The following is a 141,076-nucleotide window of genomic DNA, read 5'->3' on the forward strand; positions in this document are numbered from 1 at the left end:
GTGATGATCCTTCATCCAAAGCGAGATGTCACTCAGGCATGCCACGATGCGAGCAGCGACCGTCGGATCGTCCGGTTGAAATGACAAGTAGAGTTGTGTGTCGTCGGCATAGCAGTGATAGGAGAAGCCATGCTTCTGAATGACCAAGCCAAGGGATGTCATGTAAATGGAGAAGAGTAGCGGTCCAAGCACTGAGCCCTGTGGCACCCCCGTGTTGAGCTGTTTGGACGAGGAGACCTCATCTCTCCAGGATACTCAGAATGACCTACCCGAGAGGTAGGACTCAAACCATTGCAACGCCATTCCAGAGACACCCATAGCACTGAGAGGATCCAGTAGGATGAGCACAGATGACATGGATGATGCTTTTGCCAGTTTTAGGGCTTCGATGACTGAGAGCAGTGCAGTCTATGTGGAATGGCCGGTCTTGAACCCAGACTGATTGCTGTCCAGGAGGTTGTTTTGCATGAGAAAGGAGGAGAGCTGGTTGAACACAACTCGGTCCAGGGCTTTGGCGATGAAGGGAAGAAGGGAGACAGGCCTGTAGTTTTCTAGCAGTGTAGGGTCCAGGGTGGGTTTCTTTAGAAGCGGTGTGATGGACTGCCGCCATTTTCTCTCAGCTGACCGGTGGCTGGCGCGATGCTCACGCAGTACATCCGATAACCAGGGAGCCGACGGGGATGCACGGGCTGGTCCAGATGCAAGAGGGCATAGGTTGTCCAAGCAGGATGAAAGCGTGGAACACAGAGTGTCTGTGGCATTGTCTGTATTCAAAAGAGAGAGCTCATCAGAGGGGGGGAGTGCAGAGAGGACAGGAGAGGAAAAACAGGAGGAAGGGAGAGACCACAGGTTGCGCCGGAAGGTGACCATCGGTAAGACATCTGCGATATCCGGAGCAGTGAGGTCGAGGTTGAGGGTGACGAAGAAGTGATCAGACGTGTGCAGCGGGGAGACCTGAGAGTGATGAGTGGAGCAGTACCTTGTGAAGATCAGATCTAGATGGTTTCCAGACTTGTGGGTTGCTGATGTGGAAAACTGCTCGAGGAGAAATGATGCGGCCAGGTTGACGAAGTCAGCAGCCTGTGGTTTACCAATGTGGATGTTGAAGTCACCTAGTACCACCAGGGGAGTACCATCCTCAGGGACGGATGAAAGAAGCACATCCAGCTCCTCCAAGAAATGTCCAAGCTGACCTGGGGAACGATATATAACTACAAAATGACTTTTAACAGGGTGGGTGATAGTAACAGCATGAAACTCGAATGAACTGTTGTCACACATGGGTGTTAGCTGATTGAATTTTCAGTCTTTGGGGATGAGTAGACCGGTGCCTCCACACCTTCCTGTGAAGAGAGGGCTGTGGGAGAAAGTGTGGTTATGGGAGAGGGCAGCGGGAGTGGCAGAGTCCTCTGGTTTGATCCATGTTTCTGTAAGTGCTACGATGGAAAGACCAGAATGTTTAACAAAAGCTGTAATGAAATCAGCTTTGTTCACAGCAGATTGGCAGTTCCACAATCCTATTGGGAAAGTAGAAGGTGCTGTTGCTAGCAGTGATACATTGTAAAGATTATTAGCATTGCGTCGCCTTCGGCCACTTGGCCAAGTCCAACACTGTGGATGTGAAACTCTCTTCAACACTGACAAGTTTAAACATCTAGCTTGCTTTGGAGATTTCTCCCTATTTAAGGTCTCCCTCTGCTGGTAATAAAAATGTGCACATACTCAAAAAGGATATTTTAGTTTTTACCTCAAAGGTAAAACAAGAAAAAACATTTATTGCAAATATCTTCTTTTGTGTTTAGCAGACATATAGGTTTGAAATGAAGATGAGTAAATGATGGAACTGTCCTTTTAAGTATTTGCATTATATGTTCCATGAACTTCAGATACCTGACAAATAGATAACTGTTCTTATGCTACATAAGTTGCACATCAAAAATGTGATATGGTTGTTTAATATTTATTTATTTAATATTTATTTATTCGTTGCTGTCCTGAAACCTCGGATGTGCAAATTTGCTGTTTTTCAGGAAATGGGAAAACACTGTAATTTTAAATGCTTAAATACTGTGTTGTGAAAGTGGACAAGCACAAAATAAAAATCACAAAATATGGATACACAAGGTTTTAGAAGGACAGCAGCAATATATAAGATGTTACATTCATAACTCACGTCGGCTGTCTTCCTATTCCTATCTCCATAGAAAATAATATAATTCTAGCATACAGTATAGGTTCTTATATTCTCTCTCCTGGAGACATTTGATGTTTTATTGGTTCCTGTGGGTTGATCTTTTCTATTTTTATCTGTTCATTACTTTCTATTTTCAGTCTACTGCCTTACTTATGCTGACTTGGCCTTCAGAGCCATCGCATTTAAGCTTTCAGAAGAAACAGAATGTTTACTGGAATGATCTTAACCATTCTGTAAACAGCTTAAAACACTCGCATTCAGAGCCTTTAGTTATCATTGATGGCCCACTTTTATAATGCTCTTAACATAAGGGCCCATCAGTAAAATGTGGTAGGTCAAATACCACATTTCAGAACATGAATTAATATTTAACTGTTCAATTTAACTGTATATGCCATGTCTGTTGGACAGGAATAATTTGATTAACACAATGGATTTCATTGGTTTCTTATGGAATCTACAGGGCTTTAGAAAAAACATATTTCATGCGATATTGTAAAGAAATGTAATGTAAGTTTAATCCTGGTGATATAATGGGTTAAACTATGGCAATAGTTGCGCAAAACATTTAGTTTTTGTCTCAAATGATGCCCTTTGCTTTGCAGATAAAGATTTAATAAAAACTTTAGTAATTAGAAATGTTTTATTTCAAATTTTCTAGTTTCTTCGATTCCTCTTTTAACTGCTTGTCAATTTGCTGTCAATTTTCCCACGATGTTTCTAAATTGTAAACTGAAAGCACTTTGTCATCAGTATTAGTGAAACAATATAGCGTTAAATAGTTTTGTATTTTCAGCAGATTCTCTTAAGCACTCATTGGGCCTCTCCGATTGGTTGTTGCTGTGACATCTCTATTGTCCTTCTCCACTCACCTCTTGTGCACTGACAAAAAATAACTGCCAATAGCTCATGGAAATCTGCCTGCCCTGGCATAATTGAGCTTCACACTATTCATTCTGATAGCACATTTTCTTGGAAAACAACAAAACAGGTTGGAATGTTTTCACATTATATGTTGGGTTTGTTATTGTGGCTTGTAATTTAGCTTTTTATGTGTAAAGATGTTTTAATGCAATACATTTTTTAATTTGTGTAAATATTGCTCATTTATCTGTACAGGAGACGTTTATTCAACATAAAAATACTGAGGATATGTTTATCTGATAACACATAACCTGAACTTATGGTGAACAAAACAATTTACAACCACATAAAATATTGAAGAAATATTGCAAAGATTTAGACTGTGATATTTGATAAGTGTTTTTAAATCCAAATAGTTCGTCTCATAAACAGCAAAATGTGGTTTTGCCGATTTCATATTATTGAATTGTGTTATACTAGAGTGTCTGTAGGTTCAAGATGTACAGCTTTATGGGCGGTGGATTGTTTTGTGCGGGACTGGGGAACATACTCCTGGTGGTCTCCACTGCCACCGATTATTGGATGCAGTACCGCCAGTCCAGTAGTTACATGCATCAAGGTCTGTGGCGCTACTGTGTCCCTGGAAAATGCATGACACACACAGACAGCATCGGTGAGACCACCACATCACAGACATGAATTGTTCTACACAGTAAACATCATTATAATGTACATAACGATGTGTTTTTAACAGCATACTGGGATGCTACCCGCGCATTCATGATTCTGGCTGTCCTAGCTTGTTTCTTCGGACTCATCATTGGTGTTATGGCTTTCATCAATTACTCCTTTAACAGCTTTGACAAAACCTTTGCTGCAGGAATTCTCTATTTCATCTCATGTAAGAACACCTTTTATGGTAGTTTTAACAAATACAATTAATTAAAAAGGCCAGATGAGACAATTGCACTTTGGGTCTGTTCTGGAAAATGTGTCTGAGGTGAATTACATCTGCTGACTTTTAGGCTTCTTCGTGCTGTTGGCCATGGCTGTCTACACTGGGATGACAGTGAACTACTATGGGAAACGTTACGGGAATTGGAGGTTTTCGTGGTCATACATAATGGGTTGGGTATCTGTGGTGCTCACATTCTTTTCAGGTATAGTAGCAAGCCAAAATATTTAATAAAAATTTGACTAATATCGAGTAAAAATTCTGATCAGTGTCTGTCAGCAATAATATTTTTTTCTGTTACATTCTTTGTCTTCTCTGCAGGGATTTTCTATATGTGTGCATACCGAATGCATGAACCTAGAGGCCCCATGTCACACTGATCCATCTGAACTATCTAGTAATATTCGGAGCTATCCATTCAGTTTGAATGTGAACCATCATGTCATCCCTGCTCCTATTACTTTAGATCTTTGTTTTAATTTACAGTGAATAAACTAAAAATAGACTAATAAAATGCTTGGTTTGTTTTATGGTTTTATACACAATTTCCCACAAAGTAGTATAAACATGAAAGAGCTCCAGTTACCAAAATGTATGATATTGATTCAGTAAACAGCAAAGCTTTTAAAAAATAAAAATAGGCTTTTAAGTGAAAAGTAGAAACTTGAATTTAATTTAAAAATTACTTTTAGTGTACTGCACCAATTACATGACATTTGAAACATACAGCCACAACACAATTAAGAGACTATTCCCAATTTTTATTTAATCAGTATTTCTAGATGTATTGTAGTCATTCCAGTCCAGTGTATTTTGAATTTGACCAAAATTAAAACTCAGGAGTGACACAGTCATCCAACAGCAATGTGAAAGACTGACAGCATGAAAACTGCGATAATAAATAACAGGTTATCTGATAAAAATAATTTGAACCTTTCCTAAATGCATGTACAAATATTACTGTTGTGTAAAAGTTCATATGAATTTGTTTTCTTTGCAGTTTTGTCAGTGGTCTGAAAAATACAGAGTATTTTTTCTGTTATATTGACCTTTTACTCCAGTTTTCATTTTCTGCAAATAAATGCAAATAGAAGCGATATTTTTATTTGGAACTTAGTAGAAATATTGTAAGTAGTACACAGAATGTTATCAAAACACAAGTTCAAAAAAAACTAAAATAATAATTTTGAAATGGCCTCTTAATGATTCAAGAAAGAACGCAATCACACAACATGTACACTCTGTGAAAAGAAAATTCTTTATAGTCAATGTAAGACACATGAAGATGCGAAAGATACGCAGCCTTTTGAATACAAATCTTTAACATAACATAACAACATGCTGCTTTATAAGTGCCCATGAACTCAAAATTCAGTTTCTGAGATTATTGAAACATGCAAAAGAGAAAAACATGACATTTTAAAGTGCTTAGAATTCAACACATTACAATAAGGTGCTCCACACATAACAAACAACTTTTTTCTTATGATTTAATCAACTTCCTCAATGGTTGGGCCAGAGGATCCATCTCCACCAGGTGCACCTCCAGCTCCTGGAAACCCTCCAGGCGTACCCTCCGGCATTCCACCAGCACTCTGGTATAGCTTGGTAATGATAGGGCTGCACACTTTCTCTAGCTCCTTCTGCTTATGTTCAAACTCATCCTTCTCAGCGGTCTTAGCAGAACATAGGGAGATAATTGAATTGAACATAGAGAATGTGAGCTGTGACTTAAACAGACTCCGTCAGAAAATTTGATAACATACCTGGTTTTTGTCCAGCCAGCTTATGAACTCGTTGCACTTGTCAAGAATCTTCTGCTTGTCCTCATCACTAATCTTTCCCTTGAGCTTCTCATCTTCAACCGTGGATTTCATGTTGAAGGCGTAGGACTCAAGGGCGTTCTTAGCGGCGACCTTTTCTCTTTGGACATCATCCTCTGCCTTGTACTTCTCAGCTTCATGGACCATATTTTCAATGTCCTCCTTGCTTAGACGACCTTAAGGCATTGAGGAGATGTTTAGGCCTGAAGTTTCAAAAAGCAAAACGAAAGACACTTAGAAAGTCAGCGTTTGTTACCTTTGTCGTTTGTAATGGTGATCTTGTTCTCCTTGCCAGTGCTCTTGTCTACAGCAGACACATTCATGATGCCATTGGCGTCGATATCAAAGATGACTTCAATCTGAGGGATCCCACGGGGAGCTGGAGGGATGCCGGTCAGCTCAAACTTCCCCAGCAAGTTGTTGTCTTTAGTCATGGCTCTCTCACCTTCGTACACCTATAGGAATGCAATCCAACAGGAACACTGCTGAAAGTCACAAAGAATACGTAATCAATATATGCTTACAAAAGTTCATTTCCTCACCTGAATGAGGACACCGGGCTGGTTGTCCGAGTAGGTGGTGAAGGTCTGGGTTTGTTTGGTTGGGATGGTAGTGTTACGTTTGATCAAGATGGTCATAACGCCACCGGCAGTTTCAATCCCCAGAGACAGAGGGGTAACATCCAGGAGCAACAGGTCTTGGACATTCTCAGACTTATCTCCAGATAAAATTGCTGCCTGAACAGCTGTAAACGACACATGTCTTTTATAGGATTCTACATATGAGAAAATCTGAGACATGAAGCATCAGAATCATTTTGAGTACCTGCTCCATATGCGACAGCCTCATCCGGATTGATGCTCTTATTTAATTCCTTGCCATTGAAGAAATCCAGCAGGAGTTTTTGGATCTTTGGGATACGGGTGGAACCTCCAACAAGGACGATTTCGTGAACCTGAGACTTGTCCAGTTTAGCATCACGAAGAGACTTCTCTACTGGATCCAACGTACCGCGGAAGAGATCGGCGTTCAGCTCTTCGAAACGAGCTCTAGTGATGGATGTGTAGAAGTCGATTCCTTCATAAAGAGAGTCGATCTCAATGCTGGCCTGAGTGCTGGAGGACAGGGTGCGTTTTGCCCTCTCGCAGGCAGTGCGCAGACGACGGACAGCCCTCTTGTTATCGCTGATGTCCTTTTTGTACTTGCGCTTGAACTCTGAGATAAAATGGTTCACCATGCGACTGTCAAAGTCTTCGCCTCCGAGGTGAGTGTCTCCGGCTGTGGACTTGACCTCGAAAATTCCATCCTCGATAGTAAGGATCGATACATCAAAAGTGCCACCACCAAGATCAAAGATCAGGACATTTCTCTCAGAACCAACCTGGATTAAGAAAGACAAATTAATTCAGATGATGCTTCTGCATGCTTTCAAACATACAGTAACTCATAAATATTGTTTTATAGTAACAGTAGACCTCTCACTTTCTTGTCCAGGCCATACGCAATGGCAGCAGCGGTTGGCTCATTGATAATTCTTTGAACGTTTAGGCCGGCGATGATCCCAGCGTCCTTTGTTGCTTGGCGCTGAGAGTCATTGAAGTAAGCAGGTACAGTAACAACGGCATTTGTAACGGTCTGTGAATAAAAGTAACCTCAGTTTAAAAACTTTATTCCTTTCAAATTAGATTTTTTTGTCAGGTTATCTTAAAAATAAGGGACTTAAAGGAATAGCTCTCCCAAAAATAAAGATTTTATCATCGTTTACTCACCCAGAAGTTGTTCCTAACCTTATATGTTCGTTTTGCTCAGAATAAAGAAAAATATTTGGAAGAATGTTTATAACCAATCAGTTCTGGAATACTATTGTACTACTGGGGCCATAGAAGGGAGAAAAACTACAATGATAGTTGTGGTGAGGAAGGCGGGATGAGAGCCGTGAGGCGGGGCCGGTGGCGTGAGAAGTGCAATCAGCTGTACGCGCACCGGTTCCGCATCTCTCACGGAGGAGATCGGGAGCTTAAAAGGACGACTGGCAGGACTGACGAGAGAGGACCGGGCCCGAACATGTGTGAAGTTTGTGTTTGTTTTATGGCCGGTAGTCGACCGTGAGGTGGCTGCCGGTCTTTACTTCCGTGTTTATTGTTTGTTTAATTTAAGTTTTATTGTTCAAATGTTCACCGGTTCCCGCCTCCTTCCTTCCCTTCTATGGATCTTTATTACAATAGTCAATAGTGACCCAATACTGACTTCAGTCTTCAAAATATCATCTTTGTGTTCAACAAAACAAAGAAATGGATATAGCTTTGGAACAACTTAAGGGATGAGTAAATGATGACAGATTTGGTGTGTGTGTGTGAGTGTGCGTGTGAACTGTTCCTTTAAGATGTGTTGCTCAAAAAGTCAATATTACTACATTAAACCTTCTTCATGTTCTAATAATAAACTGCCATGTGTGTCAATGTTGACAAGTTTAATGTGTCAACACATTACGATTTAACGAACAGCAACATGGGGGACAGTATACATTCTAAACAGCATTATAGCAAATGTAAATGATTTCATTGAATTTGTACAGTAACATTTTTATTTTATCTAATTATTATTAGGAAAATATTAGACACTCACTTTTCCAAGGTATGCCTCTGCGATCTCCTTCATTTTTGTAAGCACCATGGAGGAAATCTCCTCCGGGTAAAAGGTTTTGGTCTCGCCTTTGTATTCAACTTGAACTTTGGGGCGGGAACTGTCATTGATAACAGTGAACGGCCAATGCTTCATGTCTGACTGCACAACAGTGTCATCAAACCTCCGACCAATTAATCTTTTGGCATCTATGAGAAAAATATAGCAAGAAATGCACCAGCCACATTATACCCATAGATGTGGAACTTAAATGTAACAAGGATAGTTGAAAATACACTGTTCTTATTTAAATAGTCACAACAAAATGACCTACCAAAGACTGTATTGGTAGGGTTCAGCGCCACTTGATTTTTGGCAGCATCCCCAATCAGCCTCTCTGTGTCTGTGAATGCCACATAACTTGGTGTGGTCCTGTTACCCTGGTCATTGGCAATGATTTCAACTTTGCCATGCTGAAAGACCCCCACACAGGAATAGGTGGTCCCCAGATCGATGCCAACTGCTGGTCCCTTTGACATGGTTTTGGCTGAATGCAAATGATACTAGTTAATATCCACGGGGGAAACTATAAATTTCATGCATCCAACCCTTTGCAAGTCAACAGTCCAAATAAGGATCATGTTTATTTGCATTGCATCCTATTTATAGTACTATTCCCTCATTGCATTTAACGAAAGCTCAACAAACAGCTACACAGCTGTCATCGTGTTTAAAGGACACTTCTTCAAACAGAGCCCTCGAGAAATACTTGTTCAGAACAGAAAAGGCAGCTGTAAAGCTTTATTTGAGTTTCATTCGTGTTTAATATCAAAGTTGCATGAAAAGAAAGTACTAAATGACCGGACAAAGTTGCTTGCTTGCTTCACAGTTATACAAGATGGGTTTCCGTAAACATTCCCGAATAACAACTGGGAGCGTCTCGTTCTGGAATCATCCATCCACTCCAGTCCTCGTCGAGCGCGCGCACGCTTACCCAAAATTCCCAGGACGTACAAGTTCTGACAGAAAATTTTATATTCAAACAAAGCCCATTAAAGATAATATCCTAAACTATTTTAAACTACGTGTAGGATCACGTGCATATACTTAAGTTTCTAAACAAGTGTGCATTTTGCACGACGCTATTCGTTTTTGTCAGTTGAATCAGGCGACATTGTTTTACCCACAGAGCCTAATAATAGACAACGGCAGCACTTGTGCAATGACAACAATCCAAGAAACACGCTATTTGACTTGGCATATTTAATAACTCTTACCACTTCCTCGCTGAGTCGCCCGTTATGTCGCAGCTTGGTGCGCAGAGACTGACTTCTGTTCTTCGGATGTGCTGCTGTGATGCGCTTTAACACTTCCTCGGAAGAACAGTCCAGAACGTGAACGAGCCCAACAGCCAATCACATCGCGCGGCCGCTGAGAATGCCAGCGGAATGCAGCCCAGTGAGCCCACTAAAGCTACAGATCATGGTCCAAGACCGAGGAACGTATCGATAAAAGAGCTCGTTCATTACAGTTTCACTTTTAAAGTGGACTGGATGATAAAATTAAAAGTCGCGTTTTATACAAAATGCTCAGATTTTATTACTAAAGAATGCGTGCACCTATGTTCGTAAGATGCGCATTGCGTACATACTTGTATAGCCTAGGCCTACACTTTCATTTCATAAATGCAAGCCCGTAGGCAGGGGGGTCCTGCCTGAGGTCCAAAATTTAAGTCGGTTTTTTATGTGATTATTGTCACATGCTTGTGACAAATTTCTGGGTTGCTGTTTCAAATTAATATGATTATTGTTGCTGGACGCGTGTGTGTGTGTGTGTGCGCGTGCGTGCGTGCGTGTGTGTGCGCGTGCATACAAAGAGAGTTCTCGCAATACACTTTTCAAAGCAACGGTGAAGAAGCATCGCCTCTGAATGATGGGAGGGAGGGGTTATACAGTCATGGCCAAAATTGTATTTCTCACAGAAAACTATTGCATTAACACATGTTTTGCTATACACATGTTTATACCCTTTGTGTGTATTGGAACAAAACCAAAAAAGGAGGGAAAAAAGCAAATTTGACATAATGTACCACAAAACTCCAAAAATGACCTGGACAAAACAGTTGGCACCCTTTCAAAATTGTGGATAAATAAGATTGTTTCATGCATGTGATGCTCCTTTAAACTCACCTGGGGCAAGTAACAGGTGTGGGCAATATAAAAATCACACCTGAAAGCAGATAAAAAGAAGAGAAGTTGACTTATTCTTTGCATTGTGTATCTGTGTGTGCCACACTAAGCATGGACAACAGAAAGAGGAGAAGAGAACTGTCTGAGGACTTGAGAACCAAAATTGTGGAAAAATATAAACAATCTCAAGGTTACAAGTCCATTTCCAGTGATCTAGATTTTCCTTTGTCCACTGTGCGCAACATTATCAAAAAGTTTGCAACCCATGGCACTGTAGCTAATCTCCCTGGACAACGACGGAAGAGAAACATTTATTAAAGGTTGCAACGCAGGATAGTCCGGATGGTACTATAAGCAGCCCCAAACAAATTCCAAAGAAATTCAAGCTGTCCTGCAGGCTCAGGGTGCATCAGTGTCAGCGCGAACTATCCTTCGACATTTAAATGAAATGAAACGTTATGGCAGGAGACCCAGGAGGACCCCACTGCTGACACGGAGACATAAAAAAGCAAGACTACAGTTTGCCAAAAGGTACTTGAGTAAGCCAAAATCCTTCTGGGAAAACGTCTTGTGGACAGATGAGACCAAAATAGAGCTTTTTGGTAAAGCGCAACATTCTACTGTTTACCGAAAACGGAATGAGGCCTACAAAGAAAAGAACACAGTACCTACAGTCAAATATGGTGGAGGTTCAAAGATGTTTTGGGGTTGTTTTGCTGCCTCTGGCACAGGGTGCCTTGACTGTGTGCAAGGCATAATGAAATCTGAGGATTACCAAAGGATTTTGGGTCGCAATGTAGGGCCCAGTGTCAGAAAGCTGGGTTGCGTCTGAGATCCAGCAGGACAATGGCCCCAAACATACTTCAAAAAGCACCCAGAAATGGATGCCAACAAAGCGCTGGAGAGTTCTGAAGTGGCCAGCAATGAGTCCAGATCTAAATTCCATTGAACAATTGTGGAGAGATCTTAAAATTGCTGTTGGGAAAAGGCGCCCTTCCAATATGAGAGACCTGGAGCAGTTTGCAAAGGAAGAGTGGTCCAAAATTCCGGGTGAGAGGTGTAAGAAGTTTATTGATTGTTATAGGAAGCGATTGATTTCAGTTATTTTTTCCAAAGTGTGTGCAACCAAATATTAAGTTAAGGGTGCCAATAATTTTGTCCAGGTCATTTTTGGAGTTTTTGTGACATAATGTCAAATAAGCTTTTTTCCCTCCTTGTTTTCATTTTGTTCCAATACACACAAAGGGAATAAACATGTGTATAGCAAAACATGTTAATGCAATACTTTTCTGTGAGAAATGTATTTCAGGGGTGCCAACAATTTTGGCCATGACTGTATATGTATATATATATATATTTTAATTAAAAGGATTTATCCACTCAATAGTCTACAATATAATAGCCATATAAACCTGGCGTAATTATATTACAGTTTTTCTCAAATGCTAAAACACATTTCACAAACGTTTCCTCCATGTTCCCCAATGTCTAAACACAACACCCTTTCCTAAAGCTACATAAACACAACCACACCTTCTCACTTCAAAACTCAAACTTTCACACCAAAAGAGCAGCTCGAAGCTTTCAAAAATGTAAACACTATACACATCATTACACACAACAGCAAAAAATTGAAAACACAATGCTCAATTTGTGAGAAGGTTCTTTGTTTCATAACTGCCAATGCATATTTTTAGAAACTTTACAGTAATGGATCTTCTTAGATCTCTGCAGAGCATTAGGCATTTAGATTTGTGAGTTTCATATGAAGAGTATAAATCTATAGTAAATTCTGCATGTACACTACTGTAACACAAATCAATCCAAAAACTGAATCTATTGCACACAACAGTACTCTTGAAAACATGATCAGGGTGTGAAGTTTTTTTATTTACTTTATTCACACCACACACACACCACAATCACTGTGCGGCATCATGTCGCTGAGCTGCATGGGGCCACATCCCCTCATCCACATCGCAGGCTATATTGTCTCTTGCCAGGCACTGCGGGAAAAACACCCTGGAATGGCGAATCCATCCATGGAGGGCCTCCACTGGGATGTCAACACAGGCCAGCTCCATTGCCCTTAGGAGGTTCTATCTAGTGTATGGTTGTCTGTCATAAACCTTCCATCTCCACGATGAGAAGAGCTCTATAGGATTCAGGAAAGCGGAGTATGGTGGCAGACAGACGTTTAAAAGGTGGTTACTGTACAAACCACTCTCTGATTTGGTTTGTTCTGTGGAAGCTTACATTGTCCCAAATGATCACATAAATGTGATGGGCGGTCCAGGAGGATGTCTTTTAGCTCCTCTAGGAAGGTGAGGAGACGTTGGATGTTGTAAGACCCAAAGGACAAATGCCGGTGGACAAGCCCCTCCAAACCCATGGCCGCACAAAGAGTGATATTACCCATGTTGGCCAGGAACCTCAGGTGATGGCTCTTTGGCCAATGATGTTGGCCAGGAACCTCAGGTGATGGCTCTTTGGCCAATGATGTTACGGCCTCCTTCGTTTCTGCAGGTTGAAGCCAGCCTCATCCAGGAAGAGGTACTCATGAGGTCTGGCCATCGCGTCCAACTGTAATATCCTCTGTGAAAATGTGAAAGTGCACAGGTGTTCAGAACAACAGTCAATCAGGTAGCACAGTATTGTCCAGAAGCAATGTAGGCCACTGAGTAACACAGTATGTCCACTAACTGTACTGTGAACATGGATGTATACTTACTTGCACATACTCGTAACGTAGGTCTTTGTGTCGCGCAGAGTTGCGCTCAAAGGGAACCCTATAGACCTGTTTCATCCGCATCTTTTGGCGCCGGAGAACTCGGTCTATTGTGGCCAAGCTGACATCAATGCTCTCAAAGTTGACATTATCGGCAGTGACTTTGTCTCTGATCTCCCGGAGTCTGATGAGGTTGTTCTCACGAACCATATCTAAAATGAGGGTTTCTTGTGCCGCTGTAAATATGGCAACCCTCCCACCTCGATGTGGCATTCTTTCAACTCTAAAGAAAGAAACATGTGTTGTCAATTGACATGTTTTACAAATACAGTAACAACTTATTTGAAACAAATAGACTACTTTCACAGGCTTGTAAATTGTATTGTGACAAAGAAAGCAATAGAGTACAATACCTGTTGTGTTGTCTGAATGCCCTGATAATGGTGGCCACGGTGAACCTACTCAGGTTTGGACGGACACTTAGTCCTGCTTCAGCCATTGTCATGCCATGGACAATGACATGGTCAATGACTGTTGCTCGCATCTTGTCTGTAATGATGGTGCGAGGTTGTCTTGCTCTCCCTCCTGGACCTTCTCCTCTCCCTTGTTGGCCTCCTCCTCTTCCTCCTGGACCTTCTCCTCTCCCTTGTTGGCCTCCTCCTCTTCTTCCATTGCCAGCTCTTCTCCCTCCTCTTACTCGAATCTTCAGCAAACTGTGCACTCTGAACTTGCTTTTATACATGTGGTCACAGCATTGGCAACAAGTGTCTTAAATTTTGAGTCGATGTGTGTAATGAATGGTGCCAGGTGTGTTCATTGTGTTCAAATATTGCTGACTGTGGCAAGCATTTTGCATCACATGAGCTTTCATCTGAGAATATGAGCAGAGTTATTTTGCAACTTGTGTTTTAACAAGGAAAAATGTGTTAAGATTTTTGAGAATGAAGGATTGTGTTTGTGAATTGTGTCTTCATGTGAAATGTGTTTATGATATTGGAAAATGATGGCTATATTTAGTAAATGTGTTTAGGCAACTGGACATTTGGTTTAGAGGATTGGCTTTTGAGTTTTAGCATTTGAGAAAAACTGTAATAAAACATAGAAAAGAGGCATTGATAGAGAGTCAAGAAATGATGAGAATAAGTATCATTAATATTTCAGTAAAGTTCATTAAATCTATTCTGTTGTTAGTGTGGTCTATAAACTTATGGACTGACAAAAGTGTTACATGAAGAAGCAAGTTGACAACAGAACAGTGCTGGTTAAGATACCAGCAGACAAGCTAATCCAGCACAAATAAGTGCATAAAAGGTCACCAAAATGAAGTATTTGAACCTCATAATTAAATACAAAAGAAGGAGAAAAAATGCAAAAAGGTCCACTTTTGAAAAACAGAACCTCCCCTTTCAACAGGCTGGCTACGGACCTGTAATGCCAATATGCACATGTGCACATGTTTCTTGTTCTTAAACTATTAGACTACATCTGTTTACTCCGTTTGTAGTTCGCATTGCTTTCAAGACATAATCATCGTATTGAAATGTTTAAGTTTGTTTCTTATTGGTTTGCTGCAGCTTCTCTGATTGGCTTTTAGAATCACGTCAGAGCAGTGAAGTGATGATGAGAGCATTATTTATTAATTGACTGACAATGTATTGAAAAATTGTGAGAGCTTACCCAATAAATACTTATTGCACAGTTAACAAACCCTCAAAGGCCGCATTTTATGCAGCATTGAACAAATATCTTTAATAGCTTTCCATGCCAGTGAACTCATAAAGTTCAAGTGCATTGAAGTAATTTACACCACGATAAAATATATATTTATTGGCTTTAAGGTGCCATTTGGCACATTAGGGCCGATTTTTCACCTCAAGAGAACGATGCATATGCATATAAACATTTGTCTACACATATCAGAATTGCAAACAGGAATTCATCATGACAAATTAGTCGGCAAACACTGAAACCAATCCATGGCTATAGAGCCTATAGTCTCATGAAAGGGATGGAGGTATTGTATAGAGGGTGTGATGAGTTTAGTGTAAAATAGAGGCAAAGCAGATGGACACACCCTTTAGGATACAGACAAAGACGATGAGTTCGTAATTTCAAATCCACTGGGATGTGACATTTTCAACAAAAGAGAGTTAATTCAGTTTTTTTGTTGTTGTATAGTATTATTCACAATACCTTTTGTACCTGACCTCGAAAAAGGTAAATAATAGACAAACGCACTGTTTAGCTTCAATAAAAAAGGTTTAAAAAACAAGCACTAAAGTCAATGCACTGAACGGTTGAATAATCACACAGGTTAACCACAAAGAGAGTTAGTTATCTGTTGCTTTTTCCTCTGACCTAGTGACACATTATTTATTATAAGCGTTTTATAAATATTGCACCAACTGTCCCCCGTCAACCCAAAACAACAACATTATATTACGCAGGTAAATCTCTAGTTCTTTGTTCTATGTACAAAAGGAATCCCCCTCTTTTGATTGTATATATATATATATTCCAAAAGCCCTTTAATCGGTCTTGACAAGGTGTTTGGTTTCATCAAGGGAACGTCCTGTACATGGTTGCTATTCTAATGAGAGCATTTAGTGTACTTTTGAACACATAAAAAAACATCTGCAAATTTCTTTGTGAAGTGACCAACACCTTTCTTTAACACACTTCCTGCACCCAACAATTATTTTCAATATTTTTTATAATTCTCAGGGGACCACATGTTTTCTTTATTCAGTAGTTGGAACAAAATGTTTCAAAATGAACACTAAAAGAGAATATGTGTCAAGTAGTAAAGTTACTTTAAATTTCTTATTTAATTAATTAAATTATTAAAATTAAATTATTGTATCCATATGCTGCTCAGAGAAGACAATAAATAGACCACTAAGGTTCTAGTATAATTCGCTTGTATTGAAAAGTTAAGATCTTAATGAGAAAACTCTATAGATAAAACCCTGAAACATTGAAATGTCAATGTGCTAGTTTCAGATGTTGCTCAGGGAATTATCTGTTTAATCAACAATATTTATGACACCACTGTTTTGTGAACTTAGTTCTGAAAAGCCATCAGTGCTGAAATCAGCCAAGGGTCTCGTGTTGCTCATGTCTTTGTGATGCTGTCTCTCACACCCATCTCTTCTGTATAAATACTGAATCTGAAAGACATCCACAGAAAAGCCAAGAGAAGTGACACATCAAGTTATAACTGAATCAACAAATTTATACACGGTAAGATATATTTTATTCTGTAGATTTTTCATGTTTGTCCAGTAATGATGGTTGCGATGAGGGCTCTTTTTATATTATGGTAATCTTTTATAGTAATATATATTTTAAATTGTCTTCTCAAATCCTTCGTGTGTTCTAATGCTTTGTCTTCATTAATTTGTCTCAAGATGATAAGGTTAGCCCACCTGGTGTGTTTTGCTGGCTTCTTTCTACTATGTGAAGCTCAGACTAATCTCTTAACATGTCTCACTCACCCTACCTACAGACCAGCAGGTCAGTATATTCTTCAAATTATAATTAAAATAATCTTCATTTACCTTTAATATTCTTGTCTTTCTTTCCAGTCAAAATGTCTAAACATCTTTAAAACAACACTGTACAAAAAAATAAATATTTTTAAAGTCAGTTCAATAAAAATGTAAGTTTAACTGACTCATAAAGCTAATTTGACTTAACTTACTGATTTAATGAAGCTTTTTAACTTGTATTTTGTACTTCATTCTGAAAATACGATCTTATATCTTATTATGTCGTTTTGATCTTATTTACTTATTGCAAAGAGTACAGATATTTTTACTGGAGAACAATACAAAAATATTTTTAAAAATGATTTATAAATTCTAAATGAACATATATTGATAATTTAATTAGAGAGATATGTTTTTAAACAGCGTAAACAAATCAATGCAGTGGCAACTTCAGTAACAGAATGTTTATACATATATATTTCAGAAAACTCCGATATCACAGTGACGTGTGGAACCAATTTTATGTATTTAAAAGTTCTGCTATGTCCAATGTACTTTGCGGGATACAATGAATCTCTCATGGCCCTCAATGCTAAGTTCAACCTCCCATCCTGCCTCGGAGTCGCAGACTGGACAGCCAATCCTCCTGTTTTAAATTTCAATTTCTCAATCTCTCAGGAGTCACTGACTCTCTGTGGCAACAGTTTGAATGTAAGAACTTGAAATCTACTTTTTATGTGAAGCAAGAATTTTCTACATATATTTCCAACATTCCATATTTGTGTTGTTGGTTAGATCACAAGTCAGTTGGGTTCTGGAGTATTCTCAGATTTCTCCCAAATCCAGTCCGTTAATATCTCTGGATTAATCAACTCCTGGGATCCCAGCATCGCCACTATCACTTACAGACAACAACTCATGTACCAGTTTTCTTGCATGTATCCACTGCAGTATGTAGTCAACAACACCCAGCTCAGCGTGTGAGTATAAAACCCAGGAAGACATTTTATCATGTTGACACAATTTACAGTTTTTAAATACTTATACTTTTATTTCTTCCTCACAGGTCAGGAGTGAGTGTTGCTATCAAGGACAACAATGGTACTTTTATCAGTACTTTAAGCATGGGTCTTTTCACTGTAAGGATGTTCTCCTTGTGTCTAAACATCATATATAATTTAAACAAAAAAGTTAAGTTACTCAATACAATTGTACTCATACTGTCATCTTTATTTTAAGAATGTCAACTACACTACTAAACTGCAGATACCATCAAATGGGCTGCAGTTGAAAACTCGCATATACGTTCAGGTCAAGGCAACAAATCTAACGAACAAGTAAGACTGTAACATAACTCACATTGCTAAGCTCTTATATACAGACTATTCAATTTTAATTCCCCGTTCATTTGGGTATTTCAAGGTTCAACGTGTTACTGGACCGCTGCTATGCCACAGTAAGCCCATATCCAACCAGCAGCACGTCCTATGATCTTTTTATCGGGTGAGTCATTCTTTTTTAAAGACAACAATTAAAAAGACACTTGAGTTCTGTGTAATCGGGTCTTTTGTTATCTATAGATGTACTCGTGATGCTCAGACAAAGGTTGATAAGAACGGGGTATCTCAGGAAGCTCTTTTCTCCTTTGAGGCCTTTCGCTTTGTGGAACATAAGAACCTGACTGTCTCCACTTTCTATCTGCATTGTATTACCCGTCTCTGTGAGAACTCCACTTGCGCCTCCTTGATTCCGGTAACTAATAATGCACAATAGTGCTTGAACTTTTTCACATTCTTAGAAATGAAAATGCTTAAAAGGTTCTTCACAACGATGCAATACAAGAACCATTATTGACCCCACAGAGGATAATTATGTTAAAGTTTCTCCTCTTTCACCTCTTTCTTAGTTTATTTATAATCTTTCCACAAAGAAACTTTTGTGAAACAGAAAAGTTCTTCAGATGTGAAAGGTTCTTTATGCAACCAAAAGGTTCTTCTGTGACATCGAAGAACCTTTTGAAGCACCTTTTCTTAAGAGTGTATAAAGTGGCAGAGAGCATTCAAGAGTTTTTAGAACTCATGTTTGTGATTGTGTGTGGATATCACCAGGCTTTTCTTCTTTTATAGAAATGCGTGAGAAAGAGAGAAATACAAGCTCCACTGAACGCCAGCGAAGTGGCCACCGTTTCCTCAGGACAAATCAAAACCAGAGTTGACAATGGTATAACATTGAGATGTATCACATTTTTTAAGCCTCTATCATTACTTACGGGTTTCAAAATGAACGTAAACATCTACCTTTTTTCTCCTATTCTATCTCAGGCCCAGTGACCTCTCAATGTAAGAAATCATCCATGCTGATACGCCACAAGACAAAACTTGGTTTCCACACAATTTTATAGCCAAATATTATACATTTGTGAGTTTATGTGGATTTATTTTTCTGTTTCTAGACAAATCAGGATCCATTCGCCATGAAATGACGTTTGTTGGCTTAGCCACTGGCCTGCTCAGCTTCTGTCTGCTGGATTGGTTGTCTCCATGGTAACCTGCATCAGGAAGTGGATGTTCCTTATACCACACAGCAAGATGTTTTGAGAATGTAACAAAAATGGTAGCGACTTATTAGCAATTACGTTTTTTCCAATGTGGTAGATAAGAAAGTTATTATTATATAATCTTATAGATAAAGAAACATGTTTACAATGTAGAAGGTAATGCACAAAGCAACTTTTGCAGCAATTCATTTAAAGGTTTATGATGCATGTAGTAATATTGTATTTTTGGGAAAATAGTTATAACTCAGAAACTTATAAAAATAAAATGGTTTAAAATAATAAATGTTGTCACAAACCGTCATTAAACCTGGGATTTTTTAACAAGTCCATTTTATAAACAGCCCGTTGGATTTGATTTATTTCCCAATAAAATACTAAAGGATGTAAAAAAAATATATGGGCTAATTAACAAAAATTCCATAATATCTTTATATTATTGCAACAATGCCTTCAAACAAAAGCTTTCAATGAAACATATGCATGTAGTATGTAATGTGTGAATAAATTACAAACATGACAATGCACAGAAAAAATGCATTATTGATAGAGGTGAAACATCTGTATTACTGTATACTTTGAATAAAAAAAAGATTTGAATAGGTTTGTCATGAATAATGCTGTCAATGTAATATGGATTACTAATCTGGCCTGAAACTCAAACTTAAGAGAAGTAGGCTTACTGTTATATACAGTATAGATACAGATAAGCACTGAACTGAGTCATTGAGAAAGAAAAGCTTTTGCAAAACGTGAAAATCAAAAAAGAGAGCTGTAAGGCAAAAAAATCACAGTGTATTTTTATGCCCTAACAGTCAGTTCACATACTTAAAAAATACTGAAAATACTTTAAAACACTCGCTTGAAATAAATAGTCATTTTTAGGAAACCACAGTATATGTGAAAGAAGCGAAAGAATATCAACAAGTGCACAATGAACATGTTATTAGTCATTTCGTGGGGGGGGGGGGTTGTCCTTCTCGGTGATCTGTAAATTTCCCAGCTCAGTATGAAATAACACAGTCTCCCATGGGTGCACATGTTCTTTGTAATCAATGAAAGCAAGAACCCGGATGTACCTCTGAATTCCTCGGAGACAGGGAAGGACGCTTGCCAGCTGCACTGTATATACACATTCAGATAGCTCTGCTCTTCTTTCTGTTTCTCCAGAAACCTTGTCTCACCTTCCTTTTGGTCACAGATTTAACCGTGATGTTAAATTGTAATTATTTGCATTGTCAGCTTTCTATTGTCATATGAAACAGTTCAGTTTTGCACTTTCTTTAAATGTTGTGTTGTCTGAATTACGTATTGTATTCAAAATGGGAAGGTTAGGCCTATGTGGAAATGTTTATTTAAATAGCAAATTATTTACAATAATAAGAAAGTGATGTCGTGGTTCATCTAAATAATTAGTTTTTGGACCTTTTGATAAATATTCAGTAAGGCCAACATGAATGACATATTAAAAATGAGATTGATTTGTTCCACTAGATGGGGCCATTGATCGACTCTTGTCCAGCTATATGTACTGCTCACACGGCATACTTTGTGAAGTGTATAGGTTGCCGCATATTAGCTACTGTATGTGTTGTATTAACTGTTGTACAGACACTGCTCAGATATTCTTTTGGACATAAAAACAGTGGTTTTAATACAATTCTGTGTAATATGGCAATCAAACTAAATATAGTGACATTTGTTACACTGGAAATGCACTGTATTTTACACAAAGTGCTCAGTCGTATACTTGACATTATACACAACATATATCGTATAATGCATACTTCAGTAGTAAAAGTTGTATAAGATGCTATTCAAACATACCCCACAGACCAAAGCCACATAAGTGACTGAATATTGCCATTGTCTTATTTCTTAAAAGGATTCTGACTCAAATGAAATAACCTGTTATAAATTACAGAAAATGCAAGCTATGAAATGTGCAGAAATATTAAAGTTGTACTTTGATAATGGTAATAGACTCTCACTGTATACACATTTTTCATGCTTTGTTGTCTGTTGTTAGCATCCTCAGTGGCAACACCCCTTCTACCCACTCACTGGGAGACTCCATCATTCTCCTCCATAAATCAATCTCCTCTGGTGTTGAGTCCATCCAGCTCACCTGTACTCCATAACTCTTACCTGTACAACAGAACTGAGTCATTAAAAAAAAAATTTGGACATATTCTCTCATTTAGAATAGTCGTGGTCATAACAACAGCAAAAAAATTATTAAACTTGTTTTAAAACAGTGATCATAAAAAGATCATTAATAATTAACAAGCCACAAATTTCGAGAAAAAAGATTGTGAATTATGACATTAACAATAGAATATGTGATCTTAGAGAAAGCATAAAAAAGCTCCACCTGTGCCCATGCCGAGTCTTAGGCCTCCGAGCAGGTGATTGGCTAGTCGATCACGGTCCCAAACTGTAAGCTCCACGCAGGCTTCTTTCAGGTCCTCTGCCCTAAAGCCATCATACACCATGGTGTGATTAAATATGGGGCTGGTGGTCTTCTTTAACACCCTAGTTTTCTGACGACTCGTTTTGCTGGTGTCAGGCAGTACAAAGCTGTGGGAGCATTAAACAAAAGCAAAATATATAGCAAAAGATAACTCAAGATCAATTTCAGTTTTTTGGATTTATTATTACCATTTTATAAATGGGTCAATAGATGGGCTTCTGATAAGCGGGAGATTCTTGCAGTCTTTGGCCCAGACGTGCACTTCACCTGTGCGTTTAGCTGGGTAAAAGAAGTAACACAAATCAATTCGTAATGAATTTGTGCTTTGAAACTGTCTGCAATCGCACAAAAATATATTAAAAAACGATTACGATTCTTGTTAAACCATTATTTTATGGATTGTTCAAACAAAATTAAACCTTTATCTGTGACACAAAATGTGTCCTGATATAAAAAGCAATCTTTGTAATCATAAATTGCAAAATGTAAATAATGAGAGGTCTTACACTGGGAGATCTGGGGCAGAAATCGCACAGCCAATCTCATTTGTCCTCTAAAATCTAAGGGCTGGAGACTGGTTGAGGACAGAAAGGAGTAATGCTGAAAGCAAAATAAATAGCTTAAACCACTGAAGCAATAACTGCAACATTATATAAGTGGTTCATCTAATGTTTGGCTGATAACACAATGAAATTCACATAAAATTGAAATAAATTCTGTCGACTATGCTTAAGTAATGATATTCAGTGTACACATATTAAAGAGGAAGTCCCGTCTCATGCCATTAGGTCAACCATTGTTTCGTGTGATGCTACATGTGCACTTTTTATAAAATAAACAATCTACAAACTGCTTACTTTCAGTTGTCTCTGTATATGACAAGTGGGAAAAATATTTTCACATGGACACAAATATTTAACGGCACATAAAATGTTATACTGTACCCTTGGTTTAAGAGGCAAAAACTTCCTCTCTGTATCATTCAAATCCCATAAGGAAAGGTCTAGCTCTGTCTCTCCCAGAAAGCTGTTACGGCCAAATGTGTCATTGTGCCACACCGAAAGGTTCAAAAGCTGAGACTTCAGGTACTCCATTCTGACTCTGTACTGTATTAAAAAAAACATTATAAGTAATTAAATTTGTTTTAAGTTTCTCAATAACAACATACTAGTATTCTACCAGTCATTTCCTTACTCTAAGAATCTCATTGTAAGTAGGATTTAAGGTTTTCTTCTTCACAGACGTTTTTCTCTTTCCCAGATTGATAGAATCAGGTATGAGGTAACTCTTGACATACCTAGAAAAGGCAGCATGAGTTGTCTATTGAGAAAAAATCTATTTTCAGAAAAAGGAGTGGGCGGTACTCATGCTGTAGTCTTACGGGTCAGTTCGATTCCTTTTCACATCCACTGCTGCCAGATTCTTGCACTGAACCACGAAGATGTGGAACTCCCGCAACTTCTGCACATAGTTCAGTGAAATCTGGATGGTACCTTGAACTTCAACACTGCCGTAGTCGCTGCTATACACACTCGCAACACTGCCGCTAATCTGCGGGGTCACAACCGTGCACGTTTAAACAATGTGAGGCGTACTGAATACACAATATAGATAACAACATATCAGGGTTTACGAATTACAATACACTGAACATAAAGAATGGCAATACCATGACACAGATATTAATATAATAGCATACTGTAACCATGCTGATACACTGATATACAGTATAGTAGTACATAATACAAGAACACACACATATATACTCATATTTCAACGTACAGACGACACAGAAGCAGAGCCGGAGTAACCGCTGAGGTTGGTGTATTGTCTGTTGTTTCTCTGTGGCAGGCCGCTGCGGGAGCTGCTCTCTGAGTCACTCTCTTCTCCATCACTCTAAAACAACATGACAGCACCAATAGCATCAGACTCAATCTCATGCGCCACATTTTTATCACCTGGCCTTTTATTGAGTTGTAACATTATAGAAGTGACACCTCTTTATGAAGAAAGGAGGGCACAGATTTGCTGAGTTGCTTCAGGTGCTCTGGGTCTGAGGTGGCAAAGGAAGTCTGAACATGTGTGCTGGGGACTAGAAAAGACAAGAATGAGATTTAAGACGTACAAATCCAACAGTCCTAAAAGGCGAACGTGAGCAAATATCATTAGGATAGACGTTCTACAAATTTGGCTTAAAAACCTTCATACTGTAAAGTTACTGTACTTTTAGCGTTAGTTATGACACACTGCCTATCATAGTTACCCTGCTCGTAGTCATCCGTTTGCTTGATATTTTGGCCTTGTCCTATGGGAAGAGATCACAATGACAAAACACAGAAAAGGTAGAACAGATTTTGTTGTCACCTGACCTCTTTATTTAGACTCACACAATGAAGTGCGTTTGTCTCCAGGCAACATTGTGCTACTATGATAATGTGTTTTATGACAGGACCATCCAAATATAGATGTTATAATACTTTCACCTGAAAAAACTGATGAATAATAATAATAATATTTTTTTCTCAACACTCAAGGTCACCTTACAAAATAAAAAATAAACACTCAATCCATTAAACATTGAAGCTGAGAAAACAGGCAATATAATAACATAAAAATACTATTAAAAAGAACTGGCGAAAGAGTAGGGTCCTTACAGTCAAAACAAATAAAAAATGAACGAGAGTGAAGACTTTGTTAATACTGTTACTGGAAGACTGATGTAAATTGGCATGAAGCTTACCAGGCGAAGTGCTGAGATCATTCATGCTCTTATGGTACAAGGGTCTCGATGCAGCTCGTCTCAAGGCTTTCTGAACAGAACTCTCATTATCACCTGTAAGATGAATAAATACTAGTATAGGGATAGTTCACCCTGAAATGAGAAATAATTTTCTCACCCTCATTTTATATCAACCATGTATGACTTTTTCTTTAGCAGAACACAAACAAAGATATTTTGAAGAATGTTGGTAACAAAACAACACTGGAACCCATCGACTTGAGACATTTTTCAAAATATCTTAATTTGTGTTTCACAGAAAGATATATATGTTTTGAACCACATGAGGGTGAATAAATGAGGACAGAATTAACATATTTGGGTGAACTATCCCTTTAACAGCACTTAAAATGTTAAATGTTAAAAACATTGATTTATTGCTTTCTTTAAAACACTGCTCAGATGTACAGACAAACCAAAGTTAAAAGAATGTTGCTGGTCTGGTGTTTCACGAGCTATAATGTAATGTGAGAACTGAGATCTATTTGATTACTTGAAAGACAACCTGTGTGAAATTTTTGCACAAGATTGATTTCATTACACGTGTCTAATTTCAACCCAGCAGAAAAAAAACATAGAAACCCAAAAAAAACCATCTCAGGAATTCTTTTGGTTTCCATTAAAATACCATTATGAATGGTACACCTTTTTGTAGTGTGTTTTGGGCATTATTCCAGTAGGATTTAACATCCCACCAACAGAATCCATCACATACCAGTGGACACCATTACAATTTCCATTAAAGCCTTAAAAGTAAAACCATTAAAACAAACAATAACAACTTCTTTAATAGTTTCTATAGTTTCTTTCAGCAGGGAAGGGATTTGTAATGGCTTCTACTGGTATGCAAAGGATTGTATTGGTGGGATATTAAATCCTACTGGAATAATGCCTAAAACACACAACAAAAATGAATTTTGTAATTTAATGGAAAAAGCTATTGGGTTGTAAGGGTATTCTAATGGAAACCATAATAATAATTTTATAGTATAGCTCAGAAAACTTGTAAACATACGGTTCAGATTCCCCTTTGCATGGGACCATGTGTCTGCCGCACTGGTCTTCAAAGCATCATGACAGACATGTCCATCAAGTCCCAAGCGTCCTCCCCTTTGAAGGTCAGGAGATCCTTGTACAGGAGTGCTGGTACTTACAGGGGAACATTTACATCTGCTGCTGGTCTCTGGTGAGAGTGTAAATGAGGTGCAGAGAATGTCATCTATCTGGTCTGTAACTGGAGGAGGAGTGTACATTCTCCCTGTCTCTGTGATCCCCAGGTAGTGCTGGTAATCAGGTGGAATATATGACCTTGCAAGAGGTTGAAAGTCAGAATCTTCAGACGTATGGAACAGTTTTTTCTGAGAGCTCCTTTCTTTGTCTCGCCAAGAATTTTCAGAAGAGGTTTTTGGCAGGGTATGGTTTGATTCTATTGTTTTCCTGGATAGTGTGAGGTAACTTTTTGTTGCCTGTTCAAGATTGGGACTCTGGCTCTCTTTGGGTTGAGGATGCACACTCTGGCTCTGCTCCTCGCCTGCCGTGTTCACAGAAAACATGCTGGAGGCACGTCGCATTGCCTTTGCTTTTCCGTTCAGACTGCCTTTGCTGCTGCTTCGGCTCTGCTGAGGTCGTGATTCTTGGCCAATAGTAGGTGTATGTGGAATTATATCTTTTATAGAGGTCTGACTGGAGGCCAAATGCGACTGTTTGGTTTTTGATACAGATTCTTGTCTTTTAGTAGATTTCTTCTTTGAGGAAGAATGTGGTGTTTTCTCAGGCTTGGCTGGTGAGAAGTCAGCCAAAGATTGTTTGGCATTAGTTTGTCCCTCATTTACTATTGTTTTAACATTACTACTTTCTGACTGGACATCATACATTTTTTGATTTGTATTTCCATTTTTAAAAACCAGTGACTTTTGACCAGACTGCTTTGGAGGAGATCCACCCCAGAAGTCTCTGAGATTCTTGAACTGTGAATTGCTCATGCCATCGGTCACAGTTGACCTTTCTTTCCTTAGTGGATACATAGAGAAATTAGGAGACATTTTCTCTCTATCAGAAGTATCGTCATCTACATCATCATCAAACTCAGCGCCTATTGATCTGAGATCAAACTCAGACTTTGTAAATCTTTTGTTCAGCTTAGCAGAAGTTACTGAAGGTTTTCTGTTTTGAGTTGATGTTTTAGAATCCGATTTTTCTTTTTCCCAGAAGGACTTGAGTTGTTTGATCTTCTCCGCCATGATCTCCTGCTGTTGGGAATTCTGCTTAACAAGAGGCGCTGGATTTGGCCTTTGTGCCGTTTTGGACTTCGGCTCTGATTCTTTTGGTGAAGTGCAATCTCCGTTACTGCTTCCCATTCTTTCGATGTTTTGATCTGCTGACAAAGATCCACTATCAAGCAAAGCTGATGATTTTAAACGTGGAAGAGAAGTTTGCTTGTCAGAGGGAGAGCTTGCTAGTGTTTGGTCTTTCTTCTGGTTGGTATAGATCAATGATGAATTTTTTGACTCAGCAGTAACAACTGGTACTTGAGGCTTTTGAATCGTGTTAGCATTCTTAAGGTCTGAAACGTCCACAACACTGATTGTCTCTTTCATCTGATATTCTGGATACCCTAAGCTGTGTTCGGCTACCCTTTGCTCATTTTTACTCTCAACTGGCTCTGTGCAAACATCACTTGTGTTGAGGGATTCATTTTTAGCAGGTACATTAGATCTGCTGATCAAAATCTTTGGTCCAATGTTTTCCCTTTCCCAGAATGATCTCAAATTAGCAAGTTTTGGTCTTTGATTCCCTTCAACACCCATTCTTTCTTTTTGTTGATGAACCTTGAAATCAGTTTCAAGTTTAACTTTGGGTTCTTCTCTTGTGTCTCCCTTGGTTAAAGAGTACATTTTATCATTTTCATGAATGTTTTTAGATACACTGTCCTCTGGCTGAGAGACGATGTCAGTCGAAGCAACGTCAACTGAAGGCTTCATGATGAGATATTCCTTATAAGATGTGGATTCAGATTTTCTACGTTGTTTTGAAGTATTTTGAGGAGGTTCATCGACACACAGTTCCTTTCCCCAGTCTGTCTCTTCTGAAAATATGGAATTTACCTCCGATGATTTCTTTTCACTTTGGCGTGGTATGATCAAGTACACATTATCTCTTGGTTTGGGTGTTTGATTAGCTTCATCCTCAACGTCTATGTCAATGTCAATCTTAGCATCTTCCTCCATGTCATGATTACTCTCCACATCAAGCATATCGCTGCTGTCTGAGCTCCTGCTAAACCACTCGAGAACTTTGGTGATGGAATTGCCTTGTTCATCATTAGGTTTTGGAATGTGTGCATCTGTTGCGACAGCCGGTTTTGATTCTTGATTTATGTTATAAGTGTTTATATTGAATGCAGAGGGCCTGCTCTCAATCCCACAATCAGTAGATGTATTTGCCATGTTGGCGACACTAGGAAACTGTTGATCTGTAAGACAAAATATGTACAGCTGAATGACAAAGCAGAAACTAACAAATCAAACATCCAAACAAATAAATTGACATTATTTTTTATAAATCTTCATCATCATACAGTAGATCATACCAACAGCAGTCTGATTATGTTCTGCTCTTGTCGTTTCCACCTTTGGTGACATAGTCATTTGGTTCTCGACTGTCTCAGACTTTTGCTGTGTATGTTGAGGAGCAATGATCCCATCTAATGGTTTTATAGAGTTGGTGGTTAACGCAGACTTTGCATTCTCATGAGGAAAATAAAAAGTCTCATCTGATATCTTTCGGCCGTCTGGTTCTATGTTTGGTGACTGATCAAAACTTTTTTGTTTCATACGGTCTTCAACTTTATTGTCATTATCTTCTGTCGGGTTAGAGCTTAGACTTAAGCGTGTTTGCATCTTCGATTTCTCTTCTGTGTCTTGCAGAGGTTTCTTCATAAGCGAAGGGGCTCTTACTGGTAAACGTGACTTTGGAATCTTTGGTGGCTGTGTTTTGATGCCTGGTTCCTCTTTACTTTCCAAAATACGTTTACTCTTATCAAAATCCTTTTCTTGATCGCTGTTTTTGCGAACATAGCTTAATGGTACAACTGGTTGGGGCACTTGGCTTTTGAAAGCGGAGTCACCGGAACTGCAGCTGGAGGTGTACTTGAGGATTCCTCTTGGTGCAGGAGTTCGGGTTCCTGAGCTTTCAGTGGTGGACACGCTTTGACTAGATGCGCTCTGGGTGGACACAGAGCTGGTGCTGTCAGATAAAGATCTCTGGGGTTTAAACATTTTCGTCCTCTTCTTTGGCACAGGTTTTTGTCGAGGAACCTCACTGATATCTTCAGTGTGACTTGGTTCCTGATATTTTCCTGATGTGGAAATGCAAAACATTAGGTTTTTATAAATCTAAGCACATGTATACACACTGCCCGAAACTTTCATATCAACCTTGTGAATCAAAGCCCCTGTCAGCAGATGATCTCCTGAGTCCAGATCCTGATGTTTCAGGTGTCTCCTCGAGGTTCAGCTCCTTTGGAATACTGTTGAATGGGTTGTGCCTTGTCTGGAACCAGGAAGGAAAGCAAAAGTTACTGTTGCCAAAAATGTATGCCATCAAATCTTATAGGTTGTCACATCTCATCAGCATGCTGCCACGAAACTTGTCTGCTTACAAGATCTCTATACATTGTGTTAACATAGAACGTTACATAACCATTGCTAAATAAGCTTAAAATACCAGTGAATTGTCTCTATATAGAAATGTAAAATCATGCATTTTTTTTTAAAAGTAATTAAGATAGATTCGGCTGTAGTGTTGAACACTTACATACCTTAGATGGTGATCTCACGACTCTGTTCAGTCTTTCCTGCAGGGTCTCTGATGTGCCACTGTTTTCTCTGCTTTTCACAGAACAGAATATATAAAATATATCCAAGACACTTCATAAGCAATGTTTCTATTGTTAAGAGATCTGCTTGCATTGACGACATAAGACATCCAGACGATTTTGACTAGAGTTCAACCAGACATCCTATGATAACCTGGACTGAAACCTTCCCATGACGTTTCTTGAGAAATACATTGTGCAAACTCTTTTGTTTATCCTTGTCGAGTCATAAAGATCTTTAAGTCATGTGGTACCCACACCTGTTAAATACACAAGGACAAACAGGGAGAGGTGGAGGTTGCACACGCAGTGCAAACCAAAGGATTCTGGCAAGCATGAGCAGTTATTAATATTGTTTAAGATAAGTTGATAAATACAAGGCTAGTATGAGATAGATAAGTCACAAGGTACACCAGGGGCTACGGTACATGTACTTCATAATCCTTAAGTATACTTGACAGACCACAGGAGATAATACAGTGTGGGATTATGGCAACAGAAGAGGATTAAGTATAGTTTCTGTGCTTATGTACATGAACATGTACAGCTTTACCTCTCCGTTGGCTGCTCTGAGATGCCATCACTGTTCTTTATATTGAATCTTCTTGATCTTTCGCTCCATGACCTTGTTAAATAGTCTGGAAGACAGTGTATTGTTACTGTAGATAAACATCAGTGTTCACTATGAATTGTGATTAGACTATGGTCATATATGTCACCATCAAGCATGGGGTTCCTTTGCTTCATTGACGCCATGATGATGTCAGAACCGTGAATTCTGTCCTGGTGTCTCTGTGACTTCACCTCATAGAACCATTCACCCGTCATGTTCTTGCGTCTGTCTTCCTCTGGTACAACTTTCTGCAGATGCCTGGGATTCAAATCAGGGTGGAGAAAAATGAAAAGCATTATTAACAATTCTTGGGGTATGAAACAGGGGAGGTTCTAGAGACTTCTTCAAGATCTTACATATAACCTTTAATATAGTTTCATTCAAATGTCAACCTTACCGTGAAATAAACATTTTCTAGCGATACTAAATATCCGCACCATACCGACTATTCAGATTATTATGACTCTACCGATACGGATTCTGAAGATTTAATTAATATTTCTTAAATTTCTGAATGTTATTAATTCATATAATGACTATTAATATTGGAAATCAAACTGGTGATGCTTTTCCTACATTTTCTATATGCAGAGCACAAATTCTTTGCATTTTCCTACTTTTGATTGACATGATATATCGGCCCTGATCATCGGCTGTTTTTGAACTATTAGCCAATTGCCGATATTGTTAAAAAATACTTTATTAGCTTCTAAATCTATAACATTCCTCATGTCCAGGAAAAAATGTCCTTCACTTAAATGTAGTAGGCTAATGTTCCCAGCTGTAGGCCTACTCTATTGGGTTATTTTTAAACTACAGGGGAAAAAGCTGCATGAGATTTCTCAATCACTTCTAAGAAAACAACATTACAGGTAAACTGTCTAAACAACTGTGAGAAACAACATTTGCAGCGAATGAAAATAATTGAATTAAAATCATGTGTTTGGAAACAGCCAGTGGAACACATCTTCATTTAACAAAAAAGGAAACTATGCTGGTCATGTGAAAAGGCAAGACAATTATTCCACAAGGGTGGACTTAATCCTTTTATACACGGTTGTGTAAGGCTGTGGCTGAACACAAGGAAATCACCCAGACATGACCAGATTTAACAGTCTTGATTTCCTTGTTTTGAATGTACTCAGACTTCAAGTCTCCACTCAAAAACTTTGTACAAAATATTTTAGCAACATTGCCTCAACCAGTGATGTCACATTGGGGCGGCAATATTTGTATGGCCAACGAATAGTAGACGAGAGGGTGTTTTGGAAACGCGTTCAAATTATAATCATTATCATTTTTGCTAATCCCCGATGCTCACGGCGTAGAAATGACACTTTATATATCTTAAGTAGAATAAAGATCCTACTTGATTCGATCCTCCTCTGATTTCTTCAGCTCAGAATCCCTCTTTAAAACCGCCATGATCATTTCCTGCTCTTCTTCAGACAGGTAGCTGAGGTCGATCATTATGAGGCTGTTTTTACAGTATGGCACGGAATGAACTTCAAGTCACTCTTCTGTTGCTCTGGAATCTACTGTTTCTTCTGAATCACCCTCATTTCACAATGATAACTGCAACACCTGTAAATGATACATAAACCCTTCTGAGAACCCCCAATGTTCTACCACACAAGGAGTTCTCAGTATAAAAACAAGAAAACAGGATATTATTCAGACATTTATTAAATGTTGAAAAGGGCATCGGCGTAATTCAATTCGTAGGCTGAATTGGCTGTAATTTGGAAAAAAATATGTTCGCCATGAAGTTGAGTGCAGAGGGTCTGTTTAGAGAGCTTAGATTAGACTGAACATGTGATAGTGCCGTCAGCTGACCGTAAGAAGAAATGGATGTGTAGCACATTTACAAGGAATGATGTTTTCAATTAACATAAATGTCATAAGGCTCCTTCTTAGGAAACATTTCAGATAAAATATGCCTTAATAAAGCTATTTTAGATTTGAAGATGTTTTAACGCATTGAAAAACAAAAACGCCCACATCCAACAGTCAAAGAAAGTCTCTCTTAGTACATGACCATATGATCATATTTAATGCCTAAGACAGCTGTGTTGCAAACTGTGCAAATATTTGCCAACAGCTCACTAAGACAATGTTGACTCTGGGTTCCAACTTGATCAAAAACAAGCTCAAGGAATTTACAAAAACCAGCCTAATGCAGAACGTTGCACTTTAAATAAAAAAGGGAAAAAATAACACACAAAACAATAAGATGCTCGTAAGATATTACATTGGTGTGATAACGAATAAGGAGAGTGTATGGAACGATATATTTACAATCAGTCTTCATTGTTATGAGAACTTATAACACAAAATAAAACCAAGGTATCAAGAACATTGGATATTTAAACTAAAATTAGATCAAGTGAAGCTCTTGCTGGCAAATTAACTAAAATAAAGTTCTTCTTATATGAAAAAGAAAATCATTATATGACATGTTAAAGAAATAATTAAGGTTTTATATGCAACATGTCCACTACACTAAGCTCTTAAAGCTTTAAACGTTCCTCTGTTGGCTACATATACAGTATTTACGGCTACAGGAAAATGTGATTAATTTCTGTCTAAAATGCAACAAAATCCTAACACATCTCTTGGTCTCCTTTTTCCTACATTCTACACGTTTTGACAATAACAACGAACTCGTTGGATTATGCAGAGTAAGGTATTCTCTGTAGGAATGAAACCAGATTGTCCCTGTGATTCATTTGAGCGCGCGCTGCACCTGTGCAGTACTCAACTCACCGGCAGACACAGTCATAATCAACTACGTTAGCACTGTTAAAAATACAGCGTAATGGTCCAGCACTAGTTATTTTAACGTAACGTTAGCCTATTTTCGCTTTACTTTAGATCGCCATGTCATTTTTTACATTACAGTACATTACAGTCTTTGAAAACAGTTAATAAATCAAAACCATAACCACAAGTTTGTGTTTCTATACAGAGTTTTATGTTTACCTTGTTACCGCAGCAGAAGTTCAGTATCAGAAGTTCACGAGCGTCTCAAAAGAAAACGCCACATCAACACTGTAATCGACGCTCGAGCAGGTTGGAGGAAAGGATCCGTAACGTCAACATCCGGTAGACCAATCACAAACGTTACGTGAGCGTCGAGCCGCAACATGCTGTACGCGTTTGTCGCATCCCTAGGCATCTAAACGGGGTGCGAAGCCCCGCTCTAGCACAATTGAATAAAGGTTTAATAGTAACAGCGTTTCCCATCAAAATAAAGCTAAACAAAATACACATTTTTGTTTAAATTAGAAAAATAAATCCACATGCATTGTGATGATGCCTACACTGGGACTTTCAGAAAAAGTCAAATGTTCTAACTCGATCAAGTTTGTGTTAAAACAAGTTTAACTTGGTTTATGTTTAACAAGTAGGAGTGATGCGTGATATCAGTAGATAAGCCTAACACAAACAGAATCATCTCAAATCTAACTTTATAAATAATAATAACTTGCTTTCTTTTTCACCTTGATTATGTTTCACTCATAATTCTAAAAAAACAATTTGAAACAATTTGTAGCCCGTAGTAATCTGCTATTTCTGGTTATATGATTTTTAAACTGCAGTAATATCATGTTTTATTGACTTGAAGGAACTAAAACTTGACATAAATGCCAGATTATGAAACAAACACTGACAGGATCTGTGGAAGCTGCATTTTATTTGAAAAGTGAGTTCACTAACTTCTTACATCTTTTAAATACATAAACAAAAAAAAATGATCCGTGAGGACGACACAGAAATTCTTCAGTAAAACGTTGGTAAATTCAGATTCGATTGAATTGCTTTCATATTTCAAACCATTCTCAGCCAACCCCTGGACAAACTGCCTACGCGATACACGTTTATATACATAAAAGCACCGATCAACAGTGCTCAAACCTTCTCCCAATCAACAACTCTTTTATTTTACATTACAAATTTACAGTGATATCAATAACCCCGTCCATCACCAATATCTAAAGGAGCAGCCGGCTTGCATTCAGTATTCCTGGTCTTTGGAGAGCAGGGCGTTTATTTGACAAGAAGTCTGAAACATGAGGGCAACTCTCAACATTCAGATCGGGGCAGCCATATCGAATGGTCTGTGTGACAATGATGGCATGCCATGCATAATGCAGAACACATCCCTTTCCAAGTGCAACACTTCACAGTCACAGATGAAGTGCTTTTTTACCCCAACAAATATCTCATTGCAAAACCCCTAAGCACAGTATATATAGAAAACCCATTCACTAATGATCACCCTCCCAATAGCTTGGGCTGCACACATTTCATCTACGGGAAGTTGTTCTAGACATTAAACTTAGAGAATAGTTAGTGCTCTATAATTTAGCTTACAGGTGTATTTTTTCACATAATAGCTATTGTAAAATTCTAACCTTCATTATACAATCCACTCCATGTTGAGTTATTGATGTTTTTTTCCCAAATCTAATTCATAAACTCTCCCGTTGAATTTTTTTTAGGCATTAATCATAAATAAATACGAAAGACACGCAAGAAATGTCTACTGGTAAATACAATTAAAGTCAAAACGAAAAGGTCAAATATAAAACAAACTTACTGTTACTATATAATAACACATACTATATCAGATGCAGAGTTATACTCTGATTTAGGTAAACGTTCACCACGTTATCTCTCGCCAGACGCTCACGGTTAAAGAAAACAGATTCTAGCCGGGAAATCAAACTACCGCATCTTAAAACACAAAATATCAAAATGTCTCAATGCCCTCACCTATCTTAACGGATTATAAAATGCATGAGGAATCCCTTTATGGGTTGAACAGCAGCATCACTTGACATCTTAAACAAATTACGAAATGATTGCAGAATGCTCCCAGTCTTTCAACACACTTGATTTACATCTTTGACGTGGAGTATGTTGTGGGATTGGTCCTCTGAAGAGCATCCCGGCACAGAGGACAGAGCTTAATGGGTTGACATCGGGGAGCAACTTTATTTTGTTACATAAACTGCATCTGGGGGGAAAAAGATTAAAAGAAAGAAAAATTTACGGTTTTCACTCTTAGTGTTTTATAGAATAGCATGAAAATAAACAGGAATTGTTTTCCTTGTACTTCTGCGATGTAAAGTATAGGCTATTAGAGAAACAGGACATTCAAAAATAGTAAAAAGGAAAAGAAAAACAGAAGGGCTTGGTGATGACAACAGGAAAAGAAAAACAGAAGGGCTTGGTGATGACAACAGGAAAAGAAAGTTGTTTCAGAGGCGGGGCAAGTTTGAATAAAAGATTGCAACTACAATATTGCAATTATTTTCCTCAAAAAACAGGGAAAATTGTTTACCCAGTGTCCTATGTTGTGTGATGCGATGCAATAACAGCAATAAGCATATCCGAGCGAACATTGAAACCAAGATTTCAGTAGGTAGGGCTATAAAAGACTTAATTATTGTCATTGCTTGGGTTACTCAAATCAATTGTTGCTTTATTGTGTTGACCATGGTAAGGAAACCATGTAAAACCAACCTTGAAACATTTCTTAGACACGCTCTTCGCCGACCATCACCAAACTTTACACATATGGTCTATGTCTTCCACAAGCCGAAGGTTAAAACGAAGTACACGAGTCATGCAAATGCATGCAAGACCGTCCACGAGCACAAACGCATGCGGTACCTAGACAAAAGACGAAGCTCTACAAGAAATCCTTGAGAGAGAGCTGTGCAAAGGGGTCTTGTCCTGGGGCTCTGAGAGGGCTCTGACTGGAAGGGCTAGAGGCAGCAGATGGCTAATTCAGAGAGAACAACATAGAGAGAAAGGAAAGAGCTTGGAATGACAGGGAAAAGCACACAGAGAGGAGAACAGGAACGATCTGCACTTTGGGAAGGAGATCTCTGTCCCATGGCCCATCATAACACAATGGACCATGATTTTGGAAGTGTGTTAATAAAAAGCTAGGTTCGTCACAAGAAACACGTAACGTTTGTTAGTATTTCACGTGTCATGCAGGGCGTTACCTGTGCACTGGACATTGATCCGAAAGGGTTGGATGGCCTCATGACTGGTTGTGTGTACATCATGGTGGGCTGGGTCATCATAGTCATGGAGGGCAGCTGTGGAGGCTACATAAACACACAGATTTATAAAACATGCAATTTTTACTTTGTCTTGACATCAAGATGTTCTAACAGTTCCCAGGTATTACTAACCATGCCATATCCCATCATTCCTGTAGGTGTTGTAGCAGGGAAAGCCATGATAGATGGTGGCTACAAAACAGAGGAGAACTAATGAGAACAAGAAAACTGAATTAAGTTTTCTGTTGCATCAAGGTACATTTTTACCATAGAAACAGGGTTCCACGTGGTAGACGGAGCCGTTTTGGGTTGCCAGTTCATTCCGCCAGTTAATCTTTTCTCACCCGGTTGGTTCCAGTGGATATCGCTTTGAGAAACGCAGGTGACGAAAATGAAAACAAAACCAGAGTTTAAGAAGGTGGTTTAATCTGTACAAATTAGAATATCAAAGATCAAGACTTACTTTTTAGTGGTACCATTTCCAATACCCAGATCTGTAAAATAATTTTATAGAGGTAAGTTTAACACAGTGAGACATAACAGAGTAACAACACAGTACATCTAGATTTGATTAAAACGCTATTAAAACCACAGATCTGAAAAGCTTTGAATAATTCAAACTTACTTCCAACAAGGTTGGCCAGGGAAGAATCCAGATCATCTGATACCAGTTTCTCTGGATGCTGATTGGAGGAGTGACATGAGCCGGCCACAGAGGGCTTCAGAATCCCTGCTGTGATGAAGACAGACAATGCAAGCGTGTGTTTTTTGCACATTTCATAAACACGGCCATTCAACGTGCTTTACATAGACATGATGATGATGAAAAGGTATTCTAAAAATACATATAAATATCAAGCAATAAATATTTAGGGAATATATTTTACATTACATTATATTATAATATTTTTTACATAATAAACAGCCTTAGACAAGTTTCAAGTACTTCTTAAGTGATGATAGTGGCTAAATTGTCTTTACCATCTGTATCCAGGCTATTGGATGAAGCAGCTTTAGTACCAAAAACAGACTCAAAGTCAACATGTAGCTCCCCTGAGCTTTGTAGAGGAGGCATCTGATGAGCTCCATACCCTTTGAAAGACAATTTTGTTTTTAAACTTATAGATACAGTCCCATTACACAAGTTACAACAATAGAGAATGACAGCAGATGTTAATGTCATGTTGTGCCAATAAATTGACCAATGTCAATAGTCACACGATCAAAGCAGTAGAAAGTAAACTGTAGATATGCACATGGTTTACCTCATAGTCACCAATGGGGACTTGTTTATAATTTGCAGGCAGATTATTCTTTTATTTTTTGTGTAAAGATCTGTATACAGCTGCAACAAACCCTTTCCTGTAGCTCAACCGGTTAAGTATGGTGCTACCAGGCTAGCAATGTCAAGCTAAAAGATTTAATTGAAAAGGTGCACATACATACTGACAACACTTTGAGAGATTTGTTGCAACCAGCTGCTGTTTTTCAATATTGCACACGATCGGACAGTATTAGAGAGGGAGTTACAGAATAGAAAAACACTGATCACAATGAGGGGTCAGAGCCACGCAAGGCAAATCTCTAGCCACAGGCTCCCTACCTCTGAATAGGCCTGCTACAGTGGAGGGCTCAGACAGGAAGGGAGAGGGGTTTGGGAGATGCTGGACCATAGACGGTTGACGGAACGAGTCTGACAGGCAGGCAGGAAAACGAGAAACACAGCGAGCATTACAATATTAAACACACATATAAAAGGCACAAAGACAGAGAGATTAGTAGAAAGCATATTAAACAGCAATATTGAGACTATACAAAAGGCATGAGACGGGGCAAACATCATCCAATCGGGACACTCAGTTAGTCATGTGCTCTCTCTGTACACTGCATCAGTGTCGCTATGTTTCTTGAGAGACAGGAAACATAGGTGGGATGGTTTTCCATCATGGTACAGGTACCTGTGATTAAGTGCTCTATCCGCACAGTGCGTTTGTAATTGGTTGATACAGATGAACTTGAATCAATAAAGGGATTGTACTGATCTATGGTAAAAAAGGAAAGACAATCATTCACTTGCAGCTTCACAAATTCTTTTAAGCATTTATCACTTTATTTCGGTTGGAACTGCAATTAAAAGGTTTTGAATGTAAAATCAGGATTTATGAAGGGTTTTAAAGTCCCCCTGTATATGAAAACTTTGAACGATACTTTGATAATCAAAACTAAAGCTTAAAGTTTGAAAAACAATGACACGTTTTTCATCATGTGACGCAGTTGATTTGGCTACTCTCCTGTTTGATAGCATTAATGACAGTTCATGCATACTTTTGATTGCATTTAAGGATACTGCATATTTAATTACAGGCAGTAATTGTTTCAATTTGCAGCTTTATAGTCTTGTGTCAAGACATCTCCAAGTTACCTCATTGTCCATCTATTTAAAAAAAAAATCTTTGGTCCACATTGGTTTGACATAATAATGCAGAAAGTAAATAAACATTTAGTGTGGATGGGCAGCGTTTGGAGAACTCTTGAAAACACATGTGTGGACGACCAGCGTTTGAAAAAGAAAACTCTTGAAAACGCACTAGTGTAGACAGAGTCTCAGTACACAGTCATGACTAAGCAAATAAGTCTCTGCCTCAGTCAACTGTGTGACGTGACACATTTCATGTTTGATGTAGAAAACGGGGCGAAGTTCCTTAGCAATAAGTGTTGACAGATACATTTGCAAGTGGTTTGTCATTGAGCATAAAATCAACATAAACCACATTAAGATGTAATATTCACGACAGGAGGACTTTATAGCATAAATTTTGAATGGCACACTATAGTAATATAAACTACATTTTTTGTAAATAATGTTATACTATATACTATTGTATAACATACTGTGCTTTCTTTAACAGTAACTTACTGGTTTGTTTCCATGATATATGAACTTATTTTCAATGATAGACATTTGGTAATCTATAACATACAGGAACAGGACGCTATATCATTTTCCCTGCATCCCAAATCGCTTACTAATATACTACTAAAATCAAACAGTACTTGAAAATACCCATATAGTCTTCAGCTTCCAGTATGCATCAGATTGATACTATTCTACCCTTCGAGAACCCAAATTTTAAATAAATTAAAAACACGGGAAAATTGTGTTATAGGTACCAAGAAACATTGTCCTTATGGTTAAACTGTACTTGTTTAACAACAACTGAGTACATTGTTTTTGCAGCTGCTCACATCACGTGACAATGAAAAAAATTGCAAATATTGTACGTCCGAAAAATACTGCATACACACATACTATACATAACTGTATCAAGTGGTCAATAAGATAGTACCTATTCCAATTCAGTCTTTACAATAGCAGTACACGATTTCGCACGCATATAACCGACAAACCTGCATTCCCAGTTCCTCTTGTCTAATGTACCTAATTCTACTTAATTTAAGTTTTCAATATAGAAAACCTGCAATTACTGGAACAGCCCCTTTAAACACAGGGAACACAAATCTTATTATTAACACAGACATTACTGCAGTTGCATCTACTGTATAGTCCACCAATTTAGTCCAATTACAGCCTGCATTTTTACTTAAGGGTCGACCTAAACCCATGCCTGCGTATAAACAGACTTTGTGAAAAAAACAATGTGACAATGTAAACACAGGATACCTGATTCGACACAACACAAAACATGTAAAACAACGAGGGACTTTTATCGACTCCAACTACTAAAAAAACACTTTCGATGGGTGGAAGAAAGAAACTTAAAGAGTGTTTACCACCGAAAACCTCATGACCCGATGTCCTAGAAGAGAAACTAACACCATCTGATGACATAACAGGTAGATGAGCACCATCAACGACAAGTTTGGTTAGGAAAGGGTTAAGGTTTGGAATGGAGTCATCGACAGCTTCAGAAGAAGAGAAAGGATCTGAGCAGGCATAAGGAGAAAGAGTCGAACAGGAGGACGTTAGAAAGAGACTCGAGTTAACACAGAATCTAGCAGGCAAAGGGCACGTGTGAAAGATCTCACCTCCCCAAGCAGTAGCCACCGAGGGTCCGGGGTGCACGCCCGGCTGAAAGTTAGTCTGCAGGTCAAAGAGGTCGCTCTCCATCTTCAACGCGCTGAGGATCGAAAATAAAACAAGTGCGAGTTGCTGTGTTATATCTCTAAAACCACAGATGAACACGTCAGAAACAACTGATTGGCTAACCCATTGGAGCAGCTGGGTGTGGAGAAGAGATCTATGGCAGGAGCAGTGCTGATGCTCGCCGCTGTGGTGGAGACCGGAGAAGTGTCAGTAGTAGCGAACGAAGGTCGCTTCGAGAGCTCCTTCAACCTTTGTTCCTGTCACAATAGACAAATAAATCATGTTTGAATTACACATACATATTCATTTCCTAAAACAAGAACTAAAGAAAACGTCTCACACCTTAAGAGCCTTTAAACGCGCCTGCTCCTCCTCCAATGCTGCTTGCTTTTCTCTTTCATCGACTTTGGTGAAAGACATGCCAGTGTTGGCCAGAGATGACACGGCATTGGAGAGTGTGCTCGCCCTACAAAAGCCACAGGCATAAACTGGGTTTCCCTCAGAAAATCATACCTCCAGTCGACTGAGACACACAGCTCAAATAGGATTAAATCCTCTGCATATGTTACAGTTACATTAATTTGTATTGAGCGTGGAGCGAGACATATGATTGGCCCACCTGCTGGCGGCAGTGGAGTCCTTCACCTTTTTCCCTTCTAATGAAGCCAAATGTTGCTCGAGGGCCTCCAGAAGACTGCTTGGGGCCTGAGGGGATGCAAAAACATTCACTCAGAAATGATGACCTAACTGCATAAACACCAATGAGAGGAGAGTAAGCGATTTCGACTGAAAATAAGAATTAAGCAGTGCAGAGGAGTGCAGAAGAGAGGAGTACTTACACATACTGTAAACTGAAGGTGGACAGAAGGTGGAAAGATAAAGGGAAAATACAGAATATAAAGGTGGTCTTGGTCAGAAAAGTAATTGCATGAGTTTCAAAACAGCTGTTTGTTTATATAATGCATATAGCTAGGATTTTGTCCATGTTCAACATTGCTAGCTTGATCTTTCATGTTATTGTGTGTAAATCCGTTGAATGTGAAAGATCTCTGTACGTCACTTTGCAGACACCTAATGTGATTTCTTTAATCCCAAGAAACATTTTGTGCCAATACAAGTTGTTTTTAAAGGAACAGTTCCCCCAAAAAAATTGTATTCTGTCATAATTGACTCAACCTCAAGTTACCCCAAACCTGTGTAAATTTAGTTGTTTTGTTGAACACTAAGAAAGATATTTAGAAGAATTTTTGTTCTTTAAGTGAGCCAACTTTTCTCAAAGCACATTTTGAGTCAATACACTCATAACTGTGTTGTCAATAAATATCCATCTTCAATAATCCCAACGTTTCTTTGAGCCCACAAGTAACACCTTTATTTGCTGTAGACAGGGAAACGTTCAGATAAAGAAAGTGAGAAACCATTGGTGACATGCACATCCTATAAACCTGCATGCCATGCAGCTATCAGTTGAGAATAGTGCATTTGTAGAAGGAACCAGAAAAGTCTTGAAAAACAGGACAGTTGCTAATGCTAAAAGACTAAAAGAGGGCAGGATCAAAAGTGTCAGCATACCTGGGACAAGTCCGGTATATCTCCACGGTCTATTCCCACTTGCTGTGAGATGAGAACAACAAATATGTCACACAGCGTTGGCTAATGAAACATCTTCATTAACTACAGCAACAGATGAGAATCTCACCTCTGCCACTTTGAGGAACTCCGAAATCCGAGTCATTCGGGTGAGGAATTTCTTGTAGATATCTAGACCCTCTTTGCACTGTACTTTCTTCATATCAAAGTACTTTTCTGTGAAGGACGACAAGCAACAATTAGCATTTCCAATTAGTACTGAGAAGATTTCCGCATTTTCCATCAGTTTAATTTGCATCTACTGCATGTAACACCATGAACTGTAAAGTTTTAAATAGAGACGACATTTGCAGAACGCACTTCCATTTTTATTAGTAAAGAAACTGGGTGTCATTAGACTATAAGCATTGTGAAGTATTAATTTATCATAAAACAAAATAATCAATCTGGACTCTCAAAACAACAATGAATTACAAAAAGTGCATGTGCACTCCTGTGCACAGCCCTGAAGCTCACTTCAACACATTTTGAGGTTTAATCTTTACTTGAATTTGCAGTATTTGTCCAAGAACTATAGGCATAAAGAGTTTATAAGTTTATTGATAATGCTAATTCAGAAGAAACTATTGTGAAACACCCCCACCCAGAAACTTACCCAGTAAATTAATAATCCCCTCATTGTAAGCAGCAAAAAGTCGGATGGAGTCTTTGAAGAGAAGCATAAATGCAGCATTGATAACCCCATTGGTGAGCTCATTGGCATTGACCTGGGCACACACACATAAATTTAATTTTTAAACATTGAATAGAAAGTAAAATCTACCCAAGAGCTAAAGAGTATACATTCATTCTTATTTAGAAAGTGCATATCAAACAATAAGCATTCAAAGGCATGTACAGTATATGTAAGCTCTAACTTACATTGAAGTCAAGAAGCGCATCCATCTGGTTCTGTATAATGGGGATGGTTTTAAGGAGCTTCTCTGTGTTCATGGTTCTCATCACTCCATCCACACTGAAGAAAAAATTATTTATTTTAAAATGGGTCGAAGGACATTGGGGGGGATCAGCACATAAAGGTTCAGTGCATGATCCCCAGGAATCACTTCAAGCAATTTAAAACCAGTCCTGCGTAAATCCCTACCACCTGAAAACCTGCAATGTATCAAGTGAATAATTTACTGCACAAATGAATCACTGTTGGAGTTACATAATGCACTTAATGTAACGGTAATACACCAAAGGAAGCAAATCACCATTCTAGCTACCCGTTTCCAGGTTTTAAAAGACATTTTATAAAGAACGATTCAATCAAACTTACCCACGCTTTACTTTCGTAAAGTCAAATGCCACCTGTCGATACGAAACTGCTTTTTCATTCAGGTACCGACTGTACCTCCTGATGAATGTTGACATATCGTAACCTGGGGGAACACATAAAACTGAGCTCTGTTAGTATATAGTAATTACACTATTTATTTACCTACAAATTGCAAATTTCTGCATATTAAGCTAAAGTAAGAGAAAGTTTTTAACACTGAAACATTACACACTCCACCATTAGGGAATAGTTACATGTATTATAGTGAAACACAGTCTAATCATTAAAAGGAAAAAGGTCACGAGAAACTTTCAATGACGTCTGTATATAAATGAGGACAGCACTTCACCTTGCAGGCCACTTTTGTCCAGGAAATTACTAAGGTTGAATAATGTGTTCCTGGAAGCCAAGTACTGAATAAATCGCTGTAACGAAAATTTAAAATTATTTTTAATTCAAATAGTTATCAGGTCTTTGCTTTTTTTGAATACAAGTGGACAGGTCTGTGACGGCCACGCACCTCATTCCCGTACACCATGAGGTGATGTGTTGTGATCAGGGACTTGAAGACCACCACCCAGCTGGTGTTGGTGGTCCTCTCGAACAAAGAGTCTGCCAGCTGAGGAATGTTCACATTCATCTCATTGGTACAATGTATCAAATCTACAAGAGAAACAGAAGTTTCCATTAACTACAGGTAAAAAGAGCTAAACTCAATCAATAAAGCAGATTTTTATCAAGGGGGAGGGGTACAAAGTATAAAGCAAAAATACTAATCTGTGGAGAGAGCACATATAAAGTACTCAATAATCTTTTATAGATATATAAAGAGCTTTATTCTGTATTATGTAAGAGTACAGAAATTGCACAGCCCGCTGCTATTTCAATACTGCAAATATCCTTTATGGAGGCGCATTCATAAAAAACACAACTGAAATAGACCATAAATAAGTCAAAGTCGCATACAAACCCTTAATGCAAATAATGAAATGAAACTAACCATATGCACAGTTAAAATAATAACATAAAAAGAAACACTTTTGTTAATCATCCTAATGGGTATGTTATCGGTTGATGACCTGACTGATTAAGCGGTCTCATCACACTCACAAACATACAAATCCAAGAACTTCTTTAAAGAGATTAATGCTCCAGATATTCATAGTATGGTGAGCACTGCTTCAGAGGGAAATAGCCAAACTTTAAGACATTTAAATACGCTTAAAGGACCGAAAACTACATTTCTGAATGATCAAATTCAGATGAGCTTCTTCAAAATATTTCTGAATATCGTCAACATCTTTCCGAAGCCTCTGAAGTCCAAATTCGCTGTTTCTCAGAAATAAAAAGAGAAAAAAAAAGTACATTTAAAGTAAAATAAACACTGTGTTGTAAAAGTCGACAAGCAAAATATTTGCAGGAGCCAGTGCCAAACATAGATGGTGAAAATAAGAATGACTTTGGGCAAAAAGTTTCAGAAGGACATGAGATATTGAAGGTTGAGATTCATGGTGTGTGTTTTCGGCCAGTCAGTTATCGGCTGCCTGCAAAACACTCCCAACTTTATACAATACAATTATTTTACCTCAACTGCTAATGAAAAAGCCCTTAAAAGATGACATCAGAAACATTCACACGGTCCAATACAACTACGTCTACATGACTAAAGCCGTTTATGTTTGGCTGGAGGAAAGAATCATCAGAAACATATGATGGAGCTATGGAAGTTATCACAGAGCACGAGGGGCATGCAAAAGGCAATATTTTATGTATATATTAGATAAAAACGTGGATTCCCCTTACAGACCTGAAAGGTCAACATATTACCTCCTATAGCTTGTGTAGAAAAGCAAAGACAAGATTTTGCCTTCCTGAGACAGAGATAAACAGAGATCTATTCTCAAACACAGACTTACTAGACTGGCAGTCTCCCAGAACCTCTCTAAGAAGATGCAAACAGTTCACTGACATCACCTGCAAGCTTGTGCTGAGATGCTGCCATATGGATATTGTGCAACACAGATAAGAATGAAATGCAAGTGAAAATCTGATTTTTGTACAAAACACTTTCCATAACATAACCTGGGCTCAATGGCATAAGAGACACTAATGTATAAACGTGATCATCTTCCCAATAATCAATAATGATAATAAACAAACATTATAAACTAGATTGGAGCACTACAAAACATACAAATCATCAGGTTCATGTGATCAGACTTAATGACAAACCTCTCACAAAACACTTGATATTGGTTAGACACACATACAATGGACTGCAAAGAACTGTTCCGGTCCAGAAGTACCGTCAACGCATGCGAGTATTTTCAATGAATGGCTTGTGTTTCCAATAATACAAGCGAAAGCTTCTGCCTGTGCACGTTAGCTTAGCACAGCCAGGGCCTGCCCATTGTACAACAGCCTTAAATCACAACAGTCAAATGAACAGCTGTTAGAAGACGCATCATCGCACATTCACAGCGCTGAATATGAGCTACACAAAAGATTATACTCACAATCCAAGTGTTTCTTTTTCGGGCCCATGATTTCGTGTGTTGTGGCTTTGCATACTGTTTTGGACACAGCTGATCCTGTAACGCTGTGCTGAGCGGCAGTTATCCTGTCTGTAATGCTCTGCCCAGACATCTTCAAAGCTTTCCAGCGATCAGCGATCAAATAATATTTCTGTGTGTTTCAATTCACAATGCTACTAAATTGCGTTCACAGTTCCTGGTCGACCTCCAAACCTAAAATGCGAGACAACGATCGGTCGGAAGCAGATGCTGAGATACAGTTATCCGCGGATCGAGACGATGGTGAATCCAGAAACGATGTTACTAAATATCTCCCGCGAAATCGTTACATTGTTGTTATAATTGTTATATGGCGGGTTGTGTGACTCGTCTCTCATCCCCGTCTCGACACTAATCCCGCCGTTTAACCTCCGTCTGTCTTATTTCTGTAAACAGGATTGGAAAGCGGCGAAGGCATTCAGTGAAATGGCGGGCCTGTGCCGTTCCATGAGAGCTGGATGAATATAGGACACTGGCCGCTGATGCTGCTGATCCAGGATCAGACAGTGGTACAGTCACCCACACCTTTTTCGTTATTAATGCACTTCTGCGTGTAAAAAGCGTTTCTTTTATTCTTAATTTTGTATCATATGAATTACTTTAGTTTTTTTCTTGAATTTTGATTTATTGTTTCCAAAACTCCATTTATTTGTTTCCAAAACTCCATTTAAAAAGAATATTCAAAAATCGTGGTTTTTATAAGGTGATCATGTTTTATATTAGTTAGCTGTATTTTTGGTTATTATGGCTTAAATAAAAACAAACGAACTGCAGTTTGATTTATATTCATTGGAATGCACAATAAAAAAACATTAAACAAGTTATCCCATTTTGGAAATAAACTCTTCATAGTCCCTAGTTCTTAAACCTTTATGTTGACTCTTGAACCGAGCTTGCGAATCATCTTTACACATTTTTAGCAAGTTTTATTATGCACTTTTCAAAGAGAAATGTGTTTCTGATTTTCTTGATTTTACTAAAAATATCCCTCGCGAGACTAAAATATAATATAGCTTAATATCACGTAAAAAAGGAGACGTGAAATGCATGTAGACTGCATGCCAGTGTTCTGCTTAAGTTACGTTAAATCACGGCCGTGCAGTTTCTCACGTCACCTGACATAAACACAAGGGGGCGATAGAGAAGCATAATGTTGATGGTATTGAAGTGGCCTATGATGCTCTGTTTATGAGGAAACAAATTTGTGTCTAATGAATTTTTTCAATCAAAATGACCAAATCAAGACATTTAAATTGAATTGCAAAAGGAACTAAAATATTTTTAGGTTTTCTCTGTGATTCCTTTCTAGTTGTTTCACTGTTAATATGGTTTATATACTTTTTATTTGTTTAACATTATAAGTAATGCATTAGTTAACCATAAATATCAATGACCAATATAGTTTTGGAGGATTTATCAATCCTAATGTGTGCAAATGTCGAATTGATTCATGTTGGTTTATTGTGCACTCTAAAAAAGATGACTTTTAAACTGTTGATTTTATAAATGTATTACTAAATGCTGAAATTAACATGAACGATTTATAAAAAAGTGTGGACGTATTGTTTATTGTTTGTTCATGTTAGCTAATGCATTATTGTTGACAACAAGTAAACCTCTTAAACTGATCACACTATGATTAGACTCTTACTAGCAGCTTTAAAAAATCCCAAAATACAGTATTTTAAAATACTTAATAACACTTTATTTAAGACAATTAAAACTTAAGCAAAAATGTATATTGATATAGGGGGAGCAAATTTTCTTTTGTGAATTTGTTGATGACATTTTCTGAAATGTTAGCTGACATTTCTTGACCTCTTTTGTAACGGTCACATTTCAAGGTTTTATTATTCAGACATAAAAAAACTGGAGAAAACACCTGTTTACACCCTCATTATTAGTTCTTTTGGATCATTTTCAGGGTGGGGCATTTATTTTTGGTGTATACATGCCTTTGGAAAAAAGGTGACCTTATTTGCTGTAGAGCTATAAAATAATTTATATAAAGATACAAATTACAATGATTTATTCTCTTGATTTAATGCACTGGTAAACCAAAAGTGTGAGTCAGATCGGACTGTATTAAATTAATCTGCAGAAGATGTAAAGGACTCACTATAGCTTCTATAGTCACTATAGTTTGACTTCCCTATAAAAACACAATACTAAAGGTGAAGTTGTTAAAAACAAAATACAAAATATTTTTTTTAAACGGGCAAGGTGAGAATAAAATCCTCATAAATCATTCAAAATAATGGATTGTCATGTGATCTTTTAGGACAAATTAGCACACATGCCTGACTGTATCTGGGTCATTTCATGGGTGGGTATTATAAAATGCAGTAGCCTAGATGGTTTCAGTACTGTATTTATTCTGTATTCTTTTCAGGTGAGTATAGGGCTCCAATGTAAGATGAGTTCAACATATTTGATTTCATTACAGCCTATTAAGTGCATGATGTTTCATGAAGAACCCACTCATCCCAGTTTTGTGTCTTGGCCACTTAATATTATTCAATATTATTATGTGCCAAAATGGTAAATTAGAGATATTTTACCAAACTAGCATCGTGTTTGAGGTCACAAAAACCCAAAGGATCTAATCAGAGAGAAGAAAAAGTGATGGAAATCTATAGGGTTGTGGATCATGTGCACCGTTTTCAAAAACTGCACACTTTAAAATTAAACTTACTTATGTTTTGGATTTTTTAATACTAAGAGCACTATGAACACCATCAAGAACACTATTATGATAAATGCACTGATTGAATTAGTATAGATAATGTACCAATAATCTATACACTAAAAATATGCGCTTCAGGCTGTTTCAAATGAACTGTTCCTAAATAAAATTTTTAATTAATGTGAATAGTTAGTCTGACTACACAAGGTTATGCCAACAAAAGTAGATTTTAAATGTTAGATCAAGGTCCTTATGTTACTGCATGTAACACATTTTACAGTTTGCATCTATTTACATTATATCCAAAAAATGTACTAAAATGGGCAAAATGTGATTGCATCTTCCCATATACCCACCAGTGTAAAGATGCTTGATACTCCCTGTCAGGAGAACGTCCCCTCGACAACGGTCCTGTGTAGTGAATCAGCGAGCATTTATGGTTGAACTAAATGTGAGGAGCCAGGAGGCCACGTTTACAATAGCAGCCACACACTCACCATCAACCCCGATGGACTGAAAAAAGAATAGATCCTTTAGTCACTTCAGCCACCGTTGAAAGCATAATTTCCAGCCTTCAGTCCCACACTGAGCTCAAACATTACTGAGCGATGATAGAGACAGATCAAACCACAAGAAGACGAGTGGGAAATGGTAAAAGCTGCTCATGTTTCTGGCTCCATAAAAAAGATTTGTTCAGCGCTTTGAGATTCTGATGGATTTTCCCATGTTGTCCTGGACAGCTCTTTTTGTTGAAGACGTCTGATAATGGCTCATTGTTTTGGACTCAGTAGGGCCCCGTGGTGCAGGCGACCCTATGGAGTTGCCAGACTGCCCATTCACTTACCGGCAGCAGGTGGAGACGCATGGAGCGCACCTCAGTTGTGGGCATCAGGGGACCGAGGTAAGATACGGTACTCGACACTTTAACATCACCACCATTAGACTAGTATATATCATGCAGGGCAAAAGAAAATCTGAAATTCCACAAATGTCTGCACCTTCCTTTCCAGGTGTTGAAATGGAGTGGATATGTGTTTATCTTCTTCTCTTTGGTGGAATGCCTTCAGCTTTAACGCAGTTCAATGGATTCAACTGTGATCCGAACTACCACAGCAGATTTCCCAGTAAGAATATTTGACATCCAAAAGTGATGTCGCACAATATAAACACTGACATGCGATATTCATTTGGAGGTTTCTATTGCTTTTAATTCTGTCTGTTGTTTTTTAAGGCGACAGAGATATCAGTGTATACTGCGGCGTTCAAACAATCACGCTAAAGATTAACCTTTGCCCTGTGCTGTACTCTGGATACACTGATGTTGACCTGGCGATGAATGGTCGCCATGGAGACATCCAATGCAGAGGTTTCATAAACAACAACACCTTCCCAACAGCCATGCTCTTCAGCATCAGTCTGAGCACTCTGGAGTCCTGTGGGAACACGCTGGTGGTGAGAGATACACTCCTCTTAATAAATACCATGGTATTGTTCTAGGCATGGAAAGAATCACTGTACTGTTGTATTGTCAAAGTACTTCGTTATAATCTTCCACGAGAGCTTCTCCGAAGAGATCCGACACAAACCATTGTTTTATGATTTCAAGAATCGATTTTATGTTCTTTGCATTATGTTGTTGCATCAGTATTTTCTTTTTGTGTTGGTACTGTAATACATAACATTGCACTGACTGTGTTTATGTGATTTTGAAATTGTAAAAAGAAAGTAAAATAAGCAAATGAGAGCTTCTTTATATCTTTTCATATGTGTGGGCAGGTTTCTACATCTCACGGCTACAGTGCTTATGGAAACAACTCCATGGTGCAGATGGGGAACATATCGGGCTACATTGACACCCCGGACCCTCCAACTGTCATCAGCTACTTGCCAGGTCTGCTGTTTAAATTCAGCTGTAGTTATCCTCTGGAGTACCTGCTCAACAACAGCCAGCTGGCATCGTAAGTCTTTTCCTGGCATCTGTGAGGAGTAACACCCTCATTCGTCATGCTACAATTCTAGTACCACCTTTCCACAAGTATTACTGTATGCCTTAAAGGGATAGTTCACCCAAAAATTAACATTCTGTGGTTATTTACTTACCATGTTTTTCTAAACCCATTACATTTTTCTTGCTCTAGTTGTGTTTTAGGAAGCAAGAGGACAATGTAAAGCAGATATCAGTGACTAACAGCCTCAGTCACCATATACTTTAATTGCATAAAGCCTTTTCCTTAAGTGAAAGTAAATTGTGACTGAAGAAAAAAGTAATGGGTTTGAAACAACATTCATTTTCATTTTTCGGGTGAACTTAATGTATGCTTTTTATACTGTCTGCTGTGTAGAGACTATGCTGATGCAGTTTTCTGTGCTCCTTTCCCAGTTCATCCGCTGTAATATCAGTAAAAGACAACAATGGTACCTTCCAGAGCACTCTTAGTTTAATTCTATACAATGTAAGTGACATTTATATACTATGTGCAGTATAGATGTGTGCTAAAGTATATACAGCTACAGAAATAAACATAAAATCATCCAACAGCTATTTGAAAGGCTGACAACATGACAAGACACAAAACTGTGCTGAAAATCAAGGTTAATTTACCTAAATGTACAATCGTTGTATTGCTTACATGTGAACATGAGCCTGTTTTCTTTGCAGTATTTGTGGTCTGAAAAAATACAGAGCATCTTTTCTGTTATTTTCACTTGTTTCTCTAGTTATCATTTTCTGCTACTAAATGCAAACAGAAACAATATTTGTTTTTGGTATTTGAAATTTAGGAGAAACATTGTTTGAAGTTTACAGAATTAAACAAAATTATAATTTTACCCAAACACAGAAAAATTCAGAAAAACTGAAAATTATTTTGAAATGGTCTCATATTGTTTTCCGCAGCTATATGTATACTTAGTATGTTTTTGTATTCTTATGTGAAATTTGTGGATATGAAGAAATTGTAATCATATAGATTAAAGTTCAGTGTTTGTAAGTTCGGAATTCAATTCAATTCAACTTTATTTATATAGCGCTTTTCACAATTTGCATTGTTCCAAAGCAGCTTTACAGGGGAAGAATAAAACCCCCCAAAAAGGGTAAAACACGCTACATGGTGTTTTATATAGTAAATTAAATTATTCTAGTAAATAATTATGTTGTTAGCTTTCTCAATGTAATATTTTTACAGGACTCAACCTTCAGTCCGCTGATCTCTATACCTATGGCCGGCCTGCCTTTAAAGACCCGGGTGTTTGCTGCGGTTAAAGCTACTAATCTGGACAGGAGGTATACCGCCGTATAAAACAGAAAATACTGTATATATTTTTCTTTGGTGTGCAGCATATCATGAGCATGTTGAGCAAGGCCAATGGGTTCAATTCCCAGTAAACACAAAGAATGATTAAATGTGTACCTTAAATGCACAATTCCTTTGGATAAAAATGCATACATGTACATGCAAAAAGTGTGTAGAAATGCTTGATAAGGTAAAATTGTGAGAAATTCAGATTTCTGTCTGATTTCTTAAAGAAAAATGTAGTGTTTGAGCTCCCAAGCCTCAATTAGATTTTCACTTACAAAAGGGCCCCATTGTCTGTTTCTATTTGGTTGCAACCGAGATTTGAGATTAGAATCCCATTAACGGCAGAAATGACTTTTCCTCACAGGTGGAATGTTCTGATGGACCACTGTTACTCCACTCCCTCAGGGAACCCTAATGATGAAATACGCTATGACCTTTTCTTTGGGTAATCTTCTTTGTATCTTATGTGCACATTAACCCAGTAAGTACCTGCTAAACTGTCTGTTAAACAGTGCACAAAGATGAAATCTGTGTGCGACTGAAGTTTCAAGAGGGCCTTTACGCTATTTGTTTTTCTGGGTATTTAAATAGGTGTTACAAAGATCCACAGACGACTGTTTTTGAAAATGGAAAAAGTCAAATGGGCCGCTTTGCGTTCGAAGTCTTCCGTTTTGTGAAACATAAAAACCAGAAGATGTCCACTGTGTTCCTTCACTGTATTACAAAGCTGTGTCGAGCAGATGACTGCCCAATGCTAATGCCGGTATATAACCTTACTCATTGATGTTCTTCTTTTGTTCCATTCTGTGAATTATATGATTTATATGTTTTTAACAAAGTTAAACAGTATCTACCTGTAATATTATTCTGTGGCAGATCTGTGGAAAGCGCAGGAGGAGAGACACACTAGAGAATCATGTAGTATCAGGTTCAGCCTCTGGGGACGCAGTCATAACCGCAGGCCCTATAATCACCAGAAGCGGTGAGAGCCTGTTTTTATCGGCTTTATCATCTGAATCCATGTGCACAAAGTGTTTAAATGTTTTGTGTTCATCTTGTGCTGTATTGTAGATGAAACGCCATCCAACAATTCACATCTCGGTAAGATGTTGCTTATTAAGAAAACAAGTGGCTAAACACCACAACCTCAACAACGTCTTCTGAAACTTTTCACATGTTCTACACATATATTTTTTTAATAAGCACCATGACAACAGTAAATAGTTACAGAACACAGCCTGTATTTCTCTGCTTCTTCAGTGAACAGTTCCTCTCAGAAGTGGGACGCTGTGAACAGCAGCTTGATGTCGGGTGTGGTTGTGTTGGGAGTGATGAGTCTGGGTCTCTTCATCCTATCCCTCAGGCTGCTAAGGAAACCAAACCCTTCTAGTCTAACAGGGGTCTCAAGCTTCAGATGATCTTCAGACTTTGACCATGGCTGAACTAGATTTTTGATGAAAATATTTTTTTAAGGATTTTTTGGCTTTTTTCTATAGGGACATTTTTAATTCCTAATGGGTTTATTTGCTAGCTTTTCCTTGCACAAAACGCAGGTCAGCTAGTTTGCATAAGCAAGGCCAAATAGATCAATGTCATTTGCGGTATCATATTTGATCGTTTGTGGCTTAATGTAAATTATATAGGTGACACTACATATTTCTGGAGAAAAAAGACTACTATTTCCAACATACTCTTCATTCTTCGATGCCAAAGAAGAATCTTTTGGTTCCATAAAGAACCTTTAATGTCTGTAAAACCTTTCTGTTTCACAAAAGGTTCTTTGTGGTGAAAAAAAAAGGTTCTTCATATTATAAAAAGATAAGAAACAGATGGTTCTTTAAAGAACTTTTGACTGAATGTTTTTTTTCTTAACAAAAATGGTTCTTCTATGGCATCGCTGTGAAGAACCTTTCAAGCACCTTTATTTTTAAGAGTGTACTTCACCATGACCGACATCTGGCACAACAGCGTTTTTTTTCTGTTCATTACTATGATTGCATTCTTAGACTTCATATGGTCTGCCCTTTTAAAATATTGACCTGCCTTGTAAATATTGGCGCTTTCTGTTTGACTGTTTCCCATTTAAAATACCTCAGTTTGATGCTATCCTGTTCAGGGTCAGTGATCCTTTGTCTTGAAGTGCAGATGTGATAATATTCACACATTTTCACATGTTCTTGTTGATTTTTTGAGTGTATACATGTGCTTGAAATGAACAAGATGAGTTGCGAGGGCAAACAGAGAGATAAAAAGGAGTACAGATGGATTAAAGGGATAGTTCATCCAAAAGTGAAAAACCTTTCAGCATTTACTCACCCTGTGAACTCGGGACAAATCTGTATAAATTTCTTTGTTCCAATGAACACAGAGAAAGATATTTGGAAGAATGTTAGCAATTTACCGTTATGGGACATCCTCCATTTTTGTTCTGTTGAACACATAATTAAATATTTGGAAGAATTTAGGAAAACAAAGAGTTCTCAGGAACCTTTGATAACCATTTCATTCTTCCTACTTTGGTAGTCAATGATGTCCTGAACTGAAAATTACTAATATTCTTCCAAATATCTTTCTCTGTGTTCATCAGAACAAAGTTATTTTTACAGGTATAACATGTCATAAGGGTGAGTAATGATGACAGAATTTTCATTTTGGGATGAACTATCCCTTTAAAGTTAAGATCAATGTTTTTCTATAGACTTTCACTTTAGGCAAATTCACAGTACCACAGTAAAGTAACTGCGATTTGTCCTATCATGGCACGGATACTTAACCCCAGAATATTTTTTTTTTTTGTGAAATACGGTTAAACATAAGGTATCCTTTTATGTGTTTTTCACATATAGTTTAATATTCCTATTAATATTAGGACTGCTATCCTTCTGAAACCTTGTATCTCCATATTTTGTGATTTGTTTTGTAAATATTATTATTAGTCACCCTTTGTGTTTTCATTCACTGGGTTTGCAAATATATCTAACCTATAAAAAGTATTAAATCATATTTGTTTTGTCGATAACACCGTATGCTATCATTTAAAAAGTACAGTTTTGTTTCTTTTCCCAAAAAACTGCAAATTTGGACATCCGAGATTTTGGAAGGACAGCAACAATAGCTACACTAGGGACATTGTGGGAATGTAACTAATTTAGTTTTGTTTCCAGTGATTTGTTATTATCATATGAGCAAAAGGTGTTCTGCAACATAACATAAGTTTATCTGAAATATTGAATTTATTTTTTGATTCTTTTTTATTTAAGCCACAAATTGTTTTTTTGAAAATTACAATATGCTGTACATATTCATCTCAACGTGATCCTGTATATCTTCACAATCTGCAGTCACTATGGCAAACTCAGCAGTAAATCAAAACAATTATCTTTCTGATTATATCTAATTCTGTATTAACGCAGGCTACGGTAGGCTTATTAATTTTTAGATGATGTAAACAATGCTATGGACCAACTGATAGCCTACTTCTGTGTACAGATAATAGTAAAGATCTCAGCTGTATACTTCATGCCTAGCATTGTTTATTTTTAGGTCTATAACAATTTCCATGGTTTTGTATCCTTTACAATAGAGGAAGGGAAACACCCAATACACCATACTCTGATTTGACCCTAATTAGAAAAAAAATGGTCCTTCCCAGGTAGCTCAGCTGACAGGTTCATGTTACAATTCCACAGATGATGAATATGTAGCCTATACCATATTTTAACACCAACAAAATAAAATACCATCATTCACCGATTTTATCTTATGAGCAGGTAATGTGCTATAGAAAATACATTTTACAAGTGGTGATTACAAAATCGTTTATAAAAAAATAATAAAACCATTTTTGTCTCAGTTCGATTTGCTGAAATCTGTCGTTTTGGAATTACGAAAGAAAGAAAAACTTGAAAACATGTTTAATTATAGGCAATGTCCAATATGGTTTTGAGATAACAAACATCAATGTTCAGAGGTCATATTTTTAGACACATACACTTAGATCCAAAAAGATGAAGGGACATATTGCGTGCATCCTCAATATTCACAATATTCATATTACATGTTAATATGTTACCGAATGTTCGAGAGCTAGAAAATAACAAAGACAGTGGTCAAAGACAACTTTGAAGGTGATGTGTAAGGTTTCATCATTTGCCTCAAGGTAAGTACCATGGTACCTTATCCACAAAAGTGAATTGTTCTCCAAGAACTCAAGCAACCACACTAAATGGCAAATGACCCTGTTTTGGTCCAACCCTGCGGATGTGTTTTAACCAACTTTTCTTACACATACAGACTATATAAAGAACAGGCATCAGTCAGATTTAATCCACTAGAAACGTTGAGGATCTTACTATAGAAACAGCAGGGATACTTTCAAAGGCTCTCCAGGCATTAGGGGCTCTCTGGTCTTCAGTTAGGGGCTTAGCTTGTTTGATCATTATTTTTGGTTAGGTTGGACGTTGATGAAGGACAGATAACTGGCATGGCTCTATTCAACCTCTTCATTTTGGCTACCCTTATACAAGGCCACCTGACACTTTCTATTAATGACTGTGGATCTCAATACAGACGCCCAGGTACAGGCCTTGTGCATCCTTTACTTTTTCTTTTACTATGAAATTACTATATATTAAAAGTAAAATAATGCGTTATAATTTTGATGCAAAATGATTGCAATTTATATTACTCCGGTTAAACTACAAATACCATGGTTCAATACTCAATTTGTGGATGCTTATTTGACCACAAATAGTCTAACGTTGTATTTACTACTGGTTTAGTTAAACCGTTGTACATTTTTGAAAAGAAAGCAACTCAATGATCGAGAGCTATTTAGATGTCCTCGTGGTCTAATAAAGATGTTCTTACTTTGACAGAGTACACCGACATCGCAGTGTCTTGCGGGACCCAGTCTATTAATTTGGCCATCCAGGTTTGCCCGGTCATTTACACAGGATATAATGAGAGCTTGTTGATTTTGAACCAAATGATAAGTGACCCGCTGTGTCGAGGAACCCTGGATGCGACTGTCAGCCCTCCAGTGGTGCGCTTCAGTTTCCCAGTCAGGCAAGCGGACGCTTGTGGCAGCGTCTTCCTAGTGAGTATATCACACTCTAATGATTCGATCTTACCGACAGGGGGCAGTGTTAACACGCTTACATCCGTGTTGTTGAATAAATAAGTCTGTTTTAATTTGTGTGAGATGATAAAAGAGTCGACTACTTCTCGTGCTAATTATCTTTCTTTCTGTTTTTAGACCACCAGCGCCCCAGGCACCGGTGCATTCTCGGACTTCTCTAATATCCAGACGGTGAACATCAGCGGGGTGGTCCGATCTTTCGACCCCACATTGGGAACCGTGACTTACAATGCTGAGCTGAAATATTTTTACTCGTGTGCATATCCACTCGAATACCTGATCAACAATACTCAAGTGGATGTGTAAGTTTTCAAACATTTATCTTAAATAAATGCCACTGTATTTCAGTACAGTACTCTTTCACTAGGTGGGTTCGAGTCCCGAGTTCGCAAAGTGGGTTCGAGTCCCGACGAGCACGTCCTAAAAATGTGTTTCTTGAATGTACTGTAGTCGTTTCAAATAAAGCGTCTGCCAAATCTATAAATGTGAGTGTTATTGTGTTTGATGAAAGTTTTTATAACTATATATTTTTTTTAGTCAGCCCACGGGTTATACAATCTTTCGAATATGCATATGAGTCTTAAAACATCTGAATATACTTAATTGCTTTGGAAGTATAAGCTTTACTTTTATGGGATCCAAGGAAAACCAGGGTAAGATGCGCGATGCGGCGCTAAAATCGAATCTTTAATTCCCTCTACAGGTCGTCGTCCTCCATTGCAGTAAAGGATAACAACGGTAGCTTTATTAGCACTTTAAGCATGCAGCTCTTCAGAGTATGTACAATCATATTTTTGTTTTACAAAAAAACATACATCATTACATAATCATCACTTTATTCATTAATTGTTATTTTAATTCTCTCTTTCTAGGATGAGAACTACACTTCTCCGCTTGTTTTGACATCTCTGGGTATTGAGCTCAGAACTAGAGTCTATGTGCAAGTTATTGCAGCGAACCTGACTTCACAGTCAGTAACATTTACATATTTATCTTCTTCTATATTCTTTTTTTTTGTGTGAAAAAAGTTGACTGAGGCTGTCTGCACTTCCTCCACAGGTATCACGTTCTACTAGATCGATGCTATGCCTCCATTTCAGCCCTGCCCTCCAATTCAACCTATTTCAATCTCTTTGTCCCGTAAGTCCATAAAAAGACAAAAACATACGTTTAAATACAGTGGCCTGTATTAAGTGATGAACTCTGTTCCAGGTGCTCGAAGGATCAGATGACCACCTTGCTGGAGAACGGTGACAGCCAGAAAGCTCGCTTCAGCTTTCCGGCCTTCCGTTTTATTGAGCAGCAGAACCAGACCATCTCCACCTACTACCTGCACTGCATCACCAGACTGTGTGAACGTGCCACCTGCACCCAGTTCAAGGTATAACTGCTCTTTAAACTGTGAGGCAGGATTATGTTTTTAGTAGATTGAGAAAATGTTCAACTGAGAGAAATTTCTTATGCGGTTTTGCTTAACCTTTATGTCATTTTTCTATGAGCAGCAATGCAGGAGGAGACGAGACACACAAACCACGACAATAAAAGATGGAGTTTCAGATACCACCCTCATCACCTCAGGACCTATAAGGACTCGAGCGGAAACCCGTATGTTTATGTCTCGATTATCACATTATTCATGTCAAATTATTTCAATGCACATAACTGCAACTGGATAATAACTCAATTGTTTTTTTTTCTTGTAGCGCTTACCACGAATGAAGGTAAGTGTGCTTTATCACAATAATCAGTACATTTATTAAACAAGTCATTTTGGTCAATTCTGTTGTAATAACATGTTGTCTATCTCTGTACAGCCCAGGCCAGTACTCAAAAGGACAATGGAAATGGCGCCTCGGTAGGACTGGGTGTTGCTCTGGCTGTTTTGGTCATTGTGGGCACTGTTGCTGCCCTCATGGCCGTGTCATTTTATCGCAAACTCAGGATGCTACGCTAAATGCCAAGAGTCCCAGGGCTCTTTTATATAGTCTAAAACAGTGCTGGTGGAGGTGGGAACACATGCTATTGCCATGTCTGACTTTCAACGACAAACGTTTTTCAGAGAACAATATTGAAAGGTTAAAACTGCTTTATATAAGAAAAAAGTAGCAGTCGAGTCCTATGCTGTAGTTATGGATGAAAAAAATATATTGTACTGGGTTGATAGAGAATATTTTAATGAAAAATGCTTTTATTTACAATTAAATATATACTGTTGTCCTTCATACTGTTTTCATTTTATATAGTCTGTCAACAGAGCTACATTTAAATAAAACACATGTAGTATGAAGGGTTTTGGGCAATAAAGGGGATTTAAATATCAATGCTTATATATTTTAGAGTGCAAACAAAGGCATTTTAAAGTGGCAAGTGACCTGTTCTAAGTTTTCTAACAGTACTGATACTCAGGGTTTAAGGATTGACAGCGTTAAAAAAATGAATTAAGAGGAAATACGTTTCGTAAAGTTATTGTATGTGCTGCATGAAGAGCCATGCTTTGATTTAGTACACTTGTATCTATTAATATGGAGGGAAAGTGCAATTTTGCAATGGGGATTGTAGGCATGCTTTCGGATGCTTCGGCAAATGTAACATTCAAGAATAAAATCTTGCAATTGGTGATTTGTTCATTTTGGTGATTTTGTCCTTGTTGCATGCAGCGAAGTCGTAAATGAAGGCTGTAGGATTGTGATGGTGACTTGTTATGCTAGCACCGAACACCACTAGGGGGAGCCTCATCTCTTTATTGGGACAACGAGAATTGGTTAGAAATTTTACAAAGAGAAAAAAAGATTTGCTAAACAATTAATACAGACTAAAAACACAAACCAAAAACGTTGTTTTAATAGGAATTTCTTTACAGTCATACTATAGGCCTATAATAAACATACTATGATAGAATAACATCAGTTGCATTGCAGTCTGTGTATGCACAAACACATTTTTACATTTTTATCACTGACCGTAGACAACTTTAAATTAACTCAAATTAGTATTTTGTAAAGTAAGATATATTCACGTGTTATTAAGGAACGAGATTACTTGCTCTGTCAAATTAAAAATGTATGTGTTGCTAAGTAGGTCATGATAAATTCACCCAAAAAATGACTTTCATCATATGATGAGGAGGAAGTTAATACATGAGAATAATGTATGAGGAGAAGCAGCAGGGTATAAGAAGATGCCAGTTCTTTGGGTGAATCCCTCCATTCAATAGTTATGGGCAGAAATATAGGCCTACCTGGTTTTAAAATGTTAATGTCTATAGGTCAAAGCCAAGCTATAACATAATAATGTTTTTATAAGAAACTGCTGGTGTGTCTTCATGAAAGAATTTCAATTAAAGATGCAATGGTTAGTAATAAAAAGTAATGTGTGAGGGATGATTTATTGTTTCGTAATGGAAATCTCTATGCTGTGATTTCACGTGATGTTAAATTACATGGCAGGGTAAAGCTAATTAATAGAGTAGATGTATCGAAAGCAGACATGTGATGTCATTTCGGAAGATGGACTACACTAGAAATTACCGGAAAAGAAAGGGATCATAAATCATTAATGCACTGTATCATATCCAGACAGATGGGTCTGCCTTTGTCCATCTCAGAAGATTTTGATACAATAATTGCATTGCACATATGCACTTTATGTAGTCTGTTTATGTATGTCTTAACAGCACCTTGGTCCTCGGGGAACGTTGTGTGGTTTCACTGTAGGTATACTGCTCTGTATATTGTTGAAATGACAATAAAAGCCACTTGAAGCTATTTGAACTTGAAATGTAATATTCTGTCATCTATAACATTTTAGTCATAAAACAATTTATTATGGTTCAGAAACATGGGTTGTGCCAAAGCAACACATTATGGGGTCATCTCAAACGTTCACAAGTTCTAAGTCACTTACAGACAAAAACAGGGTGTTTTCTCCTATTGGATTTGCAGTGGCAGGGCTTCAGACTGCTACAAATATTAATAGCGAGTAAAATTGCGCCGCTCTTTAAAACAATCCAGTGTACCAAATGCCAACCGGAGAGAGAGAGAGAGAGAGAGAGAGAGAGAGAGAGAGAGAGAGAGAGACTCACTTCTCTACCCCAAGAGGTGCTCTAGCGACAGACACTAGAAGCTGCGGTCTCGTAGCAGGAGCGGTGCGACCGGTTACACCAGCAGCTGGGCTTTTTTCCGCATGCTCAGCACTCTGCTCTCCATTTTTACGCGCCCGTATTTGTTTATTAGTTGAGACACCACGGGATCATTTAAAATCGGCGAGAACAAACGACATGCGAGAATTCTCGTGTTAAGTTTTATTTGAAGTTCTCTTTACATTATGTTGTGAAGATGCGGACATTTTTTTACAAACTAAAATCAACATGAAAACGTATTAACACAACCCCTTATTTTTTGCTTCAAACTCTGTAAACAATAAAATGTTTACTCTTTCTTACAGTATACAGTGCCCCCCACTATTATTGGCACCCTATGAGTAAAGGTGGCTGCAAAAGACAATCTGCATTGTTCGTCGTTTTGAGCTTTTATGTACAAAATCTACAAAATTCCAACATTTCATTGAAGGAAAACAATTTGAAGTAGGGAGAACATTGTAAATAAAAAATCTTCCCTTATTTAATAGTCTCCTCAACCTCAATTTATAAGAAAATGTGTTTTCTTTTCAGTTTGATGAGGTTTGAGAATGCATTGAGAGTCATCCGAGTCCATTTCTCCATAGAGAATTTCTTTAGATCCTTTTAATGTTGGTGCTCCCTCTTCTTCAGTTCATCCCACTCATCAGGTTCAGGTAATGGGATGGCTATGGATCTTGATTTTGTGTTCAGTGACCCTTCTGATTTGGATGTTTGTTTTGAACCAATGTGCTGATGGAAGATCTAACCACGACCCATTATAATATTTCTATAAGACCAAGTCAGGGTTTGATTTTTATATCTGTTGGTATTTGATATAGCAGATTTGCAACATCTCCAGTCCATTAAAACGTAATATTGCCCTGATGTTGGAATTGGGAATTTTTATTGTTTCAACCATTTCCTTTCAAATACACTTTCTATTTTGTGTAGCTCAACAATATTTTTCTGCACATCAGAACTATATTATTTGGTTTTACCCATTGTGATGAATGATTGAGGGGGTTTGGGATTTGTGTACTTAATATTATTCTCCTGTGAAACAAGAAGTCATGGCTAGACAACATCATTGTTGACCATTGATACTATTCCACATAATTTTGCAGTTTTTTCCCCAACTTTTAGTGCAGGATTAACATGAAAAGTATGCTGATTCTGGCCAGTTTATGAGGAAAAACAACTTGGAAAAACAACTTTATGTGAGCAACAGAGGAAAGATCTACATACAGGATAACAAAAGTACATCATTTAAAAATGTAAGTTCATGTTATGTGGCTCTTAAAGAAATCATTTTTTGTCTGGAGCCCTGAGTAATATATTTCTCTGTACCTTATAGCTTTTTGTGATGTTAAAATACAATTCCAAAGCTTTACATTAAAAATTATTTTGAAAAATATTGTTTTATTTGTTAAGTTTGTTAAGTGCTTGATGTCTATTGGGGTTTTTATTCATACACTCTAAACATTCATGAGAGAAGCTGCATTTAGACCTGAAAGTCACTCAAACACTATTTTTAATATTTTTAAGCATACAAAATGCACCACATAACATGTAAATTGAACATTACGAATTATTATGATAGTTGCAAATGCAAAATGTTTTGGAAAACATTGCATTCACATTCTGTAAAAAATGTGAATGTGGTCAGTAACTTAACTATTTGTTTCCTTGATGTTTTTGATAACTTTGATTTAAGACTGAATCATACTCTTACAAGGAAATATTGCACCAGAGGAATGTAATACTCATGTGTGCCCTCTGACCTAGATGTAACAGAGAGTCCTGGTCTGAGGCGCCAGACCGTGCCAGCAGTTGGGGATGGGATGCTTGACTGCACCCCACAGCAGACCCCCTGCCGAGTGAAGACCAGCTCGAGCCACACGTCTCTCAATCTGCTCCAGCTGCTCAGGAGATACTCAACTTTCATAATTTATTATGGGCCCCAGACACAATGCATGCTGCCTGTGTTGCATTATACATAGGATACAATATGGTCACAGACTCAAAGGTCTGGCATGTGAATCATTGAGTGGTTGGTATGGAGGGCAAGTGTCAATTTGTATTGCGGTGACCCGAATGACTTGTGAAAATGCTTGTCACTTAACCGTACTGGCTCAGCACGCAAACTGTCACCGTGCATGAGGATATGGAACAAAGATCGTCGTATTTAGTTGTTGTGCAGAGCTGGAGATAACCACAGTGCCATCACTGGTGCATATAGAAATTATTTTCTAATAAAAAATCTGAGTTATTATAGTTTTTTAGTTAACTAATTTTAGTTAAAGTTTTAGCAATTTTGCTATATGCTTTTGTCATTTTATAATTTTTTGTTTTATGTTGCTATATAACATTCATTTTAGTTTGGTTTAAGTTTGTTTATTATTAGTGCTTTAACGTATTTCAGTTTATTTTTGAGGCAACATTTCAAATTTTCCTTTAGTTGAGTTTTTCCCGATAACTTTTAAGTCAATATTTTTATTTCAATGAACAGAAATGTTTTCAAAGTTTTAAAATAGCCTTGTTAAACACACAAATAAACAAAAAGGAAATATGAAAAATACGTTTAGAAGTCTTGTTTGAACATGTATGGGGCAGATACATTTGATCGAATGACTATCCAAAAACTATCTGTTTTATTTATATGTAAATGTTACAATGTTACATAGGGACATCTCCACAATTATTAACATTAACACAGTGCTCAAACTGTGACATAATATTGAGCAGCAGCTCAGCTTGAAGTCAATATGAGTCATTCAAAACAAGTCTTACTGGCTCACAGTTTCTTTTAAAAGGGATTAGAAGTGAGAGAAGTCCAAGACAACCACTCTATCAAAGATGTATAGCCTAAGGAAATCCAAAAACCTTCCACTTTAGAGCACAACCATCCTGCTCTATAGAAGTATATGTCCTGCGTATAACAGACTATGTCATTTTTCAAATACCAAACATTACAGAAAAAACCTGTACAACTGAAATAGTTTAACTTGAAAGGAAATCATCTGTCTATTCACAGATTTATAAAAGCTATACTGCAATAATGATCATGTTTGTAAGCGGAACCCTTTGAAGAAGTGAATACATGTACAGAGACAGAGCAAAAGACAGAGAGGTATTTGGTGAATGACAAGTAACAATTGTGATGATGTTTGGGTAGATTTTTGAAGGCAGATGTGTTGGGCTTTGGAAATGTGTACCGGATGGTTGACCCCACTTGGAATGCGGACAAAATTTGAATAGCGCAAAGAGCATTTCTGTGTGAAAAGCCGGAGGGCTTATACAATTCAGTGAATGAAATGACAGTATCTCAAAAAGACCTTGGTTTCACAACAGAGACCTACAAAGAATCCAATAAATACGCTTAAATGAAATGCAGCCGAATTGAGCTATCAACATGTGTATCTGCTGATGATTTTAGAAATATTTTCATACTATTTTCCTGCAGAATTTTGTTATATGGCCTTAAAACACTGACCACGTTGTTTTCCAGTTGCTTGTTCCTCACTTTAACATTCCTTTTATAACATTTACATACATGTACAGGTAAATTGTCTATGTATTTCCTCATATTCTCCACAATCTTTTCCCCCTTATCTAGTTTCAGAGTCATGAATCTTTGTTATAATTATTGTAAATCTTTCCTCCTCTTTTAACTTGCTATCTCACTAATGGAATGAGAGGAAATAATAAATCTTTCCATTGATTCTTTTTAGCCTCCCGTAATAAAATTAATTTGTGTGAATTGTGAACTCGGAGACGTGTATCCAACAGTCTCCTTGACACAACATTTACATTCAGTCATTTAGCAGACGCTTTTATCCAAAGCGGCATACAGAGTTTAGGGGTAATAAGCGATATGTCATACAGGAGCAATAATATATAGGTGCCAATACAAAGTTACTGGTTTCAACAAAAGCTAGACCTACCTGCTGAGAGAAAGAGAGGGTTAATTTTTTCTCTCATTTGCCTGTCAAGTATTCACAGAAGAGATGGGTTTTAAGTAGTTTTTTGAATGTTGTGAGAGATGTGGTTGACCGGACCGAGTTAGGAAGAATGTTCCACCAGGAAGGAGTTGTGAATGAGCGGGAAAGCGACATACTGCCCTTACACAACTGCCTCTTTCATTGAATCTTTGATTTGACCGAAGCTACTTTATGCCAAAACATGAATCCCTGACACCAAAGCCTTTTCATACCATGTTTCAGTCCACTTCTGATCCTAAGTGCCTTGATTCTTCACCCTCCACTGTTAAGTTCTTGGCAGACAGTCAATCTAAAACAATCTCAAGCAGAAAAAGCACAAATTCTTTTTTATTTGATTAGTTTTACTAGTGTAGACACACCCTGCTAATGACTCACAAGTGATTCCTCATGCAGAGCTCTATTTACTGATCACTTGAGTCTTCATGTCTAGACCTTTGTGATCGCTGTGTTTTGTTTCTCTTGTGTAGATCTTGGTTTCTGTCTGAAGAGGTGGTTCCCATCAAAGGAAAACAACAACAACCATCCACCAGATACCACTTTACGTGGTTCTTTATTTGGGCCTGGGTCTGTTTTCTGTCTGATATCTTGATCTCAGTTTCAGATATCGGGTCTTTATCTGGACGCCTGCTCTTCGTTTGACAGACTCCAGAATTTTACTTATCAGGATGCCAGAGCATCTGACATGTATGTGTGCTTTGATGCCCAATGAATGTGATAAACATTATCTGAGGTAAATATGTGATCATCTGCATTTATGAATTAAAAAGTGGATGATTCTGGTGGCTATGGAGGATATTATGAAATTGACATGCAATATGGGTTAATGTGCTTTCCAAGCCTTAATTCAGCATTGATATATATTAGAGACAAAACCCAACAGGTTCATGTACTGTGTTTTACCTTTTTTGTGTTTTTCTAATTTGCCCCTGTAAAGCTGCTTTGGAACAATGTAAATTGTGAAAAGCGTTATATAAATAAAATTGGTAAACTCAACCTGTAACTCTTTATAGAATTTTTGGTCTATTTTTAAACAAAATACTTTTTTATGTAAATGACAAATATTAACCAAATGTAAATCAAACAGTTATATTGGATGCACCTGGCCCAAAATTTCGGTCTGTGTTCGGTCTGATTTATATTCATGTTGATTTATATTAATCTTTTATTGTACATAATTGGTATTAAATTAAAAAGGCTCAACAATTATATTGTTTGCGGAGGTCTACCGGAAGTTAATTTTGGGCCACATGAAGTATTTTTACTATATGCTGTCAATATGCTGCTTTTATTTGGGATAAACAAGGGTTAATTTAAGTCACCACCCATAAAGGCTTCATAAATATAGAATATAGGGTAACAAAAAAAGGTTGTAAGCACTTAGAGAAAAAAAACATGCAAACACTTTGATTCCACACTGCAGGTAGTAATCATCTTGACGCTGAGTGATGTGTGAATAAAATACAGTAAATCTTCTGCACTGTAAAGTAATGTTATAACTAAGACAAAATTATACATCAATGACCTGATGGGGGTGATCTCCTTTTGAACATCAACGAAATGAAAGGTTTGGCTCACTCTGCATGTGGGCTTCCTTTCAGGTCCTTTTAGAAGTTATTAAATATTTACTTGCCCGCATAATCCCCTCATAAAAGGTTCTTCTATTTTACCCTTGCACAAAAACACAATAAAACTGTGATTCTGTTCACGTAAGCATTTTACAAATTAAGTGCAAGCTTTTATTTCACATTCTATTCTTTTGTAAATGCTAAATAAATGACGGAAAGTGAAAAGACCTCGGGACAATTGAAGTGTAAGAGAAGGTGCAATAAAATTTAATTCTCCATCGGAAACGTTATAATGGCACAGTTTGATATGACACAATAAGAAAAGAAAGGGAAAAAGACTCCTGGGTAAAATAGGGCTGTAAACTCATATAAAAGATATAGAGATGTGTGTGTGGGTGGGGGGGTTCTCAGTTGTTAATGGAAGGCTAGCATTTGTCAGGTCATGGGGAAGCTCTCTCTTTAAAAGGCTTATGTTATGAGATGGTCTGCAACCATTACAGACCACAAACTGATGGATTCCGGTAAGCATTAAGAAACTTAAATTACTGAAGTTACTGAAAAGGGCAAACATACCATTATGGCAGGTCTGTGAAACAATTAGTGGCCCTCCCTCACCTTCCTTTCAAGATTTATGGCCAATAACGTATATTTCGCATACTGAATCGGGTTTCACTCCCTTTTAAACGGTTCACTCAAATGAACGGATTGGTTTGCCATTGTTTTCAAATAGCTTGTGCAGTAAAGGGGACATTTTAGTTATTCCAGTTTTTTGTAGAATATTTCTCATTAACATGCTGACATGTTTATTTGCAAACTGAAAAAGCCAATGCGTGCAGGAGACACCACACTGTAAAGAATTTCTTCAGAAGCAGTTTGCCAGTAACTTACCGTAGACTTACATTTATGTTATTTACTGGCAACCGTTTGTTCCAAGATAAATGATCATTAAACACTAACAAGTCTTTATCCTTACAGAAAAAAAGTATAAATAGCAGCCTCATGCAAAGCATTCTGGGAACCAAAACGAGAAAAAAACTGTTTTCATAAACAGAAACTGGAATATCTTTCAATATCGCCCCAAGGCCAGAGACACTAATCTCTGAGCTAATTCAAAGCCTCATCTGAACCAGCTCTCATGGTGGATCTAGGCTCCCTTAGGGCTCACAGCACAATTTACCAGTACAATTTAACAGCTAATCTGCCCGAGAAACTAATTATATGAAACTCTATGCACTGTGTAATTTTTTCTTTTTTTATAATATCATGTTAAGCCACAGATCACTTGGGGAATCTGCATGCAGAAAGTCTGAAAGTGCCTCTATTTTGCAATATTATGCATACATTTATTATCTTTATAAAAAAAAATGTTGCAAATTGAATTTGTTATAGTTGCATAGTTACAAACCTTTCTTACAACTTTAACGTCTTAATATTTCTGTTGGACATTTTTAAACTCCTAAAACCTTCAGACCCCATGCAGCACTGTTTATTTATCAAGGCAGATTATAAAAATCTTCTCATTTTACATAACAATATTTTTTAAATGTTACGAATGTGTAATATGTACACATTCATAAGTACATAAATGGAGTATTACAGATAGGACCAAGCCGGAATTTGGTTCCTAATGACTGAAACTCTACATTTTGCCCATGGACTTGGGAATGGACATGCAAAAAATAAGATCTTTTGACGTTTAATGTCCCCGGCAACGGAGCAACCTGTAAGCGACTGCCGTTTTAAAGAAACTGTAGACAATCACCAGCGGGTTGTAACTGGTGTACTTTATATCATCAAAATATTTAGAGCTTTTGTTAACCACAGATCTTATTTTAGGCATTTAACCAAAAACCCATTCAAAAACCCATTGACTTTGGGGAGGTGGAACCAGAAGTGCTAAAATGCAAAAAAGTTTCTGTGTTTTGCTTACAAAAATAAGTCATCTCTGTGATACTCGATAAAGCTAATATGAATCTCTGCTTCTCGATGCAGTGTTTTTTTTGTTTTAAAAAGATACAAATAAAGGAGGACTCACTATAAAGCACAGTCAGATTAAATAAAGAAGCATTTGTGCGTTTCGAGTTTGGCCATTGACTTGCACTGGTATCAACACCTCCCACAGACCTGTAGTAGATTACTTCAGGGTCATGCTATCACCCTCCACTCTCTTCTACACACTATTGCCTTGAATGAGGCCCTGCTGCTTGTAGAGACTTTCATTTACACTCTTTGAAACGGCTTACTTCATTACATTTCTTTCTTGCGGAAGGAGAATGTCCTGCTTTTACTCTTTCCGAAATCCCAGATTGAACGGCTTGGCTCATTTGCTTCTCTCGTCTGACAGGCAAATCTTCATCTGGTGGAGACCATGGTCACTATAATTATATAAGCTCATATGCTTCTTCTATATAAGCAAACTTCTATTGTTAACCTCATTTGTAAGTCGCTTTGGATAAAAGTGTCTGCTAAATGTAAACTCATGACTTGAATTTTATATAAATGTAGTCAATAAACATGGAATTGCACTTGCAAATTGGGTAATACACAATGAACAACACCACAGTATCTATCTAAATTATTTTCTCATTTCAGCATTTACTAATGCATTTTAAAATCAAATATTGTAGCCGTTAACATTAGTTAATGCACAGTGAACTTACATGAATAATTGTATTGATATTAACTAACATTAACTAGAATTAGCCTAATACATGCTGAAAAACATTATAGCTTATTGTTAGTTAATGGTAAGCAATGCATTTGTTAATGTTAACAAGTGATCACTGTACCAATTAAAACACATATAGGTGCATTTAGACATACTGTGCCCTTATGAACTCTTTGTGAACCGCAGTGGTCTCATCTTTATACTCCTCAGAATGGTCATGGTTTGCTTTTGTTCTTTGTGCATTTACTCTCGTATCTATCAGGCCGGTCATTAGGAGGTGTGAGGAAGTACAATGTGAACAGAATGGGCTGAGGGAACACCCCACCCTATGTGCCCACCTGCCACAGAGATGTGTGTGAAGGGGGATTTCAACTAATATTGGGGCAATAAAATGCAAAGGAGGAGGTAAAAAGAGGTTTGGCTAACAGGGAGAAGGGGGTGATAATGGCCCTAGAGAGCAAGAAAGAAATGCAAATGGTGTAATACGCCTCTTAATTCGCCCGGTTGAGATCAGGCTTTGAAGGAGACTCTAGAAAGAATCCAGCTCAACCTGTTTTACAGCCAGTGGATGCTACCATCATTTGATTTAATTTTTCAGAAGATTGTCGTTTGATCCAACGTGTTTTTCTTTGATCTGATAAATGCAATCCGTATTGTTAATATTATTGGTTACATTGTTTTATTCACCGGCAAACATTACTGTGAGAAAAATGTATGCCAAGGCAGGTGTAAACATTACTGGAAAATGTTTTTGTGCTTGTTCCTTTGTGTGAAAAGCCAACAAGAGTCTGCACATAAATTATGTACTGTTTAAACAAATTAAACATTAAAGAGATGTATGTGTACGAGAAGCCGTGAAGAGATGGCTGAAATTTAAAATGGACCAGTGTTTCCATGCAGTGCTTTTATGTTTGTCTCTCGCCACACCCTGATTTGATGATACCTGGTCAAGCTTTAAAAAACGAAACTGTACGAGAACAGTAGATCACAGACAAGATAATGCATGTGTCTAGCAGTTTAAATAAATGTCTATTTTCTTACAGGCAGAGGGGAGGAGCTTCAGGACACAGCTATAACCGCCCATCACCGCTTGAGCAGAGTATAGCAGGAGTTACATGTGGCACGTGGACAAAAATCCCGAAGTTTGAATTTAGTGACGCATGCGGTGTGTTTTGTTTAAGACACAGCATTATTCAGCAAAAACACAAGGATATTATTTCTCAAGACTTAAAGCGTAAGAACACACTTCCTGACTGCTAAAAGATGCATTGGGCTGCCCTGTTAACGTGTATTCTCACCGTGTCGCTCCTGAATCAAGGTAAAGTTACTTTTGTTCACTGATACATTGTTATTTGAGTCGAGAACGTGCGTTTGCGTAGTCTTTGATATTTACATTGAAATAAAGTAACATTTACAGTGTAATAGAAGAAATTGTAATTACTTTTCAGATTAAGTTGTAACCGTAGAAACGTAACACGCAGCTGCTGTGAATCTATACGACGTTACATAAGTTATAAAGTAAACGATTGTGCCGCGCGGCTAAAGAAAACGTGCCGATGTTTGGAGATCGTTTTCCTAAGCGCGCGCCAGTTTTTGTTTCAGAAAGTTGAATAGAATATGTTCTGTTTAAGGAACACTGCATTCATTTACTATGTATATTTAACGAAAATGCTTTATTACAGTAAATATTTTAATAACCCCCCTTTCCACATCTGCTTGCACCTGTTCGACTGCACACGGACACATGAAACAATGCATTGGGTGGATGAGCACAAAGCAAACCTCGATGCGTTTATCGCTGTTAAACCGATGACGAATAATTTTAGCGAGTCTTTTATATATGTACCTCTTTTCAGTCACTGCGTTGGTTTACGTGGCGACTGCGATACGGGGCGTTCGTTTTGCAGGATTATTATTAGTAAATCAGTAGCATAAACAGGTAAAAATAGCCTACAAGCCTCTGCGTTTTGCCCCTTCCAGTTAACATCTGTTATTATGAGGCACCGTGAGCCACAGCTCGTCTGTCAATACAACTTTAAAGCCTTTTGGGCAGGAAGGAGGACATAATGATAGGGTCCCGTGTGTTGAAGGATCGTTGGGCTGCAACGCAAACTTAAGCGCGTTTGTGGCGGTTCTGTGCTCACAGATGCATATCTGTGTACACGTGCAGAATGCGTCTGAACTAATGCAGAATGTTGTGGTATAACGAATCTTCAGTTACCGACACCTGTTAGGTACCTATTTAATACAACAACAAAAAATGATATGCGTATTTAATTGCGTCCATGTCTATTTCTGTCGGGGTTAGTACACGGAACGTTCTTTTCTGTGAGTCGTTGACTGTGTTTCGGATAAAACCCGAGAGCCGAAACGAATTTCCAACAAATTGTTACTGTAGCATCTGTTTTTTGTTCTAACAGAGCTCTCTTCTTCACCCCTCCCCCCACCACACCCGACCCCCCTCAACACGCACCATGTGCTATGTCACACCCGTAATGCCATTTCAGCTGTGGGGTTTCTGTTCTTTTTATCCCTCCTGTCCTAAACGAAGAACTTCCCTTTAGTGCCTTTTTAGCAAACATTGAAAACACATATTGTGGTTGATGTGGGATTAAGTTCCATTTTAATTTTAATTGCTAGACTTTTTATTGTAGTGAGAATTGTCGAAAGCATTATCCTCAGGCGACTTTGCATTTGCAAAGTTTGTTGATTGATTGTTTTTTTTATTGTGGAACTTGTTTGAATATTCCTATCGTGTTTCACTCATTTGTTTCCCGGCTGAGAAGGATCTCTGTATAGCAGTGAACATATGTAGCTTGAAAGTTCATGTTAACACACCAGGTAAACTAATAGTATTCCGGTACATTCCAGTAAATTGAGATGAAAAGATGTATAAAAGGGAAGGATTTGAATAGTTTTATTTATATTGTAAAACGAGACATCCTTTAGGCTTTCCCCCCAGTTTCCGCCATACCGCACCATCCAAACAAATCCATTTGTGTGTGATGTTTAAAAAAAGAGAGCAAATAAAGGTGCATTTGCTTAGTTCAGAAGAACCAACTGCAATTCATCCGCACAAACAATTTTTAATAAGTTTCCCTCGGCGAACGTACTATTATAGTGGAAAAACTATTGTTTTCCCCTGTCTTCTGTTCTCCTAGCAGAGTAGAATTTGGTTCTTCATAAGAACCGGTTTATCTGTCATCAAGCAAGACAAGAGATCAATTGTCTCAGGTTAAAAGAGAGAAGCCACATTGTTTTACAACAGGATAGTCATGTGTGTGCTTAGCAGCGACTCCTCTTGCCCTGTAGAAATGCTTCCATTGAGATGCATGATATCCCCCATGGCTCGCTGTAACCTTCAGTGCACTTGTTTGGATCCACCCAGCATTTCCAACAAAAAGACAGGTTGTTTCTCTCTTGTTATTCGCTTTCTACTGGACCGCCTCTTGACCCCTGCTGACTATATTGTCCGGCAGGTTTTCTTTAACTAATGCGTGTACGATTGCGACATCTCCCGCCGACTCATCACCATTTGTAATCAAATTCAACTGTATGCTCCCCACCGAGAGCCATTATCTACCCCAACCCCTTCACTCCTCTTGAAAAAGATGTCGGGTTACCATATGAATTACTGCAGCTCATACCTCTCTTCCCATCATGCATTTCAAAAGCGCCACTAAAATTTGGAACTGCATGAAATGTAAGAGAGAAAAATGAGTTGAGGAGGCAGCTTTCTTTGCATCTCTGTGCAATTCACTCCCTCAATTTTACTTCCTAAAAACCTAGAAGTTTCTTTACAGTGTGACCTGTTACATCTAATAGAAAGGACTTGTACTGCATATGTATGTACAGTTGAAAGCTCTTAATCCCACGCTGTGTGTGCGCTGGGATTCAGGAAATGAAACCAGCTATTAAAATAAAAGCCCCTCCAACCCCCGGAAACAGCCTTCTGTCTCTGCATTTTCTCCTCATTCCCTCTTTCAAGCAACATGAGACCCTTAAATCAATTTTGGGCCGGCCCCTTCAGATCTTTTATGTGACATATTTCCTTCTACAGAGTCCCCTTTAGGCATCTAAAAACATTTATACAATTTTATTTCAATTACCCATTACACAGTGTTGAGTAGACACATTTCATAGTGGTTTAAAACCACATATTCCTTGTTGTACAAAGGTCATGTGTTTAGTAAAGACAAAGTAACTGACAGTGTTAATAACTGATTGTACGTTGTGACGTTCAGGGCACCATGCTGAGCAGCAACAGATCGCAGGCGGAAACAGACGTTATTAAACCAACCACTGATAACCTTTCGCCTTGTATAAATAGGTTTATGCTTAGCCACACATTGGGTGTTATTTTCACCTGTATAGCTGAATGTTTTAAACAGTAGCCCTCTCATCCACCCTGCCTTGATCTCAAAGTTTGTATCTCATGCACATCCCTTTTGCATTGATCATCACATGTGAATAAGAGTAATAAACTGTAACGTGTTGTCATCTGTCTGAAGAGTGATACAAACAGTGAGACGTTGTAGTGCTGTTATGGTCAATATCACTAAAAACAAACTTTCTTTCTGTCTTTTCTTGTCACCTCCACAATTTTCTTTGCACAATTCTGTTTTTATCTCTCATATCTGTCTGCCCCTGTAAAACAATCCCACATGCTGAAACAGGACTGCTCTGTAAGTTTTTTTTCTTTGGAAAGACAAACTCCTAGCCTAACCTTTGACATTTACCCTTTGAAGTCAGCTTCAGAAAACATATAAGCTTGTCTTTAGCTTTCTTTCTATTGTGGGAACTTTGATGTCGCCTGCTTTGAGCTGGCAAGACTGCACAGGCCATAGTGAGCCACAGCCGCACCTGTGCCAGGTGTCTCTGAAATCTGGAAACTTCCTGGTGGATTTCCAAAGTAGCACAGATTTCTTGTGATGAAGAGTTTAAGAACAGATCTTATTAACGGTCAAAGGGCATTGGACTGTAATTGGGGTATTTATTATAGAACATTCTGTATATGATGTAGGTCAACAGTTAAGGTTATACATTTACAAAATCATAAACCAGGTTAATTTGTGGTGAGAATGTTTAAGACATAGTTCACCCCAAAATAGAAATTCTGTCTTCATTTACTTAACATCATGTTTTTCCAAATCAGAATACATTTCTTTGTTTCAATGAACACAGATAAATATATATGAAAGAATGCTTGTAAGCAAACAGTTCTTGGCCACCATCGATTGCCATTTGCCAAAATTGCTTTTGTTCTGTTGAACACAGAAGAAGATTTTTTGAAGAATGTAAGTAGGGCTGTCACGATTATGAAATTTGGCTGATGATTAATTGTCTAATAAAGTCTGTTTGTGTGCTTTGAAGATTATGACGCTTTGTCTGTTTTAGAGCTTTGACATTTGATTCTCATACATTTTTTATTCAGCTTTGAAACAACCATATTGTTCTGAATATAAGACTATGTTTTTTTTCTTGGAAATACATCGGAAAAATTGGGTCATCATATATTTAAGGTTTAGGCTTTCACCTGTCAATAATACAACTGCCAAATACTTGTAAATTAAGTAAATTGATCAGGAGTGAATTGAAGCCAACGTTAAAATGCTATCAGTCATAGCAAAGTCTGTTTGCAAGACAAACATAAAAGTTTACTTTTATTTTAATAAAATGTTGCTAGACTATGGAGGACTAAAAATGACAGAAGGAAAAATAAATAAATAAATAAATGCATAAATAATAGTGAAAATAAATACATTTCGGTAATATAAATGGCTATTTCTGTATTTTTGCATGTATTTATTTATTTATTTATGCTTTTCTATATGTATTTATTTATGTATTTATGCATTTATTTATATATTTATGTATTTATTTATTTATATATATATTTATTTCTACATTTATTTATGTCTACATTTATTTATTTCTGTATTTCCACATTTCTACATTTATTTATTTCTGAATTTCCACATTTCTACATTTATTTTTCCCTGCGCCTGTATGCTAATTGAGTGGGGGGTGCCAACATCAGTCTGAGGAAGGATTGGTTAGAGCGATGTGATCGAATCGAATCTGAGACAGAACCATAGAGAATGTGAAGTTGGCGGAGGATTTCTTGAAGACTCTCTAGGACTGCTACCTCAACTTCGACATCCATTTCAGCACTGATCTGAACTAAATCCTCCATTACTCTGCACAAACGAAACTGGAGATAGTCATTGGACGCATTGTTCTCACAATCCTGCTCTAATGATCTTAAATTGTCAGCAATTGCTTGAACAAAAGTCTCCATCCAGGCTACATACTCAAGCAGCATTACCGAGTAGGCTTGCTTGTACCAGCGAAACAGGGCAGCGAAATCAAGATTCGATCACATCGCTCTAACCAATCCTTCCTCAGACTGATGTTGGCCCCCCACTCAATTAGCATACAGGCGCAGGGAAAAATAAATGTAGAAATGTGGAAATACAGAAATAAATAAATGTAGAAATGTGGAAATACAGAAGTAAATAAATGCATAAATAAATAAATGTATAAATAAAAAAAATATATAAATAAATAAATATATAAATAAATGCATAAATACATAAATAAATACATATAGAAAAGCATAAATAAATAAATAAATACATGCAAAAATACAGAAATAGCCATTTATATTACCGAAATGTATTTATTTTCACTATTATTTATGCATTTATTTATTTATTTATTTTTCCTTCTGTCATTTTTAGTCCTCCATACTAGACTGGTTTTTACACTGAAATTAAAGTGATAAATTGTGTTTGGTGGTACATTTGACTAGTATTACCATGCGTTAGTTACAATATATACACTAAAATATACAGGCACTACAGCTCCCCTAGTGTCTTCTATAGAGATGTGCAATAATTGCGATGATCTGAGGTCAAACAATCGCGATGAGACAATTATTTATAAATGATTCATATTGATTTGATAATGATTAAAATGATTTAATAATGACAGCCCTAAATGGAAGAAAGCAAACAGGTCTGGGGCACTATTTCCTACCTTTTTTCCTATTATGGTAGTCAGTGTTGGCCAAGAATTGTTTAGTTACAAGCATTCTTCCAATTATCTATCTCTGTACATCAGAACAAAGACATTTAGATTTGGAGGGTGAGTAAATGATGACAGAAGCTCCATTGAACTGTCCCTTTTAACAGAATAGCTTCTCCGTAGTCAGCCAGTAAATAAAGTGCATTCAGTCTGTTTTAGGTGGCTTGCTGCAGATGTTGAGCCCCAGGCAACTGGGATCATGAAGCAGAAGACGGTTAAGAATCCTCATGACCTCTTTTACGAACCTGGCCAAACCCTAAACTACACAGGAATGTGAAACAGATCCGTTTTCATATATCACATCATAGCACTGAAAAAAGTTTTTTTACATTCGAGAGTTTTAAAGATAATTTATTTTACTTGGATAGCAAAGGCCTTGAGGTAGCACACCTTCACTGCTACTTTTGTTGTTCTTCCCCCTGAACGTAGAGAAGCTAGCTACTGCACACATCAACTGTGCATTTTGAAATCAACGTTTACCCTTATTTTGTTTGCAAAGATATAATGATGGTCAGTATACGCCGGGCCCTCACACGATGTGGGAGGCAACCATTCGAGAGCTAGAAAGGCTAAAGAATGAGCTTATTTAACTTTCAATAGAAGCTAGCTGACCTCTGTGTTTTGGCACCAAATTTGATTGGTATCTCAATGCCTGCAAGCAAACGCCGATGTTATGAACACAAGGGGCCCTGTGGAATGCAAATGCGTAGAGCCCAGAGGCATTCGGGAGCAGGGAGATTGGTTTTAGGAAGAGATAAAGCCACGGTTTCTGTCTATGCAAAAATACTCGACACCTTGCTGTTTAAAAAAGGGCTTTTGAATATATGTTCAATGGGACTTTGATGTTTGGAAGGTTGTTAATAAAAGACCACATGAATCCTCTTAGACGTCTAATTGGTCGCCAATAAATTGTGAAGTTTGAAGTCTGTGCTCTTAAGTTTTAGATACAAGTATCTGTTAATTTTAGGGTTGTGCACATGTGCAGGTTGAGTAGACTGTGGGTTGCATGAACGACTAGACGGTTTTAAAGGAACAGTTCACCCAAAAATAAACACGCAGTCATCATTTACCCACCCTCACATTGTTCCAAATCTGTATAAATGGCTTTATTCTAATGAACACAGAGAGATATTAAGCTTGGTAAATAATTTGAAGAATGTAGGAATTGAAAGCAAACGGCTCTGGAGCACGTTTGACTACCACTTTTTATTTTTAATGTGACGGTGCCCAAGAACTGTTTGCTTACAAGCATTCTTCCAAATTTCTTTCTGTGTGTTCATCAGAACAAAGACATTTATACAGATTTGGAACAACTCGAGGGAGAGTAAATGATGACGTATTTTTTCTTTTTGTGTTTTTTGGGGGGCGAAGACTATTACTGCTAAAAATAAAACTATAAAAAATGTATAGATTAACTACCCATTTCTAGTAAATTTTACACAATACATTGTAGAAGACACATAACAAAATGATTTGGGTAAGGACTGACTTGAACTTGTTCTGACCTAATTTTGTTAGATGTTACCAGGTTCTGACTCATAATTTAGATGATGTAATGGCAGTTTCTGGAGGGGTAGCAGAATGAACAGCCACTCATAACCCTGAACTAGTAAATTGCTTTTGTGGTTAATGGAGCTCAGAGGAAGCCGCATGTCTGTATTTTGTTAATAGTTCTCTATTTAGTTTAATAGCCGCTCATGAACTGGGGGCCGCCGATGAATCCTCCGGGTCAGAATTGAATCAGCTGTGATGTGCCCATCAGACATTCTTTACGGTCCCCGGGGGGCCCTGCAATCAAATACATAATTTATAACGTAATGGATGTGATTTCTGAGTGCACTTATCACTTATTAGTACAACCTGCTTGATGAGTTTTGTTGGAGAGGAATTTCAGATCCATCTTGGGTTTAATTTATAGCATGTTCAAGGCAGCCTAATGGCTCATGCATGTTAAAGCGAGGACATTTGGTGTAATAAGGCAGGTTCGAAATCAATTTCAGGGTTGTCTTAGTCTCTTGGAGATCCACTATGGTGGCAGTCTGTAAATCCTTAAACCACTCCCTGCGTGTCTACAACGCATGCACACATAAGCACTTAACTGACTCACCTTAGGTTAATGGTTAGCGAACATGTCATTTTGAACCTATTCACATTTGTTTGAGCAGTCTGTGAGATTCAGAATGTAAATGGATAGTTGACAAATAATCTGCACGTGTCCTATGTGTGACAGCAGAAATTTAGGAAAAAAAACTAAAAGGAAGATACATCTCTCTTATTACATTTTACATTATACATATAAATAGAAATAATATAAATGAATATTCTACAAAAAGTTTGTTTTCGAATTTTTTTGCAGTCACACCACATGGTACGGTTTATTTGACAACTACCCATGTACATATTTTAGGGGTTTAACAATGCACTCGGTTCAAGGTTTAATAAACCACCTGTGTGTAAATTAATACAAATGTGATTGTATTGTCACAAAAAAAAAATAAAAAGGAATTAAATTTGTTAGTTGTCATTTTTTAAAGGCTCTATTGGCAGAAATGCAATATAACATTCATAACTATGTCTTCAGAGGCATATAAAGCTTTTCACCTTGCATGAAATTTACCATGTTTCATCAGTAGCCCTAAATAAACAAACTGCTCTACAGAACGAGTTTCGTAAATATGTTATGTCCTTCGGCAAAGAAGCGAAAACATGACGTCATCTTAGTTCTGTGTCAACCACCGTAGTGCTTCAAAATGGAGGGGTGGAGGAGCCGTTGGTTGCCATTCGCAACCTCACCACTACATGCCTAGACTTCATATACCGGACCTTTAACAAAGCAAAACAATAAACAACATAATATCATTTGTTGTTGCTCTCAGTCATGTGTTGGCAACTCAATCAACAAGATCGTTTATTTATATCATGATAGATATATTAGAGATATTAACTAATATAACAGTGTTAAAACAGGTGTACGATGAAGCTACTCGAGTAGAGCACCTGTTTTCCAGACAAAGAGCATCGGGATGGGGGGAGGTGGGGTAGAGCAGTGTCATTTGTTTACTTCACCTGCTGGTGGTTTTGTCTGAGCTCTGATGTCACTCGTGCACACACCTCTTTCTCTTGTAGTGTGTCCGCCAGTGTCCATTTACTTTTCTACTAATAGTAAGAAAATCCATCAGGTTTAATGAGTAATCGGGGTGATAAATTTACAGTAAAGTATTGCTGTATGATTAAAGCATGTTACTAATATACTGTATTTTGTAATAATCTATGATCATCAATATGATAGCAGTCTTCAGTTTGGATGAATTTCCAGTTAAGGGCTGGTGTTGATGCAGGGATGATTGGAGGGAACCAATGTTGTTTTTACTTCCTTTGACTCTTTTGTGTCTCAAATATTTGTAAAGAAAACATAGCCAGGAGCTGAATTCTGTTTTATGATGGGTCTTTACATTTAAAAAAAAGCGCTCTCAGCAGGATACAACTTCACTGAGCAATGAGTCAAAACTTTGGCTTTGCATAGCAATGACCAAATACTTGTGTGGATTCAGGGCGGCCTCATTCTCTAGAGCTCATATAACCCTGACTGAACATTACACTAAACAATTTTCAAAAAAGAGAAAACACGTGTACTTGATTTTTACTGCGGAACATTATGGAATGTTATATTAAGTTATGGTATATATGATATCACAGCATTCCACTAGGGAAGTGTTATTGGATCTCACACATCTATGTCTTTTGACAGTAAACATTTTGCTTACCGTCACTGGTTGGATCTAAATTTCGAAATCCCAAATCGCTCTTTAAATGGCAGGTTCAGTCATGCAAATGTCATAAACAGGATTTGCAGGAATGTGTCATAGGTCTAGCTACGGAATTCACAATCTTGCAATCTCAGACGTTTAGCAGTTTTGTGTCTGCAGTTGTCAACCGTCAAGGCCCCCTCCCAGAATATTAGTTGTGTGTAGTTGCGACAAACTACAACCAGTTAACCAGAGATTGCAACCTTGTTTTACTATTTGCATATTAGCTTTTAAACAAAAACATGTAGGCAGTGAAGCTTATGTGAAGCACAATTTTGCACAAATACACATGCACATTTCTCAGCATGCTAGTCAGCTTTAGCATCTGAAAACTAATGCTTCTTCATACCTATTATAGTTGTAATGAACAGAGATTTTGTCAAAAATAATTTATTAATTTGACTTTCAGTTTTATAAAATGACCTTTGTGTGATTTAATTTATTACAGTACACATTAGAAATGTATTTTAGTATAGAGAAGTTGACTTTAGAGAATGTTTCAGAGAAGTACAGACAGTACTCGAACAAATGTGTCTTTTTCTATTTGAATAGTCAAATTTTTTGCCTGCTTTGCCTGGTTCGAGGCAAAATTATTTTAATTCAAATAAAATTAAAATCTTCCTGGTAAAAAAAAACCTGAGGCTGAGCCTTCGTTTCACGAAAGGCGTAGTGATACACCGAAATGAAACTTCGGGACCGAAACCGAAAGTTACTTTATTACTATATTTTTTATTTAACAGTATTAATTATACGCAAGTATTTAGACAATACAAAGTCTTGGTTGCTGATACTGACGGAATCAATCAGCTTCACAGTGTATGAAATTATTGGTACGATTGGTTTGGATTGGGGCTGTTCAATCTACAGTTTCATGCCAGAACCTACTCTGTCATTTGTAGAATTATTTTATTCATAACAGTAGTCAAGTTATTGTCAAACTCAGAAGCTCCTGCTAATACAAGAAGTTTATATATGGTGCACAATCATTTTAATGAAAACAACAGGCAAAATGCTTCATTGATATCAGCACCTGACAGTCCACATGATCTATATCATCACTTACTGACAGATCGTTCCACTGATCGTTCACAATGAAGAGTCAGTTGCGCTTACAGTTCGGATTTAAAACATGCATGTGATCTTCGACAATAAAGAAACATAAAGTCGTTCTTCACACAGTCATTTTCTGTCCGTTGATTTTTAGCTTTTCTTGTTATATAAACCTTTGTTTATGGCGCCCTTACATGGTTGTCTTTTTATAACAGCTGGAGTGAGCACGAACACTGAAGGGATTCTGCTTTCATTTCGGCTTATTTCTTTATTTCAGCCGAAACCGATAATGCCATTTTGGTGCGTCACTAATATTAACCTGTACGAATATTTCAATGTTCACTTTATTGCTTTGTCTGACACATATTCACGGCCAGTGCTCTGCTCTTTCTTGTGTATTGTAGTGAGTAGTTTGGAGTGCAATTATGGAGAGACCGTAACAATCCCATGCAACAAAGGTCTTGTCAAAGCAGAGGAAGTCTCGATTACCCAATGGAAATATGTAAGTACTTCTATTATGTTTGCTAAATAACTCATCAATTCCCATCTAAACAGTTCATTACAAACTCATACCATTGGTCAAATTCCACGTGTCTGACTGCATACAAACAGTATGTTGTTTTGAAAACATTACAGAGGTCAACCTGTAAATGGCACATTTGTGGTTGTCATGAAACTGCTCTGTTTTACATGGCTGTTTTTATTAGGACAAAGGGAACATACTGGTGAAGCGTGCGGGTCAGAATGCCACCATTTCAGATGACGTGAACTACAAGACCAGAGTCAGTTTGAAAGATGACTTCAGTCTCGTCATCACAAAATTGACTATGGATGATCAGAGAACCTTCACCTGCATGTTCGTCGAGTCTCTTGGCATTCAGGAATTCCCTGTTCAACTGGCCATTTATAGTAAGTGTTGGACACCATAGCAAAACCTAGAAATTCTTGTGAATAATGATAACTCACAAATGAGTAAAAGTCTTTCTGGCAGCACTTATGGATTATACCAGCAACAAACAATATATGTTCTCTCTTCAGAGGCTCCGTCGCCACCTCAGATCACAAAACAAGCAACTGTGATGGAGATCGGCAAACTAGCTACAGTAAGTTCAGTCCAATATAGTCAGTGGATACAATATAGAGTTCCGATACAAACCCCTCTTAGAGACGTTTTAAAATGTTTTTCTGAATTTAGCGATTCTTTTCATGCTCCTTTGTTTAGGTTCAGTCATTTCACTTAAATGGCAATGAATATGTCCTCTTTGCCATTAAAGTAAAATAACTTTGATTTTAAACACCCAAGCCTGATAAAAATATAAAGTAAGAGGCGATCACATCTGAACTCTCAATATAGACATTTATACTAAGTGCTTTTGTCTCATCAGGTTGCAGAGTGCCGTACTGAAGGTGCCAACCCAGCTGCCAACATCACATGGTTTAAGAACAAAGCTCCACTAGCTTCTGACGGAACAGGTAGAGTGAGACGTGGCAATATGACAATAATTGGATGCTCAAACTGACTACAGCTGATCCCCATTGAATGTTTTGTTATTAACCAATATTTTCCATTTATTACAGCGATTAAAATCAGCCAAGCTGTGGATGTTGATAGCGTGACCAAACTTTCTGCCACAACTTCTAAGCTTGAATACGCAGCGGTGAAGGAAGATGCTAATACCAAATTCACCTGTCGGGTTCAACATGCCCGATCAGCCGACATTGAGTCTTCACCTCTTAACTTCACAGTAAACTGTGAGTTTTCAGAAATTTGAGAAGTTTATTTGTATTTGTTTCATGTTATTTGGGTTGGCAGTTTGTGCTGTCGTCCTAGTGTTTTATTACTTCCTGTTATAATTATGCATCCTTAGTTCTTTGTAAATTAATCTGTTGAAAACATAAGTGGGTAATGGCATAATGTTTGGGATAATTCTCAGCATGGTTTAGAATGACCAATTTGAAGTACCAATGAAAAAAAGCCTTCAGAATCAAATGGCTCTTTTAATTTTGTCCAATAAGATCTGTAATTTGGCCTCTCGGGAACACGGCTATTGGATGGTAAATGAGGCTTTGCCGTTATTGTGAAGGAACTAGAACGGCACTACTCAGACTAACTCTCGAAAGCATTTCCCACCACAAAAGAGCCTCAACTCTTGCGCTGAAGGGCCTCTTCTGGCTCATCAGGAGGTTTTGTGAAGTGCTCGTATCTGCACGGGCTCTATCAGGGCTTAATTGCCCCTCTCTGTCCGGCCCACTTTGATTCATACATGTCCTCACTCTACAGACCCGACCGAGAAGGTCAGCCTCCAGGTGGTGTCCCAGGGCCCTTTCAAGGAAGGAGACAATGTGACCCTCAAATGCACGGCAGACGGGAACCCTCCTCCCTCAAGCTACAATTTTTACATCAAGGTACGTCTGCTAATGGAAACTTAAGCTCCTTTTCTACAGAAGGCTGATGTGAGGTTTTTAAAGCGTGTCTTGTTTTTCTCCGTAGGGTGATAAAAAGACAGTGGAAAACTCTAACACGTACACCTTGAGGAATATCACGCGGGCCGACACTGGAGAATACACATGCTCACTGGTGGACAGGGAGGACATGATGGATTCGGCACAAATCACCGTTGATTGTAAAGGACACTTTGTTTTCTTTTCTCGATTCTTGACAGATAGATTTATGACTGTTTTTCAAAGTTAACAGTAATGCATAATTTTTTGTCTTAAAGATCTTGAGGTGCTCCTCAGCAGCACCGGTAAAATTAACAAAAAAGTCGGCGAGAACTTTGAGATCACTCTGGATATTAACGGCTCAGGAACAATGCAAACATCTTGGAGAAAGGTAGAAAATAAACGTCTCTTTTACAATTCAAATGAATAATAACTAGACTTCTCATTGTAATTAGATGATCACTCAAGCAATAAGAATTCAATTTATGTAAATTGTGCGATTTTATGTTTTCGCGCAACAAAAATTATAATGTTTTATAAAATTATGACAACTTGGTGATTTCCATGTTCCTAAACTCTTACTTATCATGCTGAAACTCTAACTTTCAGGGCAATTCCAAGCTGGAGAAGGAGCCTAAGTTTGACAATCTGAAGTATTCTGATTCTGGAGTTTATGAGTGTGTTGTTTCCATGGGTGCCCTAAAGAGAACAAAAGCATTTGAATTAATAGTTGAAGGTGAGTGCTATTTATTTTAAGTGTTTTCAAAGGAGAGATTTTTTTCTACTTTTACACAAATGTATTATATACCATAAGGGTCCACAGAATGTGTCTGTGAAGTTTCAGCTTAAAATACACCACAGATTGTTTAGTATACCATGCTCTAGATGCCCAGTTTAGTATGTGAGGAGAAACGCACTGTTTTTGGTTTGTCTCTTTAAGTACAAATGAGCTACTAGTCTCCGCCACTTTTTCAGCCGAAAACGCAGCCAGGGCTGTGGAGCCTGTGCTTCCAACGACAACACAGGAACGAAGGGTTACATAAAGCGAATGAGTAACGCTGTGTCTCGTCTTTACACACCATACACATTGTTTTCCTTAAGCAAACAGACTCCTAACAAAGGCGTCACGTTTTCTATATGCAAAAGCACACATGACAAACCGATTGCATATTTACAAAACCATAAACACTGCCTTCTATAAGTGAAAGTAGCCGCACAGTTACCCAAGAAAGAAGGGTCAAAGTGAATGAGAAACGCTGTGTCTCGTCATTAAACACCAAACACAATGGCCCTCATTTATGAAATGATCGTACGGCAGAAAACTGCGGGCACGTTTGCTCCCAAGCTAAACTTGGCATTCATTAATATGGATGTGAGCGGTTGCTAAAATCAAATCTCATGACTGGTCTCAGCTCTTGTACGCAAGTTGTGAGATAAGGTGAAGGTCAGTGTTCGCTTTACCCTTTTGATAACTGAAAAGGAATAATGACAAATAAAAAAAAATGTTTAGTGTATAAAATATTAAAATAGATTCCAAAGCTATTTATTAAGTGGCCTATTTTCATTTCTAAATTAATTATATGAACATTTAATTGTTTGAAATTACAAGAAATTACAAGGTTAACGGGTGCTTTGGTGTAAAAAAACTTAATAAGAAGATTTTAGGCTAGCCTACTTCTAAGATAAAAATACACAATTCAAAGTAAAGAAGTAGTAGAACAGTGTTCTGTGCTGGTATGTGCAGCCAACAACAAAACAGTTAGCATGCTTTGCTCTGCTTTACTTTTTTGCCATTGTATCGGAACTAATTCACGTATGTCACTTGTGAAGAAAAAAATGGCAGCAGCGCCCATGGGGGGACACGTTCGGTAATATTTTAATAAGGACGGCTACCTACGTCATAAAGGGAGCGAATTCTGAACGGCTCGTTTTCTTATAGTCTTGCAGAGATAGGCTCACAAAAACAGTTACTGGGTTGTCATTTTTGACGTTTTCTGAGTTGCCAGATGCACCAGAGACCGATTATAGCACTTAAACATGGGAAAAGTCTGATTTTCATGAAATGGCCCCTTGAATGCAGTCTTAAGTGTACTATTGTATACTTAACTATTTTCTCATTTTTTTGGATTTGAGAGTATCTTATGTATTGTTTTGATGACTAATGATAAGTCTTTTTACAGGTGCCCCAGTGATCAAGAGCCTGATCAAGAAGAAAGGTGTTGGAACCATGAACAAGGTCTTGATTTGTGTGGGAGAAGGCTCTCCAAAACCCATCGTACAATGGAGCATCAACGGCACAAATGTAAGCCTGAACTAAATTATTTTACACAAGTCACCACAGAACTTGACCTTAGTTGACCTTATAAGAGATCTCATTATATTAGAGAAAAGCTTTGGAAATTAACAACTTTAAAAGGAGAACATTGTTTCAGTGTCTTTTCATCTTTTAGATTGGACAAGCCACTTAGACATTCTAATCAAAAGCTGTCACCGAGTATGCGCTTATGACCTCGATAACATTGTCAACGAATGCAAGCTGTGGGTTGTCACGTACAGTAGTTTGTTAGACAAAGCACCTATAGTACCTGTATCAGGAAGCTCTCGGATGAGCTCAATATTCAAACAAACCAGACCGCTAAAGTGACCGATTGGGTGTGTACAGAGAAAGCAATTAAAGTCAGGAGACTTGCTCACTTCCTGTGTAATGTGCGTTTGTAATGGTTTAAACATGCAATCAATACAACTAAACTCTAGAGAAGTGCATTATCTGAGTCCATATGTGTATGGCAGTAGAAAGGGAATGTCGTAACACATATGGACAAACTTAAGTACAATAGCGCCATCATGTGGCGCATATAGTCGTTAACAAAAGCAGCTGTCTTTAATAATATTGCTCAGGTGTACTTGTTACCATATCATTGTTTTACAGTTCTGTAATATATGAAAGACAAAAAATGGTGATGTTTTGAAATAATGATTTAATGTGCTGTAATTTCAGGTTGATGAGACTGCTTATGTGGATGGCAAAATCACATATAGCATGACACTTGTTCCAAAGGTTAATCTGACTGTGTCCTGCACTGTCTCTAATGATTTGGGATCTGACATTAAAAGCATTAATGTCTCAACATGTAAGTTTTGCCTCTCCCCACTTTTTGCATTATTTTTCTTTATGATTGAAGCTGCTCATTGGTTAATTTAAACAAAACTGTTATTGGAAAAATACAATATTTGAAAAACACAAGACTAAGACAATATATTTGTTCACAACAACATCACACAACTATATTTATTGTGTTTTTTATTGTTAATAACAGGTTTGTCAAAATAATTTTGTTATCAATCACAGTAAATTATCTACATTAAGAGGTGCATTTCAACAAAGCAATATTAAAGACAAGATAATCATAATATTAATATTATATTAACATCTTCAAGGTAAACTTAACAAACTATTTGGTTCTCTATATATTTATCAAAATTTATTTGAAGCAATCCAGCATTTTACAGTGTGTTAAATTATCAAATCAGTCTCTGCATTTAGAATATGCATAGAATAATTTGCCATTACATATTTTTTCAATTTAAGATAATTTTAGAAACAAATAATATCGGCAGTGCTTTGCTATTTGTATACAGACGTATTCAAACATGTATATTATTTTATATCTGATTACAGTTGCTGATGACGTGACAATGGACAAACAAGGTAAGATAGATCTTAAGCTGAATTTATGTGAGTTTGTAGGCTTTTGTTTAGTTATTGTCACCACTTATTTATGCCAACCTGTAACCCCTATATATCTTAAGCAGATATGAAACAGGAGCAAAGTGAGCAGACTACAATGGTTGTTGGCATTGTTGTTGGACTGTTGGTGGCTGCTCTTGCTGTAGGCCTGGCCTACTGGCTTTATTTGAAAAAATCCAGGTACTGTCTTCTTATTAAATAACAATGCCATTCATAACATTTTGTGCATTTGCATTTCTTGTGTTATGTGAAATACTTATAATAGTTTAAAGTGGAAAACTGCTTAATCTTCAATCTCTATGTACTTGTAGGACAGGCACATGGAAAACTGGAGAAAAGGAGGATGGGTCAGCAGAGGAGAGCAAGAAGCTGGAAGAGAATCAGAGCCAGAAAGCAGATGTGTAATGTTGAAAGAGCCGTTCAGGGTAAGGGACAAAGTATTTCTCACTTTAGAGCAAATTAAAGTTGGTCTAGGCTTTCAATCAACATTCAGAAAGAAATAATACTTACATTTAGATCCATGTTTAACAAGCCTTTTAAAAAATATATTCTTTGTTTTCCATATCTTGCTTTTTTAACCCAAGTGCCAGATAATGCAAAAATTGTGTAAATTGAGAAACATTAACTTTGCCACATTGGAAAGTTGAATTATTTAATTTGGCAGAAGCTTTTATCCAAAGATTGAACCCATGAATGTGGCATTGCTCTTCCAGATGAGCTACAGGAACATGTTTGTTATGAATCTACCATAAGATGTTATTATAACATATTTTTACTCCACAGGATTTATTGCAAACTGTCCCTTCTATCCACTGGAGGAGAGGTGTGCGTCAAGAGGAAATCTGTGAAAAAATAAAAACAACTGTCATGGAGGGTCTGAGTGGCTGGGCCAGTTACTTTTCCACTACGGGGCAGTTAATAAATAATGTGTGTTGTAAAGTATGTGAATTATTTGCTTTGAAGATCAAGGCCATTAAGAAAACTGTTTGTAAAAAGTGTTCATTTAGGCTGTTTGGGGTGCTTTTCTTTTGCCCTCTGAAGTAAAAGTCTTTTTTTTCTGTGCCCCAAACTTTTAGTACATGCATTTTGCAGTTTCACTTGATGTGTAATAACACAGAGGCCTTCATTTTTCTAGACCTTGTATGGGATGTGTGCGAACCATACCACATTAACGCAGAGTATGTCCTTTGTTTCATAATTGTATATATTACAAAATCTGTGGCATGATGCGAGGCATGATTTTCGCAGTTGTACTCAGCACTTGGGTTTTAGTTTTCAGGTCTTAACAACTCAGCGAGGAGACAAATTGTCTACCCACACATTCTAATCATGTAACCTTTAGGATTGGAAGACTTTGTGATGTTGAAAATGAGCAAATATAATGTAGGGACCAGTTTTTTTTTTTGAAAACAATACCCTGTGCTTGGATTGATAAGAATTGTGCCTTGTTTACCATACAGTTTTTAAGGACTAAATTACAGCCATGTTACCATATTTGTTTCATTTGCTCTGACTAATGTACATTTTCACTATTCCCAATATTCACTTTTTCTTCTTTCTGTGTGTTCTAATGTATCATCGTCTTGCGACAGAATTGTATGTGATCCATTTGAAGCATTACTTGTAAATATGGTAAACTTTTTTGTTGTTTTTGTTCTATTTATATTGATAAGGTTTAGCTAAATGCCAGTGTTTTACCATCATGTTAGTAGTAGTAATGTTTTTCTGAAAATGTACCTCCATTGTTGTTGAATTGTACAGTACAATTGATGGTATTTACTTGCAGGCTTTAGAATTGTGAAATAGAATCATCCAGCTTTCCATTTTGCATAGTGGTGTTACTGCATTTTCACAGTTCAGTGCTCATTTAGTGTGTTTAAACCACCATCTAGACCAAAGAGGTTGAATGTGGCCATGTGAGTATTGTACATACTGACCATTGTTTTGTACTTTTAGTTCAAATAAAATTGTACATTTTAGGAAAGTGTTTCTGTTATCCGGATTTCTTGCTGTTTTGTCAGCATAAATGTAGAAAGTTATATGAGGCAACTTGTACACCACTTTACTTACTTTACATTAAGGTTGTGTGTTTAACATTAGTAAATCCATTAGGTACTGTGAACTAACAATGAACAACACGACAACAATTTGTAAATCGTACAAATACAATTTTAAAGTCAATAGTTTTGATGATGTATTTTAATAATGCACAAATAAACAATGTAACTTTTGTATTGACATTAACATTAAGGAATATTAATAAATGACAAATATGATATTAGTTCATGCTCATGTTGTAAAGCATGCATCGAAATGAAAATTCTTGGCCGAAGCTAAATAAAAATGATCGTAATTTTATTTGGCCGATTTTGTCACTATTGCATAAACTGAATGGTCAAAATGCTTTTTTATATTTTGTCTTGCTTTTCAATTAAATATAATATAACTTAAAATAAAATTGAGCAAAAAAAGTTAAATTAAAACAATTAAAAAGTGTCATTCAACAATAAACTTAAATTAAGAATAAACGAAAAACGTTGGATCATTATTGGCTACATTGTTACATGATTTAAAGAAAAAAAACATCCATGCAAGTCCTGATTGACAACCATTTCAGTTCACGCCTCTCATCCAAACTTCGCCCACAAAAGCACACTGTCCTCTCAGAAGGTGCACTCGTGGCCGGGATGCACAGAACATACTTGTTGTTTAGTACAGAGAATTGTGTAACCGCAGCCACTGATGTCAAAGGACGTCACGAGCGGCGGGGCTACTGCTAAACCGACCGCAGTCTGAAGTAAGTTACCGACCGGTAAAGACGCCTTCATTTAGAAATGTACGGCGCAGCAAGTTCTGTGTTGTGTGTTTCTCTGACACTTTAAAATTCTCCACACACTGCCGACAAAAATAAATCTCTCTCTCTCTCTGCGCTGGGTGCAGCTTGATCATATCAATTTACGCTTTTTTTGCCGAATATTTTCCGAATATTATATCCCTATTGAAGTGTTAAAAATGTTTATATATGCTGAATAGAAAATGGAGTAAAGAAAGGCTATTCTTATAAATTCATTATGAGAATTCAAAAGGTAACTACTTTTAAAGCATTGAACCAAGTTTTATATTAGTCATTGCAGCATTTGTTGCTGTCCATGGTGCTGGAATGAGATGCTGGAAGTACTCACATAATGCAAAATGTGATATGTAGCTACCTTCAACAGAAACCAAATAATCTTTAAAAAATGATCTTTACCTCAGATGACAAAGGCCAATGCTTCTCATTTCAATTAATTGATCAGTGTGCAGGAAGATGAATTGCATAAACAAACAAGAAAACATGTGTTATTTACTTTACACTGTGGTATACTGTTTTCTTGCACTTATGCTTTTTATTGTCCATATGTTGTTCAAATTGCTTCCATAGTTTATCTCATTTTGGATTTAATAGTTTTGGATAAAAGCTTCTGCTAAATGACTAAATGTAATGTAAATGTATATATATATATATTTAATTCAATTTACACCAGTCAGACACTAAAACATGAATATCAAGGGCACCAGGCAATTTACTAAAGGTTGTATTGGCCCTACTGAAAAAGCATCTAAAAGTGAGTCAGCTGGTCTTCCAGCCTGACCAGATAAAAAAGTTAAATGTTCTACCAGATTAACCAGCTAAAACCAGTATGGGAGACTGAAACCATCAAACAGTCTAGGCTGGTTTTCGTACGGGTGTATAAAATATTTGTTTTATTTCACAATAATTTGTTGTTATTTAACATATGCAGCATGTTTTACCGTACATATTTGGTGTTTATTAGACATAGGCCTCTTTCACAACAGTCAGAAACTACGTCAACGCCAGGTAAAGCAATTTACCTCCATTGTAGAGTGCGCTTGTGTCATTTAAAGCTTCCTAGCTTGACTTTTTTTGCGACTTTAATATATAATAAACATGAAAATTAATAACTGTGCATTTATCTGTTTTGTGCACTCAGGCTTCTAATATTAATTTAAGTGTATTGAGTTTATACACCCTTGCTCGCGTGTTATTCAAACGTGATCGCGGCACTGTAGCCTATTATAAGAAATTAATTCAAAATACTGGTACACATAGAGTGTAACTTAACATGTGTTAGGAAATAAGATATAATAAACTACTTAGGTAAGGTTTCTTTTTTATTGCAATTAAAATACGATTTTTTTGTTCATTCATAATACCAAATGTAAAATGTTAAAACTTTAAAATTAACCAAGGTTAAGAAATACAAAGTATTACATTGTGCTGTAACTATGACCTTATTAAAAAATGCTTACCATAAACAGCTATATTGTCCTTCGACGTCTTTTAATGTGTCACTTCTAATACTGCAGATACATTTCTAATGTTCATGAATAATCATGGTAATCACAGTAACACGGAGCAGACACACTTAAACAAGCATCCATAATGCGTGGCAAATGGCAATTATCCAATGCAACCGCGAGTAAAAACGTCGGATATTATATATTTTACATTATTAAAATATTTTTGATAATGTCAGAAGCGAGAACAGACAAGAGTAGCCTATCTTTTTTTTGTTATTTTCTGAAAAAGAAAGTGTGATGCGAGTCTGACGGGAGAGATTGTGTGGTGTTTTTCAGGCACAACGCGTTGCATTTGCTGTAACGTTTATTTTAACCCTGGATTTATTATGTGCAGTTAAAATCAGCAAGTACCTGGGTCAACCGTACTAGAACCCCCTTTTAGCCTCGGTGTGTTTTTAAATAAAGATCTTAACTTTAAACAGGCGGTAATAAGTTATTAAGCTCGTTTATATTATTTATACGAAGATATTAAATCCAGACACTCTGTAACCGGAAAATCGTTTACCCTGCGTCGATGTGACGCGGAAGTCACAAACCCGGAAGAGTGAACGACAGTGCCTCTTTGGGCATTCGTTTCACAAAATACGTTTGCCAACTCTCAACTGTTTAAATAAACAATCAAAGTTTAAAATATCCACCGATTATTGAAAAAATTGTTTAGCATTCTTCTAATGTTGTGAACAGTACATACCGTGCGAAAACCTGGTATTATAAAGTTTTTGGTCAACATGTTGATTGACACTTTCCGCGAAGCAATCCTATCACCTCTTTCAAATCGTCATGGGAACATCCGGGCACTCGAGCGCTTGATTGACAGTTGCTATAGCAACAGCCTAGGCTGTCGCCATTTTGTCAGGGGCTTTTTAATCTTTCAAATGTTTTCGCTTCCCGCCGGAATAATGCATTCACCCGCCTGTAACAGCGGCAGTTTTGGAAAGGATTCATCAACGGCGACGGACTGATAACAACACCAGGACGAATAAGCGGAATGTTAGGAATATATTTAGTTGGATAGGAGTCCGTGTCTCGGGTCCATCGGGCCGGTCCGCTGCGCAGGTTTGGAACGCGCGCCATTTTGTGAAAACTGACAGAAAACCTTAACGGAAAAGTGATGTCTTTTATGTAACGTTAGATGTTTTATAACATCTGCATACCGTTCGTTTTTCACCAACAATTTTGCTTTTGAAAATAATTAATATCCGACCCTAGCGGTCCAGAAAGCGGGTAATCTTTAATGCGCCTTTCTGAGCGCTAACGCTAGCTGGTTAGCTGCGTTCGTAAAAGTCACTGAGCAAGAACGCGCTAACTAACCGCTAGCATTAATTTCAGCAGTTATTAACAATGATTTATGCACGTACAAGGTATGTCTCGGACAAAACTGGACTGGAAAGCCGTTGTTTTACCTGTCAGTTGAAATAGGAAACCATTTGGCCCTGTCTGGCTCGTTACATTAGGGGTGTCTCGTTGGAAGCAGCGTAGAGAAACTGGATAAGTCGTCTCTCTCTGCTGGATTTGGGACTTTAAATGAAGATCACACCATCAAAGGTGAGTCTTGAGTCTTTGCCTTGACACATGAACAAAAACGTAGAGCTCTAAATGAAAGATAACAACCATAGCTGTGTTTACAAACTGCTTGTTTGATAAGAATGTCGGTTTGTTAGAAGCTAGACGCTAGTTTGATATGGCCTAGAAGGCTAACGTTAAGGTATTCTTAAACGAGTAAGCTATACATGTTGATGCGTTACTTGGTGTTGCACTCCGGAAACTAGTGTAGTGAGCAGGTTTCGTAGTTTAATAAAACATAAAGGTCTAGTTGTCGTTTAATATGTAACATCTTGTAGCTGCGCTAGGTCAGACTGTCCGAGCAAATGTATGTCATTGGCTTAGCGCGACGCCTTTAGATACCAGCAGAAAGTCAGCCAGATGGTGTTTAGAGAAGTGTATCTTGATAAAAGTGTTTGGCTGGTAACGCTGGTGATGATAAAGCCCCATGACTAGCGTGTTGTCAGTTAGCCATCAGGCTGGTTTCCTGTCGGGGGAGGGGGGGTGGGCTGGCTGACATTAGCCAGCGATGTGATGCCTCCACTCGGGCTCTAACCATAGTTATCCAGCAAACGTTGCTCAGTCATGTAGTACGGGTTTAGACTTTAGCGTGATGTTGAAGGCGTTAAGCGAATCTAATCGAGCTCGATGAATGGCTGTGCTAGCTAGAGAGGTAAGGTCCGCTTCTACCTGTCACTATCACTGAGTTTAACTCTCGTTAGTTTGCTTGGCGTTCTCAGTTTACAATTATTTATATCAAGTTATTTACAATTGAAACGAAATAATTGGTGGAACGCTCCTCCGATTGGCATCTAAGATTTATTTCGCATGTCAAGAGGATGCTTTTATGTTAGCCGTTGGAATCATGATCAAACTGTTGTCTGGGCAGGTGTATAGGGGGAATATTGTTAAAAGGAGTAAACTGGCACCTGAGATTTCACTTAAGTCACATGCTACTGCGATTTACTCGTTTATTTGCTATACTGGCTCTAATAAAACTAATATAGGCACGAATGAAATGTACACGCAGTAATGTCACTTGGACATAAACAGATCGCTGTCTTAAATAAGGTCAGGACTCAGGATTAGGTAAACTTCTCAAAGTTCCTGGGTAGAACCATGCTAGATGCCACCTTTTTGTCAGTCAATTGATGCCTAATGACAGTGCCCTTAGTTTAACAGTCTTGGTTTAGGGTGAATTTTGTTCATTCTTTTGCACAATTTAAACCCATCTAAAAAATAATTTGCATTTAGCATGATATGAATAAAGAGGCCTAACACTTGCAGGAAGAGGCAAAAACAGTATGGCTACATGCAGCATCATATATGCCTTCACTTTACATTGCATGAAAGTTTTAAGGGTCCTTTCCACTGTTGACAGGAATTCTTGTTTTGATCAGAAATTAAGACAAAACCGATTTAAGATTTAGAATAGATCAAGTAACATTTGTTAAGTTGTTGTGTAGTTGTAGAAACTTTTACGTATCTCTCTTAATTTAATATTAACAAACTTCTAAACAAGTAAACAAGCATATAACAGAGCACATGTCAAATAAGTTTATAAATGTTACTGAAAAGAAATGTATTATTATACTAATTCTCATTTAACAGAGATCTTGACCTATAAGAACATTTGTTTGCTGTCATTATGTTGACACAACTATTATAGTATAGCATTATGTAAAAACTAATTCAAGTATTTACTGTTGATTTGCTGTTTTAATAAATACTTATTGAAAGTTTAAATCCCATGTTACAACCATGAACCAATACAATTCATGCATCCAGGTTATCCCAAGTGGCCTATTTTTTGACAGTTTTTCTTTTTTTTGTGTGTGTTTTGCAGTTATGCGTTTCATAGTCTGCCAATTAGGTTTACTTATATACGTAAAATAACTGTTGAACAATGTTATGCAGGACTATATTAAGTCACTTGAACCATAGTTTGATGATATTTAATACAACTATTAAAATTAAGAATTTAAGAAGATTTCTCAGAATGTCTGGTGTAGGTAACAGTTATGGAATATATAATATATAATAATATGATTATACAGTTCCTGTCAGCGGCAAGCTTCGGAAAACATTTATTGTCAGTCTTAAAAGCCACTTAATAATAGGGTGCTAGCCAACAGCTCTTTAAATTACCCAGATTGTATGGATTTTTATTGTAATCTTAAAAAGTAGTTTTTATTTCCAAGTTTGTGTATTCGACACCCTGTTCCGCTTTGATTGCTATAATTTACCTTCATATAATTTAATGATCACATTCCTGATCTGTATGTTTGCCTTGACTGTATGAATAAAGTGAGGACTATTATAAAAAAAAGCAAATAGTTAAATAATGTTTACCCTCAACACAACCTGATGTGCTGTAGAATAAAATATAAAACCAATAAATCCATTTATGATTTTTGTAACTATTCATTATGATCAAAGTTCTCTGTAGACAGATAATAAATGAATGTATCATGGCAATCTATTAGTCTTTAAGTTAAGTAAAAAAAGAAACCTTGTTTATTTATTTGTATAATAAAATATAGGCATGTTGGAGGTTACAGTTACAATTACAGTTTAAAATGGATGGTTAAATCCCATATCTGTAAACAGAGTCATTTTGTATGAAAAAAAGAAAGTTTCTATTATGTAAGCGTTTGTGGTTTAGTTTTGTACATTAAGTCTGATATATATGAACCAGTGAAATTTGACTGTAGTGCGCACAACACCATGTGTAATGTTTGTATTTTTAGTACAAAAAGATATAAAATTGTGGTAATGTTTTTGTTATTTTTAGCTTATAAATCACACCTTAATAAAAGCATAAACATGAGTATAAGGTCTGCAATGTAGTGTCTCCTGTGGTGCTGTTTCTATTAGTTTTATGACGCGCATCAGTCTTTCTCCTAGTGAATTGCATGTAGTCCTTGACAACATGAATCATCAAGCCTAAGTGATTTTTATTGAAACGTGTTTTACTTTCCAAACAATTAGAGGTGCTGCAGGATATTAGACTTTATTAAGGATATTTTACTATATAACAAAGCATCATTTATTTATTTTTCTTCTTTGCTTTCTATTTGTTCAGGGATAGACAATGCATTCGCTAATATTTATTCTTATTTCACAGCCTTTCATTTTAGATGATTGTGTTGAAGCATGTAGAAGTGTTTCCTTCCTCTGATATTTTGTGGATCACACGGATCCTTTGCCCTGCCTTAGTTTGGTCAGCAGCTGAATCATTCTCGTCATGCCTACACCATGAGTGGGGTCTGAGCTGCTATTTTGCTGTCAGGCTCCAATGTGGTGGATGCTTCATCTAAGTGTGCCAAAGTTCAATTTTATTTCTTGTTTATTTCTTGTTTTCTTATTGGAAAATGGGAGCAGCTCTGCCCTGGCAACAAAAGTGGGCTATTTGCATACTCTTCTGTGATTGGCTTGAACATTGATGGGCTTGCCAAATCACACTGTATCTTCTTGGTGATAGGCTATGCTAATTAGGTGCTGTTGCTGGGATTCTGAATAGTGGTGGGATTCTGTGTGGCAGTGGTGCATTGTGTTGCCTGGCAAGAGATGCTGATATATGAACAAGCTCCTTATAATTATAAGAATTTACAGCTTAGAGGACAAATAGTTTCTGACCAGAAATGTTTCTACTTGACATTTTGCCTCTTTTTAGTCTCTTGTTTAGTTTTTTAGGGGAGAACTGTTGTATTTTTTTTTCTTTACAGTCAAGAAGCAGAACAATCAGAATTTTCTCATTTGCTGTGCTTCATTGTGCTCTTGTTGCATGCGTTTCTTTCAGTCCCTCTCAAGAAATGCGTTACATTTTGATTCAAATTTGATTCACATTACAAAAACTGTACATCCGTACACATTTATTTTTTCAATTTATGCCGTTATGAGCATTTTGGGAAGAAAATGCTGCTGTGGGTGCTAGTGCTTTGTTTAGTCACATAAAAATCTCCCTGATGGTTTTGCTTTTCTTAAACATAGAGAAAACTCTTAATAACCTGTAAGGTTTGCGGTTCAAAGAATCATGGGGTGGGAGGAGAATTTTGCTCTAACGTGCACTAATTTAGCTTAAATTTCCTCTAGGGGGAGAGACCTCAGCATGCAAACCCTCGTCTGTCCGGCTTGCACCCTCTCTTTCTTTCCATGCTGCTGGTCTTCAGATGGCTGCTCCCATGCCTCATTCGCACCAGCAGTACAGTGACTGTCACCAACAGAGTACAGACCAGTCTGTCACTGTACTGCCATACAGTGAACAGACACAAGCACTCACTGCCAGCCAGGTACTAGATGCTTCACCCCTGTTATGAATTTGTAAATAAACATGTATAAAGCACATTATTGCATTTTACTAAGTGAATTTATCTAGTTACTTCCGCATTATTTTTTCCGTAGGATTTAGTTTTGTTTTTACGTTGGGCTTAAGTTTGCAAAACAGTCTTCTGTCTGTATTATTGCAGAGGCATATGCCCCAGTGCTTTCGTGACCCCACTTTAGCTCCTCTGAGGAAGCTCTCCATAGACCTGATCAAAACCTACAAACACATCAATGAGGTAAAGTCTGTTGAATATAGTTGTAAACCACAAAGTAGTAAAACATTAAACACTAGAACGAGCATCATCAGTGTCAGATTTACTGCTATGAAGTTCATTTTAACTGATAAATATGAAAGTTGAAACGGTCACATGTGATTGTTTGTTTTTCTTTTTATAGGTGTATTATGCAAAAAAGAAGCGACGGCATCAACAGGGTCAAGGTGAGGACTCCAGCCACAAGAAGGAGAGAAAAGTATTCAACGATGGCTATGACGATGAGAACTTCGACTACATTGTCAAAAATGGGGAGAAATGGATGGACCGCTATGAAATCGACTCTCTAATTGGAAAAGGGTCTTTTGGACAGGTAAGGCAGTTTGAATCTTCTAGAGGAGGTTTACTCGGTTTTGACAATACATGTCCAGAGCAAAGCAGACATTTTGAATGCTACTAAAAGGAAGAATAAATGATCTATCAGTCTAATCTGACAAAATAAATAAGATCTAATAGATATTAGGATGATTGATCTGAAACTAAAATAAGGATAGTTTTACAAAATAAAACAAACTTTTTTATACTTGCCATGGCCATATTTAAAGTAAAATGCTTTTTTGTATATTCTAGGAAAAAGTAAACCATGCTTTTGTGTTTAGGTTGTCAAAGCTTACGATCGTGCTGAGCAAGAATGGGTAGCAATTAAGATTATCAAGAACAAGAAGGCCTTCCTCAATCAAGCTCAGATTGAAGTACGGCTTCTCGAGCTCATGAACAAACATGACACAGAGATGAAATACTATATAGGTAAGGAATCTTTTCTAACCTTAAACACACAGGTAAATACTTGATAACTTGACATATATCTTGTCCTATCTTCTCTTTCCTCAGTACACTTGAAACGGCACTTCATGTTCCGAAATCATCTTTGCTTAGTATTCGAAATGTTGTCATACAACCTGTATGACTTGTTAAGAAACACAAACTTCAGAGGTGTCTCATTGAATCTGACACGAAAGTTTGCCCAGCAGTTATGTACAGCACTGCTGTTTCTTGCTACACCTGAGCTCAGCATCATCCACTGTGACCTAAAGCCAGAAAACATCCTGCTATGTAACCCCAAGAGAAGTGCCATCAAAATAGTGGACTTTGGGAGCTCCTGCCAACTGGGACAAAGGGTATGTAACTGCCATGTATTGTGTATGTGGAAGGAGTTAAAAAGGAAGACCTGTGTCAAGACGGTTTATATTAAAGTATATCACAGTAAAGTGTACATAAAAAAACAATTATTCATACTTCTTTATCAGATATATCAGTACATCCAGAGTCGATTCTACCGCTCCCCTGAAGTGATATTGGGAATGCCATATGATCTGGCCATAGACATGTGGTCTCTGGGATGTATCCTGGTGGAAATGCATACAGGAGAGCCTCTGTTTAGTGGAGCCAATGAGGTAAATATTAAATAAATCTTTCTATCATTAAATTATCTTTTTTTAATTAATCAAGTTTAATAGTAAGAAATGGTCAGACAAAAGTTTTTGTATAAAACTTCATTAGGTGGACCAAATGAACAAAATAGTTGAAGTGCTTGGTATCCCGCCCAATCACATCATGGACCTAGCACCAAAAGCCAGGAAGTTTTTTGAGAAGTTGTCAGATGGAACATGGAGTGTTAAGAAGACCAAAGATGGAAAAAGGGTATGTGTTAGAGATACAGCCACTGTTATAGTTTTAAAGTGTTTATCAACACATAGTAATAATACATTAACTTGTCACATATTTTGTTATTGAAGTAGAACAGTACACTGTATGGTGTGATAGGCAGTATGTTTTTATGTGCTCAATCTCAAGTGTTAATAACCTAATTTTGTTTTGATTGGTGTGACCAGTACAAACCTCCAGCATCTCGAAAACTTCATGTCATCTTGGGAGTGGAATGTGGTGGACCGGGCGGTCGCCGAGCTGGAGAATCTGGCCATGCAGTTGCTGACTACTTGAAGTTCAAGGACCTCATCCTCAGAATGCTGGACTACGACCCCAAGACACGAATTCAGCCCTACTATGCCCTCCAGCACAGTTTCTTTAAGAAAACGGCAGATGAAGGAACCAACACGAGTAGTAGTGTGTCAACAAGTCCTGCACTTGAGCAGTCACAGTCATCAGGGACCACTTCTAGTACATCCTCAAGCTCAGGTTCTTTTAAGTTTTAATTGTTTTAAAGATTGAAAATTAGTATTTGATCTCTTAACTTTTATGTAACAGATCTGATATCTAAAGGCTTGGTCATTTAGACCACCATGATAGTTTTTCTGGGTAAACCAAAAAGCGTGCTGTTTTTTGTTTTGCTTCAGGAGGATCATCTGGAACAAGCACCAGTGGGAGAGCAAGATCTGATCCAACTCACCACCATCGGCACAGTGGCGGGCATTTCGGCACAGTTATGCCTGCCATAGACTGTGACAACCTCTGCCCTCAGGTGAACCCTCTTGCTTGTCTTGTGAAGTAGTTACACATATTCGGCCTTCATTACGGAGCGATGCTAATTTTCAATATGCTTTAATCATCATGGTGCGTTCTGTAAAATGAAGTGTTAGGAAGTCAAGTGATTTGTTGCTTTTGGTCAAATTTGCTTTTCGCCCCAGCAGGCGAGACAGCCTTACCATCCACCAGTGGTATGGCCTGGAATTGCAAGACCAGAACCTGTCACTCTAGAGACTCATCCAGTCCAGGAAACCACTTTTCACGTGCCTCCCCAGCATCCCAAGGCATTGCACCCCCACCACCACCATCACCACGGACAGGTCATAGCAACGCGACCACGGCCGCGACTCTACAACTCGCCTACCAACAGCGCCTCCACGCAAGATTCCATGGAGGTGGTACATGGTCACCTGTCCATGACATCCCTGTCTTCCTCTGCATCCTCTTCCTCCACATCTTCCTCTTCCACAGGAAACCACGGCAACCGGGCCTACCAGCTTCGCCAGCTTCCTGCCAACACCCTGGACTTTAGCCAAAATGGAAGTATGAGTATGGGTTTGGGTGCCTTCTCAAACCCTCGCCAAGAGACTGGTATGGCTGCTCATTCTACACACCCTGTTGCCACAAATGCAGGAACTGGTCACTTTATAACAGAGGGACACCTGGGCATGAGACAAGGGATTGATAGGGAAGATTCTCCGATGACTGGAGTGTGTGTTCAGCAGAGCTCAATGGCCAGCTCGTGACTTTTGCTGAAATGAGTTTGTTTTTCTGTGTGACTTTTGTTTTTCTTTTTTACGTTGGTGTTTTTTTCTCCTGTTTTTTCAAAAGGTGCATAGAGAATAAAAGCTGCTCACTTCTGAGGAGAGATATCACTGAACCGCTACAAATTGAAAAGTATTTAAAAAGTATATATGTATTACCATAATTTTACGTTTTCTAGATAAGTAAGTAATACTGCAATTAACCATAGTGAAACGGAAAAATCATCTGCCAATTCACTCATCTGCATATAGTACTTATTTACCATCTGTTACATTGAAAACTGGGAGATTTCTTTATTTGTTTTTAATTTTTTTGAAACACAGTGAGTGAGAATTTCAGAGCTGTGAGCTGTCGTACAGCTTTTATATGTAAAGCAATGCAAAACATTTGTTTAGTTCAAACAAGTGAAACATATTATAATTTGACTGGTTGTTCTTTTATTTACCCTTTATGTGAAACGTCTCTAAAGAGTTGTGTGTTTAAACCTGTTGCGTGTCAAGGAAGCAGTACTTGCAGTGATATTTCGTGTTGTCGGTATTGTGAAACTCTTCAAGAGGGGGCACAAAGCTGTGGAGCTCCGGTGGCAAGTGCTGGCCAGTCGGGGTGAATGAGCTGGTGTTTGGGTCTAGACAGGCTGGTGCAGTACTCTTCAGGCTCTGAGAACTCCAGACCGGCCAGCTTCGACTACGTACAACAACAGAGGAGGAGGTGCGCTGAGGAGCAACAAGGGGGACAGATCCAGATCATTCTGGGGCTGTTGTTGAGAACCCTTTGGCCTTATGATCTTTGGACCTTGACTGAAAAGGAGCTGGACTATATTATTAAATAGAGATGGCTGTTCTCTATTTTAAGATGGAAAAACTGGTTAGAAAAGGGTAAATATGAATGGTTATTCAGAGGCCTTTATTTAGCAAAGATTTCTCATTTGAGGGACACCAAATTGCAGGGTCTTGATCAAACGTCTCTGATATGACTTCCTAAAAATCTTTCTTGCCGAAGTGGGATTATACATAGTCATCCCCATATAAGACACCATTAATTGGCTTTATTTTTTTCCCATAAAGCATGCGGTTCCCATTGACAAAAATTTGCCTCTTTGTGTTGAACACAAGATGTGTACTGAAATGTATGTGACTGCCTTTTTTTCTCCTCTTGAATTATGCTGTGAATTTTACACTTTTTTTCTTAAGTATTGTCTCCTCTTTTTTTTATATACCAAAGCTGTTGATTTTTATAGCATTTGGTGTCTGTAAGGAATAATGTAGCAGTTCACCATTTTAGCCCAAGGTTCATTGAAGTCCATTTTAGTCTGTACGCTCTTTCAAACTGGAACTTTTGCTGAACTTGTTTTAATGTTAACTAAATACTGAAAGTGGTTAATATATGGATAATCCTCCCTTATTTGTTACATTTTAGTGTGGTTTTCCTAACAAGGAGAATGTATTCGGAAGGGAAAAGACATTGACAGTTACTCTGCAGGCTACAGAGTGGCTGAGAGATCACAAATTATTCTGAGGAGAGAAAGGTGTTTTGTTTTGTATTTACCTAGTCTATCAGTCAGTGATGCTGCCTTTTATACCTAATTTGATGAACATGCTAATTTCTACCTTTTTAAATCTAAGTGGCTACTTAAATTTATTTATTCAGGCAGTCTACTGTAGCTACTGTGACCTCTGAGTCTGAGTTGAATTTGTTATCAAGTGATTGGTTCAATGCCCACCTCAGATGTAATTATTCAAAGGGTAACCTGAGGTGATGCGCTATCACACAGACACTGGGCACATGCATGTTGTTTTGAAGAGGATGTCTTTATAGTCACTATTCGGTCAGTATGGATGGCCGAGCTCACTATGATGTTTATATCCAAGTATGTGAGCTCCCCACTTGGCTTCTCACTTTGCATTAGGTCTCGATTCTTCAAAGGAACATGACGTTTAACCCCTTGTTTGTTACTTCTCTGAAAATAGCAGTGGGACACTATCCTGCCAGACGTGTATGTGTGTAGTGTTCACTTTTGCAGTTTTTTAATCTTTCGCAAAGACATCAACCAGAAACATGTTTGATATATTTACGAATCTCACAGTGGCGGAAAAGGGTTACCTGAATGTTAGCTTGATAAAAAATGTTTTTACGAAAAACATTTGAGTGCAGTTTGCTGACATAAACATTCCAAAAATCTAAAAGTTACAGAATCATTTAAAGAGTGCACCTGTTTCAGCTGCTGCTCAATGAGATCTGATTTAGTGCAGTTTTCATGAAATGCAGCCCCTTTTTAATAGTTGAATAGAATTTATGTATATATTTATATTTTTTTAAATAAAGGAAGTATAGAACTCACTACATTGCTCCTGCTGGTATGTCAATTACATTGCCATGTGTTCGATTACCTGTTTGTTTCGTTTTGTTTTTCAACCCTCCTTTACAAAAAAAGGCTTTTAGTTAAATTACTTTGACTTCAACAGGACAACACTAAAGGTAGGGCTTATATTTGGAAGAAAAGACCAGAACTTGTACCTAAAGAATCTTTTCACAGGGTATGATGCATGTTTGTCCACACTTTTTTATAATGCTCATGGTTTGCCAGGTCTGCTTCTCCCTATTTCTCTTAAATGCATTAGAGATAAATGTCACTTATACACAAGATCGTGGATTTTAGTTACACATCTGCCTATTCTATTTCTTTCTTTGCATTTTTTTCTTGACCCTTTTCATGCAACATGCACTATATAATTGAACAGCATGGGGAAAAGGATAAGTGTCCACAGATTGTAAGATATAGTAAATACTTTGCTGTGTATATGAAAATGCCCTTTGTATTATATTCAAACAGTCTTATGTATGATATATAAAAAATAACTAAATTGACGCGCTCTTGGCTTTTTCTTTATTTCCTGGCTTGTTGCTTCCACACTGATTTACGTAACGAAACTCTAATGTAGAGGACTGCATTGACGTGTAGTTCTGACGGCCGGCACCGATTTAAAGCAACTCGTATGCTACACAAAGGAATAACAAATACGTGAATCAGTCCACGTCCGACTTGCTACATAAGTACGTCTGTAGGATTCATATCAATGTTCTACCTTGATTGCTCGTGTGGCTCGTTGGTCTAGGGGTATGATTCTCGCTTCGGGTGCGAGAGGTCCCGGGTTCAAATCCCGGACGAGCCCATATTTTGTTTCATTTTGTTCCCTTGAATTTATGTAAACGCATCGTGCCAAATAATGAATACGTATAACTAAGTCACTGAGTTAAGAATACATTTATATGTGCGCAAATGACCCGTATTTCTATTATACGCACATCAAGTTACCTCATTGCGGGGATAACGTTAACTCGCCTGTACACTTACGGTACGTTAATCATTTTGTATATTATAATAACAGATCCTTTATGTGATCATAACTTTAAGCTGTTTTATTTATATGTTTATTGTTAGTGGTTGTCAAGTCACGAGGTGCATTGTGGGACTGACGCGAACTGCATTGTGGGACAGCAGACCAACAATACTGGTGCTTCATATTTGCGCGCCATGTTCGGTTCTGTAATGTTGATAAGCAAGGATATTTTATTAATGCGAGCATAACTAACAGTGCGCACGCAAGACAGTAAAAAGGGTTTTCGTGGATATTCCAGCACAATGCCCAATTTCTGCGCCGCCCCGAACTGTACCAGGAAAAGCACACAATCTGATCTAGCCTTCTTTCGGTTTCCAAGGGATCCGGAGAGGTATGACTTTCTCTGTCTACGAAATGTTATAGCAGCAATTGTAATGTCATTATTACCTTATCCTCAATGATATGGACCGCGTAAGACAAAGTTGCATTTGTCACGATTTCTTAGTGATTCTGTATTAACGCAGCACGTAAAGGCGTGATGTAAAGTTGGTGGATGACACGTTGAGTCGAGAGACACGTAACCAGTTTGATTGAGATCATATATCAATATACGTCCAGTGCTTGCTTGTAACAGTGTAGCACGGTGTAGTATTTTTTCTTGTCTTTTCATACAAAAAAAACTTGCTTTGCTATAAAGTTTCTATAGCATAGAAAATAATGAACCATAGTTTTACATAGTCTAGAATAAAAGTAAGAATACAATTCTCACACGTTATGTTGTCAGTGATTTTATATTATTGCAAAGGAAATGAGTAGGAAATCGACTGCTTTCATTGTCAGACCCTCGCTATACAACATCTTAAAATAATAATAATACTCAACATTGATGGAACATAATTATTATAAATACAAACTACTTTCCTTATAAAAGTGACTTTCTGCTTTGTTGGTAAACCTTATATTTATTTACCTAATATTTTAATTTTGATGTAGATTTACTTTTTCATAATTTGGCATTAGAGACCATCATTGACTATGGGTACTGTCGAAGTTCTTATTATTAACAGTAGATTCGCTAACAAACTCGATTGCCTGTTGTAAAAAATACATCATTTTGTGAAACTTCTAATTTGTTTTATTTTCACAGATGTAGGCTGTGGGTGGAGAACTGTCGCCGTGCCGATCTTGAGGAGAAAACTCCTGATCAGTTGAACAAACACTATCGGCTATGCGCAAAGCATTTTGAACCAGCCATGATATGTAAAACTGTAATGCCCCATGTTTTTTTGCATTTGCATTTAGTTGAAATGTATATATTTTTTTCGAAATCCATAAGGTACATTTAGTTGACTTTATTTCTTGTTTTAAGAGCCCATACAGGACAGTGCTCAGAGACACTGCGATTCCTACAATTTTTGATTTAACCAGTCACCTCAGCAATCCTCACAGCAGACATCGCAAACGCATCAAAATTCTGGTACGATGAGCTTTTCTCATAAGTGTTCTGTTTAAAAAACGAAGTGAGAAAATAACTTGTTTTTCAATCTCATCCATATTTACAGACCGATGAAGAGGTTCAAAAGATGAAAGAAAGACGATGTAAGTATGATAAATCAAATAAAACCTAGCATTAATGTGAAAATATAGTGAATTATCATTGTCTCTGTCTCTCTAGTGGAGTCTTCAATCGAACAGATGCTCTTAAAAAAAGAACGTGAACCTCAGGAAGGCAGCGAGACAACTGATGACGTCCCTCAGCTTACGCCTGAACAAAAAGAACTGAGAAATTTCTTAAGGTCTTTGTTTGAAGTCATTGTTTTAATAGGAAGGCAGAACTTTCCATTCATTGCAAAAGAAGATCCGAGTGCTATACAAGAGGAACGGCCCTATTCTGCTAGTACCTTCCAGGCACTGCTAGAAAGCCGTATCAATGCAGGCGATGAATTTCTTAGGAGGCGTTTTGAAACGGCGTCTGTCAATGAAGACTATTGCCCAGCCGTCCAGCAGAAACAAATGCTTGAGGTCTGTGAGAAGTGCGTCCGTGAAGAGATTCTTCAGAGAGTCCGGGAATGTCGCTTCTATTCCATCGTCACCGGGGATTTAGTGGAGTTCCCAGATGGAGATCACCTTCCCATATTCCTGCGTTTTGTAGACCAAGCCAACACTCTCAGAGAAGAATTCTTAGAGTTCCTCTCGCTGGAAGGAGAGGAGGTCTCCATCGCCGAAAGATTGGCGTCTCGGATCACGAAAGGGTGGGGCTTGAGTTTAGAGGACTGCAGAGGGCAGGCGCACGCAGGCTCGGGTATACTCGCCACCAAGATGAAAGTCATTGCTGCCCACCTAAAGGAGAAATATCCCATGGCGGTGATCACCCCCACTTCTACCTGTGCGCTTAACGTTCACCTTGCTAATGGCATGCCGCTGACCGGTGTGCAGGTTGTGATGTCTGTTCTGAAAAAGACGAATGCGTTTTTTAAAGCTTGTCCAATGCTGCAGGCTGAGCTTGACAAGGCCATCTCCATTCTCTGTCAGGGAAACACGGAGAAAGAAAACTATCTCAAGGAAGCCTCACGTTCAACCTGGACCGATCTTCATAACGTGTTTGAGATGGCCGTTGATCTGATGGAGCCGCTCCTTCTCTGCATGGACTCCGTACATGACAATGAAGAACTAAAGTGGAACGACCAAAGCACCAGCGAGGCCTACGCCATCTCAGAAGCTATCGCAGACTTTGAGTTTATTGTGACGATGGTTATATTGAAGAACGCTTTGTCATTCACGAGAGCTTTTGGCAAAAACCTGCAAGGAGAAACTCTGGATGTCTTTTTCGCTGCCAACAGCCTGACTGCAGTTTTGCATTCGTTGCACGAGGTGATGGACAATCTTGAAGTATACCATGAATTCTGGTTCGAAGAGGCTGTCAACTTGGCTACTGCGATAGAGGTCCCTGTGAAAGTCCCGAGGTTATTCCTGCGAAAGCATCAGACAGTCGACGGAATGGAAATACAGGCAGAGTCTTTTTTCAAAGACTATCTCACACTCCCAGTTATGGAGTATATCGAGCAGGAGGTCAAGGACATCTTTTCTGAGAGTCATCTCAAGGCGCTGAAGTGTCTGTCGCTCGTCCCAGCAATCATGGGGCAAATGAAGTTCAATACCTCCGAGGAGAGCCACGCGGATGTGCACAGGAGCGATCTGCCCCATCCGGACACGTTGGCTGCCGAGTTGCATTGTTGGAGGATAAAATGGAAACACAGGGGCAAGGAAGTCAGCCTGCCGTGTACCATTCATGAGACTCTTCAGCACTCGGATGTCAAATTCTTTCCGAATGTAAATGCGTTTCTGAAGATTCTGGCTACGTTGCCAGTGCTGAAGCTTGACGGGAGTCACGGTGAAACTGCCCAAAAACGCTTGCAAGCTTACATTATTGACACGTCATTACATCCCAGGTGTAAAAATCTGGCTGTGCTGAACATCAATTACCATGTAAAAACGGACTTGGAAGAAATGGTTCAGTGTTATTTAAAAAGTTACCCTGAAGAAAGCGAGAGCGATTGACAGACAGGTTCCTGACAACTGTGCTATTCAAAACTATTCAAAATTGTTTTACTTTATATTTTGTCAGTGATCTGGATTCCTCTATATCACAACTGCATTTCTCTTTAACCTTTTCATTTATTTAGATTTTCATTGAGAATAGAGTACTATTTTTACATTTGATAGGACATTTCAGAAAACATAAAAATAAAAGTAAGACATTTGAAGAGGGGGTTTGCTTTTGTGTAGATGTGACTTTAAATACAAGTGGCCCAAAGTGTAAATAAAATGAAAGCACTTTTGATGCCCTGTTCTGTTATGATGTAATGTTTTTGTCTTTATTGGCGCAATATGTGACGGGACTTTTATCCGACAAACAAGGCATTCAGCTTTTTATTTATAGGTCCAGTGTATGAATTTTAGAGGAGAAACAACATGGCAAAGGGGATCTGCGGTGTCGTCCACCAACTTTACATCACGCCTTTACGTGCTGCGTTAATAGAGAATCACTAAGAAATCATGACAAATACAACTTTGTCTTTCGCAGTCCATATCATTGAGGATAAGGTAATAATGACATTTCAATTGCTGCCATAACATTTCGTAGACAGAAAGTCATACCTCTCCGGATCCCTTGGAAACAGAAAGAAACATGGCAAGGGACCTGCGGTGTATGTGGATAGAAATAGCTCATGGTCTATGGTCGTAAAAACATAACGCTTCATTATGTAAGGTCTTAATACACCTCTGAAGACAGATAGTTCTGTAGATTATATTGCATTTCTGTTAATAGATCCTCCCAGAATGTACACACTGGACCTTTAAATAGTGACATACTAAACCATTATTTTGTTAATGAAAGATTGAGGCCGAGTAAACAGATTGGTTGTGTCTGTCCTATCCTTCAAATCTTTTCAGGAGCAAACAGCTTGTACCGCCATGCCTCAATAATGTTGTACCTCTTTCATTTTCCTTGGTCTTTGTTGCCAAAATGAATTCTATATGAATACTGTCTACTTAATATTATTTACATGTGCATTTGCGTGTGGTAGTTTATCACTGCCGTACACAAGTCTAATGCAAAGACATTTTTATGCCAAGTTGATATAACTTGGATAAATCGAGCTACCATATGGATACAGCTTAAATTAGGAAACATTTGTATTTTATTCTTCAACAAAACGACGAAGTCCTATGAAATAAGGGTCTAAGGACAAACGCAATGCATTAATAAATGTATTTTCCTTATCTGATTCAATCAACATTTACACAGCCATCATTCTATATCCTTTGCATATTTTCCATGGTCATGCATGCTTGACCTAAATTGGTCTGATCTACAATTATAAGATGCATATGACGTAAATGTACATCCTGATCACAGTCAAAATCAATTATGATTTGTAAAAAAATTCAATGATCAACTATAAGTAATTACATTTTTATTGTGATAAAGCATTTCTGTCCAGTCATGCTACAACAATTAAGGGTCAGTTCAAACCAAAGCATCAAGTGACAGAGCTGATGGTGCCCCACCCCATGCGTGCGCCACACACAAAACACACGTACTATCACCACTAGATGGTATGTTTTCCACATGCCACATTGAAACAAAAGAATGGATAGAGCTTCAATCATGCAGGGTGGGTCCATTCAACCCAAATATAAAAAAACACATACGTGCTGAGAGTTTCATCAACAAAACCTACCACGTTTTTGACATCACACATTCAAAATGAACAATCAAATGTTCAGCCCCGTTTGATACATCTCTATAGCTGCTGTTCTGTCTAAATACACCAATTGCGTTTATGCTCAATTTCTGTAAGCTGAGGAAAATGCATAGAGGTCCTGCGCATCACCCTGTAATTGTCATGAGTAAATGTATTCAGTATTTTTAATATTATCATTTTATTTTTAGTCAGAATAACGTAAACGGAGTCCTTGCAGAATGTAGGAGGAGGTCACTGAGGATGTGTGCCAGCGTTTGAACGGTTAAATGATCGGCGTCTCCACCCGCTGCTGCCCATGCAGACGCTGACGGCTGCTGGTGATAGTTCACTCCGCAGACCCCGAGGATGCGAGAGAGACGGGCGGTGTCTCTTTCATACAGATGTCAATGAACTCATGTGAACTGTATCCTTTTTCTGAAAAAAAAATCTACCGAGAATCATTTAACTGATATTACTTTTTTCGCTGCTGCGCAAACGCGTGCCTAAAGATTCAGGGGAATTTAACGCTGGGAAGGACTTCTCGCATCTTACGCATCCAGAAGGTACACGTTAAGAAGGCATCGTCAGATAGGGTCTGATTCATTTCATTGTATTTCTGATTCGTTTCTCTTAAGAATCAAGCATTTGCCTCGCTGTTATCGATCATGGCATGGCCCTGTATTACCAGGGCTTGCTGCATCAATCGCTTCTGGAGTGATCTGGACAAAGGTGACATTGCGGTGCCTTTGGTTTTCACCAAATATTCAGATGTGGCCGACGTGCAACATCTGCACCCGCAACCTAAACCACTCATTTCACAGAAGCCTCCGGTCACCACAGAAAGCCAGCCAGTCCATGGCGCTCACCCGGAGGCGTCGGCCAAAGCCATCCACGCTGCCGCTGATGCCGCAGGGCCATCATCATTATCTCACGAAGGCTCGAGCGCTTCCGTGACGCGCGAGGATTTCAAAGCATGGAGCGTGCGCCCCGAGAGAAGCTGTAAGCCTAGGAACGAGTTCCAACCATCCAAGGCCCCTTTCAACAATGTGACTCAGTATCAGAAAGATTATAAACCGTGGCCCATTCCGAAAAGGGGAGACCATCCCTGGATTCCCAAACCCACCCCTGCGTCCTGTAAGGGTGAGAGTAAATTCTCCAAACAGGAGCACGCCACTTCTGAGGTTGAAACCGGCGTGGAGAAATGCGAGATCGAGGAGAAGATGCAGGAAAAGGAGAGTAAAGAAAAAAGAAAGAAGCCGGATAAAAAAGAGAGTATCTCGGATGTTATTAAAAGGGATACAGATGTTGCAGTGGAGGGGAAAAAGAGGTCAACAGCAGATGCTCTGAACAGGCAGATTAAACAAGAGGTCACATCTGGAAGCTCATACAGGTATGTGTTCTGTTTATTTCTTTAGCGTCAAATACTTGCTCAAAAATCTCTGTGACTGACAATACATAAATTATTTATTGAATAACAATTGAAATGTGTCACAGGCCCATCATTCAGCTGCTTCACAATTATATTTTCTGATTGCCACATATGGTTATAAGTACCATTTCCCCATTATAATGTCTCAAATGTTGACACTGATAATAAATGACAACAATCAACCGCCTAATTGTGCATATAATTATGTGCTACCATTAATTCCGGACAACTTTCATCAGAACTACACATAAGACAAATTTGGTTGTTTTGTGCATCCAGATATCAAAGTCAGTAACAAGTAAATGATGAAGAAAATAAAGAGCATATTATCAAATATTTTATGAATGTAGTCAAATGTAACACTAATGTGATCAATTAATCATACTGTATATAGGTCCACGTTAGTACGATAAAAATTCGATCCAGTTACAGAAACACATCAGTGCGCCAATTTAAAAAGTAATAAATCGATACATTTAAAACGTTTTAAGCAAATCTTTGGTTCATCACCCTGAAAAATGTTGAGTCATTCTTAAGCTTTTAGGTCATTCTGCTTATAGCTGTAATATAATAGATGCACTTTGATGTCATGATTTGTTTATCTTGTTCGCTTCCCAATGTGTTTGTTTTGTTTAAGTAAAGATGTGTATTTTTGACTGTTATCTCTCTAAACATGTCAGCTTTATACTGTATCTAAGTCTTCTCTTCTCAGGCACAAATTGCAAAACAGTTGTCAATTTTCATTTCCTGCAGTGTTGAATTTCAGAACACGTGACTTCTCCATGTGTAATGCTAGACGCCTAATATTTAATACATTTACAAAATTATTGATTTATTTCCGCAGGACGGAATTCAAAGCTTACACCGATATCAAACCAGTGAAAGTGTTCAAATCTAAATCTCAGTATAAACTCCTATTAGAGGGGAAAACCAACGTGGAGACCAGTTACAACGCCACCTTTAAAGGAGAGCAGGGCAAGCCTCAGACCACAGATAACAAGGTGATAGAACGCCGCCGGATACGAAGCCTGTACAGCGAACCGAGCAAAGAATCAAGCAAGGTATGTTTCCTTACGTCATCAGGAGTGATCATAGAATCTGTGAGATTGATAACCAAAATCCAAATTATAATAAAAAATGAAATGCAGTGTAATAGTTAAATATTCATTTTGAAATGCTTTATTAATATGAGGCTTAACAGGAGAGTTGAATGTTGTTGATTCTGAGGTAGAAAATGTTGAGAATATTTCACTCAAAATTAGTAATACATACACACTCTCATGATCCATCTGTTTATTTAAAGAATCTTCACATAAACCATATCCAGTCAATGACAATAAATTGTGAACATGGGCTGTTACAAAAAAGCACTATGTGACAAGTCCATACTACGTTTTTAAGTCTCTTAAACAATATAGTGGGTTTTTGTGAGAAACAGATTGAAGTCTGTGTTGTTATTCAATGATAATCTTCACCTCTGCTTTTACTACCAGATTTAAAATGAGGCCTGCGTGGCATATGGCATGGGTTATGTGTCAATAACCGAATGTTTCTGTCGATTAACAAACATAATTGTGTTTTGCTGTGTCGTGTAACCAAACATGATGTTGAATCCACTTCATGTTTCATCGCTTAACGTCACACTAAACAGCCTGTGGTCACTGGAACTTTTGTTGTACAGGAAGTATGCAAATATTATTTTAAAAAACATTAACATCAATATGAGAGTGTATAAATAATGACTTTTGGGGTGAATTATACCTTAAGATGTGAAACCAAATGCTTAGAAACAAGGAAAGTTTAATAGTGTGTATGTGCATGTTATGTCTTACTCTCATAGGACTGTTCAGAGAGTGACAGCCGCTCTGTTCTGTAGTCAGGTGTGTTTGGAAAGCATGGAACTAAAGTTATCCACCATACAATTGCACCATCACAAAATCCTGGAGGGGCCGAATCTAATGAAATCCTCTTCACAATGAGGATTTGCTGAACTCTGTGCATTTTTCTGCATGAATCAATGTAGTATGCTCACTATCAAGAGAGGCCCTAATGTGCTTTTGTAACTGAATGCAACGAAGTTTATTGGCTTTTTATTTTCTGAAACATGGAGCAGAAGCGTTTGAGTGCCAAAAGATACTAATAGGGCTCTTCTCCATTAGTATCAAAACTAACCTCTCATTGATCACTGTAACCATGCTTCCTATACTAGAAAGTACAGGTAAACTGGTAATAGTTAATTTAGTTAATTTATTCATTATTTGAGAATATATGTTTAGAATGAAAGGTATGGATAATATTCACTCACACATTATATATGTTATACATATATACATTTTGATTACATTGAGCTTGCTTTAAAAGACTTGGCTTGAATACACGCTATCACCAAAGTCTGCATCTGAGAATGCAGAACAATTCTCTGTTTATATGCAGTTGCATTTACTTTATATTATTCTATTCGGCCTAAGTATCACATCCTAGCAATGTGTCATGAAATACTAACCGCCACCGTAACAATTGAAACATAACTCACAATTTTTTTTTTTCAAAATAAAACAGATTTTTCTAATGTACAGTGTGCACTACAAAGTCACTGGCTGAGTTTGTAAATGACACATTTTTCAACGTATTTTTATTATATGCTGCTAAATTGGTACCGTAGAGGTACCATTACATTACAAACTACAAATAATACGAAAACAGGAATGGTTAAATATTTAATGGGAATATATAGTTTTTCATTGTTCTGCAATTTGTAGTAATGTACCCAAAATGTTTCTTTTTGTTCTCTGTAGGTGGAGAGGCATCACGTATCACTTTCCAAGCCAAAAAAGACAACAAGCCATAGCAAAACAATGAAAAAAGCAAAGGAAAAGCAAATCGCCGCAAATCCAGCTGCCAAGAAGAAAACCTCAGTGAGCAACCAGGAGCCAAAGCCAGAGGGAGGCGTCACCAAGAAAAGCAAAGAAATTATCAACAGACTAGCCGAAGGAAAAGATTAAGTGGACTTTTGTGTTGAGGGGAGGAGGGGAGGCTACAGTAAGGGAACAGAGGACTCTCATCCCCTCGTTCGTTACTCTTACGGCCTTGCCTTCTGTGTCTTTGCCTGCTTGCTGTAGTGGATCAAGGAGTGTCTGCGTGATTTGTCTTGACTGCGCGGCCACTGTCCGGTCTATAACAAATCTGTATTTGCTTTTGCCCTTCCATATACATCAATAGCTTTCTCCGTGGCAAAGATATTTTACTAAACCTTATTGCATGCTGCCTTCGAGAAAATGGCCACAAGCCTTATAAAAAACTGCTTTTGCTTTCTCTTGCATTGAAAGATATTTATTGTAAACCTGAATGGTTCTTTCAATCACTCGCAAGAATGTAATGTGGACTGTAAGTTTACAGAACACCCTAAATGCACCGATGGATCACATTCTAATATTTCACGTCACATTGTTGTATACCTCACATAAATCCACAGCGAAACACAAGAATGTCGTAACTTCCTAAACAGGTGCACGAGATTATCAAAGCATATTCCAGATTCTCTTTCAAGAATTTGGATAGACCAATCAAAACCATTCAAAGTCTAATTGTTAACTTAGTGTAGAGCATTACGCTTAGGAAACATTAAAGCTCACCTTGCTCAGTTCTTAAAGCAACAATCAAATGTGATGCTATGTGATAAAATAATTTATTATTGTAAATCTGAAACTGCCTGCTGCTTTCATATAGTGTTAAATCAGGAAGAATGCTGTTAACCACGCAGCCAGCTGAGTTCCAACTTTTGAGACTGTGCCGAGAGGTCCTGACAGACAGAAGCATGCCCATTATTATCATGTGTACTGTTTGTCTATCATCATTTGATTCTTTCATTGAAGTGCTGGCACGCTCCTGCCTGTGGGGCGAGAGCCCTGTCAGTTGAAACTCTACAGCCTCTTGGTTTCTTGCTCCTCCGAGGTTGTCCAAAACATGTGCTTCATGCACAGCATTCTAGGTGCTATCCTCAAGCTATGCTTTTCCGTTATAAACAGTAGTGCCTGTATATTGAGCAACATGGGGCCGATGTCAAGTGGTTCAATTCTATGTGTGACGTGCTTGTGTTGTGAGCTTGCAGTGAATGAAAACGATTAAAGTCATAAAATCAACACATTTGTTTTTTGGTTTGTCAGTTTGTGAAATTGTGAAAACGATTACTTGTGATGGTGCTGCTGCTCTCAAATGTCAGAAAAAAACATTGCAGGTAAGCTTCTCCCAGAAGAGACCCAGTCATCCTCGCAAGTCATAAGCTTGGCACTAGTTTCACATACTGCATACGGTTTGGGTAAAGGAAACTGTAAATAACCAACTCAGGTTAAATGTAAATGGCATCACTGAACAAGTCTAGTACATTTAAAAGCAAGTCTATAGCGACTCTTTATTATTAGTGCTAAATTTTGACATTTTAAATATTCAGTTTTACTACAATCTTTTCAATTTAATCATCCTTTTTTTATAGTTTACTCTTGTAAGGCAAGGTTAAAAAGTAGTTAACCACGATGTAATGGTAAATATGAAATACACATGATGTACATTAATAATCATATTTGTATAAATGATTGTCTGTAGAAATGCATTCGGATTGTTTTTTTTACAAAACAAATTGACAAGGCTAGACGAACTCAGTGACTTTTATTTTGCCTTCGTCGCGGAACATACGTCACACCTTCCCCATCATCCCAAACAAACGCATTACCCGCGTTCGCGGCTGACTTCCTATCCGGTCTACGGAAGGATACAAGTTATGTGTCATTTAATTTAGCCCCTAAACGTTGTATTTTACGACCAGTTTGCCAAATGGCTTGATATACTTCGAGACTGTATGATTATGCTCTCTCCGTTGCTGCCTGTTTTGTGAGCGCGCTTTTAAACCTCGGCCATTTCATGACACCGAACTAGCAACTGATCTTCAAAACATCTTAACGTTACGAGACTCGATAACGTCAAAGTAAGTGAACGCAAGGATTTGATTGCCCCTTTGGCAAAGCATGACGTCGAAGCGTCATTTACGTTGTGTGCTTGAATGTGTGTTGCTCAGTTGACCACCGCTAATGTTAACCTTACCCGCCCTTGGTTACGTTTTGAGCTACCTGCTTACTACGAGACGGTAGCTTCAATACGTTAGATGGAATAACTTTTTGTATCTTTTCAAAGTTACAATGGCAAAAAGAAGAAAAGTCTCTAAAACCGTGGTGTCATGCGAGTGGGCGTCTTGCTCCTTTAAGAGTCAAAGCATGGAGGAGTTGAGTGATCACATGTCTTTGCATCTGAAGGAACACCTTGGGGAAGGAGATGCCATGGAGGAGCTAGGTATGTCATTGACATGATGTCATGATGCGTGCAATAGATTGACGTTTTTGTGTCATTGTAAATTTGAGTGTATTTACGGATATGGGTGTGTTTCTCTGTTGTAGAGGACTATCAGTGTCTGTGGAGAGGCTGTGAGTTTTTGGCTATGGGAAACCAGAGTGAGCTTGTCACTCATGCGCATTTCCACATCTTCCACAGCAAGCTGAAACACATTGGCACTCAGCTTCTTGAAACCCACCCCGAACTGCCTAGCTGCACTCAAGATCTACATAGTAACAACCTTGTTCCTGACGTCTCCGAGGGTTTTGTCTGTCAGTGGCAGCACTGCGATGTAAGTATGGATGTTTTCATTTAGAAATGTTTCTTTTGTTATATAAATAAAGGGGGATGTCATACATTTGTTTAATCTTTTGCTTCTACCAGAGCTCATTTAATAGTCCGGAATGGTTTTACCGTCACGTCGACATGCATGCACACTGCACTGAGCTTCAGCCTCTTCCTGATGGACAGCAGGCTCTGTTCTGCAGCTGGTCAGGTGGGCAAAACTAGAATGACATTGTCTCTTGTCGTCTAAAAGCTTTGTACTGTTATGTTTCTACGAAAGTTAATGTTTGTTTGTTTTTCGTAGGCTGTGATGCTTTTTTCAAGATAAAGTACCGTCTGCGTGAACATCTGCGCAGTCATACGCAAGAGCGCCTTGTTGCGTGTCCCACCTGTGGATGTATGTTCTCAAGCAATACCAAGTTCTTCGATCACATCCAGAGACAAGCTGAACCAGAAGGTCATACAAATATATTTTGTATGATTTTATGTCAATCTGCGCTTTCCAATACACACTCAACAATTCCAATTGATTTATGCAGATTCTCTCACATGTGGACATTGTGACAAAGCGTTCGCCAACGAGAGGCTTTTGCGAGATCATGTCCGTCAGCACGGTGAGTTCACTTCCAGCTTTGTTTGTTTGCATTCGATGAGTGCTTTGTGAAAGTGCGCGAGTTTGAGAGAAACTGATGTTTTCTTTTGTTTTTGCAGTGAATCACATAAAATGTCCTCTGTGTGACATGACATGCACGTCTCTTTCCACCTTGAAGATCCACATCAAATTCCGTCACTGCGATGAGAGGCCTTTTCCATGTGACTTCTGTGAGAGCAGGTGACTGCCGAGAGCTTGTATGTTGTCCACGTAAAATTAAAGTACAGAAGGCCCTGCTTCTATTTATTCTCTGTTTCTGTCTCTGTTCTGACTTAGCTTTAAGAACCAGCATGATCTACGAAGACACATGGAAACCCACAATGAAGGTGCAGCGTATCACTGTACAGTAGAGGGCTGTGGGTATTCTTCACGTATGGCGCACACCATGAACCAGCACTACAAGCGAGTACATGAGGTCAGCCAGCAGGGGGTGGTAGAACCACAGCTTTGAGTTTTTTTAAAAGCTAAAATAAAATGTGAACTCTGAGTTTGAGGTTTCAGAACAGCTGACATGAGATAGTTCTATCAACTCTGGGTAGGATTACCTTGAGTTAAGCGCATGCACCATGACTACGACAAGCCATGATCAATAGCGCTCCTATATTATGATTCACCATGACAGTGGTGCCAAAAAAAGCAACATGGCGGCAGAAAGCTTGAGAGCGAGGCACACTTTCCGCTCTGCATACAGTGGATTTACTAATGTGTTGAAAATGACTTAATTAAATAAATAATAGATCTACCAATAAACAAACAAATGAATAAAGGAATGACACAACAGCAGTAATACAATTCCCCATCATTGCTCTAGTGGTGAATGTGAGACGTCATGGTGTATAGGAAACTTGTTAGGGTGTCAGACTTTTGTGTCAAAGTCAGTCTGATCACCAGTTTGAACCCTGCTCGGAGCAGATTTGAGTAGGAATGGCTGCACGTCTAAATTAATTGTTTGTTACCTAATCAGGTCCTGAATTGCTCTCCTGAAATCAAAGTACATCCCAATAAATTAATACAGCCTCTTCACATACATGTTCCTCTATAAAAGCACATATGACATTTTAGTCACTGAGATGGTCTCTGTGTGATCAAAATGTGTGCCATGAATGAATGAGGTACACCACTTGCACTTTAAAAAGGGGGAGGAGATCGAACCAGGTTAGGTTCACAGAGTAAGTTACTATGGTTACTGATTCTGAGTAAGTAACCTCTCTTTTAGAAACGGGCTTGAGTTACTCCGCTTTCTATGGTTTGACATTCCTCACATTCTGAAACCGAGAACCCAGAGTTTCCCTAATTTTAGGGTTAATATACTCAGTTTTCACTAAACTTCCTTTCTGAAACGGGCCACAGTACGACAAATCTCTATTGACATGATTTAAGTACAGTTATTTTACCACAGGAAATATTTTGTATTTATCGCTCAACCAAAAACAGTTCAAGGAAAATACAGCCACGGTAAAAATGAAGAGTTCATTCAAAATTTTGATTTCAAATCAGCGTTTCTAGTTGTATTGTGGCCATTAGAGTCCAGTGTTTGTTGAATTTGAACAGAGTCAAACCTCAGGAGTGACATAACGTCTGTGATAATCATCCAGGTTATCACATTAAAAAAAAAAGAATTTAACTTATGATTAATGCAACAATAATATTTGTAATGTATTTAGGAAAAGTAAATATAAACGTGTTTTCTTTGCAGTATTTGAGGTCTGAAAAAATACAGATAATCTTTTCTGTTATTTTGACCTGTTTCTCTAGTTTTCATTTTCTGCAAATAAATGCAAATGGAAACAATATTTTTATTTGACGTTTGGGAGAAATATTGTTAGTAGTTCACAGAATGAAACAATAATGATCATTTGACCTATATACCTATAAATAGTAAACTCAGAAAAACTGAACATAGTCTTTAAAATGGTCTCTTAATATTTTCTACAGCTGTATTTATATAGATACACCCTGTTGAACGTAAAGCACATATATAGCCATATAGCTCACTGGCATCAAATCCAGTGAAACCAGTAACTTCCGAATGTAATGACGTAAAGAATGTTAAACTATTGCTTTATTTACATACTTCTATACAATTGCCATTAAAACGTTTTACAATTTAGTTGAATAGTTAAATTATCTGTTTTATCAACTCATTCCACTAATATATTCAGTAACCTTCTGCATCAGGATAACATGGTTCCAAGGTACAAGTGCCACCTTTGCGACAAGACGTTCTCTTGGTGTTACACACTTACCCTCCATCTCCGAAAGAAGCATCAACTGAAATGGCCATCTGGTCACTCCCGTTTCAGGTAAGTGAAAAACACATTAACACAGACATAAAACTTCAACTGTGATTCATATGGTTACCCGATTTCATTCGTGTAGTGATTTCCACAATTTCCTGTTCTAAACAGGTACAAGAAGGATGAGGACGGGTACCTGCGGCTCAACATGGTGCGCTATGAGACTGTGGAGGTCACGGAAGAGTTAATAAAGAACATGGCTGTTAAACACACCCCTCGCAAAATCTCCAATTCAACCCAAGGTCACCCCAAGGAGCCTGCGCTGCATCCCGACAGCGGAGAGAGCACTCCTCAACACTCTTCCTCGCCTTCATCTCCCTCCTCATCGTCATCCACCTCAGAGCTCATTGAGGCGGCCGACAGCAGTGCATTGAACGGGGATGAAACGTCTGTGTATTGTGTGTTGAACACTGTGACTGATGTGAATGGAGAACCAGAGGAAGTGGAGTCTGGCGGGCCATCAGGGGCTGTTATAGCTCTGGCTGCGGTGGCTAGAGGTCTGGGAATGGACGTTGTGTAATATCTAATGAAGTTTTACCGGATGGGCAACATATTTTAACACTTTTTGTGCACGGGATGTCAGGAAGAAGAGCCTGTTTTATTAGATCAGTGTTGTTTTAACACGCTCATTTCAATTGATGATGTTCATCTGTTGTTTGGCATTTTGTAGCTTTTTAATCTCAGGTATTATTTTAGGAAATATATTGTCCCCTGGGAATTTCATATAGCACTCTGGAAACGTTCCAAAAAATGTTCATACATTTTTACTCTTGATGTTTTAATTGTTTTAAAAAACATGTTTTGGCTTTTATTTGTATTTTTTGCTAGTAAATGGTCAGGAATGATAGGGTAAATATTTGCGAGAATATAACTAACAAATCTAGTTTATTTTTATCTATATTTGTTGAATATTTGACATTTAATTGCACTGTATTAGTGTACCATTATAAGCAGTCGCCTTGCTGTGGTTGTATAAAGTTTACACCTCAAACATCAACATAAAATAAATAAACAAATGTTTTCCTCAGAATTAATTTTATTCTTTGACCAAAAACAAAAGCATAATTTCATGAGCACTGTACATTATAATAACTACACTTTGTTTGATGTGAAGTGCTTGTTATAGGTAGATTCTCACAGTCAACTTCACCGAGTCTCAGCGTCTCTGTGCAGGAGGGAACCAGGTCTGTCTGTAAGAGGTGTCATTCGTCTCGGTGACCCTGACCGTGCAGCTAGCATTGGGAAAAGTGAGTGTGGTGGGGCGTGTACATAAGCAGCAGGTAGAGTCCTGTAATGTGGGGCGTGCGGTAGCCCGTGGCTCTGGTAGGGTGACGCAAGGAACCCCGGATGAGCCAGATGGGGATCCAGTGCCATTTGGTGCATGGCCAGCAGGCGACTCCTCTCGCTGTCCTCACGCAGGAGAGCCAGGCGCTGCCGCTCCTCCAGTTGACTCCTGTGCTCAAATGCTATGGACTGTAAAAACATCTCCCTTGGGTAAGCAGGGTGACCCATCATGGCACGCTGCAGTGGGTCGGTCCTCATCAAGAGTTCTTTTCCCAAAGAGTCTCTTCGAGGGAGATCTAATCCCCTGTACATGTTCCTCATGGATTCCCAATGTTGTGGGGAGTAAGGCAGCCTCTCGGCTCCTGGTAACGGACCCATTCCCAGGAAGGGTGAGAGCAGACGAGCCCTGTCGAGGCTGGGATGTCTGTCGAGGCTGTAATGTCTGTGGAGGCTGGGATGTCCACCTGGGATTCCCATTGGCAAAGGAAGAGGTGAAGGATTTATCCCAGGCGTTCTGGGACCCTGCCATGTTTTCTCCACACTCTTCTGATGTATAACATCTGACTCCTGATCGTCTCTCTTTTCCTCCTTGATCCTCACCTTGCTGCTCTTTTCATACTCGATTCTGACCTTCTCAGGGGGCTCCCACGGTTGGACATCATTGTTCGGCCTCTTTAAATCATCTTTATGTAGCTTCGGTGATGAGCTTTCCTTTGCTGTTGGCTTCTCTTCAGCAGGTTGCTGCTCAGATTTTACATCCTTCTCTCTTCTGTCACTCTGGATCTCTGTGTTTCTCTGATTCTTGGGTTCTTGCGTCTGTTGCTGGAGCTCTTGTGTTGGTGTTTTCTCTCTCAGCCGTTCGTCGTCTTTTGGGTGATCTGGAGAGGAAGCTTTAGACATCTCTGTTGATTGTGTGTTATCCAATGTGCCGTGTATGATGGGGGATGAATTTCTTCCATTTGATTTCTCTTTTGTCTCCCTGTAATGTGATTGAAATAAAGGATGATTTCATCTTTAGGCTGGATGTCATTACTGTATATTATATAATTTATAGTATATATCCCTTTATTATTTTTATCTGTAGAGCGTTGGGCTTGTGATCAGAAGGTTGCCGGTTCTAATCTCAGTGCCAACAGGTCATGACTGAAGGGTTCTTGAGCAAGGCACCTTAGCCCTGATTGCTCTGCAGTAATGTGCCACTGTATAAAACTACTTGTAAGTCGCTTTGGATAAAAGCGTCTGCCAAATGTAAATGTAGGTGGTATCTGTGGATAGTAATGGATGACTTACACAAACCTTTCCTGATCATCTTTGACCAGAGAGTCCTTCTTAATAGTAGTTTGGTCCATACTGGACGAAACCCTTTCTGGTTCAGAAGACCTCGGACGCAGAGGGGGTGTTGGGAATGAAGATGGAGTTTGCTGCAGTCGATTCCAGGGCTCCAGTGGCCCACCAGGAGTTCCCACTGGTGTACCATCTTTAAGGGCAAGGGATGCATTCGGTGCTATGGAGGACAAAGAGAAAGATTAGCAATGCATAATCACCTTATGGCTGCAAAGATGTTTATTAAAAACATTTATGGATGTTCTTACTAAGCGTTGGGTTTCCTAGTCCTCCAAAAGCAGACACGCTCAGTGCAGTTAAACCTCCAAAGGGGGGTGGCTTGTTAAGAGGCTCTACAGAACAACAGAGAGATTGGTTTACATTATAAGCAGTAATAGCGATGTATATATATATGATGTTCTGCTGGGTAAAGGTAGCCTTACCGGGATGGGGGACAAGACTGTGGAGATTACTTGGGCCATGTGGTAAGGGTGGTCTGTATGGTGAAACTGAAGGATGTGTGGGACCTAACAAGAGAGCAGTGAGTGATTCATTAATGAAGTCAAGCTGTCTTTATCCTGGAACAATAATCCTGCCGAACAAACGTATGTCACACCGTACATAAACTACTGGTGAAAATTGTGTCTTGATTAGATTATTGTCCCAGCACTGAGCCTGTAATGTGATTGGTTAATAGGGATATTGTTCCAGGTCCAAAAAAAGACGGTGATCCACAAACACACCTTGGCTTCATCTTTTAATTTACCTGCATTAGAGAGGATGGTAGCAGGGCGAGGTAAATCACGCTGCTGCAGTCCCATGAAGCTCGAAGCGGGTGATCGATTCATAAACTCAGGTTTAAACCCAAAGTCTAGTTTATGTGGCTCAATCTGCATTTGCTTCTGTAATGAAAAGAGAAATAAGTTAATACAATACGTTGTACAAAATTACGCACACAAATTGTGACTGGTGTGATTTGAACTTACTTTCATTCTTTGCTGATGATGGTAAACCTGCCACGCAATGTGCACATGCATTGCACACCACTTCCCAGGTTTCTATGGAAACAAAAAAGGGTAAATAACTGTCCCTGGTTTAAGAGGTTGATTTAAAACACATTTTAATAGTCAGATGAGACTCTTACCTTTGCTTTAGGACACATGGGATCCAAAAGCTGTAAAATACATATTACAAGTATTAAAAATTATCCTTGTATTTCCCATATGAAAGACAGTAAAAAAAGCAGTAAATATTTAATGAATTTAAGGGGTCATATGGTGTGAATTCGTGTCTTTTGTGTGTTATAAGTTACCCATGCATGTATTAGACATGTAAAATTGCTAAATTTGAGGTGTCGGCACAAAAGATGCATTCTATCTAAAAGTGAATGCTCACCCAGAGCTGCCTAAAATGCCTCGCGTAACCACACCCCCACAAATCTACATCAGTTCGTGGTATGTTTTGACTAAGACCGCCCAAATGTAAACGCAAGTAAGGTGGGTGTACCTATCAGTACAATTGCGTTGGAACCTGAATTTCCAAATATGGTAAGAGGCGTTACATTTCCGTCACACGCTTGCAGCATTCGACCAATCACTACGCAATGCTTAACTGGCCAATCATACCACATGAGCTTTGTAAAGAATCTGCTCGTTTCAGAGAGCCGGGGCAAAGAGGAGATACAAACATGCAATCGTGTATACACATGAAATCGTGTATTACAAACTTAATCATGTATACACGTGAAATCTAAAAGAAACTTAAATCGTGTATACACATGAAATCTAAAACAAACGATAATATTTGTTTTAGCAGTGTCATATGACCCCTTTAATGTGGCTCAGTCTGATTAGAAAAGATGGGAAAGTGATAGGAAATGGAAACTTACTCTCGGCTCTTTCTGTAAATGTTGGTGTGACATTGTTCCAGGTCTTGACACCACATCTAGTGGGTTGGAAGCCTACAAATACAAATACTCATGAATATAATGTCTACATAAATTATACTAAATATATAACTTTATTCTGAATTCGAAGTGTACATTTCTAGCATAATTTCCTTATGTTGAATATATGCAGCTAGATAAATGATGCATATGGTTACACTTATCATTCACTCTGTCTGAATTGCAATATAGTGTCTTTTATGTACCATCACACCATCTCGTGTTACTGTAAAGTGATACTATCAGATGGTATTTATTTTGCGTTTATAAGGTACTATTAAGAATACCTTGGTACTATCAATGTATATGGCTAAAAACACAGTTATACAGTGGCAGTTTTTGTAAGTGTAGCAGCTTATCAAGAAGAAACAGAACGCCAGACAATCTCCTTTCTTTTTCCTTTTCTTGGCGGGGGTCACCTTTCAACAATGTCGGAGCTTTTTGAGAACACTGTGCGATTTAAACAAAAGAGAAATGTAAGAGCCAGAGAGACAGGCAGACCTTGGGCTGAAAAGCTCCCTGGAGAGAGCTGAATGATCCAGCAGGTGGAACTACAGGAGGTATTCCAGTCATTACTGATGGATAGGACGGAACCAACTGGAGTCAAACAGCAGAAAAATTTCATTAATGTCTGTAATGTGCTGATTCAGGACACAAAGCAACAAACGCATTAAAAACTATAATAACCTCAAGTGTTTATCAAACTGCTCATAAACATTCAAAGTAACAGTACTGATAGTAGTAATTCAGATTTAAAGGAACAGTTCATACAGAAATAAAAAAAGTATTTGTGAACACTCATGTTATTCAAAACCCGTTTATGACTATATGTTTTGTGTCCCACAGAAGAAGATATTTTGAGAAATGTCTAAGTGGTTTTGTGTCCATACAATGAAAGTAATGGGGGCCAGGGTTGTTTGGTTGTTGTTTGCACATTCCTCCAAATATGTTTTTTTCAGTATAAGAAATCCAGGTTTGGAATGACATGAGGGTGAGAGAAGGATGAACTCTGTCTCAACTTACACCATGTCTATGAAAGGTGTCCACCTTTTCTGGGTATTTGTCAAACTGCAGAACAAACAAAAAAAATTGAATTATTTATTTACTAGATCTATTTATGCAGTAAATGTTAATGTTCCAGCTTTACCAACACAGACTATGAAAGCAAATCCTCACTTGTCTAGCAGGGGTACGCACCAGTGGTGCAGCTGGACTGGGCATGATGGAGGGGGGGAAGGGTGTGAAGGTGTGTTGATGCGTGTGTTGGTGTGTGTGCTGGTGTTGATGGAACTCAGTTCGCAGGTACGCCGAAGGAGCCTGTGCACCCCCTCGATCAACTGTCTGTGAGGCCAGGAACCGAGAGTTTAACTCCTGTCGTAGTAGGTCGTGCTCTGCAAGTGGAGTACAACTGAGTGAATAACAATGCCATAGGAAGTATACCAAATGATGAAAATAGAGCAAAACAATTTACACCTCAGTCTAAGAGACAAATATTAGTGATTATTGATATGGGGCTCTGTTTTACCTGTGTAAGGACCTGTAGGTGGCGCCCCAGGTGCAGCACTTTCTGTTAAGAGGGCAGGTGGAGGAGGCAGGGCTGTTGATGGGGCAAACATGTTGAGGTGTTCAGAGGAGGTGACAGTTTAAATGCACCCCTCTTCTTTTGCCTGTGTCGATGTACCCAAAAGTGCACAAATGTTCTTACAAGTTGCTCTGGAAGGTGAAAGACTATTTCCTTAGGTATTTCTTGAAGGAGGTGATTTGGTTCTAAATATCTCCTCCTTGCAGCATCGTGTGTGTTGCTTGCTGATCTCGCATCTGTGGTATAAGCAACATCAGCAAGATCTGAAAGTAAAAAACAGTTGCGTCAACGACACAGGAGACTGTAACTATGTGTTAATACACCTCTAAATACATAGTTATGACTATTATATTGCATTTCTGTCAGTAGATCCTCCAAAAACTTACACACGGGCACTACCATATAGTATATATTGTGTCATTTAGTAAGATATTTATCTATTTCTTCTTGTTTATTTTATCACAGTTACCACTGCCAAATTGTACGTAAAGCTGCTTTGAAACAATGCAAAACTGTGAAATGCGCTATATAGATGAAATTGAATTGAATTGATAAAACAATCATGATTATGAATATGGCATCAATACTTGAAATTTTGCTTTGGAAGCATTCACTCTCATTCTCTCTATACGTTGAGGGCAATTTATTGAGCAAAAATAGAACATTTTGATTTGTTAAATTAATTTGAATGAATTAAGATTTCAATAGATATCATGAAAATATCGCCAGTGTGAATGCTGCTGCACACGATAACCGTGTAGCGAAAATCCGATATCATGACAGCCCTAATAATATTTTATAAAATGCTAGTTGATCACTTTAAACACTACAATTTTCTGTGTGGTTGTCAAGGTGTTGCTATGGGGTTGTGCGGAGACTCCTCCCACAACCTTACTGGGAAAAAACATAATTTATACGATATTAATGAAATGTAATATGGTGATGTTGTTAAACAGTGGCATGCCATGTTGCAGTCAAGGAGTCACGGCAAAGACAGCCTCACTGAAAGATACAAAAGCGCTGAGTGTCTCTCTTTTAGCATCGTCCATTTAACACGCTTTTTGTCATGGCCGTACCGCAGTCTGACGTTGGTTTCACCGTGACATTTACGGGTCCCTCCCAGGGGGCCACTAACAGTGAATGCAAATGCAATGAAGGGGTAAAATCCCTTGGGGTTTTGCCCATCTATACAACCTGCAATTACCTCCTTTTAAACAGCACTCGGGCACATAAAGCAAAGCAGTAAATCTCCTTTGTGTCGAGCTGTCAATTTGGGCCTTTTCTCCAGTCCCTGCTGTATCTATAGTGAAAAGTCTTTTCAGGGCTCTATAATGGATTGTTAGCTTCTCCGAGGGGTTTGCCGAACGCCAGGGGTCTGTGGGGGCGGGAATGCAGGGGGCAACTTATTCGCCTGAGCTGAGCTCACAAATCCCTTGTGATGACCTGGTTGCATTGAATTGTGTGACCAGGGGGTCATTTGACGTATGAGTAAATATCTTTGGAGAAAAGCAGGCATTTTCCAGTGGAAACTACATATAAATTGTTTAGAAGTCCACGGCATGCAAACAAAGTGTACGATAGTCTCCAGAATGCAAAAGACAGAGCAACATATCAAGGCTAAATGAGACGGATCTGAAATGCCCTCTGGAATCTAGAGAAAGAGAGAGAGGAGAACAGAGTTCCCATAATGAGAGATACAGAGCACATGGCACGGCTCAATAGCTGGACCTGCTACAGTCTAATTGTGTAAAGCTAAATAATAGGCACAGCGAGTCTCTAATAGGCCTTTGGATCATAATGGCTCCGGCGTTTAAATCTAATTTGCATCCAGTTTGATCAAAGCACAGCGTGTACCGATGCGCCCTTCCAAAAAACCAAGCAATAACCAAACAAACAATTCAAATAAATCAAAACACAATTTCGCCTATTTAAACCCAAGCCCATTTCCAGAACATTCGCTTTGCCTAAACTGCTTATTTTCAATTAGTGTCATGGCGCAGTAATGCTCCATTTTGATGCGAAGCTAAGCTTCTGTTTGGAGCTGTCAGGCCACCGGCAAATTTGTCTTCCTGTGTCAGTTGGCAGCTTCCCTCTCCAAGCCATTTTTGTCATTCATCAAGCCCATTACTGGGCCTAAACCTTCCAGGCATGCAGAAACCAATCGTCTAATCCCTCCTTTCTCACAAAAACAAGATTAGCTAGAGGTTAAACACTCGTGTTCTTTCAATTTTGTCCTTGACGGGGTGCCAGGGGGAGATCCTTTAATCTTGTGAAGGGAGCTGTTGGAGGGAGCTTTGTGTGTACGCTAGACAAGCGGGGCTCGGGCGTAGCGCAGGTAAGCTCTCCTAAAAACTCCCTGTAATCTTCCAATCGCAGAGCGTTTGCTTGAGGTGAGCCCTCTGTGGTGTCTAATAAATCATACACCGACGTAGAGAGCGGTGTGGGTTGTTACTGAAGCGCAGTTGGCGGATGACTGAGAGAAACAGTTGTTTTTGCAGGCCGGCAGGTTCCCACATGGTTTAAGTTTAGTGTGAATGAAGTGCAGTCAGCGTACGGCGCTCAGCTGTTCAAAAGCACCTCTTTGACACTCGACAAGCGTGTCCGAGAATATAACACCGCTACAGTTTAGTATCCGACATTATGGGATGATCGTGACAGTTTGCTGAAAACATCTGCAAATAAGCTACGCTAAAAAGAACAGCACAACCTCACTAGCCAAATCTGGTTGATACTCGTTTCTGTCTGATGGAACTGGTTGTGACTTTTCGCTGGTCAAGTTAGTAAAGAAGCTTGGTGGAGATCCAAAACACAACTTGTGCTGGACATTACAGAATAAAAACGGTTCAGAAATACAAATACACCAAAGCTAGAAAAATGACTCAAAAAACCTCCTACCTCTTAAGAACCCTTATTTTTAACCGTAAAGTGTCCACATCTTTAAAGAAGCCTTTTCAGTCATTCCACCGGGTTCAGGAAGTTCTGTGCGGTGCAGTCAGCAGGCGTTCAACAGCTCTTGAATAAGACACAGGGGAACTGTATCCTTCTGTATTCTCAAACTGCCCGTCTGCCTGCAGGATCACAGTCTGTGGTGTAGGGTATCACATAGACTAAGCGAACACTTCCCTTATTGCCTCACTGCTCTCTCTCTCTCTCTCTCTCTCTCTCTCTCTCTCTTCCAACTCTAGTTAATACATCAAAGCACTTAGCCAACTGGGTGGTGCACACACAGGATTTTCACACTTACTGTGATTTACATCAAACATTAAAATAGTCAAGTATATAGAGATCTGCATTTGAATGTAAATGTGACTTTTTTATTTTAAAGAACTACCAAATGATCTTTGTCTGCTCTAAAATCCTACTACACATCACCTAATGTATTTCCCTAAGAACACACGTTGTTCCTAGCCTGTATCATTTTTGTTGTTCTACTGAACACAAAAAGAAATATTTGGAATAATGTTTGTAACCAAACAGTTTTGGGACACTATTGACTACAATAATAGGAAAACATCTACTGTGGTAGTAAATGGTGACCCAGAACGGATTACTTTCCCACGTTCTTTAAAATATCAAAATATGTGTTATACATACAAAGAAATGTATACATGTTTGAAACAACTTGAGGGTGAGTGAATGATTACAGATGACAGAAACTTAAATGAAGGCTAACTTTGATCTTTTGACCCATGATGGAGCAACATACTAGCAGTAAATTGATCTTCAAAGATTACATGTATTCAATCTCATTTAAAAACATAAGTCTGTAAACATATTCACAACCTGCATATACATGTATGTTTGAAGCTAAATAGCTTTTAGAACTTGATTGCATTTAGAAATGCCCAATTGCACTTTCAAAACCTCATTTCATCAGACATATACAGCACACAATAGAGACTTAGTTAAGCAAGCCATCTCATGTTATTATAAATTAATCCCTTCACAATAGGACGATGTGAAAGGACGTATAGGTTGCCGTGAGCGAAATGCATAGGTGGCTGTGAGCGTTTTCTCCCACAGCCAGCACAATAGCTCATTGAGCCGTTTCATTATTCAGTGGTCAGGTTACACTCGGTGGGGGATTAGTAATGAGGATGTGTACAAAATGCCTGCTGATGCATTGTGGGATAGGCCGTACCTCCCGGGTTCAAAGAGACAGAGTGTCAAACTTGACTTTCTGTAGCTATAAAAGATCTTGCTTAACCTGACTTCACAAATGATTAATAAGCCTTAGGCTTGACCTAAGTGTTAAAGCAGTGGTCAGCTAACACAGCTCTCGTGTTTGTGTCTGAGTTGGGGGCAATATGAGCTCTAAAGTTGGATAGCTGAAGTGTTTATTTGAGTTGTGTTGAAAGCCCCAAACAGGCAGCTGTCTCGCTGATCTCTCAACAGCGCCGATGTCGCTATACGGTCTTCCTCGATGCTTGGGCCAGGCCCGGCTCGGGTTACCACGGGAACAATGTGAACCCTGTTCTGGCTGGCTATCTCACATAATTCGTTGTACTAACATGTATACCTGTGTCTGCGATGGACAGGGAATGAACGGATTATTCAACGGCCTTGAATAGTCTCACTCCACTTTGAAGGCAGCTACAAAGGTCTTTGTGTAAAATGCATTCTGGTTGATTTCAATCTCCGTCTTAAAGGGACAGCTCAATCAAACATAAAAATTCTGTCATCATTTACTCGAGTAGTTCAAAATCTGTTTCGGAGAACGCAGAGAAAGATATTTGAAAGAATGTTTGTAACCAAACCGTTCTTGGCCACCATAGTAGGAAAAATAACAATGGCAGTCAATGGTGCCCCAAAGCAGTTTTCTTTCCTCTTCAAAATATCTTCTTTTGTGTTGAACAGAACAAGTACATTTATAAAGCAATTTGTCCTACTATGAAATGATCATTGCTTGACCAAGATGATATACCAGCTTAAACCAGTTCCTAGGATCCTAGTTACCAGAAATGAAAAACCCTCCATCCTGGCCAGTTAGCACTCCTCAGCCAAAACTTAAGGCTAAGGCAACGACAGATCCACAAATAGACCTGCAGTAATTCCTGGCAGATTTACTTTACGGTGGTGAGTGAAGCTGTCAACTTCTGACAGCCGAGTGTCAGATTCTCAGCATGCTTCCTCAAAATGACATGTAAGCAATATCAGCACACAACCATAACAACAGAAGGCTTAAGATATTCAGTGTGTGACAAAAACATACATTACAGTCTAACAACGCACACGTTCAGAGGCAAGTGATAAAAAATATGATGTGTGGAAGAATGCTTCTAACCAGACAGATTTTGTCCCCCATTGACTACCAAAAGTGCTCCAGAACTGTTTGCTGTCCCTCGTTCGTCAAAATGTATTTTGTGTTCAACAGAACAAAAAAAAAGATAAAGTAATTGTTCCTACTATGGGAGTCAATGGGGGGCAAAATCGGTCTGGTTATTAGCATTCTTCCAAACATATTTCTCTGTGTTCGTCAGAACAAAGACATTTATACAGATTTGGAACAACTCGAAGGTGAGTAAATGATTTCAGAATCTGTATTTTGAGTACCAGTAATTCACGAAGATGTTTCAGCCATCATCTGTTTTATGTATCATATTAAAAATATATATTTAAAAACAGCTCTACAAATTAATGCTTTAAACTCAGAGAAATCTAATCTAATTTCTGCTTACATTTTGAAAATAAATCCTTTGTGTCTGCCCTTTTTATGATGCATAATATCTTATGTGATTGTATGTGCAAATAAATCTTGTTTCTAAGGATGCTTATAGCTAGAGTAACAAATGCCATTGTTGCCGAATACGACACATGTAAGATCGAACACGTTGTACAAAGCGGCAGCAGGTTGACCCGAAGTCATGTTGACCCATGAGCTCAGCGAGACCAGTGCTGGTGGCCAGACCTTGGCCCCTACTGACAAATGTGCTAGACAGAAGAATGGAATGCACCCGGTCTTACTTCAAGACGTAAATTCCATTAACTATTGCTGGTGACTCTATAAAAGTAATCTGGTTAAGTTCTTAAGTGCCTCTGATTTGATTTTAGCACACTTAAGAGACAAAAACAGCTTGGAGCGAGTAACGTTGAGTGACATGGAGAAGACCAATAAAGGCTATTATTAATGTCTTGTGACTTAAAAGCATAAGTGTGCCAAGAAAAAAAACTGAGACTGAGTGAGTCCTGATACATAAATCAGCAAGGTTAAAGTGTTTTTTTTGCGAGCAGGCTGCTGAGTGACCGACCTCCCTATCCAATTATGTTTAAAGATTACCAGCATGCACTTGGCCTGAATACACCCACCTCCTAACTTATCGAGATGCAAATTGGCTCTAAGATCATTGTGTTTAATGCCATGTCGTTAATATATTTCACTTTTCATCATATTTCAAAGATGAAATGCTATGATACTGCAAGAATTCACTTGGATTATCACATTGCGGAACAGAATGTGTTGCGATCTCTACACAAATGCAACCTCCAGTTTTTCTGTATACCACAAAATAGGAGTATAAATGTAATATTTCTAAAAGATATGAAAATACATTCCAAATACTCCACGTACACCACGTTTTGGGTTTAAACAGATATTTGTAAAAACGATATCTAACAATTTCCCCCAGAGATTGTCAGATATAAACACTGCTTAAGAATTCTCACCCATGGAGGCAAATGAACACATATCATGTTGATTTATTCATGGGAATGCAGACCTGCATGGCCAATGATGAATTTAGTATTGAATTTGAATGTTAAATGTGTACATTGTGAAGAGATTTGCATACCTTCATTTGGAATTTATGAGTGTGTCTGTAAGGGCAACCTGCAACATTAACACAATTACAGTGAATAGAAATGATATAGCAAACCTCTTTAATAATAATAATAATAATGATAATACAGTACTGCTGTCAGGCGCAAGAGGGCACTCTCTCACCACCTCAGAAAGCACATGACAAGCGCACCGTTAACCCAATGCTTTCAGAGAAAACACGCGAAAATAATGATTTATTCAGATTTTTTTGTGAAAGGAAACACAACCCCAACGTCGACACAATGAAAACTAATGAAAAATAGACACTAAGTAATGTTTGTAAAGCCTATTTATATGGATATCCTGGCTAACTTAACGTTAACGCAATAACGTTGACTGAAGCAAAAACAAACTCGGTCGAAAATGTATTATTTCATTAGACTTTGCCCCAGGAATATTACAGCCTGCTGTGTTTTTGCAGGTTGTTTATCATTTATTACCATGGTCATCGTTTACACCAAAGATCATCAAACTATGATTTTTGTGGTGAGACAAAATTTGTGGTTACGGTTTAACTACCAAAAAAAGATAAAATGCGATGAGCTTGCTGTGTTCTGGCAAGGGTTAAAGGATGACTTACCCTAAATGTCAATGAAAAGATGAAGAGATGTTGACAACACTCCGGTCCTCCTTAATAAAAACGACTGTAATCCCAAATCAGAGAAACAACCATCAAAAGGCTCCCGGAAGTTCTTACAAACGCGTTTTCCTCACAGTTGCTTTTCTTTATAAATACGAAAACGTCTAAAACGCAGGGAAAACACAAACAGCTTTGATGTTGTGTTTGTTTGCAGTATAACCTACACCTGTTTACCCCTTCGGAAGTCTAAATATGCATGTAGAAAAAGTCAATCCGAAGCAAATCCTTTATCAAGAAACTGAATTTGTATCCAATAATATCCTCCAGGAATGGTAAACGGGAAGCTTTGAGGTTCTTTCCCAGCGCAAATCCAATCGCGAAGCAGGTTTGCGTGGAATCGCAGATCCGAGTGTCTCCTGCCCACAGCTCCGCGCAGCTCCCTCAGTAGTGCACAGTACATTCCTCCGATCCCTCCCTGAAAGGACACGCCCACTCGTGCTCGCTTACACGCCTCCCTCCTCATCTCCCTCGGGCCCAGCCTCCTCTCACCTCCACACATACATAAAGACGGACAGTCCGGTGCTCACGGCCATCCTCTTCATTACAGGCTGAGAATAACGAGTGCAGAATGCTGATGACACTGAGACCACACTTCTCTCTCATTGGGCCACAGCATCAGCTTTAATTAATGCTGTGCTGTGATTGTATGCCACCCGGATTCTTCGTGGGGTGAGAAAAAAAACCCATTTGTATCTGCCATGGCTTATTATAAACGTTTCACATGAACGTTAACGTCACGAACACTGTGTTGTAGAATTCTCGAGGGAGTCTGAAACCGATTGTAAATTCGTCAGCACGGTCCAGAGGCGTCATGCACCCTTTTTTTGTTATGTAGGGGAGAACCAGTGGCGATCTTGGCTAAAGAACTAGTTCTATATATGAGATGTGTTAGTTTAGTGGTATCGTTTTGGTTTTGCATTCTATGAAAACCATTTCCAGGTCTGACGTTTTGGAAATAAAGAGAATTTTGAAATAGTTTCTCTATGGAAAAAACTTCTTTGACATTTTAACTCTTTTTCTTCTGTGTTTAGTGATGTGAGGCTGGGTACGGAAGATTACAGCGAATGAAAAAGGTCGGATAGATGTATGAATATGAGATTTATGCAACAGTTTTAAACAACAAAGAGGTTTTTTGCAACAGTTGTCATGCTTGTATTATCAAGAGAAGCAAGTCATTTCTTTGGAAGTCGCATTCAAAACCACTTGGCTCGACCATATGAACAAGCTGCTTCTGACACACCATCATCCTCCGCGGGATCAACCAATCACAGCGCACCTCATGGGACCGAGAGCTGTGAATGTCAGCGTGAAAAGGGCATGGCAAGATGATAGATCACAAGACAGAAAATTATCACAACAGATATATCACATAATTTATTATAACCGTCAACACCCCTGTGGGAGGAGACACATGAAAGCTCCCTGGGCTGGTGTGACTGTAGCCTCATGTCTTGTAACGCATCGTCCTCTTTGAACCGTGCCTCGCTGAAGAGCCGGGGATGGGCTCTCGGGGGAGATAGTGCAAGACTTCAAAGTCCGTAGCCCGCCAGGATCGCGGGGAGGTCTCATTCAGTCACTGGCCCTGTCGGCCCTGAGGGGGTTTCTAATTGCATTTCACAGGCCCTGAACAAAACAAGGCCTTGTTCAAGCTGAAGTTGGTCCTCCTGCTGGGATGTAGCTGTGATTTGCGACTCCTCAGTGGGACATGGATCTTCAGCGTGCCAGCGCAGCAGAGCAAAACAGTTTCGACTTCTCTCTTCTGATGGCACACACCGGGATACCGATCAACGAATGAAATGGAGGAAAACACATGCGGCCACAACACAGTCTCCCCTTGGATGCTTTCGATTTGTGGTACTGCAGGCAGATGTGTGAGATGAAAAATGTATACAGAGCTACACAAGAGACTCCAAATCGTATTCAGGCGATCGGATATCATAAAATATGAGGGGAGGGGGGGTTGTTTTATAATTCATAAGTTACAAATAATGATTTTACTTTCAACTAGCTGATCCCGTCGTTATTACTGTACTTTATGTCTTGACTGTGTGGATTTCTAATATAAGCATAGCCATTATTTATGAGTTATTTTGCAACATGCATATGTCTGTAAATCCCGGTATGCTTTTGAAATAACCACTGACGCAGTTTCATATGAAACACATATGAAATAGTGTTTACAAGCTGTGCTCAGTTTTATTAGAACGACTTGCTTTTTACTTTTTCAACAGATCATTTAACATTAGTTTTGAAATAAAACCACATTCGGATAAAAAATCAACCTCTTTAATCCTGTTTCAACTATTAAAATGTACCAATCTTTAACTTTATGGGGTGGTTTCCCGGACAGGGAACGTCTTATAACAGGACTAGGCCAAAGTTAAATTAGGATATTTCGTTAAAATCATACTTCACAAAAAACGTGTCTGTGCATCTTGAGACAAAATAATCACATTGATATATCTCAAGATATGTCAGCACAAGTTGTTTTCAATCAGGACAGTTATAACATTTAAGTTAGGCTGGGACAAGACTGTGTCTGTGAAGTCTGTGAAACTGACCAAATAATTATCTATTTTGTTTGTATTATATGCCAATTAAATGGATGTAGGAAAAGATTATTAAAAAATGTAATTTCATTTTTTTACTTGAGCAGCAGTAACTCTATCTACTACTAATGTTAGTCGATCTAGGCTTTCAGTTTAGATTCATTAAATCCAAACTACTGTATTCGTTTTTACAGTATTAGTATAATAAGTTAATACATGTATATCAAAAGTGTCCCCTAAACAAAAGTTTGTTCAGAGTATAGATTTATATCAGTATGTTAATGCACATCAAATTCTGTCAAATTTCCATTAATGCAAAAACAAAGAAACTGAAAGGATTCTAAAATGTGCAGTTAAGTCATTTTCCAAAATCATGATCGTGCATTAACAGCACGGCTAGATTTGAACACAAAAGAATTAATCACTGCTCAATTTAACACCATTAAAGTCAGATGTGATTACTGAAAATGAGCTGCAGTGCTCGTGAGTTGGATTATTTTTCTGTAATTACAGTATGACAAAGAATTGGTTTACGGTACCAGCAATATTATACATCCTTCCAAGATCCAGCTATAACCCCAAACACCCTTAAAAATGAAACAACAAATGAAGACCTGGCAACACGCAGGTTTTTCCTTGTGTTTTAAACACAGAAAGATTCTTGCAGGCTTGCCTCAAAGGCAAAGTCATTAGTGCAGACTTTGGCCTGATTGTTTTCACTGATTTTCTGTCTGAAGGAGGAGTAAATTGATGCCTTAGACCTTCAGCTTCGGTCTGGCTATTAATTTCAAAGAGCAGGTTTGGCCCGATGGCCCTATGAGAGAAAGCTGTTTTAACTAGATCATTTTTAATGGGGATAGATTCCTCCATACTTGCCCTTTGGAATAGCTTCTGTCCTCCATAACCGCTGGTCTGTAATGGCATGTTCCTTCTGAGACCATTACCGAGGGCCAATTGGCCTTGAAATGAAAAACATAATCTTAATGTACTGTAATACGTGCAGTATGTTCGCTTGTGGAATAGAATGACTTGACACTGCTGGAATTTTTACTCCATAAACCCATGTGATGGCGAGTTGCCTCGCCGCCTGCTGCCTTCTAAGGCAGAATTTTCACCAACACAGAACCTCAAAAGTGAACGTTTTGAACCACTTTTCTTAAAACAAAATCTGACTACTTTGCAGTCTTGAATGAAATAACATTTCTCCTGCATTTATTTTGGCTCGTCACAATGCATTCTGGGATTGCTTTTTTAAGAAGAATATACCCAGTTCTGCATTTGAATTTGTCCATAGTAAGGAGGCAGCTTTCTAAAATCACGCTTCTCTATGAAGCTCTCTAGATTTTGGAACTGATGACAGAAGCTGTGAGAAGTTGCTGATATAGTATTTATTTGCGGAGCTGTCGGTTCAAGGTACCTTCACAAGCCGGCACACACAAACTTGCATGACAGCCATTTCCATTTCCAGGGAGAGATAATCAAAGGCATTTGACTTGTGAGAGCCATGGCGAAATCCCAATATTCTTGGATTTCAAGGACCGTCTAACCATTGAATAGGGCTCCCATATGCCCTTTCATTGCAGTGACACAATGTTGCATCTGCTCGGCAAGGGATAAATTAAGCATGTGAAAGTTTTAGTGAAATCCCCATTTTCCAGTTAATCAAATCTCCCCTAATCAAATTAGGAGCTGTAATTCCCCAGGATGCGTGTGACAAAAGTCTATTATTCCTGCCTTTGGAGCCGAGAAAGAGAAATCAGCATGAGGCCATTCCCCTCTGCTTCAGTGGCCCTGAATTGAATTGCTCTTCCGAATGACCCGAACGCAAGAGGCAGGGTCGAGGTAAACTTTGGCAGTGTTTGAGTTCCCAGCTCATTAAAGAGCTGCCTCTAAGGCCACCTCCAGAGACTGTTGAGCCATTCATTAATGAGGCACTTGTGTAATTTTCCCTGGACATCTGTGACGAGCAGGATCTCTTCCCCATGCCACACAAAAAACACCTTGTACAATGAAGCTGACGTGTCGGACTGCCAGGGCTTAGAGAAACACACAACATCCACAATTACGCAGTACAATGGCAAGGCCTCCAAACAATTTCATTAATGGGGATATAAAATCACCAAAAAAAGCTATTGCGACGATTATCACCCCTGCAGAACTAGCCAAAAGTGATGTCCAGCTTTGACGTCTTTGCTATTCATTGGAAAATATTATTGAAGATATGTTGTACACATGTTGCATAGTTGTACTTGGGATGTAAACTGGAGCTCAGCTTTGAGAAGAATTTAAGGAGGCTTGGCATACAATTACACACATACCCATCCACGAAATATTAACACAAGAGAGGATCAACAATTACTAGTAACAAATATTAAAGGATTTGATCTGATTTCCGAATTACGCTTGTTAAGACAAAGTCAGGCCGAGTACCAAAACAACCCGCTAGCCAATCAGCAGTAAGCTGCACAGTGCACAGGATGGACATTAGTCAAGCCGAGCGCTGACGAAAGCGAATGATGGGGGTAGGGGTGTGTTTGTTTTGGTGATTTTGAAAATTAGAAATCGGACACCCCGCCTTTAATAACACATACAATTGTACTGAATGAATGCTTTATTTACAGTGAGATTTTTGTTTTTCTACGCATTTTTATAAAGGACTGTCAAACGATTAATCATGTTTAATCACATCCAGAACAAACGTTTGTTTACATAATATTTGTCTGTGTACTGAGCATATAATTTTTTTCTTTATTAAAAACATACACCATACATGCATATATTTAAGAAAAATATAAAAATGAATAAACTTATATTATTTAAATGATTGGTAAAAATAAATAAATATGCAAATGTTCCAAAACATGATTAATGGTTTGACCTCATATTCTGATGCTTTAATCTAACCTGAGGGGGCAATAAAAGCAAATATTGTACTACTATGCCCCTGGACATCACTTTTGGCCAACACTATATATCTTAACACTTTAATCTAAATTAAAACGATCGTCGATCATTGTTCCTGACTGCCAGGCAAGGAGAAACAGACAACATCCACAATTTTCATGGTGCATATAAAACCACCTATCGCTGTTGTAATCCTCATATAAACATTCATCAAAATCATTGGTGAACCTCCGACAGGGATCATTTTGTATTACAGCTTTAGCACATAATTCTTTACTATTAAATAGAAAGTCTTGAGATTTCATTGAATGCCCTAGTTGGAACTTGGCATCTATTGAACAGGAAGCACAGAAAGTGCCCATTCATACCAGTTTAACATGTCCGTAAATAGGCACATGGAGTAGTCCAATGCTACTTATGAAGAGCTCATAACCCATGTGTACCTCACAGCTTTGCACAACAGCTTCCTTCCAAGCTCTTTCATGTGGCAGCTAATGAATATGGCACTTTAGATTTTCTGAATTGTGTCTTTCCGTTCACTGGCCCTAGTGTTAACAACTCTGTATACGATTCTTAACACCTACTGAACTGCCTCTCAAGGTCACTCTGCCTGAGCGGAGAGCTGGAGAAAGCCACACAAAAACCTGAGAGGCTCAATTCCTATTCATTTGTCACATTTGCATGCATGCCTCTATACTCAATCACACAAAGGCCACGGTAGCTTAGCCATTGCCCCCTACCAATTACAAATGAGTCCATTAAGCTGTCTGCATCGGGCCCAGCCTCTTCATGGTAATGGCTTGTGAGATTTCCATCATAATCGCAAAGCTCCCACTGCAGTCATGAGCGTAAGATGGAGGTGGGTTGTGGGGAACAAGCAAAGGACATTCCTTCAGCTTGGTTTACATGCTGATATAGACTCCAAAACCTTTTGAAACGAACCTGATTAAAAAAAATCTGGATTTTATGATAAAAGCGACGTGCAAGAACCTTAAAACAGATGATGTGAGAGACTTCAGGTGATTTTACATTGACAAATCATAACATTGATTTCAAATAAAAAACTGATATTTGACTTGCCTTAATTTACCAGGAAACAGACGCTGAGGTTATAACATATCTTAGATTTTTTTAGATGGCTTGCCCTTCTCGACTACTAATTCAAAACGTTGTATTCAGACAGCACAGAGCCAAATGGAATGTGTCTTATAACTTCAATATTAACAGGCAGGGATGATTTACGTGCCATTTCTTTTAACAATAGAAGAATAATGTGAACAGCTTTTATTACATGCTGGTTGTTACTGTGACACCTAATATACAAAGTTTTGTTAATGTCTAAAGGGAGGCAACAAATCATTTAGGCCAGACAATCAATTCTACAATTGCATTTACCTATTCTGAACCAATTCTTTCTTGTCATATAACACAACAACTCTATAAAGGTCTTTTCATAAGCAAATGTAAAAACTGCTCATAAATAACAAGTATTTGCATTTTTGCAAGTACAGTATCATGTTAAGAAACAATATGAATGGATGTCATGACTTAAACGGACAGTTCACCCAAAAATAAAAATTCTGTCATCATTTGTTCACCATTTATTGTGCATCTGATGCTTACCATCCTTCTATATAACTTCAAGAACTTGTGAACCTGCAATACTATTTGCAGACCCAGCTGTAAACAGCTGCTAAAAACCTGTGGTTCTCGCTACATTTCTTATAACCATATCTCTTCGAACGGTACACTGCAAGAGCAATTGCAGAAAATCACCTTGAGGACATCGAGCACTAATGTAGTACCTCAGTAGTGGAAGAGCATGAAGAAATATGATGGGACTTCAGACGTATTAATCACCGCGACAGTGAGGATCTCAGCCCCCAGCCCCCGAGGGCTCAAGAAGATAAGCTCGTAAAAATTGCACAGGCCTCCACAGGGCGCTCATGTCTTACTTGTTTATGGCAGCGAGTCCCAGAGGACGTGGCAGGGATGTGCTAGCCTCTAAACCCACGCCGTCAGGAATGATGTATGACCATCATTACCAGAAAATATCACTTCAGCCGACCCATGATCTTGCTCTGCTAAGGGTCATATTATCCATGAAGAACAAATTACGGTCCCCTCCGCACATTTAAATTACTAGCAAAAAAAAACCAGCAGCGCAGAGATGGTGATATATCATTTGTGACAATGCCCTCCAGTGTAACGCAGATAAAAACCCACCTGAGAAATCATCATCGTCCTACCGGTTGCTAAAGTTCACTT

The 141,076-nt window shown here is 38.3% G+C and overlaps 13 protein-coding genes across 36 annotated transcripts; 9 read left to right on the forward strand and 4 right to left on the reverse strand.

The window, feature by feature from the left end:
- The first annotated feature begins 3,038 nt into the window (after positions 1-3,038).
- On the forward strand, positions 3,039-4,862 carry lim2.3 (lens intrinsic membrane protein 2.3). 2 transcript variants are annotated; one of them, XM_079481827.1, is made up of 5 exons: positions 3,039-3,185; positions 3,539-3,731; positions 3,813-3,959; positions 4,084-4,218; positions 4,335-4,862. In XM_079481827.1, the coding sequence occupies exons 2-5, from the start codon at positions 3,557-3,559 to the stop codon at positions 4,391-4,393; spliced, it is 516 nt and encodes a 171-aa protein (XP_079337953.1). In that variant the 5' UTR covers positions 3,039-3,185; positions 3,539-3,556; the 3' UTR covers positions 4,394-4,862. The 2 variants fall into 2 exon arrangements, with proteins under 2 accessions (XP_079337953.1, XP_079337954.1); XM_079481828.1 differs by lacking the exon at positions 3,039-3,185 and adding an exon at positions 3,189-3,380 and having other exon boundaries at positions 4,335-4,520.
- On the reverse strand, positions 4,661-9,915 carry hspa8b (heat shock protein family A (Hsp70) member 8b). Its single transcript, XM_079481826.1, has 9 exons — positions 9,736-9,915; positions 8,793-9,005; positions 8,462-8,667; positions 7,319-7,471; positions 6,662-7,217; positions 6,379-6,581; positions 6,093-6,291; positions 5,780-6,012; positions 4,661-5,689 (listed from the first exon to the last, which is right to left on the reverse strand). Exons 2-9 carry the CDS (start codon positions 8,995-8,997, stop codon positions 5,504-5,506), a joined length of 1,941 nt encoding a protein of 646 aa, XP_079337952.1. The 5' UTR covers positions 8,998-9,005; positions 9,736-9,915; the 3' UTR covers positions 4,661-5,503.
- A 6,651-nt stretch (positions 9,916-16,566) lies between these two features.
- On the forward strand, positions 16,567-20,018 carry LOC306908467 (zona pellucida-like domain-containing protein 1). The gene is made up of 10 exons (XM_079481355.1): positions 16,567-16,618; positions 16,786-16,891; positions 17,351-17,577; positions 17,662-17,846; positions 17,933-18,005; positions 18,106-18,203; positions 18,289-18,369; positions 18,447-18,618; positions 18,993-19,101; positions 19,319-20,018. The coding sequence occupies exons 2-10, from the start codon at positions 16,786-16,788 to the stop codon at positions 19,411-19,413; spliced, it is 1,146 nt and encodes a 381-aa protein (XP_079337481.1). The 5' UTR covers positions 16,567-16,618; the 3' UTR covers positions 19,414-20,018.
- Positions 20,019-21,052: 1,034 nt separating this feature from the next.
- sytl2b (synaptotagmin-like 2b) lies at positions 21,053-33,487 on the reverse strand. Its single transcript, XM_079481149.1, has 19 exons — positions 33,144-33,487; positions 31,531-31,745; positions 30,268-30,419; positions 30,102-30,186; positions 29,492-29,558; positions 29,109-29,223; positions 28,262-29,029; positions 25,688-28,144; positions 24,634-24,726; positions 24,157-24,198; positions 23,891-23,985; positions 23,676-23,789; positions 23,275-23,444; positions 23,088-23,190; positions 22,838-22,999; positions 22,400-22,493; positions 22,082-22,172; positions 21,795-22,000; positions 21,053-21,568 (listed from the first exon to the last, which is right to left on the reverse strand). Exons 2-19 carry the CDS (start codon positions 31,629-31,631, stop codon positions 21,426-21,428), a joined length of 5,058 nt encoding a protein of 1,685 aa, XP_079337275.1. The 5' UTR covers positions 31,632-31,745; positions 33,144-33,487; the 3' UTR covers positions 21,053-21,425.
- A 341-nt stretch (positions 33,488-33,828) lies between these two features.
- Positions 33,829-46,344, reverse strand: picalmb (phosphatidylinositol binding clathrin assembly protein b; the record flags this gene model as incomplete). 12 transcript variants are annotated; one of them, XM_079481224.1, is made up of 22 exons in its annotated part: positions 45,777-46,299; positions 43,781-43,923; positions 43,610-43,685; positions 43,261-43,363; positions 42,861-42,954; positions 42,595-42,706; positions 42,049-42,155; positions 41,922-41,963; positions 40,969-41,054; positions 40,692-40,815; positions 40,473-40,606; positions 40,292-40,383; positions 40,037-40,189; positions 38,203-38,286; positions 37,848-37,937; positions 37,226-37,336; positions 36,870-36,977; positions 36,708-36,738; positions 36,512-36,611; positions 36,377-36,436; positions 36,185-36,289; positions 33,839-35,184 (listed from the first exon to the last, which is right to left on the reverse strand). In XM_079481224.1, exons 1-22 carry the CDS (start codon positions 45,904-45,906, stop codon positions 35,170-35,172), a joined length of 2,100 nt encoding a protein of 699 aa, XP_079337350.1. In that variant the 5' UTR covers positions 45,907-46,299. The 12 variants fall into 12 exon arrangements, with proteins under 12 accessions (XP_079337355.1, XP_079337350.1, XP_079337352.1 ...); XM_079481223.1 differs by lacking the exon at positions 33,839-35,184 and adding an exon at positions 35,863-35,955 and having other exon boundaries at positions 45,777-46,289; XM_079481226.1 differs by lacking the exon at positions 38,203-38,286 and having other exon boundaries at positions 45,777-46,293.
- A 3,193-nt stretch (positions 46,345-49,537) lies between these two features.
- On the forward strand, positions 49,538-53,236 carry zpld1b (zona pellucida-like domain containing 1b; the record flags this gene model as incomplete). Its single annotated transcript, XM_079482053.1, has 10 exons — positions 49,538-49,643; positions 49,751-49,971; positions 50,296-50,477; positions 50,900-50,972; positions 51,705-51,802; positions 52,183-52,263; positions 52,410-52,581; positions 52,695-52,800; positions 52,890-52,919; positions 53,079-53,236. The coding sequence occupies 10 exons, from the start codon at positions 49,538-49,540 to the stop codon at positions 53,234-53,236; spliced, it is 1,227 nt and encodes a 408-aa protein (XP_079338179.1).
- A 2,906-nt stretch (positions 53,237-56,142) lies between these two features.
- Positions 56,143-59,576, forward strand: LOC306909034 (zona pellucida-like domain-containing protein 1). Its single transcript, XM_079482375.1, has 10 exons — positions 56,143-56,395; positions 56,696-56,916; positions 57,076-57,260; positions 57,662-57,734; positions 57,831-57,928; positions 58,018-58,098; positions 58,171-58,339; positions 58,461-58,563; positions 58,662-58,679; positions 58,773-59,576. The coding sequence occupies exons 1-10, from the start codon at positions 56,302-56,304 to the stop codon at positions 58,910-58,912; spliced, it is 1,182 nt and encodes a 393-aa protein (XP_079338501.1). The 5' UTR covers positions 56,143-56,301; the 3' UTR covers positions 58,913-59,576.
- A 10,720-nt stretch (positions 59,577-70,296) lies between these two features.
- On the forward strand, positions 70,297-89,963 carry alcamb (activated leukocyte cell adhesion molecule b). Of its 2 annotated transcripts, none has more exons than XM_079481470.1 (16): positions 70,297-70,627; positions 81,659-81,756; positions 81,962-82,163; positions 82,293-82,357; positions 82,640-82,727; positions 82,833-83,006; positions 83,536-83,660; positions 83,746-83,878; positions 83,975-84,087; positions 84,306-84,432; positions 85,877-85,998; positions 86,695-86,827; positions 87,376-87,405; positions 87,507-87,624; positions 87,756-87,869; positions 88,228-89,431. In XM_079481470.1, the coding sequence occupies exons 1-15, from the start codon at positions 70,573-70,575 to the stop codon at positions 87,847-87,849; spliced, it is 1,677 nt and encodes a 558-aa protein (XP_079337596.1). In that variant the 5' UTR covers positions 70,297-70,572; the 3' UTR covers positions 87,850-87,869; positions 88,228-89,431. The 2 variants fall into 2 exon arrangements, with proteins under 2 accessions (XP_079337596.1, XP_079337597.1); XM_079481471.1 differs by having other exon boundaries at positions 70,371-70,627; positions 87,510-87,624; positions 88,228-89,963.
- A 2,643-nt stretch (positions 89,964-92,606) lies between these two features.
- On the forward strand, positions 92,607-103,471 carry dyrk1ab (dual-specificity tyrosine-(Y)-phosphorylation regulated kinase 1A, b). Of its 2 annotated transcripts, none has more exons than XM_079481472.1 (12): positions 92,607-92,862; positions 93,168-93,351; positions 97,444-97,640; positions 97,818-97,910; positions 98,071-98,259; positions 98,546-98,693; positions 98,778-99,064; positions 99,194-99,340; positions 99,447-99,587; positions 99,779-100,082; positions 100,241-100,365; positions 100,535-103,471. In XM_079481472.1, the coding sequence occupies exons 3-12, from the start codon at positions 97,521-97,523 to the stop codon at positions 101,114-101,116; spliced, it is 2,136 nt and encodes a 711-aa protein (XP_079337598.1). In that variant the 5' UTR covers positions 92,607-92,862; positions 93,168-93,351; positions 97,444-97,520; the 3' UTR covers positions 101,117-103,471. The 2 variants fall into 2 exon arrangements, with proteins under 2 accessions (XP_079337598.1, XP_079337599.1); XM_079481473.1 differs by having other exon boundaries at positions 92,695-92,862; positions 93,217-93,351.
- Positions 103,472-104,586: 1,115 nt separating this feature from the next.
- thap12b (THAP domain containing 12b) lies at positions 104,587-108,437 on the forward strand. Its single transcript, XM_079482106.1, has 5 exons — positions 104,587-104,864; positions 105,621-105,741; positions 105,843-105,950; positions 106,036-106,072; positions 106,149-108,437. The coding sequence occupies exons 1-5, from the start codon at positions 104,776-104,778 to the stop codon at positions 108,029-108,031; spliced, it is 2,238 nt and encodes a 745-aa protein (XP_079338232.1). The 5' UTR covers positions 104,587-104,775; the 3' UTR covers positions 108,032-108,437.
- A 1,597-nt stretch (positions 108,438-110,034) lies between these two features.
- Positions 110,035-115,288, forward strand: map6b (microtubule-associated protein 6b). The gene is made up of 3 exons (XM_079481823.1): positions 110,035-111,112; positions 111,996-112,212; positions 113,947-115,288. Exons 1-3 carry the CDS (start codon positions 110,388-110,390, stop codon positions 114,151-114,153), a joined length of 1,149 nt encoding a protein of 382 aa, XP_079337949.1. The 5' UTR covers positions 110,035-110,387; the 3' UTR covers positions 114,154-115,288.
- A 517-nt stretch (positions 115,289-115,805) lies between these two features.
- Positions 115,806-120,801, forward strand: LOC306908731 (histone H4 transcription factor). Its single transcript, XM_079481894.1, has 10 exons — positions 115,806-116,129; positions 116,336-116,491; positions 116,596-116,822; positions 116,915-117,026; positions 117,120-117,272; positions 117,355-117,429; positions 117,527-117,647; positions 117,744-117,882; positions 119,646-119,770; positions 119,876-120,801. The coding sequence occupies exons 2-10, from the start codon at positions 116,341-116,343 to the stop codon at positions 120,282-120,284; spliced, it is 1,512 nt and encodes a 503-aa protein (XP_079338020.1). The 5' UTR covers positions 115,806-116,129; positions 116,336-116,340; the 3' UTR covers positions 120,285-120,801.
- On the reverse strand, positions 120,774-133,831 carry auts2b (activator of transcription and developmental regulator AUTS2 b). Of its 10 annotated transcripts, none has more exons than XM_079481886.1 (15): positions 133,296-133,831; positions 132,687-132,724; positions 126,022-126,161; positions 125,842-125,913; positions 125,493-125,707; positions 125,340-125,384; positions 124,818-124,913; positions 124,260-124,331; positions 123,516-123,545; positions 123,358-123,429; positions 123,138-123,273; positions 122,815-122,898; positions 122,641-122,724; positions 122,339-122,552; positions 120,787-122,027 (listed from the first exon to the last, which is right to left on the reverse strand). In XM_079481886.1, exons 5-15 carry the CDS (start codon positions 125,535-125,537, stop codon positions 120,911-120,913), a joined length of 1,995 nt encoding a protein of 664 aa, XP_079338012.1. In that variant the 5' UTR covers positions 125,538-125,707; positions 125,842-125,913; positions 126,022-126,161; positions 132,687-132,724; positions 133,296-133,831; the 3' UTR covers positions 120,787-120,910. The 10 variants fall into 10 exon arrangements, with proteins under 10 accessions (XP_079338015.1, XP_079338006.1, XP_079338012.1 ...); XM_079481888.1 differs by having other exon boundaries at positions 122,345-122,552; positions 133,296-133,729; XM_079481889.1 differs by lacking the exon at positions 132,687-132,724 and having other exon boundaries at positions 120,774-122,027; positions 122,345-122,552.
- Between the last annotated feature and the right edge of the window lie 7,245 nt (positions 133,832-141,076).

This window comes from Barbatula barbatula, assembly GCF_947034865.1.
Source record: "Barbatula barbatula genome assembly, chromosome: 19".
Classification (NCBI taxonomy): Eukaryota; Metazoa; Chordata; class Actinopteri; order Cypriniformes; family Nemacheilidae; genus Barbatula; species Barbatula barbatula.

What these genes read in the sequence shown, in the direction of transcription:
- lim2.3 (XM_079481828.1), top strand. An exon ending in GACACACACAGACAGCATCG is followed by an intron (nt 3,732 to 3,812) that starts GTGAGACCACCA and finishes TGTTTTTAACAG; the next exon opens with CATACTGGGATGCTACCCGC. An exon ending in GGTGCTCACATTCTTTTCAG is followed by an intron (nt 4,219 to 4,334) that starts GTATAGTAGCAA and finishes TCTTCTCTGCAG; the next exon opens with GGATTTTCTATATGTGTGCA.
- hspa8b (XM_079481826.1), bottom strand. Translation starts at nt 8,997, where the DNA reads ATGTCAAAGGGACCAGCAGTTGGCATCGATCTGGGGACCACCTATTCC. An exon ending in CACCATTACAAACGACAAAG is followed by an intron (nt 6,013 to 6,092) that starts GTAACAAACGCT and finishes CAATGCCTTAAG; the next exon opens with GTCGTCTAAGCAAGGAGGAC. An exon ending in GCTGGCTGGACAAAAACCAG is followed by an intron (nt 5,690 to 5,779) that starts GTATGTTATCAA and finishes TGTTCTGCTAAG; the next exon opens with ACCGCTGAGAAGGATGAGTT.
- LOC306908467 (XM_079481355.1), top strand. Translation starts at nt 16,786, where the DNA reads ATGATAAGGTTAGCCCACCTGGTGTGTTTTGCTGGCTTCTTTCTACTA. An exon ending in TCTGTGGCAACAGTTTGAAT is followed by an intron (nt 17,578 to 17,661) that starts GTAAGAACTTGA and finishes GTTGTTGGTTAG; the next exon opens with ATCACAAGTCAGTTGGGTTC. An exon ending in TCCTATGATCTTTTTATCGG is followed by an intron (nt 18,370 to 18,446) that starts GTGAGTCATTCT and finishes TGTTATCTATAG; the next exon opens with ATGTACTCGTGATGCTCAGA.
- sytl2b (XM_079481149.1), bottom strand. Translation starts at nt 31,631, where the DNA reads ATGATCGACCTCAGCTACCTGTCTGAAGAAGAGCAGGAAATGATCATG. An exon ending in TCAGAGGAGGATCGAATCAA is followed by an intron (nt 30,420 to 31,530) that starts GTAGGATCTTTA and finishes TTTGAATCCCAG; the next exon opens with GCATCTGCAGAAAGTTGTAC. An exon ending in TCGTGAGATCACCATCTAAG is followed by an intron (nt 29,224 to 29,491) that starts GTATGTAAGTGT and finishes TCCTGGTTCCAG; the next exon opens with ACAAGGCACAACCCATTCAA.
- LOC306909034 (XM_079482375.1), top strand. Translation starts at nt 56,302, where the DNA reads ATGGCTCTATTCAACCTCTTCATTTTGGCTACCCTTATACAAGGCCAC. An exon ending in ATCTCAATACAGACGCCCAG is followed by an intron (nt 56,396 to 56,695) that starts GTACAGGCCTTG and finishes TTACTTTGACAG; the next exon opens with AGTACACCGACATCGCAGTG. An exon ending in CTTGTGGCAGCGTCTTCCTA is followed by an intron (nt 56,917 to 57,075) that starts GTGAGTATATCA and finishes TTCTGTTTTTAG; the next exon opens with ACCACCAGCGCCCCAGGCAC.
- alcamb (XM_079481470.1), top strand. Translation starts at nt 70,573, where the DNA reads ATGCATTGGGCTGCCCTGTTAACGTGTATTCTCACCGTGTCGCTCCTG. An exon ending in TCTTAACTTCACAGTAAACT is followed by an intron (nt 83,007 to 83,535) that starts GTGAGTTTTCAG and finishes CTCACTCTACAG; the next exon opens with ACCCGACCGAGAAGGTCAGC. An exon ending in CTTTATTTGAAAAAATCCAG is followed by an intron (nt 87,625 to 87,755) that starts GTACTGTCTTCT and finishes ATGTACTTGTAG; the next exon opens with GACAGGCACATGGAAAACTG.
- dyrk1ab (XM_079481472.1), top strand. Translation starts at nt 97,521, where the DNA reads ATGGCTGCTCCCATGCCTCATTCGCACCAGCAGTACAGTGACTGTCAC. An exon ending in CCTACAAACACATCAATGAG is followed by an intron (nt 97,911 to 98,070) that starts GTAAAGTCTGTT and finishes TTCTTTTTATAG; the next exon opens with GTGTATTATGCAAAAAAGAA. An exon ending in TAGTACATCCTCAAGCTCAG is followed by an intron (nt 100,083 to 100,240) that starts GTTCTTTTAAGT and finishes GTTTTGCTTCAG; the next exon opens with GAGGATCATCTGGAACAAGC.
- thap12b (XM_079482106.1), top strand. Translation starts at nt 104,776, where the DNA reads ATGCCCAATTTCTGCGCCGCCCCGAACTGTACCAGGAAAAGCACACAA. An exon ending in GCAAACGCATCAAAATTCTG is followed by an intron (nt 105,951 to 106,035) that starts GTACGATGAGCT and finishes CCATATTTACAG; the next exon opens with ACCGATGAAGAGGTTCAAAA. An exon ending in AAAGATGAAAGAAAGACGAT is followed by an intron (nt 106,073 to 106,148) that starts GTAAGTATGATA and finishes CTGTCTCTCTAG; the next exon opens with TGGAGTCTTCAATCGAACAG.
- map6b (XM_079481823.1), top strand. Translation starts at nt 110,388, where the DNA reads ATGGCATGGCCCTGTATTACCAGGGCTTGCTGCATCAATCGCTTCTGG. An exon ending in ACATCTGGAAGCTCATACAG is followed by an intron (nt 111,113 to 111,995) that starts GTATGTGTTCTG and finishes TTATTTCCGCAG; the next exon opens with GACGGAATTCAAAGCTTACA. An exon ending in CGAGCAAAGAATCAAGCAAG is followed by an intron (nt 112,213 to 113,946) that starts GTATGTTTCCTT and finishes TGTTCTCTGTAG; the next exon opens with GTGGAGAGGCATCACGTATC.
- LOC306908731 (XM_079481894.1), top strand. Translation starts at nt 116,341, where the DNA reads ATGGCAAAAAGAAGAAAAGTCTCTAAAACCGTGGTGTCATGCGAGTGG. An exon ending in AGATGCCATGGAGGAGCTAG is followed by an intron (nt 116,492 to 116,595) that starts GTATGTCATTGA and finishes TCTCTGTTGTAG; the next exon opens with AGGACTATCAGTGTCTGTGG. An exon ending in GTCAGTGGCAGCACTGCGAT is followed by an intron (nt 116,823 to 116,914) that starts GTAAGTATGGAT and finishes TGCTTCTACCAG; the next exon opens with AGCTCATTTAATAGTCCGGA.
- auts2b (XM_079481880.1), bottom strand. Translation starts at nt 125,932, where the DNA reads ATGTTTGCCCCATCAACAGCCCTGCCTCCTCCACCTGCCCTCTTAACA. An exon ending in ACCTACAGGTCCTTACACAG is followed by an intron (nt 125,708 to 125,841) that starts GTAAAACAGAGC and finishes CTCCACTTGCAG; the next exon opens with AGCACGACCTACTACGACAG. An exon ending in ACTAGGAAACCCAACGCTTA is followed by an intron (nt 122,553 to 122,640) that starts GTAAGAACATCC and finishes TGTCCTCCATAG; the next exon opens with CACCGAATGCATCCCTTGCC.